Source organism: Phlebotomus papatasi, chromosome 1 (genome assembly GCF_024763615.1).
Source record: "Phlebotomus papatasi isolate M1 chromosome 1, Ppap_2.1, whole genome shotgun sequence".
Lineage (NCBI taxonomy): Eukaryota > Metazoa > Arthropoda > Insecta > Diptera > Psychodidae > Phlebotomus > Phlebotomus papatasi.
The window spans coordinates 99,425,771-99,569,949 of record NC_077222.1 but is presented as its reverse complement, the minus strand read 5'-3'; the positions used below and the strand labels follow the sequence as shown (position 1 = coordinate 99,569,949).

The following is a 144,179-nucleotide window of genomic DNA, read 5'->3' as shown; positions in this document are numbered from 1 at the left end:
ATAAAATTTGAGGAAAAAAAGTAAAATTTTTAACGATCATCTTTATCCTGTAAATTTTTACTAGTTCGAAAAAGAATTATTAAATTCCTATTTAACACGGGCTTCATACCTAATGCTAAGCTATATGGCTTAAGTTCTCTCTCAGACAGTGAAAATTTCTTGGAAAATTGAAAATTATTGAGAATTTAATATTAAGGGTGAATGATGCATTATATTCTTAAAAAACACCAAGGGAATTGCTTAGTATTTAGGATTTTGAAATCTTCGAGAATCAGGCTTAACTTTTAGCCCGAAGATCGCTTAAGGGAAGCTTAACATGTTCTGAAAGCTTTCAAAATTCCGGTCTTTTAACTTTGGTTCTATCCAAAGATTTTAGAAAACTATATCTAATTTAGAAGTAGCGCCCGTATTTGACGATAGAACTTTAGGAACTTTATAACAGAAATGACTTGTATTGCTACATGTCTAATGATGCTATTCCAATGAAATATGACCATGTTTTTTTTAGCACATTGTTATTCTCAAGTGCTTCTACATAATCGACCTTTCTTTGTATTGGTTCCTATCACGACTCTTTGGTAATTTCAGAATACGGCGAAAACTGGGAGGAACCAGTCGCGATAGAAACCAACCCAAAGAAAAGTCGGTAATGCAGAAGCACTTAAGAACAGTAAAGTACTAAAAAACATATGTCCATTTTTCATTTGAACAGCACCATAACTCTCCATTAGCACATATAACACACAATTCGAGATACTTTATCGTATTTCGAACGGAAGTGATTTTTGCTTCAAGTATAGGGGTGGGCTTTCAGGCTTCGCATATACTCTGGCTTCGAACTTTTCATAATTTCCGTATTCCTTTACTGAATCTCCCTAGCTATGGCAATGTATTTAAATAACTGGTCTTAAATGATACACTTCCTAAAAAATAGATTAGATTCATTAAAGGAATATGGGAAAAATATGAAGGGCTTAAACCCAGAGTATGTGCGAAGCCTGAAAGACTTCCCTAACATGGTACAAGTGTCAATTTGGACAACCTTACAATATATCTGAAAATAATCGTTGTAACCTAAGTTGTAGTGACTCTTTCTTCAGTCTAATTTTGTGTAAAGGTCTCTACACATTGGAAGTAATTTTCGTCAAAAATTGCTTTTTTGACAGAAATTTTACGTTTCCACCTACAACACTGCAGGCAATTTCCTTCAAAAAAGCAATTTTTGACGAAAATTGCTCCCAATGTGTAGAGGACATAAGGCCTCGACAGACCTGAGGATTAGCTGAGAGACGGCTAAGCGCAATTATATTCGTTATAATGGTACAGCTAATTTTCCATCAATTTTCCACTCAGCCGTCTCTCAACTTAAGTCGTAAGTCTGCCTAGGGCATAAGTTTGTTCCACTCCTTGTCCGTCAAAATTAGATTAATCTTATTTGGATCTGTTATGTTATGACGTTCAAAAGAAGAAGAAGAACAATATGAAAGAGTAGGATAGATATATGTATAAAGTTTGAGAGGGAAAGGGATGAGAATTTAGATTTCATGAAATTTTTATAATCTAAAACGTTCTACCAGTCAGTGCCATAAAGGCTTTGTGACTTAAAATCCTATCTCTCTCCCTAAATATTTATTTTGCTTTTCCCAATTAAACTGTGTCACTGAGTGAGTGTTATCTTAAATGGTGTCTTGTTAGAGACTACTTTATTGCATTTTTCGCTATTTTACTGAGAACAAAAGGGCCGACCATTTCGCGCGTTTATTCGAGTTTCAACAACTCTACGAAAGAACAAAAGAGATGCATGGAAAAAAATGTCAACCAAGCACAATTTTGCTCTCCCATCGTGTACATAGATAGTGACATTCTATATTTGTCCATTTTCGCAGGTTCTCATTTTTTTTTTGCTAGGTATTTGACTAAACCAATGCGACAGCAAAGCATCTAAAGCCGCAGCAAAGCATTTGAAACACGAACGTAAATGAACTCGCAGCTGTTTGCGCTTTACATTTTACAATTTACTAGTTCGGACAATATTTACTCATTGCTATTTGGGATTGTTTGGAAAATTTCAATTTTTCCTTGCACAATTCATCTACATGACGTCCACATATTGAAATAAACCAGCGTTCGGGCACAATGAAATGTTTATCGACATTACCTATCTCTTCGCGGAAAAAAAATAAATGCTGAAAAATTCTATGCGAGAATATTCACAAAGCTATTGTTTTAACTTGTAGTTAGAAGTTAGTTTGAAATTGAAAAGCGGACTGAAAGTTGGGGAAAATCCATTCGGAAATTGGGTGTTATTTTATTTTACTTTTATTTATTTATTTTTTTTTTAGAAAAGCTTCAAAATGCCACATTATTCCGAATGAAATGGTCATTGGGAAAAAAAAAGTTCTTTCATTCTCAAAAGTATTGACGGGATTGTCCGTTTGTCTGAGTTGTCCGTTAATAAAGTGATTGGGATTTTGAGGTTAGAAAGGTAACGCAATCTTACAATAGAAATTTTATTCCTTTTACCCATGTCATCCTAATAGAATTTTACCACCTTTCACAAACTGATGAATAATTCTCAATTCATGTTGGCATCTAAAACCTGATGCATGCCTCTCTAATTCTAAAAGCTTTTTTGCCATACTCAATCTCACCTCTATTCGCTGTGCAGATAAATTGATGAATTTTTCTAATACATCATCATGATCTCGAGTCACACAAAAAGTCACGGGAGCAGTAGGAATTCCATAGAAATGCAGAATAGGTATATAATATTTTTCGTTGTGGCTCAAAGTTTAAATATCTGATGCCTTCTATTGGCTCAAAGAAATGCAACGAAGAAGATTGCGATGGCATTGCCATGTAACACACATACTCATATGAGGATGGTGATCAAGAGAGTAGATTGAGCCTTTCAGAAGACGAAGAATAATAATCCAAGTTCAAAATGTAATCGGTCACTGACTCAAAATTCCATTAAACTTTTATTATATGCTATAGCATTCATTATAATGAACATAATTTTCGCTACACGAAATACAATTTTGATCTTTTACTTCCTTTTCTTCTCTCTCAATTCACTCCGCGAGAATGATTGATCACTTTAGATAATAAAGCAATTAACGTTGTATTTAAAATGCCAATTGCATACGTCCCTAAAAATTTTCGTATACTCTCCTCTTGGATACATCTAATGCCTTACTGGATGCATTTCACACATCATTCATACAGTGGTACCTAAAGAAATTGGAACAAGTATCATTTGGTGGTACCTAGTATTATTATGACGATTCCAATCACAAAAAAATGATTACGATAATTTTTCTTAGGTTTATGGATATGGGTTTATTTAGACAAAGTATATTTGCTTGAAAATTTGAGCGGAAATTGTTGTCAGCGCCACTTGTGGGAGAAAACAGTGCCCTCTTTCGGAGAAAAGGGTTGTCAGTGTCAGTAAGTAAAAATTAATCCATTGAGGTCTCTCAAAAGAAATCAAACAATTTAGACCCTCTTCGGAGAGATTTAAGCTACATAAAAAACTTATCGATATTGATAAGGGGAAGTACGGCTACTTTGAGTTGTGGGGCTACATTGATATACAACTTTTTCGCATATTTCTAAAGCTGGGCTTTAACATATTTTAATTTAGATAGACCAAATAATTGTGGTTCTCATTTAAATTATGCCAAGGCCCAGCTTCTTTTAGAAATATGTGAAAATGTCGTAGGTTTATCAATGTAGCCTCACAACTCAAAGTAGCCAAAGTATCTTCCCCTATTTGTTTATGACTTTTACAAAAATTTTCACTAATTGACTATGACTTATGTATGTATTATGTATTTTAATGTAAAACTTTTAATATAAATTGAACATGGCGTAGAGGCCATGTTCAATTATCGCACCAGAATCATTCTCAGAAGAGATAATACATCGTAGTAAATAAGTAAGTTTTTTCAGGAGTGTTCTAGGGTAAAGTGATATAATTTGGAATTAGTGTTACAAGTTGGACAATTCGCCGATACAAGTTGGACATGGCTTTTTTCTTGATGAATACAGTACAAAATTTGTTTTTAAGTACAAGGAACCAAATTATAAAACTAAAGCATTAAAAATATACAAATAAAAATGAAGTACTAAATTTATCAAGACAAAAAGTCCTGTCCAAATTGTACCATTTTACCCTAATGATATCTTGAAGCAATTCAGTAAAATTTAAGAAAAAGAACTGCTTGGTCATATCGAATGGTATTGTCTGAGAGACTACTTAACATAATTATAATCAAAATATTATTTAAACTACATTCCCACTAAGCCATTGTTTAGGGTATTACTGAGGATAAATTTATTAACCCTCTTAAAGTCCAATTTTTAAATATGCGAGAAAAGTAGTGAGATCATTTTTTCTAGCCTTATTGTCCAATAAACTAAAAAATTCCATCCATACTTCTTTATCTCTTTTAGTTTAGGGGTTTCAAAACAAATTTGAAACCGTTTTCGCTTTTCAAATTCACATTTTTAGTTTTTTTAAATTAAAATTTACAAAGTAGAACGACATAACTTTGATTAAAAAATAAATCTATTTTACTCAAATTACTATAAATCGGTATTTTTTGGAAATTATAAATGAGATTCTTTTACACAACAATTTTTATCCAACTTTTCTCTGGCCTGTCACATAAAACTGGAAATAGTAATGAAACGAAGAATCAAAATTAGTCCAAACCTTCAGAAGATGTCAATAAAACTATGATCGAGGGCACTAGTATAGCACTTTTATATAAAAAAATCTCTTACGCGGTTTTCAGACAAGAGGTTTATCCCAGTTCCCGAAGGTCTCATAATCCTAAATAGTAATAAATATTATTGGTTTTTGAGGACGTAATTGATCATTTGCCCTTAATAATCCAATCTTAACATAATAACATAACATACTTATCCGGAATATAACTAACATAATATTTAGTTTAGTTTAGTTCATATGATTTTTGAAGATTTGCTTTCTTTGTTTTTCTGACCACAAAGATTTTTTTAAATATCACATCATTTTCAAGTTGAAGTACAACTACTTACCTTTCCAACGGATGTCCATTTATTAAGTTCTGTACATTAGAACCGGAGGAATAATTTATAATATGAGACAAAACAGCAAAAAAATAAATAAAGAAAGTGACGTATAGGAGCAAAACCAAGAACAGATTCTTGATCAGGAGACTCGACTCTACCTAACATACTATGTGAGTTCCGTATGCCAAAAAAAGTTGTCAATTTGTTGAATAGTATTATTCAATCCTAAACAACAATTTCCTAAAAAATCAGGTTTGATGAGGAATTAGAAGAGTTAAGCCAGATAGCTAAACCTTAGGTCTGAAGCTCGTATTAGGTCATAAGCCTGTATTATTGTAGCAGTAAATGTGATTTTTGTGATGGTACCCTGGAGTGACTCTTAAGTGATAGAGAGTTAAAATGACAAAGTAGAACCCTAACAGGGCTTTCATATAGAAATAAAGTTAAATACCAAAAAGTTTAATAATGATGGAATATTATAGAGGAACTGAGCTTTCATGCAATGGAGAGTTCTAAAAAAAGGGTTATTAGTCTTATATTACAAGAATGAGTTGTCAGTCCTACTTTCTGTGAATTTAGGTGTAATGGAGCTTACTGTACGCGATTTGAACACCTTTGACGCCAGAAAGTGTCTGGATTATGAAAAGGATTTGAATCCGGGACCCTTATACGGACTTCATACTTAAGGCTTAGCCATGTGGCTTAACTTCTCTAATTTCTTATCGCAGTCAGGATTTTTCTTCAAAAATTTTGCTTTGAAATTGGAATATTAAGGGTAAATCATTTATTATATTCTTAAAACTCCTCGAGTGGGTCAGTGGATAGAGTAGTAGCTCTATGACTGCGAGGTCTGGGGTTCAAAGCTGAGCAGCAGCAGAAAAAGATTTCTCATGCCATATCGGCTTTGAATTCGTCCAGTGAATGAATGAATAGTAATGTCAATGGTGCATATTGACAAAAAAGTGAACCGCCTAAACAATAGAGGCTGGTACGAGAACGAGTTTCGATGTGAAAGTGGTACTTCAATCGAAACAAATATTCGCTGTCACTGATCCCAAACACACACCGAGAAGGGATGCTGTGATATAGTAACGGCACTGACTGCTCACAGAGCTGTGATATAGAGCGGCTACCCGTATCGGAGGATAAGATAGAATAGGAGTGGGGAAGCATAAGGGGCCCAATTGGTGGCCTGGATGCATCGGAATATCCGAACTGGAGTGCTGACCCCTGGCAAAATCTTATCTTATCTCTTCTTAAAAACAAAAAAATAGGTTGCTTTTAAAATTTTAGGACTTTCGAGAACTAGGCTAAAGCGGTCTTTAGACTAGTGGTTTAGCCCAGTTCTCGAAGGTCTTAAAATCCTGAATAGCGATCATTTTATTGCTTTTTGATAACCTTATAAGTCACTAATCTTTAATAATCCACTCCTAAATTACATTTTTCCGAAAATCGTAATTGACTTCAGACCAAAGACTTAGCCATATAGCTTAACTGCTCTAATTTCTTATTAATCACGATTTTTCGAAAAAAATTAATTTAGGAGTGGATTATTAAAGATTAGTGACCTAAGGTTATCAAAAAGCAATAAAACTGCTCGCTATTTAGGATTTTGAGACCTTTGGGAACTGGGCTAAACCTCTAGTCTAAAGACCGCTTAAGCCTCTAGGCTAAAGACCGCTTTACATCATTAAGCGGACGCTGTATATTACTCTACTCATTGCCAGCTTGAAATTAAAGTTTCTAAAGTAAAAGCTTAATTGTAACCAATATACAACTGTAGGGGAAAGTGCGCTACCTTCGATCGATTTATGCTTCGCAAAAATCAGTTTTTCAATGTGTTATAAATGAATTTGGTCCATTATAATACTATATTTTAATCCATAGGGAACATAGAGAAAAAATTAATTGTCCGAAGATTGAGTTGTCTGAAGGTAGCGTGATTTCCCTTAAAGGAAATTATGCTGTTTTTTTTTGTAGTCAGCGTGACCAACGTAACCCCTTAAGGGGTTAGGTGGGTCTCGAAGAATAAAAAAAAACTCATATTTTCTCTATTTTTTTCAATGTTTTTATTCAATTTTTTTATTATTTAATTTTAAGTAGCTTTCCCCTACTGTGTCTATTCCTTTGTACCCCACTGTATACATATTGGTGCTTCGACAAAATGACTAGAATTTTCTATTGGAAATACTACTCATCTCATTGCGGAAACCGTCCAGTTTTATTTGGACTCATAGATTAAAATGCTCCGCTGGACAGGTTTTTCAGTGCTGACAGAATGTCTTGAATATTATTCAGGATGTAATTTATTTGCTCATGAGTGTCACACATCTCACCGTCAATTATATATAAATTTTTTTTGTAACTTATTAGAGTGTGTAACTTTTTTTTCGTCACACGTACGTGTGAATGAAAGGCAAGACGATGGAGTCTCTTATTAATATTTAAGTGAAAGAAAACATATGTCATGTTAATTACGCAGTGTTTCAGGGAGACAATCTGCACGACAAAGAAATGCATTCGAATTGCAATGAAATTTTTGTTAGGAAAAAAACAACAGTTAAAAACATATCCAAACATTAATTTTCTGAGATCGCACGCTTTCCTACTTTTTTTTCTGGAAAAAAATATACACAAAAAGAGATTTGTAAAGATAACAAAAAAGTGTGTAGATACAGGATATTAAACAAATGGCAATTTGAAAAGAGAAAAAAAAACAACATACTCTTCAAATTGCCATTTCAACCTGTTTCCATTTGTTAAAAAAAAAACGCACGAATAAATTTTTATCGTAATTATAGCTGTGTTCGCAAAAGTTGGTCGAAATGAGTAGATTTCGTGTACAAAACCTATCCCAACAAAGTAAGAATTGAGACAGGTTCAATGACCTAAGCCGAAGTCTTTTTGGTGTATAGTTTTTTCTCTCTGCTGATGTTCGTGCTTCTCTTTCTTCTATATTTTTGTCGTCACTGTATTTGCTTACATGCGTAGAGAAAACTTGTGATTGGGTCGTGCTCGAGGCAAAAATGTAACGTCGAAAATTTTCTTTCTGCGGATGGTACTTTGGGCAAAAATTTTGCAGTCAAACCGTGCCATGGCTTGTCTTGCAAAAATAATGGGTATTGCGTGAAAAAAGGGGGAAAAATCTTCTTTACTCATTGTACAAACTCTCTTGAGAAGATAATATACATACTTTTTGAGCTATGTGTCTTCTTGCACTAAAAAATAACAGTTTTTTTTTGTGCACAGAAACATTTTTTTTTTGAAGGCATTTTTCTTCCACTTTTAGACATGCACTTTAGAGAAATTACATATCTACTGAATATGCTATGAAAAGAGATGAAAATTATTTGAAATTATTTGCAAAATTAATGAAATTTTCAAACGGTCAGTTTAAAGCAAGATATTCGAAAATGCACTGAACAGTAAGGGCCTTGACAGACCTGAGGATTAGCCGAGAGACGGCTTAACATAATTATACTTGAAATAATGATTAAACTTCATTTCTATCACTTTCCGCTAAGTCGTCTCTCGGCGTAAGTCGCAAGTGTGTCCAGGGCATAATATAGAAAATCTTCCTAAGTGATTAGTTCCTGAGATGAAATCACCTTGCGTCACATTATTGCGCCTTGCGTCCCAGTTAAAAAAGGAATAAAGATTTTTGGTCAGTAAATAACGTAATACGGGCTTCAGACCTAAGGCTTAGCTACCTGGCTTAACTCCTCTAATTCCTCATCAAGCATGATTTTTTAGGAAATTCTTGTTTGGGATTGAATATTAAGTGCAAATGATTCATTAGATTTTGAAAAATCAATAAAATTGCTTGTTATTAAGATTTGTGAGACCTTCGGGAACTGGGCTAAAGCTCCAGTCTGAAGCCGGCCTTAGTATTGGATTATTAAGAAAGAATGGCTAACTAGATTCTGAAAAAGCAATAAAACTGGTTGCCATTTAGGATTCTGAGACCTATGGGAACTGGGTTAAACCTCTAGTCTGAAAATCGCTTAACGGTGATCAGTAGAATTCAGCAACACTCTGATAATACCATATGACAAATTTCGTTCAAACCCAGTATGGGAATTCTGTAACAATATGACCAAATCATATAACAAATATTCGAATATTAAAGTCCCATGCGAGTAATGAGCGCCCACTGATAAAAGCTCCGTAAAGCTCTTAACAACTAATATGTATCCGATATTCAATTTCTTCTTCCAAATTTACTACTTAAAATTTTTAAATTACCGACATAATATTGTCCAACTTTTTCAAAAATCCTCTCAGGACAGTTTTTTGAAAATGTGATTCTGTAACAGTGATATTGTCATTTAAGCTCAAGTGTTAATGTCAAAAGTCATACAGTATTTGACATTTTTGGTAATTCAAATAACAATGAAGTTTATGAAAAAAGGGGTATTTAAGCACCCCAGGGGTGACATGATAACTTATTTTCGATACTATCGAAACACATCCAAACTGGGATTGATCAGTGAGATCTTTTTCTTAATCATCTGTTTCTCTATTTTTTTATCTCCTTTTTTCTTTTTGTAAATTTGTCGTGTGTCGTTGTAAATTTACCTGTGGTATCTCTAAAAGATACCCAAAAATGATAAAAATCGCTAGACGCATTTCAAGCATGGTATGTTAATATGGTCCCAGGGGACTTATAGGGGACTTATAGTCCCCGGAAGTTTCCAAGTTGCTATTTCTAACCGTTTGGGACGGACAGACAAACATCGTGACGTCAAAAAATTCGAAATTTCGAATTTCCAAAATTCTCCTAAAATTTGGCTCCTTAAGGGTAATTAGTGGAAATAAGAACTCAAAATTGAAGGATTAAATATACTGCTCTCTCTGTGGAGTTCGAGCAGTAAATACACAAATTTTTTTTTAAGTTCAAAATATTTACAAATTACAGTGCCCGCTCTCTAATCCGGATCGCCGTAATCCGTACGAGTTGTCGACGGTTACATTTAAAATCATATTGAGGTTATGTATGCATGTGTGTTCAGCAATGAGAATGAATTAACCTGTGAAGTTTTTGGTTAATAAATGAAGTATAATAGCATAGATTTCTCTAATTATCTTTTTTGAATCTATTTTAAAACTTTTATACTAATTCTACAAAAAAAACTTGTATTATGTTTCCAATACGTTGAAAAAAATCAGAAAAAATCCATCCGGATTAAGAAGCGGACATCTGTCACATTGTCTCCCAATCATCCGGATTATAAAGCGGACACTGTATTTACAAATTTTGTTTTTCTTAATTATATAAAATATTTTCAAAAAAAAAAACCTTTTTGTTTCTATTGATTCGTGCAGTAAAATTTATAAGATTATTGTAAATAATATATGGTTGACGTTCTCATTATTAAAAAAAGGCCAGTAAGCTTTTATTCCCGTTCTTTTTCATATTGACACTAGTTTACGAATTTTGAATCACAATTTTAAATTAGTTTTATCTTTATCTTTATTTTGTGTAAAGCACACATTTTCGAAAATCGAACTATGCAAAACCGCTTCAATACACTCATATCGATAGATCTATTGCATATTATTCATAGTCGACTTAGAATTATATTGCACCTAGAAGTATGTTGTTCCTGGGGGACTGACGCTCTACAACTCGTGAAAATTTGGTGATTATCTGATGTCCGGATGACACTACAGTAGACTCACGCTAATTCGGCTCTTTTAAGATCGAGCTACATTTTAATTCGGACTGCAATTAAATTCGAAAAAAATTGTTGACATTTTTCAAGTTTAATTATGATTATCAAATGAAGCCAATATGTTCAAATTTGCCATGGTTTGTCTTAGTTTTGATGTAATTTTGCATTATTAATGGGTTTTCATGAAATTTCCAGTATATATGAGCATGTAAACTCAATATATGTATGCAGATCAATAAAATATCGTTGCATTTCAAAAAGTTTGTCGTTCGAATTTCTCATTAATTCGGGTAGAATTTGGTCCCAAATGCTCGAATTTGAGAGAGTCTACTGTATATATATATTTTTTTAAACTTTACTTACACGTGCAGTAATAGTAATCGAGGAAATCGCCAACTTCAGGCCTTCTGAAAAGTTATCATTCTATGTTAGAATAATATGGATATCAAATAGAACCGTCAATATGTACAATGTACATATTAAATTGCAAAGTTCTTTAAGTTTTTTTAATGTTTATTTTATTAAAGCAATCTGCACATGAATACAAAAGGGAGTACAATGAACTTTATGAGGGATAAAACAAAAAAACAGGCGACTTGCTGGTTGATCTCAGGTATCAAATTCATTCCAGAATCTATAAAAGCAAGAATAGGTCTGAAGCTCCTTAAGTGTCCAAATTCCCAAATTTTACCCTATAGAACTTTTCAGAGAAGATTTTATCAATCCAGTACCCAATAGTACTAAAGTATCAAAAATATTTATCAGGGTAAACCTCAGCGGAGCATTTTTATATTGAGATATGGACTTTGAAACAAAATGCTCTATTTTATAAATGACCAAAATAGTTTATTCCTTCATCTTTGTCGTTTACATGGTTTTATAAAAAAAAAAACAAAATTTAAATCTTAATTTTTCTCAATTTCAAGAAGCTTGCATAAAAGCTCTTTTTTGAATTGAATATCTCGTTGATATTATCTTGGTCCCACAATTAAAACCATTGTATACAAAAGATTAAATTTAAAATAAAATTTAATTTTTTTTTAAAAATTTCGAAAATTTCATGAAATTATTAAAGTTCGCAAAGTAAGGAGCACCTTCTCTGCACTATATACTATGTAAAATAAGTGTATGATTCTTTAAAATGTTAAAGAACAAGATGTATGTTGTATGGGTGTGATGATGAATGATGATAATAGCGAATTAATTCTTCCAAGAATTTAGATGGCACTAATCTTATATACCCTACTCACGCCATCTCCACACAATTACTTTAATATGAAATTATTTATTGGGATGTATCACAATTACAGCGTATGAAGTTCAAGTTAAAAAGCTGAGTGATAAAAGTTTTATTGTTTTCTACTGAATACATACGCACATTCTGCGTGGAAATGTACTAAGAAAATAATGTAAGAATGTGATTAGATGAGGCATTGCTGTCTTGTAACTAAGCACATTATGAATTATTAAAAAATGGTAATGTTTTATTAGCTAAAATGTTTCAGCTGGCAAAAAATTGTAATCTGACGGAAATGCAATTAGGGAGAACTTAATTTTACGATTATTCTATATTCTCTCCCTATTTGTCAGAGTGTGTGCAGCTTATGTAATATTAACAATGCATCCACGCATGCATTATGCCACTGTGTGAATATAGATTTTCACAAACATAATGAGGGGTTGGCTTATGCGTGAGGAGAATTATGTGTGGGGTCTCGCTGATAATGAGAGATTAGATGCTTTGGCAGGGAAAGAGGTGGATGTTTGAGAATTGAAATTTTGCACCAAAGAAATGGACAAGGAATCGTGAAAATGCGCACAGTAAGACATCCGCTTAGTAATTTGAGTCTTTTTCCCTTCCTATACCAAACGGTCCCACAGGAAAAATAAAAAGCAAAATGGGAAACGCATTGTAAATTTCCTTTATTGAATTATTGCAAAAAAAAGGCAAGAGAATACGTAAGTGAATGAGATGGTGCAATTTGAAAATTCTATTTTCTCTTCATTCAATTATTCAAAACGATAACCGTTATTTACACTTTTAGAGAAATTATAGGTTGGCTAAATCTACAATGTCAATGACAGTTGACAGCATATATTGTGACCTGTCAGATTCCTAGTTTGACATTTGTCGCCACTCTTCGAAGAATATGTCAATCAGATTTGGGCGCGACTTTCTTCGCGAGACGAATCAAGCATGGTGCTGATGGACACACTACCTCTGCACAGATATCGAAACACACTCAAATCGTTTGCTCAATGATTGACAGACCAAATATTTATTTTGCATAGCAATTAGATAGATTGGATGTCCTCCCACTACTTGACAAGAGCTGCTTAATGCCTGTCCCTGCACTCACCACTGGATCTCCCAATGGAGATGGCACTGAATAAAATAATGTTATGTACAAAAGTCAACCATCAAGCACTTAGCTATACAATTTTTGAGATATTTTTAGATTATTTAGCGATAAAGCGACAAGAAATGAATATTCATTCCATATTGTGACTGAGAAGAGAACAAATAGTAATTGAATTTATCAAATTGATTTTTATTTCTTTCTTTTGTTGCTCGAACTCAAAGAAAGAGCAATATAGGGTTGAAGAAACGCCTATTGGTAGGAGAAAGTACTCTTTGTTCGAACGTTCATGCCTTCGAATAATGTGAATTTTCTTTTATTTTTCGAAAGAAACTTATACACATTTTAATTAAATATTAGTTAGCTTATCAATAATTATTGAAATTTATGTATAAAGTAGTCTTCAGAATAGAGGTTTAGCCCAGTTCCCGACGGTCTCAAAATCCTAAATAGCAACCAATTTTATTGATTTTTTTTTAGAATTTAATTTGTTTAATTATTTGTTTTTAATAATCCAATTCTAAGTCAATTTTTTCCAAAAAAAATTTATTGTTGAAAAATTAAAGCAGTTAAGCCATATGGCTAAGTCTCAGGTCTTAAGCTCGTATAAAGGCGTCTACACATTGGGAGCAATTTTCGTCAAAAATTGCGTTTTTGACAGAAATTTGACGTTTCCACCTACAACACTGCAGGAAATTTCCTTCAAAAAACCAATTTTTGACAAAAATTGCTCCCAATGTGTAGAAGCCATAAGTCTCTTAAGAAAAATAAAAGAAATTGACATTATTCGAAGGCATGAACGCTTGAACAGAGAGTACTTTCCCCTATCTTTTCGGAAATTGCGAGTTAATGAAGAAAAACGTCATTGTCTAAGGGTAAGGGTATCGTTCACTTGTCAAATAGGGCGCTAGTATTAGCCACACTGTCTCCTTCGATAGCGGCTGAGGGCTCGATGTATTCCCCTCTCATAATACTTGCATTTAATTAAATATAAAGGAGGCTTTCAGGCTTCGCATACACTCTGGCTTCGAACATATCATATCTATCTCATGTTTCTTTAATGAATCTGGGTTAATGCTTTTCAGAGGAAATGTGTAACTTTAAACTAACTAATAAAATATATTGCCATTAGGTCAGACTCATTGAAGGAATATGCAAAAAATAAGAAGTGTTCGAAGCCAGAGTATGTGCGAAGTCTGAAAGCAGTGAGAAAAAGTAAATGTTAAATTTTGGAATCAACTTTACCCCTCGATGCTTAATCCGAAAAACGATCTCTGTTATATGTTAAGTCTAAGATCTCCTATGTCCAGATGACAGCTGTCAAACAAATAACTCAAAAATAACTCAAATTTAAGTGTATCAATGTCACTACCTTCACATTTTCAAAATATGTAGTACGTTTAGTTCACCAATTTTTCAAATGGTTTAACATTATTTAGGTGAACCAAGTTTTATAATGACTGAATTTTTCCTATGTTCCTGAATAAAAATATGTCTTCGTAATATATTTAAAAACAGGGCACCATCCTCTAGTTTTTAAAACATGGAAGCGATGAGTCACATTTATTGAGAAACGAAAAATTTAGTCATTCCGAAGCATGGGCACTTTCTTCTATTACCGAATTTATCGAATAAACAGCAGAAATTTCGAATACTTTTTACAGTTTAACATCAAACACTTTATTTGCTCTACAAAACAAGAAATACTTCAAGGAATCTTGTGTTGCTTAATAGAGTACAGAAGATGGATTCGTGCTACAGAGAAATGTGAAAGTTGAGCAGGCAGCTAATCTGAAAGAAGCCTTTTCCCTCACTCGAGCGTAAGTACGTTTCGTTGTGGGTATATGTTGCTCACATGAAGTATAGTGGCAAATGTGAATTTTAGTTAAACACAATACTTAACCCATAAAGTACACCGTGTGGCATCTCCTAACATAAAAGGGGTCCGCACTGGCTTATACGAACAGTGAATCGAGTTTTCTACTATTTCTTTGGAGAGATCGGTTTTGAAGTTGGCGGTAGAGGCATTAAAATAAATTTAATGTTATCATTTTTTAAGTATCAGTACAAACGGGTTGTAGATACCAATCCGGAATAAAAGGATAGCAAAGTTGATATGACTTCGCCGAACTAAACCTACTTTTGAAGATATAGAAGTTTATTCAATAATTCGAGCATCCCGCGAAGTTTAGCTAGCATAACCACCCCTTTTCTCTGTGTCTTCTCACCAGAGAAATTGAATGAAGAAAAAGTCTGGTGGCAAAAAGAGAAAAATATAAATCTTGTGGCGGGTTAAGGCAAAAAAAAAGGAGAGCAAGATGAAAGAAATCTTTTGTGTAAGTCATTTTACTCTTTGGTTATATTGATAAGAAAACAACTTGTACCAATAAAATGTTGGGAGTTGTTAACCACATAAAGAATGAGAAAGAAACTTGCACAAATACATGGGGAATTATAATGGTGGAAATGAACAAAAACTGACCCACGGAATCGATCATGGCCAAGCATCACAAATGCGACAACATTCCGTTTTGTATTGAGGTGCTCAAGAATACTGAAATTACCAAGTACTCTCGCTCAGCAAACTACTGACGATCATTCTGGATGATTCTTCTTGTTTTGTTTGACAATTGCCAAGGAATGGAGGGATAGACATTGTTATATAGACATATGTATAATACTTGGGATATGGCCTGGCGAGATGGTCAAAGTTTAATGCCTCTTGCACCACTATAAGAAGACACATTGAATATCTGAAATGAAATGTGGAAATCATGGCACAAGTGTGTGAATTTACAAATAATTCGATCAACATTAACTCTGTTCGTGGAGTGTCTCACCAAGGGGCTAATAATGCAATTGGCACAGTATCTTGTTTGTCAAGTTGTTGGTCATCTCAGTGCTTTATTATTCTTGAATTCCACCTAAACGCTTCTTAATAGCTATTTTATCGTCGTACTTGAAAATCTGAAACAAGTCTACCAATAAACACTTTTAAGGTGAAATCTACTTCTTTTTTTCACCCTTTAATTTTTATTAAGGTTTTTGAGCGTCAAATTTATTGATCTGCTCCGCGAGCTTTGAATTTAGCCCTACGACGTGTAATAATAACACCTTAATATTATTTCAAATTTGATAACTATTTAAAATGGTACTTAATACCTCAATAAAACTAATCTAATTAAGATACAAATTTATCTGTAAATTCTATTAGAAATACAGGCCGGAAAATTGAAAAATAAGTAAAATAAAAATAAATTTTATCAGTGCTAAGTAAAAGGTTGTTGCCAACAACTAGTGCTTTGAATTACTTCTTCCTTGCTTAGAGGAAAGTGAGGCAACTTTACTGAGAAGCTTCAACTTTAATCTTCTTGTAATTAGGAAAGAATAACCTAAATTTAGTCCAAATGGAAATCTCAGATAATTTCTGAGAAATGGAGTCATTCTGTTTGTTCGTCCGTTCGTGTGTCCGGCTATCGCGTTCTCTATAAACTAAATTCTTAGAGATAGCGACTGGGGATTTTCAGGAGCCCCCGTAAGTCAACACTGGGACCATTAACATATCCCTTGTTTTGCTCCCGTTTAATCACTCCTAATAACGGTTTTTCAAGGTCAAAAGTTAAAAAGGCTCTAGAGAGCGTATTTCTCAACCGAATGGTATCATATTTGGGTTCCACATATTTGGACATATTTGGACTCCAATCAATTCTGAACTGTGAATGAACTGATTGTGATCTGATAACTATTTTTTATCCAACAATCAATTTTGTTACTTCTCACCTTTTGGGCGATCTTTTAAGCGATTTATGAATCGGTTATGAATTGGTTGTTTTATTAGTAGAAACAATATTTAGTAGTACACTTCCTACCAAATAACATGAAAATCAGTTTTTTTTTGGAAAATCAGTTGAAAAGCAATTTAAAAGTTCGAATGTAGCTAATCTATGAATAAATTTAGTAATTGTGCATTGCATATTATTTAAATGCTTTTTTTCGCAAGTTATTATAGCAGAGTCTGAACTCTAACTTGGCTTGTCCGGAATTCCGCGTATATCCAGTAAATTAGAATCGAAATATTTAAAATCGGAAAGATGAAATGAAACATGTTAACTGCCTAAATTTATTTTATGATCTTTGAACTTCACATTTCCTGTGTAATAGCTTTAAAGCTTAATAGTTTTTAAGCTCACGTTTCGGGAGTTTACATTTTAAAAAGTTTTGCATTTAATATTGATCGTTCTATTGATTTTTTGTTCCAGATTCATCTAAAACACTTCTTACGGGAAAGATGAGGACAAGAACTCTATCTGGCAATAGTTACAACCTGAGAAAAAGGTGTAGTACCGGGAAACATAACAGGGCAGCGGTAGCAACGTTCTCAGTAGTGTATTTTGGAATTTTACTTTGACAAATAAAAAAACATGGTAAATTAAAAATATATCTTTTTAGAACTGCTGAAAAGGCGCTTAGTTGAAAGTCCTTAATTAAGTACTTAATGAAAATACTTTTTATGTCCTTAATACAAACTACTTAATTAAGGACTTTAATAAAGACCTTAATTAAGTACTTAAAATTAAGGCTGAGTCATGGCATATTAGTTTCACTACTTACCACAAAGCGCTGACTTTTGTCTCATTTTCATATATTTTTTAAGTTTTTAGATGTTCTACAACTCCTCAAAATTAAATCTTTGAGTTAAGAACTTATTAAATGCTTAATAAGTACTTAATGTGTTAGCCGGGATGTTCAGCATTTGCAATGTAGCCCCACTGCCCCATAGTCCATATATTGACCACGAAAAACTTCTTCATGATCTTTCATGAATCTGTCTCTTCTCATACTTTCAGAACACAAAAAAAAATTTTGGAACCTATTTGGTATACATCCAATGCTAAATACCTTGACCATGAAACCCAATGGAACCACCGCACCGGTAAATTATTTGAATTTGTATTACTCCAACAAATAACTGCAATGGCTCAAAAATTTATGATAAAAAGACATAACAAACACTTTCAATTTAATCCAGTTTTATAAAATTAATTGCACAATTTAAATGAGAAGCTTTGCGGAATTAATAATTTTTGTGAATAATATAAATTAGTCAATGATTTAATAATACGAAAGTTTTGTCCTATCTTTTCAAAGAAATAAAAAAAATATGCACAAATTTATTGAAAGTGCCCCTTCATTAAACTGCCCCACCTTCCTTTATAAAATTTGTTTATGCAAATGAAAAATGCCATGTTAAGGGTTAAGGATTAGACTATTCTACTTTTTGTCCTCTTATAGTAGGAGAAGTGGGTTACTTTTGAATTGGGACACCTTTGAACTTAGACTTAGAGGGAAGTGGGGCAGCTTTGAATTAGGTACATTTAAAATAGGACTTATTCTGTTATTCTTCTATTTTTAAATGGAAAGGGGCCTTATCAGTATACTAATTTAGCTCCACGCACCAATTGTGAAGCTGAATTATATGATGATAAGGCTCAATTTGATTAAAAATGGGAGAAAAACCTCAATTTTAAAGCTGCCCCACTCCCCACCCCCTATTTGTCTTATTTTTAAAAAGAATTTAAGCTTGTTATAATGTAATTTAATTTCAGGCTTGGTTAGTGGAATTAAATTATATGACGGAAAAAAGCCCAATTTTAAAGCTGACTCAATTCAAAGGTGCCTCACTATCTAATAGATAATTTTCCAGCGAATGGTCCTAAGGAAATATTGGACTGTCCGAAAAAGGCCCATATCTCCCCATAAAGGTCTTGAGATAAGTACTTAATTTCCCGAATTCCAAACCTCTGTGATCCGAAATTAGAATAGGTCTCCATTTAATACCATCTTGTCAATGGCCTTTATAATGTCAAACTAAATTAAAGGATCTGAATGTGGTATTAATTATTTGCGAAATGCAATTAATTAAAGATGATGAAGGGGGTGAGAGGTTTGGTGGCTGTGAGCGGCGCGAACTTGTGACCGAGTTGGCGCAATGTTCCAAAATTGGCATGGCCCCCAGTGAATCGGTGCCGAATATCAGTGTCAATGGCCCAGGTCAGTGCCAAAAACTGGGTGGTAGCCGAAACTGAAAGTTGACTGTTGGCGTAGGTCTGGGAGTCGGGTGTGCAAGAAGTGACGAGAGGGAGCGAATTGGCAGCACAAAAGCGAATTTGCGTGGAGAGCGTCCGCTACCAAAAACAATAACCGGCTTTCATGGGAATTCGCGAATCTCATCAGACTTTGACGCGCAAAGAGAAACCATATGGTGGGCACAATGGCATCCCCTTACCAAGTCCCCCCTTGCTCCTCCGTCCACAGCGATTCATCTTTTTCGCCATTCGTCTTGCACACATTGGACTTCCTCCTGCGCCCCCCCCGGTCGGCCGCTGCCGCCGCCAAAAAAAGAAGCGGCCCAACAATGCGTTGCGCGTGTGCAAAAAAGTGTGTGAGTGTTCAAATTCTGCTGGTTGCAAGTCTCTTCTGGGGCGATTGTAGTGGTACCCCAGAATGGGAGTTTTTCGGTATGTTGGTAAATTGGTAAAGTGGCGAGTGACTTTTGCTTTGAGCCGCGCGCCTCATTTCATACACACAAGGAATCACTTTTATTGGCTTGCACAGCGTGTACGAAAAACTTGAAGGCACAACACAGTCGAAGCTTGGGTTGGAAGAAGGTCACTGACCGCCCCATGAGTTCGCCAAATTCTCTGTTCATTTTTGCCAGGCGGCGAGGTCACTTTGCTGCATTTTTGCTGGAGCTAGTTTATCGGTCCGGACTTGGGAGCCGCCAAGAAACATATTGCGCCGGTCAGTGTCAGAGCGCAATGGAAGTGAAATGCGGATAGCGCCAAATTGGAAGATTAGCGCCCGTAGTTCAGTGTGTGAGCGCAATTTGCCGAAAAGGTCAGCATGAAACAATCTCCACGTCTTTCGCGGATACCCCCCGTATCCCTTTGCCAGTTTAATATTGTTTTTCAGCAGTTGCAATTCCTAAATTGAAGACAATCTTCCCGATTCGCTGAACAAGAAATAAAAGAGGTTACACACTAAAAAGAGTGCCAGGGCAGGGAGGGGAAAATGCAATGGGGCACGGATAAAAAAGCAATGCAAGGAGACCGAAGTTGACTGTTGGCAAAAAAGAGTCCAAGAGCATGGTGGCCGGGCCGAGTATAAACATGGTATAAACGAAAAAAAAAATTTATATATGTGAGCGCACAAATATTTTTTGAGAGCGCCCAACCAAACCGACTATCTCAGTTGTTGGGCAGGCTCCATCGCCACCAGCCTGATGAGAATCAGCGAACCAACAACATGCCAAACCGAACCAACCGGCCAAATGGTCGTTGGCCGCACTCAAGGTCGGCCCCGGTGGATGAAATTTTAAAAATAGATTTTCGAGCGCTTAAAATTGCCTTTTTGAAGTTGCACACACAATACCAGAGGAGCCCACGAAATGTTTTTGCTCTCTGGAGACTCTTGCCAATGCTGAAAATGTCTGTTCAACTTCGCGGTTTTTTCATGCCATAACCCCACATCCCGCACTTTTGGGCCCTTCGGCGTCACACTATTCGCGCGCTCTGATGAGAACACAAATACACAAACCGAACCACCAGTCCAAACAGCCACAGCATTGACTTTGAGATGTTTTGGGGGGGGGGGGGCAATGCGGGGGACCCATGGGCAAAAGGTGGGGGAAATCTAAGAATTGATGATGATTTGACAACAATTGATGCAATTGCGAATTTCAAAGAGTTGAATGTTACCAAGAGATCACCAAGGCACGGGCACCAAAGCGAAAACTCGGGGATCTCGTGGTGCTCTTGGCCAAAGCTGTACTTGATTCTTGCACTCTTGCACAGATGAACTTGCAGCGTGATTAGATAATTGGAGGATGGCATGTACGCTTGGGCTGCTTCTTGACTCCCCAAGAAGGACAGAGACATGGAAAATTATCATCAGATAAATAGAGTAAAATATACTTATTTGGGAGATGACCACACCTTTATGGATGACCAACAATTAGCCATCACCATCTTTTTGTGTTGCCTTATGGTTTCTCTGCAATTACACATTACCTATTGGTGTACTTGAGATAAAATCTTTCTTTAAAATGTAACTTAAAGATGTACAATCCAATTTGGTCATTTATTTTTTAGGGTTTTTGAAAATATTGCAAACTTTATTTTACATTTAAAAAACTAAATAAACTAATTATTAAATTATTAAAAAATAGCCTAGTTCAGAAGTGGGATAACTTTGAATTTAGGACAGCTTTGAAATTGAAATTTTTCTCTTATTTTTAAATGGAATTGAGCCATATCTATTTATGAAGGTAAATTATATCATGGTAAGGCTCAATTTTATTTGAAAGTAGGAAAAATCCCAATTTCAAAGCGTCCTTCAATTCAAAGCTGCCCCTCTTCTCTCTACAGTCATTTCAACAAGAACGAAGTATGTACAAAAACGCTGGCAGCTAAAATTCCGAAAGCAAAATTCTTGAATGGTCAAAATCTTGAAAAAGATTTAAAAAAAATTAAAGTTGTGCGATGACTAAGTTCTTTGGTGAAACGGTTTAAAATCAGTCTGAATTTTTATTGCCTTATAAAGTAAAAAAAAAATATATAAATTCAAAACATTCTAAAGAATTAAAGATTCAAAAGTAATGTTAAACATTAGGAATGTCCTTAAAAATCAACTTGCAAGCCTTAAAGATGATCCATGTAATGAAAGTTCAAAAAGCACACCAAAACCAGAATCATTGAAAAAATCCATGTTGTTTCTAAAGTCCCAAGTACGACCACGCTTGATCTGAACAAAATCGCTGCTTGTCTTAATAAATGTCATAATATTTTTGACCATTTGTCAGCAATTTCTTTTAGGTTAAAAGGCTTTTTCTAAACAAGTTATTTCTAGTCATAAACATTAACTATGCTAAAAAAAAACTTTTATTTTATGAAATAGTAGAATGGTTTAATCGGTTTTCTGTAAGTAAAATACCGTCAATTCAATCTAGCAACACCCGATACGCAATTATCGTATCGGATGAACTTTATAATAAACGCATCAGTTATTTAGAAATTCATTGATTTTGACTTAATTATATATCATGGGAACAGATTTCGACTAAATTTCTAAATTGAATAATTCCGAAAAAATGACGTGCGTCCGTTTTCTTCGTTTATCTATAACCGACTTATGGCCTCTACACATTGGGAGCAATTTTTGTCAAAAATTCCTTTTTTGAAGGAAATTCCCTGAAGCGTTGTAGGGGGAAACGTCAAATTTCTGTCAAAAACACAATTTTTGACGAAAATTACTCCCAATGTGTAGACGCCTTTAGACTTCCTAGACGTCAAACAGTAGATGATATCCGCTTCTCGCTTCCGCTACTTTTCAGTAATGGACATTCATTAGAAATGTTTTCCTTTTCGTTTTTCCTCCCACATATTTTTTTAAATTACTTCAAAATTAAGGAAAAGCTTGAGTTATGGGGCTACATTGATATACGATTTTTTTACATGGTTTTAAGGGTTTTAAAGGAAACTAGGCCTTAAAATGTGATGCTATTAGCTGTACAAAACAATTGTGGACCGAAATAAAATAATACTAAGACCCAGCTTCCTTTAGAAATATGCGAAAAATCGTATATCAATGTAGCCCCACAACATAAAGTAGCCCCATCTCCCCCTATGTGTTTTATGGATTATTTTATAAAGTGGACGAAAAGCTCGCGAGAACAATTCAATTATAATTTTTTATAACTGAAATATTCTTTATTTTTTGCGAATAGATTTATGTAAACTGATAATGTAGTTCATTTCAGTTTATTTTCCTAAGGGTTAATTTTAAGGAGGTTATGTTGCTTCCTAACCTCAAAATACCACAGTATATTTTGTGATGCAAAAACATCTAGGTTTACTTGCCTAATGCAATTCATTATTCATTATTTACTAATAATTTGAAACTTAAATATTATAATCAAGCACGTGGCAACTTGACTTTTTTATATGGAGTTATTTGAAGCCAATTTCCTAAATCGATATCGGACTCAGCTCACAGTTCTCCGAGGAAAAAATGTGTTTAAACGAAAATTATCCCTCGACGCGGTAAGGTATCTCATAGTACGACAACACTTCTCAATTTTTAAAATTATAAATTTAAATCGAAGTATGAGAAAGTGGCTTCAAATTTCAAGCAACTTGTCAGGGGCCTTATCTTTTTAGAATCTCTAAGGCATTTTTTATCGGTTGACCTAAATGTTTTATTTGTATTAAAAATGTACAAGGGGTCCTGGAATTACGCACTTCGGGATTATGCCTAGAGCACAATAACTTTTGTTTGCAAATATGTTTTCAAAATTTTTTATGAAAGCGAGCGGGTTGACTAGATCTAGATTTAACTCACTCTCATTGAAATGTCAAAAACATGTTTACAAAACAAAAGTTATTGTGTGTTGGATATTATTCACCTGACGGGATTATCCGCACACAATTATATATATTTGCCTACCTTTGGGAGCTAAAATTTGTAATAATCACTTGAAAATTTCATAAGTTATTTGAATGAAATCTGCTGCGCTTAGGGGAGACGTGGGAAGATTAGCCAACGATAGCTTTAAGCAGTGGGGTATTACATGTTTTCTTAAAATTTATTCAGCATAAGTCCTTCCTTATTCATTGAAATATTTATCAGTCTGAGTGAAACATGTTTTTCACAAAGCCGAAGAATAAAATAATTTACTTGTTAATTCTGCCCCGGTTTTACCTATGCAAATTTTCAAACCGTACCATTCCGCACGGTTTTCTTTTTCCTAAATAAATTTTATATAATCTAGCCACTAAACCTGTTTACTGGAATCACACTGTATACAGTACAATTCTAGTAGTGTCAACCCATAGAAATTTTAAATATCACTGAAAAATGCAAAATTTTAGGTTATGTCTAAATTTTAAAATAATTTTGTTAACTATAAACCTGACACAACTTAGAAAAAATCAGGTATATGACAACCAAACGCATTGATACTATTGGTGTCGTAGTGTATTACAAATAAATTGGTATGTACTATGTACGTGAAAAATTTTCAAAGTATTCAAACTTGTAAATTTCGAGCACTCTGCGAATAATCTCTCACCGTTGTTCTTCAAATGCAATCCTCAAATAAAATCAGGACTTATCTTGCGATGGACATTGTATTCATTGAGAATTTTTTGAAGTTCTCTTAAGTGGAATCAACCTACCTCCATCATACTGGATTTCAGGTATAACAATAGGAAAAATTCCAAAAGCCGGTGCAGGTGATCTTGGACTAGATTTATCCACTTAAAACTATATACAATCTTGGAATCCGGAGACACCATCTCAACTGGATGTTAGATCCCTTCGCCAAGATGCTTCAGAGGTACAATTGGGTATACAATGGAGAGCAATTGGTGGAATTCACATCTTTTTTTTTTCGACCAACAGAGATTAAGTATGAGTGTTAATGCCAATTTTCTCTGCAACACAATTAATCCAGTTGAGGTGTAACGGGACTATTTAGCAAAATGACTCCAATTAGACAGGTAAGTTTTTATTAGCGCGATGCAATGAAAAATGTGCACTCACCTTTACACATAAAAATAATTAACTCGTGTCTATCTTTTGAAGGCATTATATAAGGGAAGGTGAATTGCATCGGGATGTGATGTGTATTTTTATTTAGACAATGTAATAATGCATCTCATGCACCGTGTTTAGATTTGAGACGAATTCCTGAATTTCTGCACCACAAAGAGCAATTGAGGCAAAAAGTGCTCAAGTCACTAACTTTTATGGCCAACATAGCGGCTATTCCATGTTGGATGCTTTTCTTTACCACGGACAACACTATCAATGTTGCTCCCCAGCTGGACGGACGGATGGATGAAGGCACACCAAAATAACACAATAATAAAAAAAAAGAAGATCTCTTAGGAGGGAATTGACTGTTCATTGAACCCAATATGGGAGGTGTGAAATTTTGGCGCTAGGCGGTACCTTTAATGTTTTCAGAAAAGGGGAAAACAACAAATGTTTCGTTGGTTCTTTTGTCCAATGGTATTGACACCGAAAGTTGATTTATGTAGTTGGTCAACTCGTTGACTCTAAACCTATGTGAAAATATTCATTACACATCTATTGAAGCACCTATAACTATGTAGATATTATTTAGCGTCAACCAGTTTAAGTTCATCGTATCCCAAACGATCATTTTCTTCAATTTCTTGAAGCTCTGTCATCTTTTCATGCTGCTGCCTGTGTTCATTTCGCCTCAACTTCTTTTTTATTTCTACCTTATACCATCCACCGTACTTGCTGTTATTTGTGGACAGCGGAGCTGCAATTTTCATGTTTTGTCCGCAATTTTTTTTTGCCCTGCCTCAAGAGCTGCCGTGTTGTTGTAATTTCATATTATTATTTTATCTCATCGTCTTCGTCATATCCGTTTGTGTCCATGCCAGGCCGTGGTAGATTCGTGCTATTTTTGCACACCCAATAGCAAAAGTTGCAAACCAGTTTGATTATGAGAGTCACTTTTTGTTGGTCAGTCCATTGATCTGTACATTGGCTCCAAGTCAACCTATGTGGATGGCTATTTTGCCAATGTTGGAGCCTTTTTGGCCAAAAAACTCCACACCGGAGGAGCAGGCAATCGTTGGCTTGTTGTTGAGGAGATCTTCTAAAAGAAACCAACCAAACTGCATGAGATTGCCTGCGTTGATCCCAAACTTGTTCTTCTCTTCACAATGTCTGGTATTTTGTTTCATCGATGACGATGGTACTAACATAAACTATGTGCATACATATAAGTCCATAGAGATTTTTGCCATTTCGATGACAGAAAGTTCTTTTTACAATTACTCCACACAAGACGCACACACGCGCTTCCAGTGCAACCACGCGGAGATAGAGCAAGGGGTTAGTCACTTAATTAAGCAATGTCTTTTGGTATCTCTACCTTAAGAAATAAGTCTTTACAAAATATAGGGGAAAGGCTCATAATTTTGTCCAGTTTCTTATTTTGGACACTTTGAGGATAAAATTGGACACTAAAAATAAATTGATTAAAATTATGGATTTTTATTCCAATATTTGATGAATAATGAATTCTATCTAAATATTTGTTCTTTTTGGAAGATTTTGACACTAAATACGTTAAATTTTGAATATGATTTGAGTTGAAATTGCATTGTTAAAAATTCAGTGTGAGCAATTGCTTACGAGAAATATGACAGAACTTCGTGTTTACTTATGTCTTATTAGCTGTGGTGAAGTACTAACAATGTTTCCTAGTTTTTTTTTTTTTGAGTGATATTATTAAATATTCATTGAATATTGTGTTGATTCACGTTAGTGGTGATTTGTACATTTGAACTAAAGTGAGATTTGCCTTGTGAATTAGATTTTTCGTGTGAAAAATGGGAAATTTTCTAAGACATTCACCAGTGAGGTGATACTCCTTATTTTGGACAGGTGTTTTTCTCACGAAATTTCGTGAAGTTTTAGCTTTTGTGATGACTAGGTTGGACAAATGCCTGGAGAAACAAAGGAGCATCATCTCTACGAAAGAGATGTAGCGAGAAATGCCTTAAAAGGCTCCCGGAAAGGTCAGGAAATGAGCGAATCCGCACGTACTTGGAGTATCGAAGTCAACTCACTTTAATGAATGATATGGAAAGTTTCCGGGCTTCTGTGACATTCTACGTTTCCCTTACATGAACAGGAAGAGGACTTGGTAAGATTGGTTGATGAAATGAAGAACAATGGGCATCCTATTGAGGCGGATTAGCTGTCCAAATTTACAGCCAAGTTGGCCAAATTAATAAACAAGTTGTTCAAAATAAGAGCCAAAGTCACCTCTACATATCAATTCATTTTTAAACGTATTAAAACTAATTTTAATAAAAATAAGACGATAAATAGCTTGCTAAGTTTCTAAACAACCCTTCTGAAAAGAGAGTAGCAAGAAATGTCAATTAGTATTGAAAATATCGCACTTCAAACTTGGAACTTCGATGCTTATAAGCAGACTGTCCAAAATTATGACCCTTACCCTACTAAAGGAAGATTATTCAAAGGAATGTAAACTTTTAAAATTTTTAAATAAGATTAATTTACAAAATGAAATTTAATTTGATCATTTACAATAACTTTTTATTTATTTTATTTATTTATTTAAATGGAAATCTGCCTTTGAAACTATGTGTTTCTTAGAGGCAACATTACAGGCAGGAAATTATTTGCGTCCACCGCCGTCTTAGCGTTGGTGACCAACCTACTCCAGAGCCAAACGGTGGAAATGCTCCTTCTCAGGTTGTATAAGCCAGGGAAGGGACAGTACAGTTTAACAGAAGTGAAAAGAAGAAAAAACTGAAAAAAAGAAACTTTTAAAAACTGAAAAACTCTTTGAACGATTTAGTAGTTAAAAAGAAACCTTAGTTCTTAAGTTTTGGTCGGACAATTACCATTGTAATTTCTTTGTGCAAATCTATGCACATTTGGCTGTAATAGCTTGGTGAATCTTATTTTTGTTGATAAACCAATCAATCTACCGTAAGAAGCATAAATAAATTATTCTAGCCAGATTAATTTAGAATTGATTTATGCAGGGGCATCACGTTTCCTGTTTTCCATGTTTCTAGCGTGCCGAAAAAACTTTTGAGTTTATTAGCTGTTTTCTGTTATTGTAGAATGAATTAACAAATTAATACAAATTTAAAATAAAAGCCAATTTAATATAGAATAGGCAACCGAAAACCCCAAATTGGCAACTTACGTAGTTTTGGAGATATCTCGTGAAATGTATACGAAAACAGGAAAAAATTTACACTAAAACTGGTCACATTTTTCAGAGCTACTGTCATCCCTCTGAATTTAAGCAATTCACTACTCTGAATCCGTCTTTGGAAACACACTTTCAAATAACATTTTGACGAAGTCGATTTTAAGCAAAATACAGGGAGTATTGTCTTAAGTGACAACGAATTTAAGGAATTTGATATAAATTGCCTACCATTGGGAGCTCACTTATAAAATAATTTTTTAAATGCCCCAAAGTGTATGCAAATGTTTTTCATGCGGTAAATTTGAAATACATTTCTTATCAACCGTTGGCGCTGAAAATAGGCCGAAAAAGTTTTGCATACATCGCGGCGTTTCTGTGACTTATTTCAATGACTTCTTCTGTGGGTATGCAATTTTTCTGTGTCAGTGGAGTCAACTCGCGGGCTTTTTTTCGGTCCCGAGAATTTCATTGAAAGCGGAACTCCCTGTATCATGATTTCAATTTCTTGAGTATCACTGAAACTATATAAGTATCCGTTTGCAGATCTTTGTGCCCTACTTGATGGACAACATATCCCTATGCACTTTAGTGTGGTTCACCGAATCGGCAAAAACTGCAAATAAGTCATAAAATTAAAAAAAAACCTCAGGGAAAACATGGGGTCAAAGTCACGCACATCTACGGTATCTCCTTAATATTCACTTACTTTTGCTTAACATACATCAATATTCTTCCGCGCTTATAACTCTGAAAATAGAAATTTGTAAAATTTTGTAAAATGTTGGTTTGAAAGCGTCTAATTTTATGTAAAGTGAATGATAACAATAATTTGTTTTCGGGAAGTTATTTGTTTTGTGTTGGCCAGTTCATCAAGCTTTTAACAAACTTTTACAATCAATTAAGAAAAAGGTTTGATTATTCTTAATTTTACACCCAGTGTTATTTGATGGAACAAAAGTCATAGATGTTATAAATGGTAACTACGATACACAGAAGAAATATTTTGTAAAGTTGTTCGTAAATATTTGTGAAATCATACTGGAGACTTACGAAATGCTCGTAAATCGTATAATCCACAAAAAAGTTCGTAAATATTTGTATTTCTTTCACAAACCTTGTTCGTAACATCATTATTTGAAGAGCATTTTTTGTTCTCTTACAAACATTTGTTCGTAATTTTTCATAAAAATAAAAAAAAATGTTCGTAAGATTTTGTCATTTGTTCGTAACGTTTTGTCAGGCAAACAAAATTGTACAAACAAATGTTTGTAAAGAACTAAAAACGCTCGTCACCTGCTCATATTACAAACAATATTTGTGAAAATGTACAAACTTTTGCGAACTTTTTTGTAGGTTATAGGATATACGAGAATTTTGTAAGGCCCTAGTAGAACTCCACAAATATTTACGAACAATTTTACAATTTTTAGTATAAATAAATATGTTATTTTGTCTTATCACGCAATGTTTAGTGGAAAAAATAAAATAATTTTGATGGTAAAAGCACTCTGATTATGATTTCATTTCGTTTTTATTAAATTAATCATATTTTGTTCAACATTTTTAAATCTACGGGCGAATTTCTGAAAAGAATTATTAAAAAATCTTGGAAAAAGATTCCAAATAGATAGATAGAGTAGATAAGCCCTAAGCCATAGGGAGAATTAGTAAATTATGTTTATCACGCAACTACTTAAAAATATTTTGATAATTTTTGCACCGATATCATCATTATAACAAATATTTTACTTTAGACTTGACTTGATTGAAAATTCATCCTCGCTTAATTTCCGCTCTTAGCGACACTTAGCGTTCCTCATAACGATCTCTACGACAATCCAACATGAACTAACCAACTCTCAATACTAATCCTCGCTACAATACGCCTCCCGAAGGGATAACTTACAGGTTAACACTAGGAACACTCCTAGGGAAAAACGATGCTGCTCCGAATGATATATGATGTCAATTTAAATATCAACCGGGGGTTTGTTGGGAAAAGCTAGTGCTAACAAGTAGTTTTAAATGTAAACTACATAGAACACTGTTAGAAATTTCATTATTCTCGAAATATTTTATTACCATTTCCTTTTTATATTTTTTAATAATCATTGTTTTTGTATCTTAAGGGGCTACGTGGACCAAAAATACTAAAAAACAAAATAGGTTAGGTCTTGTATTTTATTTTAAAACTCGAACCAGGGGGTGAATAAGTGTAGCTGGCGAGTGAACCTTAAGTGACAGATCGGCAAATAACACCAATATCGCGCTGATCGGCACTCAAAGTGTACCGCGAGTGGCAGACTTGTTTACCACTGATCCGAATGCATATTTATAAACCACAAGAACTTGGGTAAGAAATGTTAGATAGTTCTTAGAACAAGTACAACTACATATACTCTAAATGTACCCATTAACCAAACGTTATTGTTTACTGTTTATTTTACTCAACGATTTTGCTAAATTTAGCCAATGAAAATCCTAATTATATTGTACAACACATTCCTTCCTAATCCGAGACACTTTCTGCTCCTCTAGAATTCGATTATAGAATTTAAAGTTCAAGTAACGGTTTCCTTTAAATGTCTCTAACTCCAGGAAGATATAGTTAATTTTTATTAAAATTTTTGTTCTAAAAAAAACATACAGAGCTTTTCTCATAGGGATAAAACATTTATCCAAATATTTAGACGAGGCACATGCTTGTTTTAACGGTTATGATAAATTTTGCAAACAGCAAATTCGAAAAATTACTTTTGTTCTTTAATTAAAATAATATTTCTTTTAATTTTTTCTGCAATTTCAACAAGATAAAAATAAAAATAAATTGTAACATAAACAATTATGTAATGATTGTGGTACGTGTCTAGGATTAGTGACATTTTAAATTGTACAGTGTTCTTGTGTGCTTAAGGTTTTGTTTCAAAATTTGGGTATGTTGTACACTTATCGTCCTAATTTCAGGTATTATAGGGTTCTAAGGGATATTTAGCGTATTAATGATTATAATTTTTACAGCTCCTATAAACATTAATAGAAAAAATTATATGATCATGATTTCGCATAATGACAAACCCCTTGACAATGGCAGCAAATAAGATGGACCGATTGATGTGTGATGATGGCAGAATGATGAAAATGAGCCAACACAGCATCACCATAAACAAATAACATTTCTTCGATTATGCTCTCCATTCCATCAATATTTTCCAGCGTGTCATAGTCCCCCTATTTGAGGCCCCCCTATTTTTCTCCTCCAGCATTTTCCTTAGCATTTCCCACCATAAAATTATACTGTTACATTTAAATGTATGCATATTTAGAAAAAATATATAAGATTGTTAATTGCAAATGGCATAAATTTGATTTTTCATTCCTATGGTATTTCACAGAGAGTGAGTGAGAGAGAGAAAAAATGCACATATGTGGTCATGTAATTTCAAAAACATTCTTGTACAAAAAAAGGCTGTTATTCTAGCGTAATAGAAGTATACGCATGAAAAGATCAAAAGAAAGTTATTTACTACATCAGCACACAAAATATGTATATCGTAGGATGTATTATATGGATGGTATTATAGTCAGATGATGGAGTTTATTTTTGCACAAAAAAAATGACTTTTTTTTGCAGGATACGGTAGTCCAGTTTATCGTACTCAGTATTAGTGGAAAATATCCTGCGATAGCTTACATTTTCAATTAGTAAAATATGATTAATTTTGTAAAACCTCATCATATGAAAAATTGTAGTTTAAAATTCGTAGAAATACTAACTTTACTTCCATGTAAAACCTGTTAGCCTAATTTATGGAATTTACATGTACTTTCCTAGAAATATAAAAGCATTTATTTTTAACTAGAGAATATTATGTTATTAAATTTTATTGCAGTGAAATTAGCGATACAAAAGAGAATATGCAGAAATATGTTTTTGACATACAAATATCCTCAATTCACTTTACATATTTGTAACTCTTTAGGAACTTTTATATTGGTTTTAAAATATTAATTAGTACAAAGGGTTATAAACCATCAGAGAACCGAAAAATGTCACCCAGATTAAAAGTAATACCATTGAATTTCAAGTAAAAACTCATAATCGTTTCATTATCAGTTTATAACTAATTGTAATCAATTCAGTCTTGTCAAAAAATCTAAAACCTTTCCAACTAACCCAAAATTGCCTAAATCAGTTAAGAAATGTGCACTCTAGAGCCTTGTAATATTTGACCTTGAAAAACGCTTATTAAAAATGATTCAATAGAATGTTAATGTTAATGGCTCTTGAGTTATTAAGCCGGAAGGGTCATTCGAAGAGACGGATCAGAGTTACAAAGGGTAAATTAAGCTAATTCAAAACCTGCTCCAAATGGAAATTTTCCGCTACTCCAAATGGAAACGTCATTGTTTTTACGATAAAAATAGTACTAAATTATTATATATTTATATATTTTCTATACCACAGTTTCTTTATTTAGTTAATTTTGCTCCAAATAAAGCGAAAATCCATTCATATTCACAAATTTTAATTTGTTAATTTCTCAGAAAAATTTCACCATCGAATTTTTCATCGATCGACCATGTTTTCCAATTTTTCATCGATCGGCCATGTTTTCCAATGAAAAACACAATGAGGTGACTGTTGTTTATTCGTTTTGTTTAACATTTATGTCATATTTCTGGCTAATTTTAGTTAAATTAAGTGCCAATCTTTATTGTTAACGGTACGTGAAGTTTTCAGATGAAATAATTACCTATTTCGTGAACAAAAAGGGTTTTCCTGAAGTGTTTTTCAATGTTTCAATAGGAAACTCCGGAAATATGATTTTTTGGAGAGATTTTCTTATTGTTTTAGATGGGAAAGGAGAAAAGACCAGGAATAAGAACAAATCCTGCACTCAAGAGCAACTCAATAAGATTTTAGAAGCCTTTCGTTTTTACTTTGTCTCCAATTAGAAACTTTCCCTTGTCTCCATTTGGATTAATATGTTTCCAATAGAAGAATTTTGCGCTCACGTATTTTTCTTGTATTTAAGAAGTTTTCAAATTATATTTAAAGAATTTTCACTAAACAGTAACATTCTAGAAGAGTCAAGGAGCAAATTTATGTAATTCTCTTCAGAAAAAATATGAACTTAATGTGTTGAATTTTCTGTCAAAGTGGAAACCAGTCTGGAAATGGTTTTGTATTAGGACATTTACCCTATGCAAAAGAATATATCATTATCACAAAAATTATGTTCCAAAAATTACTTCTTTTTCCTTTAATTTTTTTTCGAATTTATTACTGAATTGAAGAATAAACCTATAATTGAAGACTCGTCCAATTTGTCATCTGAATAATTAGCACAAAAGGAAATATAGATAAAAATCTAAACTATTGTGCATCTTTTGCAACTAAATACATAATTTCCACTTCTATTGCACTATCAATTGCAATCGGGTACAGTAAGTATAGAAAAGAAAATTGCCTAGTGGTGCTTTCTGTACATAAACGAAAATAAAGAATCACATTGTATCGGAAGTGGGAGATTGCGTGAACCGGAACTTAAGGGCTTACGACATACATTTTGCAAAATGTAAGGAAAAATGTGTAAATGCTAAATTACAATGAATTTTTTTCAGGGTATTTTTTTATATTGATTTTCCTTTGGGAAATAGTTTCAGTTATTTTTCCACAGATCGGAAAACCTGAAAATATTGTGTTTGCCTTCGGGATATTCAGTGAACTTTGGCCCAAGTGAAATGATATTTTTCTCCCTTCAATTTTAATCATGAAAAAAATAGTTTACCTTATGGTGCTTTTTCAAAACAGATTTCTATCGTATGGCCACATTTTTTGCACTTGCGACAGTTTCATTGTTTATTGTAGAATGATTTAAAATTGTATGACTTATTGAATCTAGGCAATATTCTATATACTTCCATGCTTAGAAAACATGAAACGAGTTTAATAAATCAAGTATCAAGTAGAACCATAGGGTAGTTACGTTAATACCTAATCCGGCATCTTGCGGTGAACGGAAAATTAAAAGTCCGTTATTTTTTTAAAATGGGTATAAACGCCACCTTGTGGCAAATGGAGTTTTTATTTGGTTTGAGTACAGCATATTACAGTTTAAATATTTAGTACAGTAGCACCGTTGACCAACATTATGCTGTTCTTTTACTCGGCGCTTGTTGATATAATTCCTATATTTTTCTTAGCTAACTTCTTCTTTCTGTATAGATAGATACCATATCCAATTATGGCAAGAGCCAGTAGGGCACCAATAACAGACCCAACTATAATAGGGATCCTGTTGCTTGATTCGTTGAGCTCCCAATTCTCATTCTCTTCCCTGAGATAGTCAAGCAGAGGGCTGAAATACTCAATCAGAGCATCTGCCTTCAGTTCTGTCTCTCCGGTCATCTCCCGTAGGGCCTCAGACCAGTGCTTGCTGAGTCCTAGTGAGAGACCAGCCTTGAGTTTTTCACCCGCTTCCAAGGAGTTGTGAATGTCACACTTATGGAGTGGATTCTGTTCAGGATTATTGGGATCGTATTGTCCGGCAGTGATGCACATGGCACGATGAAGCTGAAACTCGAGGATGTGGGCCACAAAGTAGGACATATACTTGCTATCGGCAGGTACATGGAACTTGGCTCCAGCATCAAAGTATTCCTCTCCACGAACCTCTCCATTTGGTGGCTCAACCTTCTGGTACTTCTTCCTCATGTTCCACCATTCGGTATTCCATCTGGACTCTGGAATCTGGTTACTGAAGACATTCCAGCGCCACATATCGATCAGGAGTCCGAAGGGTAGGAAGGCTACTCGTTCGAGAGCCATTTGGAACAGGGCATTAATGTTGTCCTCCCTGGTATCGGCGTAATTCTGCAACAGGCCTATCTTCTGCAAATGCGTAGGAGTAGCCACTGACAGGGCTATCAAGTCACCAACAGCCTCATGGAAACCAGGATTGGCCCCTCCACGGAATACTATTGGTTGATCCTTGTATTGAATGAAGTAGGCAATATGTCCTAGGGGGAAGAATTTCAGTTAGATAAGGGGTTATTGCCTAAGAGTAATGCCCTAGACACACTTACGACTTAAGCCGAGAGACAGTTTAATGTAATTATAATCAAAATGAGGCCATTTACACCGCCGCATTGGATTGAAATTGAATTGTCCCAAAATCGGGTTTTGGAACAATTTAGTCTGAATCTAATGCGACAGTCTAAAAGCCTCAATGAAACCGTATAGATTGCGGCCTTAGATTGAGACTTAACTATCCGAAGTCCGATTTAGGAACGGTTTAATCCCAATCTAATGCGGCGGTGTAAATAGGCTCAACGATTTGACTAAATTCTCGTTAGTTTCCTACTAACTCGAAACAGATCAGTTAGTGGGAAACTGATGGGAATTTAGTCAAATCATTATTTTGATTATAATTACGTTAAGTCGTCTCTCGACTTGTCGTAAGTGTGCCTAGGGCATAAGATCATACCCATTTCGTGATGAACCGTGATAAAGTCATCCATGTTGATGCTAGTGCACATCTTCACGCGGAAATCTTCACCATCCAAGAAGTCCCAAGCTGAAGCATGGCAGGTTATGACCCGATCCGTTGGCTTCTCAATGATCGACTGACCGGTATAGCTCATTTCGTTGGACGGTAAACCCAAAGACATGAAGAATTCATTGGATGCTTCGAACATCTTGAAAGCATCGTATCCACCATCCTGAAAGCAAGATCAAACTTGAACTAGAATCTACATCAAAAATATCAAAGATTTGTAATACTTACCACTAGGCTTTGAGTTACGTCGACCTCACTAGCATCGAAAGGCTTAATTCTGCTGTAGAGATTATTCCAGGACTGTGCCCACATGTTTCCAAGAAGATGAGCTGGGATCAACTCCTCATCTACTTTGACCTTGTCTGATCCGTAGATGTCGATCAACTTGTGGCGAACGTAGGTGTGAAGTGCACTGTATAGCGGTTCAACCTGAGTCCATAGGTTCTCCATATTTGCAGCAAAATTAGGATCTTCATATTCAGTTCTCCACATATGACCGTAATCCTCAAATCCATTAGCTACAGCAGCAGCATTTGAAAAGTCAACGTAGGTACGGAAGTCACTCCTCATGAGCCTACCAGTCTTCTCTCGCCACTCTTTCCACAAATACTCAAGTTCGTCGTAGTCTGTAGAATGAGCCATTCGTTCGGTAATTTCAGGATCAAGCGTTAGGACCTCGTCTGTCTGGAGGTTACAGTTCGTATTACTGTAAGGACATATTACGGCATCGGAATAGAGGCTCTCCATTCTCAACAATGCCTGTGTTCGGATTCTAAGTGGATCTTCTGGTAAGATGCTGATGCCCTGATTGGTCAAGTACAGCAACTGTCGTTGAACACTTTCATCTGTGTAATCATCTGGATTGATACCACGGAAGAGTTCGTCGTATTTGCGCTTGGAAAAGGCAGCATAATCAATTACAGCTTGGTTGTACTGCTCCTGAATAGCTGTATTGCCTACATTAGTTGATACAGCCCAGCTAGAATGAACCATCTTTGCACCCTCAACTTGAGCTTCAACATCATACTCCTGCAACATCTGTTGCATAGCTTCGTTGCGTAGGTTCTCATTTTCAACCTTCAGAAATTCGTAGAGAGGCTGGAAGTATTCTAACAATGCACTGGCATCCATATCTCGGGATCCAGTAATAGCTTCCAAAGCCTCAGACCAGTGCTTACTGGTACCCAAGGAAAGACCAGCTTTGAATACATCTCCAGCCGCAACGGATTGGTAGAAATTGCACTTGTGTAGGGGTTGAGCTTGAGGATTGCTCTCGTCGTATTGTGCAGCAGCTATGCACATAGCCTTGTAGAACTGGAACTGAAGAATTCTCGCCGTGAAGTAAGACATATACTGTGAGTCAGCAGGAATGTGATACTTGGCTCCTGGATCGAAATATTCCTCAGATCGAGGTACTGGTGGAGATATCTTCTGGTACAAACGGCGCAAGTCCCACCAGTGAGTATTCCACTGGGTTTCGGGTATTGCATTACGGAACACATCCCAACGCCACTTATCAATGAGATAGCCGAATGGGAGGAAGGCAACTCTCTCTAGAGCCATGCTGAACAGAGCGTTGATGTTGTCTTCGTAGCTGTCATCATATTGATCCAACAGATTGATCACTTGCAGATGCTGAGGAGTACCAACAGCCAAGGAGATGGCATCACCAACAGCTTCATGGAAGCCAGGATTGGCTCCACCTCTCAGCAACAGAGGCAAATGTCTGTATTGGATGTAGTAGTTTATGTGACCCATTTCATGATGAACCGTGTTGTAGTCTACCATGTTGATTTTCGTGCACATCTTGATGCGGAAGTCCTCTCCATCGCAGAAATCCCATGCAGAAGCATGACAAGCTATGATACGATCCTCCGGTTTTTCAATTATAGACTCGCCTGTGTAGCTCATTCGGTTAGATCCTAACCCCAGGCTCTGGTAGTATTCGTCTGAGTCTTCAAACATCCTCATGATATCATATCCTAATTCCACCATCTTCGATGTGACATCAACAAGAGAAGCGTTCTTGAAAGGCTTTAGGTCCTCGTACAAATTTGACCATGATTGTGCCCACATGTTTCCAAAAACATGGGCAGGGATGGTTCCTTCTCGAGTATCCCATCGACCCTTGTACAACTGTTCCAACTTTAGCTTAACATAGGTGTGCAGTTCGTTGTACAGTGGCTCAACTTGATTCCAAAGATTTTCAGCAATTGCCTCAAAACCATCTACTTCATAACGAGCTCGCCACATTTCTCCAGCATCTGAGTAGCCATTCATCTCGGCCATAAGATTTATCAGTCTTACGTATTCCTTGTAGTCCTCTCGCATCAACTTTCCAGACTTCTCCCTCCACTCGGTCCAGATATATTGCAGTTCATCGTAGTCCCGAGACTCAGCCATCCGCAATTCGATCTCCGGATCAAGGGTCATATAATCAGTGAAAGTTGGGTCGCTCTCACAATCTGGCTGAGTAAATGGGCAGATCTTAGCGGAGTTGTAGATAGAAGTCATGGCGTTCCTCGTAGTAGTGAACTGGAATTGAAACACACAAAACATTGTAATCCATCATCTTGTTGAAGAACGCCAGATAAGGTTTCAGATGACTAACCAGTCCCAAATCTTCATCTGATAGAGCTGACGATCCTAAATTTTTTAGAGAACTTAATTGACGGCGTACGTCCTCACTCGTATAGTCTTCGATAACGGCATCCTTGAAGTAGAGGTCGTAGCGCTCCTTTCGGAAATTGGCATATTCCAAAGATCTCTGAATCTGTAGCCAAGAATTGAAAAAATCAAATATTAATATTTATTGATTACGTTTGAGTAAAAATATAATTAAAATTCAAATTAATTATATAATTTTTTGAATTTTCAAACCGTTTGTTTATTATTCAATCTTAACAATTAACCCATTAGGACTCACTACCACGTTGTGATGTCACAGCTTGGATTAGCAATTGTTGTAAGTTATTTGTCATCTAAATCAGTCATTCTTGCTATAATCAGTCATAACAGTTATAGTGAAGTTACGATAATTGTTGATGAGAGCGACATAAGACGCAAAATTTCAATTTTTAGTTTCTGATAAGTTGGCAACCATGGGTTTTCAGATAGTAATTTTGACCAAGAAATATTTAGGTGAATATCTTTAAACGAGCTGTTATTTTTTTTATAATACCGACTTCAGACCTAAGGTTAGCCGTATGGTATAACTGGTCTAGTTTCTTATCAATAAAGATTTCATGGAATAATTTTGCAAACCAAAAAAAATGTTTTATATTTAGTATATTAAATCCTTCGAGAACTGAGCTAAGCCTCAAGTTTGAAGACCACTTAAGACAAAGTCAAAAATGAGCAGTTACAAATTAAATTCGGTCAGAAAAATGAAATTTGAGGAACTAAAAATAAATATAAATCTTTTTCAAAATGGGTCTATTAAATTAAGCTTAAGGTGAAGTAAAAAGTTCTGAACCCTCTCCGCTACAGAGTCTTTACAGAGTAATACAATACATAAATCGCATCGGGTCATACTAAACGGTGTATTCAATGTACAACACTTTTCAAAAAAATCTTTGACAGTTTTTAATTTTTAAAACCAGTTGTATTTTACAGTTTTCCAAAATGAAGATAATATAAGCAAAAATTCGATATATTGTTTAGTATTACTATTGTAAAGGTGAAGCAGACAATTGACGGAAACACTAGACGTCTTCTGATTTTCCATATTTTATTCCTTATGGCTCCGGCACACCTTTTAAATCAGGAAAATTTCATGAAGTTGAAATTCGGATCCCTTTCTTTTTCGCATGTTTTGCATAATGTCTATCTCATTCTCTTGTACTCTTCTTCTTCTCTAAAACATCACTCCAAATTCAATTTAGCTTAATCGAATTTGGTATGTGAAAGAATGAGATAGTCATATGCAAAATAATGTGAGAAAGAAAGGGTTTCGAATTTCGACTTCATAAAATTTTCCTGATCTAAAAGGTGTGCCCGAGCCATTATGGCTCCAGCACACCTTTTAGATCAGGAAAATTTCATAAAGTCGAAATTCTAATCCCGTTCTTTCTCATACTCTTTGAATATCTCATTCTTTTGCACTCTTCTTCTTCTTTTAAACATTACTTCAAATTCAATTTAGCTCAATCGAATTTCGAGTGCGAAGGAATCAGACAGACATATACAAACTTGTGAGAAAGGAAGGGATATGAATTTTGATTTCATGAAATTTTCCCGATCTAAAAGATGTGCCGGAGCCAATAGGACGTTTCGAGGATGAACGTCCTTTTCATCAGGTATCGATTTTTTTTTGGGAAAATCACGTACAGACGAAAAATGGCTACACTGCACTTGAACTTGGAATATGGCTCGTACTTTGCAGTCCACCAATTGTGGACTCCAAAGTACGAGCTTTGATCCAAGTCCAAGTGAAGTATAACCATTTCCCGATTGTATGTGATTTTCCCAACAAAATTTAATACCTAATGAAGATGACATTCATCCTGGAAACGTAAGGTCGTAAAGAATAAAATTGCGAAAATCAAGAGAGGTCTAGTGTTTCCGATAATTTTCTGGTACACTTCATCGGATCGAAATTCTTCACATAAAAAGGCGAAAAAGGCGGCCAAAAAAATCGTGCTCTTAATAGACTCAACCAGCAAATCAGAAGTGGTTAAAATGATCTCGTTCTGGTAAAATGAACGTTAAAGGTCAGGCATTACTAAAAATGTCGATGAAATCATAAAAATCGTTGAGTTGGTCCAGGACTAGAGCATTTATTCTATTGCCCACGAACGGAAGATTAGCCAGTAGGGGAATTCTGTAACTGTATGACAATATCATATGACAAATTTTCGGGGAACAATTCGAGAGTAGGCCAAATTAAAGCCCAGTGAGTATCGAATGGCATATGGGAGGGAGCTCTATAAAGCTTTTAGTTAGTTATATAAGTCAGATTTATGATTAGTTCTTCCGAATTTACCATGCAAAAAAATAATTTGTCATATGACATTGTCATACTGTTACAGAATTCCTCTACAGGAAACTTCAGAAATATTTGCATAAAGCTGTTCCCATGAGTTGCCGCAAAAGAACCTCTTGGACCGAATATATGCATTGGTAAAAATAAAAGGATCAAATTGATCCAAATTGATTCTTTTGCAAAGGATGGATCAAATTAATATGTTCTATTACAATAAATGTGCATTCACAATTTGAAATGTAATGTAATCCTTCCTTTGCAAAAGGATCAAATTTGTATCAGTTTGATCCTTTTATTTTTACCAGTTTGTCTGCGCAACGATATCGACCCATTTTTGAAACAGATGGAGACTGTTGATGAAAATGAGCCATATAAAAACAATAGTTGGAAAAATTGTGGTTCAAGTGTGATTAGCCAAGTCCAAATTAACGTCTAAAAGCAATCGATCGACCTAAACTACCCAGAATTAACAAATAGGAAAGGTATTGTGTTCTATTAAGACAATATCCGACCGGACACATTTTTAACGACGCTCGAGAAAGTCTGAGAGCTTGGATAAGAGGTCCTATTGCACCCGTCGTATAGGGGAATGTAAGCATGATTCGTATAGAGTGAAAGATAAAGTGAATTTCCTTATTGGTTGCAAAAAGCTAGTTCGCCATTTCTTAGCCATAAGATAGACACAGAGAATCGTCAATCAGAGCAAATGACACTCAAATCATCCAGTCTTCTCCAGAGTGGAAATAGGAAAAATTCCTGCCCCTACGGAGGATCGATCTGCAGGTCTTTCGTTAACTAGATACCGCACTCAAATCTCGCAACTCCGAGAGTGTTCGATTGAAGTGCAAAATGCAATTGGTTAAGGTCGTGTAGCAAGTCAAGCAAAAGTCAAAAGTTCGCAATACATAAGATAGATAATTATTAACCTCATGAGACCAGATGAGAAATAGTAAACTATCTTTGCAAACAAAGAGGAACTCATCATTTGAAGGTTCATTATGTGCGAACCATGCCTACATTCACCTAGTCCACACCAGGCATTGTCTAATTATCAACTTTTCAAGTATTTGCAAAATTTTCTTAAACTTTCTTAACGAAAATTCTATCAAAATTGACAAAAGTTATTGAAAAAAAATACGAATATTTGATTTAATTCAGATAATCCTAACCATCCTGTGTTAATTTCATCTTCAGACTAAAGCTTAAAAGTCCTCAGAAGTTTTTACTTGACCTGAATACGTAACACCAATATGTCTTTGGAAAATGGAACAAAAAGACCTATTCAATTAGTACCACAGTCTTTTTTTATTTTATTTATTTCTCTATCAAATTTATTTCTATTTGTTTTTTTTTTATTTCGCTTCTTCATTAATCTCTCTATCGTTACTAAATAAAATGTTTTCTCTTGGTCTAGAAAAACTGGAATTGTAAAGAATTTCATTTAAAATAAATAAACTAGGGTAAGTGTGCCAAATTTCGGCATAGTTGCATGCAAGCGTCAAAGTCTCAAGTTCGAAATGTCATATTTTTAATACAAATTGATTTTTTTTATTCTTTCTTCTTAAGAAGCGTTGTTGTAGAACCTTCTAGACTGTTTATTGTCTTTATTTACTTTAAAATCATTCTTAATACATTTTAAAATGAATAAAAACGTAAACAAAGCTTTGGTGCCCTGTTTCGGCCACCTTCATTCTCATAGTTCCTTGCTCTTCGGGAATTCTTCCAATGTCTTTTTCACGTCTTCTCGATTGTCAAAGCTACTTTTTTGTTATTCCTTAGCATTGTATAATCTCTAGAGTATGTAAAAACTAAAAATTTATGGAAATGCAAAGGAACAAAAAAGGTGGCCGGAATTGCAAGCTGGACGGAATTTGGCACACTTACCCTATTTGCCTGTAAAAATTTTCCAATAAGAAATTTTCAAAAAACAATTTATTTTTGAAAATTAAAACATTCAAAATTTTTAAAACAATTTAATAAACTATTTAACAATTTAATAAATTAATACAGAAATGTTATTTTTTTCCCAGATTTTGGGAAGATCAGAAATTGTGATTCTGAATAGCTCCGGCAGATATTTTTCTTAAAAATTGGCCTAAAACAAATTGTTAGTGTTAAAGGGTTAACTCACACCGTGATCGTAAATGTATGACTGATTTTGAATAACCCCTGTTTTATTTGTTTCTTTTTAAATACTAAATACATTTTTTCAGTTTTAATATTTTACTGTTTAATCTAGTTTCTTTTATTATTCAAATAAAGAATTTAAACCAGAATATTCATGTCTTTGGTATATAGAGCACGGAACAGCTGTAGCAACTGTTTATAAGAAAACATTTAAATATTTAGAATTTTAGCAAACTTTATGACCGGGATAAATAAAAACGATTTCATTAAATTCATGAAATTTGCAACATTAAAAAAACAGCTGTATAAATAAATGTCTTTGAGATAAAGTATTACGTTCTATTACCAATCATTGAGAGATTTATTGCGATAATACGAAATTCTATCATCATTCTCAACGAGCGCCAAAAACACTTTATCTCTCAATTGTTATTGTTTATCGATGGGTTAATTATAGCGAATATTGCAAAAAAGAATCTCGCCAACCTCTTATCTTTTGTTTCAGTATCTCTTCTAATTCCAATTGGCAATGGAAGAAAAGCTCATTATCGTATTTGATCTCGGAATTTCCGATAAGATATGTTGTCATGTGAACCAGGCACATTGAGCTAGTGCAAATCTCATCTTGTTAATCGGGATATTAGTGGCACTTCGAAATCATAAAAATTCCACTATTTCATTCAGTATTTCACAAAGTGCACGTTTAATAGGTATTGACATTATTTTTCCCAAATACTGTACATATTATTTGAACTTATATTAAGTGTTTTAAATATTTTGTCTCTTAAAAGAAGTAAATGGAGAAACGTTTGTCTGTTGATGGATTATTTGGCGGGTAATTTATGCAGTTTTTGAGATATCTTGAGATGGTTCGTGCTAGAAAAAAAGTCGTCTTACGCAACCAAATTGTTATCTGCTATTTAAAATGGATTAGATACTGAGTATTCACTTTCTGGCTAATAAAAGGTGAGGTGTTACTCGAATTGTTTCTTATTTTTCAAAGTTTTACCAAGTAGTTACTTCTACAACTCAAAATTAACACATTGCATTAAATTAAGTACTTATTAAGGACTTATTAAGGACATAATAAGTACTTAATGTGTTAGCCGGGTTTCTAAGTAGACGCGTTTAAATCACCTGAACTTCCTGGTAACCCGGTTCTCCGACGTGAGTTTGTACATCCCAGTTTGCCAGGGATTGACGCCTACAATACTGAACAGCATCGGTGTTATATGTGTTGAGGATCTCTATCATTTCATCCTCAGGGATTGCATTTTGTGCCTTCTGCTTGGCATTTCCCGCGACGCCCGGATGGGAGTGAAGTGGCTGAAGGGAAGCCAAGAGAGCCACTGCTCCAAGTATTCCTCCCCAAAAAGTTCTCATTGTAATTCACAGAAGAGTCACATTAAATCACATTCAGCACTATTTTTCACCTTCTTTTTGTTCAGCGTTTGGAAGTACACCTGCAGATGAATCAATAAGCACTACACTTGTTCAGAGTACAGAGACTTCTTTTATACCCGGCTCCAACTCTTACAAACTTATCAAATATTATCACTTCAATAACATGCTATAAATTATTTACTATCTCTCACCAATTCCAAGACATATTGATTTGGGATGGTCGGGTAATATTTTGGTGCTCTCTGCAATGAGAGAGAGAACATGATGAATTTATTTCTTTTGCACCTTAAAATTTTGCATCATATCTCTATTTTAATGGCTTATGGACGTGTGTCCGGAAATATAGGTTTCAAATCAAATTTATGTTGTCAATTAACTTTGAAAATTGCCTTTTTATTAAGAGAGATTCTTTCAATACATGCGAACTCTTTTTATTCCCAAAGGGAACCTTTAGAATCGCAGAAAAACGAGAATTTGATACATAAAAAAAAATGAAAAGATATTAAATATCACAGCCTGGATTGCTCCAAATGGTCCACTCGAACAATATCAATGGGTTTCTCTTTCACATATCCCTGATTATCGAATGTGAGGTACTTCTTTTCATTGCCAGTCTCTCCAGCGGAAGTAGGTACATTGTCTGGCTTCTCATTGTCCGTACTCTGAATTTTGTCATTTTTGTGCATTCGGTACATAGAACTGAAATCATTAGGAAACTCATTAGTTTTGGTGCCAGCTATTATATTTAACTTTTATGTATACCAAAAGATTATAACGGCAGGAAATGTTAGAGCTCCACCCAAGAGGAAGAAAGCTCCTGGGAAAGTCTTCATGGTTGCTGCATACACATTAGTGTACATTGGTGCATAAACTGTTAAAAATACAAATTTAGAAAAAATGCTACAGCAATAAATATAAGGAAACATTAACATATTTTAAAGACTCTTTTCGAAACTTAAAAAACAAATAACAAAAATAATAATGATAATGCTGGCACAACATTACACGCCTTGAAGGGAGCTAGGGAGAAGTGGGGCATCTTTGAATTGGGACAGCTTTAAAATTGGGATTTTTTCTCCTTTTTTTAAAAGGAACTGTACCTTACCGTATAGGCGAAGGTGGGGCTACTTTGAAAAAATGATAAGGTTTGTCTAATATTTTTATGTTACATAAGTAGCATTAGGATATTGGCTATGTGAAACAGTTACAGTTCAAAGCTCTAAAATTCCTGCCTTTTTCTAGAGAGAATAATGAAAAAAGTATGACACATTGGCTACACGTGCCCCGGTCTGGGTAGATATAACCACTTTTGGGGTACTAATTGCCACCAGTTTTCCAGACGAAATTTTAAACTGGAGATACCAAATATTGTTTCACATGATACACTGAAGCCCTCTGATGCTAAATATATCACTTAAAACTAAAGAAAGGGGCTTTAGCCGACCTTTTTATGACATTTTTGTAATTGCGGCAAAATTTATGTAAAAAAATTCTGAAAAAATCTATTTCACATATTGCTCATCCGAATGGCAATATTGCTTGGTATATCAATAGGGGAAAGTGACCATGCTTTATACTGTAAAATGATGTCCAAGGTTTGTGATTATTTTCTGATTAACACACAAACCGAAGCGATTCTTGCACTATGACAAAAAAATGTCTGACATATTAGGTTCATAATCCAACCTCAAATAGTTCCTGGAAATCCTTAGATTTTCCTCAAGAAGAAAATGAAAATTCAGTGGCGACTTTTATACAAGTCGGGTCCGGGGCCTTCCTGTATAATAACTGATTCGACAAATCGGAGGCCTATTTTCACTGCAAAAATTTCACCGGATACAAAAAATTGCACATCAATATTTAGACGGAACTCTAATCTATCTGCTCAAATCGTTTGTACGACTGGTTATTTGTTTTAAAATCACTTTTATTTAATTTTTCTAAGCCGTGTTTTTATGACATTAGGGCACTAGCGAAAACCATTTTTCACTTTGAGTCCATGAAAATTGTCACTCAGCAACCTTAAAATTCAGGCAACAGGGTTGAAGGCTATGTCAATTGTCGATAAAATTGGCGGATTACAATAGGTGTAATTATGAAAGAATCACATCTAATGATAGAGTTGCCACAATTAAATTATCATTCATGGATCCTTTTTAAAATATAGGATGGACACAGGTAGAATTTATGAATTTGTCATCACCCACAAAAACAGTGTCCCCAAGTGAAAGTATTTTTACATAAATATTAATACTGATGAACCCTCAATGTGCCTATGATAGTAGTTTTCATGAACAGCGACATTAATTAATAAATACTTATAAAATATCATGTATCAAAATTACAGTTCTGGACCTATTTTTGATTTTTGCATCGTGAAACTAGGAAAAAAGAGCCAGGATCCTAATTTTTTAGGAAATGTGAGGCTTAGCACCAGCTATTGAAATATATTACGATAAGTCATAACTATGGATTAACATAGAAAATAAATAGTTATTATTAAGGTTGGATCGTATCAAGCATGGGCACTTTCCCCTAGTACTTTTTCATCTAACAATTATCCATGCATTAGTAAAAAATCATCAATAGTTTTATCCCGCCACGGAAGAGTAGCTACATCTGCCCCGAGGGCTGTTTCAGTATTTATCATTTTATATAAAAAAAAAGTAGATAATTATTGTCCAAGTGAAAAATATCGCTTAATTAACTTTATTAAACCAGAAGCAAAGTAAAACTATGAGATTTTGACTAAAAATTTAGAAAATCAAATGCTGGGCCAAAAACTGTAGCTTCAAAACTACAATTTTATACCCATTTCACAAAAATGCTTCTAAATTGTAGGATAACGGGATCAGACTTATAAATATTTCTGGGAATATAGGGATGTGTTCCTACTTACATTAAAAAATATTTTGCTCAATGTGTATTTTAAGCGGTATGAGAAAAATCCACTGTCTATTTCTACCCCTGGCTAATTGTACCCCAGTCTCCCCTATTAATGTAGTCCCACCTCCCTCTACAATTCAGCTCCACAAACCAATGTGAAGCTGAATTGTATGATAATCAGGTTCAGTTCTATCTAAAAAATGCCAGAAAAAGCCCTGTTTTAAAGCTGCCCCAGTTCAAAGGTGCCCTACTTTCCCCTACAGGAATAGGGTTATCAGTCCAATGCCGTGTAAAATCAAGTGTAATGAAGATCCCTGGATGCAAATCAAACACCTTAACGCCAGAAAAATTCCTGGAGACCTAAATTTGATTCGAGTGCTCCAATTTAAAAACGGTTTTAGGTTAAATGCAGAATCACATTGACAGTAAAATGTTCACCGTATTTCGTTAATTTACGCATTTTCATTGCAAATTCTTAATTAGTGTATTACCTTCTCTCATACTCGATGGCACTAGGTGAAAATAATATAAGAAAATTGAAGGAATAAAACGAAAATGCAATAAACGGTGAGCAAAAAAAAACTGCACGATTAATTTCTCTTGCAGTTTTTTTTTGCTTATCGTTTATCGCATTTTCGTTTTATTTCTTTAACTTTTTTATATTATTTTCACCTAGTGCCACAGTGTATGAGATAAGGTAATACGGTAATCGAGAATTTGCGTAAGAATTGCAATGAAAATGTGTAAATTAACGAAATGCGGTGAAGCTTTGACGGTGAGCATTTTACTGTCAATGTGATTCTGCCCTAATGATATTGTTAGGGCCCAATTAGATTCAGGCTGATCCTCTAGAATATTTAGCGTACAAAATCTGGCAGAAAAGGATCCGATGAAGGAATTTTATGCAAAGGAGTTCTAATTGATGATTCTAAGCCCACAGTGTCTAAGAGTTTGGGATATATCTTTTCCGCTGAATTTTACAAGCTGAATATTTTCGAGGATCAGCCTGAGTTTATTTTGGCCTTTATGCCTTCAGCACACCTGTCTTTCTCAACAGATTTACATAAGTCTATCCCACTCTCTCAGTCTCAGAATTAAACTGAACTAAATTTAAATAGGTGTGATGTTCAAAAAAAGAATAAGAAGATTGCGGAAGAGTAGGATAGACATATGTAAAACTTTTAAGAAGGAAAGGGATGTGAATTTTGACTTTATGAAATTTTCCTGACCTAAAAGATGTGTCGGTACCATTAAATGATGATTTAAACATAAAGTCAGTCTCTTCGGTTAACAAAAAAATCACATTTTATAACTACTTTAATTTAGAAACACAGAACCTAATAAATTGTCAAAATTAGATAAAAAATTGAAAAAAGTTTTGTTTATAGACCGTTCAAAACTTAGTTATCAATACTAGCCAAAGAGATTTTGACAAATATAGGGTAAATTAAGCTAATTCAAAACCTGCTCCAAATGGAAACTTTTCGCTACTCCAAATGGAAACGTCATTGTTTTCATGATAAATGCAGTACTAAATTATTATATTTATATATTTTCTATACCACAGTTTCATTATTTAATTAATTTTGCTCCAAATAAAGCGAAAATCTATTCATATTCACAAATTGTAATTTGTTAATTTCTCAGAATAATTAAAATTGTACCTTTTCACTATTGAATTTTTAATAGATCGACCATGTTTTCCAATGGAAAACACAATCAGGTGACTTTTGTTTATTCGTTTTGTTTAACATTTATGTCATATTTCTGGCTAGTTTTAGTTAAATTAATTGCTAATCTTTATTGTTAACGGTGCGCGAAGTTTTCAAATGAAATAATTACCTATTTCGTGAACAAAAAGGGTTTTTCTGAAGTGTTCAAATGCTTCAATAGGAAACCCCGGAAATATAATTTTTTTGGATAGATTTTCTTATTGTTTTAGATGGGAAAGGAGAAAAGACCAGGAATAAGAAAAAATCCTACACTCAGGAGCAACTAGAAATTTTTCCTTGTCTCCATTTGGACTAATTTGTTTCCAATAGAAGCATTTTGCACTCGTGTATTCTTCTTGTATTTAAAAAGTTTTCAAATTATATCTAAAGAATTTTCACTAAACAGTAACATTTTAGAAGAGTCAAGGAGCAAATTTATGTAATTCTCTTCAGAAAAAAATATAAACTTAATGTGTTGAATCTTCTGTCAAAGTTAATGGTTTTGAATTAGGACATTTACCCTAAATCCTTTTTTTGTATTAGAAAAAAAGTATTGTCTTACAATTTTTCCTCATCATGCATGGACGAGTTCACTCTTTAAGATTTAACAAAGACAATAATTTTTTCAAATCAACCAATGAGAATATGCAATTTTATGTTTTCTAGTTTCAAAATAAAAAAATAACGTAAACGCACTTTTTCCAATGAAATTTGAAAAAAAAACTTCAAAAATATATATTTGATATTTTGAAAGCTTTGTCTATTGAGTGTTTTCAAGTTGTCAAAAATATCCAAGGGTTTTGTAAAATGAATACAAGCACACAGTAAAAAAAATTTGGCTGCTTTACTATGATTTTCATTGTAAATTTTACATTAAACATGTAATCGTGTGTACTAATACACATTTGTATAATTTGTACACATTTTGTCTGAAAACTGTGAAATTTGTACACTTTTTGTTTGAAAACTGTGTAATTTTACACGAAATATGTAATAAAATATACAAAACTGTGTAATCATTCCCAGTTCATTACACGGTTTACAATTACATGAAATTCAAATTACACATTTTCAGATTACACGTTTTGTTGAAATACATAATTTGTGTAACTTTACAAGAATAATCGTGGTAAAAAAGCAAACCAACGATTATCCTTGTAATTTTTTTTACTGTGCAGTCTTATTTTTAGATCTAGCTTAAAATTCGGTAAATTCTGCCCCAGACACCCCTATGTGCGCTTTAAGGACTCTAGACACCGAGGCCCTCTCTTATGTCTATCCACTACAAATCTTACTCTAAAAATTCACTTTTTCTTTCCAAGAAAATAGCGAATTTTAGGAAAAGTTGCATAGGTCATGTTTTGTCAAGATAAAATTCAAAGATAAGTTTAATTGTCGCATATTTAACACCCGTATTTTCTTAGTCTATCTGGCCAACAAAACACACAAAATAGGACTATGTTTAATATTTGTTTTGTAATTCCTAAAACAATCTTTAAAGATTTTTTTACCTAATGGCATAAGTGCTTCAGCTACTCCAATGAGTGAATTTAGTTTTCCCAGTTGATCACTATTCACGAGCTTCGAAGCAATGGATCTCATGGCAATGAAGCTGGTGCCATTGAGGAACTCAACAATAGGTCCCAGGTACAATTGCCACTCTGTTACGGCAAAGGCGTAGACGAAGGATGAGAGGATCTTTGACATGCAAGAGATCACACCAATTAGGGCATCATCGAGCTTGAGGAGGCGCGAGAAGACTCCCACACTGAACGATGTGCCTATTGGAAGATATTTGGGAGTTATTGCTTTATCAGTAAATTAAATACCATCTCAGTTACCGATAAAGTGTGTTATCATGCCGTAGGTGGAGAAGAAACTGAATTCAACCTCACTCCAATTGAAGCGGTATCTTGTAAATAGATAGAATACTGAGAATTCACCTAAAAAAAACAACAAAAAATAGAAGCACGTGAGAAAAATCATGCAGATTCAATAAAAAAAATTAGGTCAACGAAAAAAATGATCATTAGTGGCTAATTCATTATTGTAAGAACGTTAAGCAAATGACAAAAAAGTTTCATTGCACTTTTGTGTGAAGGTTGCATTATTGCAAAACCATGATCAAAAACCATCATAAAATTTACTGAATTATCAAAAATGATCATCCTTAGCGATTCCATTTAATGATCAATTGTCCAAGATTAGCCACTTCCGTTTTTTGCGCCAAGGGAACAATTACGCATGTTTATCGCATAAGAAAACCATATTGAATGTTGACATTGAACGGCTGTGATATTAATTGTCATTCGCTATGTGACTATGTTGTAAGTAATATGGCTCACCGTGCATTGGCCCAATGACGACCATAACAACTACTATCAGCATAAGAACGCGGACTCTGTTGCGACCGCTGAAAGCTACTGTGAATGTCTCTACGACGTTTTCCTTGTCGAAGAAATCCAGCAGGGCATTCTTCTCAGAGTCCTTCGGCACCTTCACTACGTCCCTCCTGGGCTCTTTCACGCAGAAGAAGCCGTAGAATAGGGCAATTGAGTACATTGTAGCCGATATTGAGAATATTCCGTAAAATCCTATTAACCTAGAAATACACAAAAAGTTGTTATTTTTACAAAAACGGATAACTCGGGTAACTCTTTTGTAAAGGGAAGTGGAGAACTTTTTAATTGGGGTACGTTTAAAATAAAGTTTTTTTTCTCCTACTTTTAAATTCAAGAAAAACTTTATCGTAGGGTGGAATAACCACTTATCGCCACTTTTAGGGAAAAATTAAATTAATTTAATTAGAATTTTTGAACCCTTATTATAAAGTAACTTAAATTTGACACAAAGTTTCTTAGATATGTTGTCTATAGATATATCAGACTAATAGTCCCTCAATTTAACGGTGGATTACTTAAAAATATATATTTTTATTAAAAATTCAAAAATAACCATTTCTCGCCACCTACTTGAAAAGTCCCAAACTAAATTATATTGGACAATAGCATTAAAAAATATATTCAGCGTTGCTTTTTCTTCCTGATATCCTTGTTATTGCTCGTAATTATATGATTTTTCTTCGATTTAACTATAGGTGGCGAGAAGTAGGTCAATGGCGAGAAGTGGTGACACCACCCTATTTTAGTTTAGCTGCACAAATGGTTTGTGGATCTAAATTATATAAGGGTAAGGTTCTGTTCCATTCCAATTCAAAAAACCCTATTTCAAAGGTGTCCCAATTCAAAGGTGCCCCACTTCCCCCTACATTATTTAAAGGAAATATTTAGAACTAATACTTTATATAAATGTAATTAAATAATTTATCTCATAAAATATCATAGTTCAACTACATTATCAGATTTTTAAAAGCTTTTAAGCTCTAGTTCTCGTCGATCAGAAAACATGCAGGGATCATATATTTCGCAAGCCTAAGAAGGAAAACAAAACCTATCTTAAAACTTGATTTTAACTGCTCGACCTCCACGAAGGGCCAGTTTTTACAATCCAATTTTTTCAACTTTTTACTATACTTGTTTCCAAATGGCAAGAGATATTGACATCTAGTTTTCGATGACCCCTCCTAAAATGATATTTTCTCGACAATTATATCTTTCTTTTCTACCCCTCTTAATTATCTGTCAATTTCTTGCAAAAATGGTACAGTAGAGTCTTCTAAATTCGAACGCTCGGGGGGTATTTTTGACATTTCTCATCTCCCAAATTCGAACGATTTTTTCAAAACTAACGAAATTTAAGTGATATTAAATTGTACTTTGAATCAAATTCCCGTACTTTCTGACAAGTCTTAGTGGTAACATACTTTCTTTTCATTTTATATGATCATAATGTATGTAAACATTCAGGAAGAAGCACATAAATATGATTTTTATTCATCCAGAATACGAATTTTTTAACATAACCAAACAAATGGGGTTTGAATCCAAACGTCATTCGAATGTGAGAGATTCAGATTTGGGAGAATCTACTCTACCGATCTGACGATTTCATGCTGATCTATCGATTTATGGCGAAATTGTACCGATCTGTCGATTTCTTAACAAAATAGTGCCGATCTGCCGATTTTAAGCACCAGTAGATGAAGTCAGTAACACTATGACAATATCATATGGCAAATTTAAAAATGTTCATGAGGTAGATTCGGAAAAAATTAATCGAAAATCAAATTCATATCAGTTAAGAGATTTAATGGAGCTGCTATTCATGGTCATTCGATGTTCACTGGCCTTTAATGTTGCCCTGTTCACTAATTTGTCATATGACATTGTCATATCGTTGCAGAATTCACTCTGAAAACCACTTCATTCACCTCTTGTAAAAAACCTCAAAAATTAGGTTTTCCTGATTTTTCTCAAATTTGGCTCTGGCGGTTTTCTTTATTTTTTGGTTAAAATAACACCTTTCACCGGAAAAAACGCCAATCTACAATCATTCAACGTAAAAGTTCAGCCGGTTCAACCACTCTGGAGGATCTATCTTTTAACGGATTTGGTCAAATTTGAAATCATTTGAAAGGTCTTGAAATTCCAAATCCGACGGCATCGGTTACAATCGGTGATGGATCGGTAAAGTAATGCTCAACCCACAATAACTTTTGTTTAGTAAACATGTTTTTGACATTTCAATGAGAGTGAGTGAGATCTAGATCTATAGTCATCTCGCTCATTCTCATTAGAAATTTTGAAAACATGTTTACAAACAAAAATTATTGTGCGCGGCTCATAACGGTAATAGCTATATATTGAAAATAATGTTTTTTGCGTGTTTTTAATCTTCTGACCCATACAAAATTCAAATGGGAAGAAATTAAAAACATGAAAACTTTTACAACTTTTTGAAAGTAAAGGATGACAGCAACCAAAATAATATAATAATGTGGTGTTGTTGCAGAAAAAATCTCATACGATATTTAAACTCATTTTAATATTATTAAAAACCTACCAAGACCGATCAAATCGACCGATTTTAAAACTTTTTTTTTAATTAACACATATTTAAACGGTATACAATGTCGCCATCGAACTTTGAAAATTTCTTGAAAAATGTGTGTAATATGTTTTTTAGTGTTTAAATTTTATTTTTTCCTTTTTTCCTCTTTTTCAAGCAAAACGATCAAAAACGGTCGGTAGGTTTTAGGTAGATAATAAAAACAGCATATTTTCTCAATTTTGTTTTAAATATAATAAAAGAATCATGTAATTAAGTTTAGTTCTTTGACATATCAAAGTACAATATTTAAAGTATATTTTCTGAAATTTTCATTATAGAATTTTTAAAAACTGAGCCGTTGCAATTTTTCGTTTAAAAGATTAGTTTAACTTAACTCATCTACTAATAGAAAATATTTTGTTTTTTTGATTTTAGATGAATCCTACTCTGAGCAATCTTGTCCACCGAAAAGAAGGTTTTTACAAAAAGTCTCAAAAAAATCAGGTCCTATCGGCTAAAATTTGAAAATTGTTAAATGAAAATTTCAGAAGATTAGTTTTAATGTTGTAATTTTATATGCTTAGGAGCTTTAATTAAATATATTTTTTAATGTATTGAAAAAAGTAGTGAAAATATACTATTTTTGTATTCTTCTTGACCCACGCCCTTAAAAGAGCCTTAAAAGAGCCTGGTGAAATAGTTAAAATTAGTCATATCTAATTCTCAGGAGAAATTACTATGTTTTACCCTTCCCCCTTTCTCAAATTTCATTAATTTATTTTCATTCAATATGAAAGCAAAACAATATAAATTCAAACAAATTAAGTATTTTATGAGGAAAATAAAATGGCTATCTCACTTTAATCAAATATAAATATTTATTAAACTTTCATAAAATGAGATTCTTATCTATATCCTCATTAAATGCTATAATTGAACTCAGACTTTGCTGTATTGCTCCTCATATTCTTACTGCCAAAAATCCATTTTGAAACTAACAAACTTTCACAAGATAAACTTTTAACAAACATCATACTAAAACTTTCCTTACAGAATGAGTAAGCTAAATTGATTTTCTCGAAAACTTTGAACTTTGATACCACAAAAACTAAGATAGATCAATTTACAGTTTTCGACTGATGCCGTATATCATGTGAAAATTACAACTTGGTTGGTCTTTACTAATCATTTTGGATTGCTAATCAAATTAATTTTTTGCTCACTAATTGCAAAAATTATCCAACTAATTAGTATATTAACAGTCACTAGTCACTGAACTCATAAAAAATTTAAAGACATAAAATTAAACGCTATAAATTACAGAAGACATATCTCTATGACTTTTTATTACTTTACGAAATCCGTACGAGGTTTTTTATATTAAATTCCCATGCTGTTTTTTTTACTTTACGTATCGCACGTTTTTGATGGAAATGGCAGAAAATGTTAATAATCTCTTTATTTTTGTGCAAATTCTATTGCAAACGTGAGATAATCTACAACTTGAAGGTAATTATTCGTAAAGATTTAATCGCAAATTCGTAATTTAAAGTGACACATGTATTACAAAATTTATCTTTAATTATTATGGCTGTATCATAAAAAAATTCTAATCTTTTACATTTCGAAAGTTCCTTAAATAAAGTTTAATAATTATAAATAATTTTGCGCATAAATAGCGTTATTAGGACCTTATTCAAATAATTCTCTTGACTTATGAAATGAAAATATCTTCATCATTAAACGGCTTATTCCTATTGGGGTCGCAGGCTTAGGATATCTTAGGTTAGCAGCCTACATCTGCTGATCCTCCACCAGTTCAGGAAGGCGTTCACGCGGTCAATCCTAAGGCTCTTTAAGGCAAGATCATGAAAATATCTTGCGAAAGCAATTTGAAATCGAAAGATATGTAAGAATTTATATCTTGTAAAATTCATTAGAGTGAATTCTACAGAATATAAGCCCAAGTTTCAATTTTCAGTTCCGGAAGTTACTTTTAGGGTAAGGGAAACATAAAAATTTATTTACAACAATATCCGGTGTCCGCCAAATAACCACTATAGCCACTGAAGAAGGTACGTAGGGCACCGAGAGCTCTGGGAAGAAAAAAAATATTTTGGGCTGAACTTTCCCATTCGACTATCAGGATTATTGTTGTTTAAATTTTTAGCATTTTAAATCAAAATTACAAGGCATTTATTAAATTCTTAAAGTTACATTTGCGTTGTAAATTTACATGAATGTGTTATTTTTGTCCACCGCTACACATTTCTGAAATGTTTACACATTTTATCTAAAGTTTAAATAATTTTACACAAAATGTGTAATAATTGTGTAAAAATATTCAACTGTGTACTTCCCAATTTTTTCGCATTGTAAAAAGAAATGGGATAAAAGCAAGGAAGTGAGAATTTTAAAGCGGTATGAACGTAAAATATACTTGCGAGGGTTATGCAAGCTTCAGTCAGGCTTAGCCATATAGCTCAACTGCTACAATTTTTTTTCAAAATGAAATATTCTTGAGAAAATTTTTACATTGTATTTTATACTTACAGCAATTGATTTAATATATCTTGAAAAATGATTAAATTTGCTATTTGATTAGAAAATCCAGGTCTTCGTGAAACGGGCTACAATTTTGGTCTAAAGACCGCTTTAGCCAAGGTTCCGACCGGTTTCCAATGATTGCTCCAGTACCCAGAGTTTACAAACGATAATCAATTTTGTAAGGGATTAACGAACTACTAAGGGTTCGTAGTTTTCATAGATTCTTGACATTTTCCTTTTAAGATTTCTCAAATTTCCGTAGACCCCGCAAGCTTCTGAACATTTCTCAAATTCTCGAGTATTCTAGAAAATTCTCAAAAATTTTCCGGATTTATAAGAAATTTTCTGGGATCCTATCCTGAGTGTTATCCGAATTCGCTAAAAGACGTAATCCACTATTCGCAACGCACAGTTGCGTTATTCATTCCTATTTACACATTGCAACATTACACAAAAGTAATATTACACATTTTTAGATTACACATTTTTCAAAAGTACATATTTGATTATTGTAGTACTTTACAACATTAATCATGATAAAAAAGTAAAGTAATTAAAGAATAAAAATATCAGTTACATAAATAAAGATAAGTAGGGCACCCCTGAACATGGGGTACCGCCGAACACTGATTTTTTTTTCTAATCTACTTGGAATATGACGATTATTTTCTCAGTAAACAAACTTCCCTATAGGGGAAAGTACTCTCCCTTCGAACGTTCATGTCTTCGAATAATGTGAATTTCTTTCACTTTTCCTAACAAACTTACACATAATTATCACATAATTATAAATAATTGATAATAATCTAACTAATATTTAATAAAAATATGTGAGACTCTTAGGAAAACTGAAAGAAAACTCACATTATTCGAAGGCATGAACGTTCGAAGGTAGAGTACTTTCCCCTAGTATCTATGAATTCATACAGGTTTCATCCTCTAAAGCCTAATATCTAATCAAAATATCATAGTGTTCAATGATACCTCATGCTCGGTTGTGCTCAGTTTCCCCTACTCTATCAAATGAGTAACAACAATAAAAAAACTCGCTATTTAGATAAATTAAGTGAAGAAAGTCTAATTATCCAATTTAACAATTATGCCCTTGTAATATTATTTAGCTACCAATTTATCAAACAGATAAGGAATCATTCAATAAATAAATCCAGGTAAAGAATGTATGATTTACTTTCAATCGCAGTTTTGTCTGATATTGTTTTACATTCCCTCTTATCGTATCTCAATCAAAATCGTGCGGTGGAAGTACATAAATCATGCGTGGGAAAAATAAAATCCACTTACTTAAGTAAAACTCCACTGAGAGCCATTCCCAGGGGAAATCCAAGACTCACGCAGAGATGTACAATGCCAACCCTAAGTGTCCTGTTTTCCTCATCCGTTATGTCTGCAATGTAGCTGAACACTCCCATCATCTGCGTAAACCAGCCCCCAGTGAGACCAGGAAACAGGGATTCTGTCACAGCACTGGCTTCCATGGGTAGCCACTCGAAGTAGGTACAGAGGATGAGACCCAGGGCAGAGATCAGCTCTCCCACAATTGGGATCATCATGCAGGGTTTCCGGCGACCATGTCGATCACTCCAGGAACCCCAGAAGAGAATCAAGAGACAGGGCAGAGCACTTTGCAGGATCGTCTTCCATCCGGCCATCTTCGCAACGATCTGTTGTACCATTTGTTCCTCCCTGGATCAAGTCCCAGAAGAGAATTGAACTCATGACAACGGTATGGAACTTGTGAACAAAAAGGTTTTATTTACTGAGTAAAATTGGCGGTATCTCTTCGCGACAGTGCATCACAGATCACATCTCCGTAGTCAAGGTTCACCCGGCACGCCTTCTCGAGATTGAGATTCTGCGTTGCCAGACCAGAAAGGACACTAGGCATTATGTAGAGAGCCAGAAGAGGCTCCACAGTCATATTGCTCCAGATGTACTGGATCTTATCCAGAAAGCCCAACTCTCTCCATTCTGGCGTTTTTGCGCGCTTTTCCTGTTCCGCCTCCATTTTTCCGCTAAAATATCTCCGGGTGAGACAACAGGAAAAAAAAAGAAAAACAATTTATCAGTTTATCAATCTCTCATGTTGATTTTTCGTCATTCAGGCAAATTGCTATTCAATTACTGCGAATTAGTGTCCCGCTGGAAAGGCACTTTTCTCACCCACAGTTATCGTACATTATAACGTGACTCTAAAAGCATCATTTCATTGAAAATGTCCACAACACAAAATTTTCATTATTTGCTTTTTGCGTGCTAACTAAATATCCACCAAAGAAAATTTCAGAGGCAAAAAATCACAGTATCTAAACACGATTATTGAAAAGCTTTTTGCAGAGAGACCTTTTTTATGCTTTTTGGGCGGGAAATTTGTGGAAAAAAGCACTGTTTTGTAGATAATTTTATTGAAAGGTATCACAAATAATTCTAAAGAGGTTAACAATCGTAAGTTCTTTTTTCAATGATAACTATATATATTTCAATGGAAATCACAATTTTGATTTTATGAAATTTATATAATGTTTAAATAATAGGAATTTCATAATTTAAAATGGAGAGCAATGAGCATTTAAATTTACTTAGGAGAAGGATTTAAGTTTGAACACGAAGCCTAAAAGCTCTGAAACGCTCAATTAATTTATTCATACACTGAAATAAAGGACGATGGGCAAAAATGTTTGGAAACTGGTCTATGTGGCGTCCCCAGACGGAACTAGGCACATTTGGTAGGTAATGGTGTAGGATGAAAAACTGCAGAGACCCAAGGCGATATTCTTCGGGACACCTTGTAAAATCGCTTTTACTAAAATTTAACATCGAATTACTCAAGATCAGCTGAAAGAATCTTCATGAAATTCGGTATGGGGTCAGTATACAGCTTAAATTGTTAATCCATGCATACTACCCCCTCCCCTGCCCTACTTGCAGTAGTCCCCATACAAAATGAGGACATTTTTCATCATAACTCTCTCTGATGAAAACTAGAAATCAGAAACTTGTCATGAGATCAAGGATTAGCACTTCTTCCACTATCTTTCATACAAAATAAAAACACTGAGAAGAGCTAAAAAACTGAAATTCGGTAGGAATTAAGGTTTATAGAAGGATAAAGGTTTATAGAAGGATATTCAGTCATATAAAACTTAGTTACGATTTCAAAAAAAAAGATAAATAAATCACTATTTATTCTAAAAATAAAATAAAATGTATAAATATCCTACTGCAATAGATGAATACAATGAGGCTATATCTCTCTGTATAATACTTTAAAAATATCCAGAACATGTATATTAACTTTTCCTAGAGATATACAACTATTTTATTCAGCCCAACGAGATCGATCAAAGCACATCTCGTGGTGGTTGTTGAAACTTTTTTATACCAGTACTGCATAGTTCAACTATATACCTTTCATTTAACCCTACATTGATCAAGATTGGTTAAGGAACAATGGAAATACAGAGATTAAAAAAATGTAGCTTATATCAACATCTAATTGGCAAGTCTAACGTTAAAAAATTGTAAGATCTCATAGATCACACAATTTCTGTTGGTATAACCGACGGCGAGACTTGTATTCTGCTATTTCAGGACAAAATTGTCCTTCCGGTGAGCGCTTGAGGTGGATTAATCCATAATTATAACACTCACATTTCCAGAGCTTTCGACACTGTATCGTGTCTTCTTCAGTGGTTCTTGGTTAGTTACTTGAGTGTTTTAATTTTGGATTAAACTACCTCACCGACGCTCACCGGAAGGACAATTTTGTTCTGAAAAAGCAGCATATATCATACAAATATAATTAAAATCGGTTGGATATTTTCGGAACTAAACACTTTTCCTATTATTTGAAACCTTTTATGACCTGGAACGCCCCTTGTGGTCGACTTGTGAAGATGTCTCTCTTGTCGTTTTGCAGAGTTTTTCGAGACCTTTCGATTGAATACTCATTGATTAAATTCGGTTAATAAATCTTTGAGATATAAGTACAGTGCCCGCTCTCTAATCCGGATCGGCGTAATCTGGACGAGTTATCGACAGTTACATTTAAAATAATTTTGAGGTTATGTATGCATGTCTGTTCAGCAATGAAAATGAATTATCCTGTGATGTTTTTGTTTAATAAATGAAGTATAATAGCATAGAATTCTATAAAATTATGTCTTTTTAGCTTCTTTAAAACTTTTATTCTAATTCTACAAAAAAATCTTGTATTATATTTTCGAGACGTTGAACAAATTCAAAAAACCATCCGGATCAATCATCCGGATTACAAAGCGGGCACTGTAGTATTAAAGGTTTATCTTTGAGCTCTCATGTTTCAATGTCCTCCCATTCATGTTATGCATGCATTGTACATACATACGCTTTTACTTCGTTTTGAGCCTATGTAGTCCTTTCATATATTGTTAGTTTGAAAAAAAAGGCGGTATAAATCCCAACATTTCATATATAGGAGATCATTTTCTTCCAGAAAATAGTTTTTATGCTCTAGAACTTTTTCTCAATGATTTTGAACTTTGACCCTGGAACAAAAGTTGTTACCTATAGTAATGCCTATTTAATGATAAAGGTCTCATTGGTGGATGCACCATAGAACACTTTTGCCCATTCTCCTTTATTCATTATTAAAAGGTGAAATTCAAATTTTCAATTTAAGTAAATCAAAATTAAATAAATAATGATATTATATTTCTATAAAATCTCTGCACCTTCAAAATCTTTTTTTTTTTGTAAATACGTTTGCTTAAAATTACCTTACGTATAGGGATCAATTGGATAAATTGGATCAAGGAAATTTGACTTGTTACACTATAAATGATCCTCATAGTCAATGAAATGACTGATCCTCATGCCCAGATCTTTCTGGTAAACCTAGTGAAATTCCCAATCAGATCAAAACGGTGTTCATTAGACACCCGACTTTTTGACTTCAAAGTGGAAATCGATACACTAAATATGCACTAGTAACACAAAAGGATCATTATAAATCATATTTGAGCATTTTCAAAATAATTAATCATATATTTTATACTTTTAAAGGTTTATCAGTTTGAAATTTTGTATTCACATTTATCATTTTTATTTGTTTTTTATGTAGTAGATTACACATCGAAAAATTAATGCTTTCAAAGGATCCTAAATGAGCCTTTTATTTTTTCCAGGGTTTGAGTTTAATATTTCATATTTCTTTATTACAGATTTGAGGTTAGCTCATTACCCTGAGTTCACAATTTTTATAAAAATATTTTAAAATTACCTGTATTTAATCTTTAAGACATTTTAAGGGGATCTGTTCTAATAGCTTTATTGAGCATATCGCAATGATCGATTATATTGATCAACTGCAACCAATGAAACTTTCAAAATTCAGAACTATTTTCATTGCTATTAATGCCAAAGCCCAAAAATAATTCATGTCAACAATTTATGGGGAAAGTGATAAAATTTACAAAATGTGGAGTGGAATATGGAAAATATACCAATGCGCGGTAAATAATAATAATAAGACACCTTTAATTCTCGGATAGCGTATGCTTCATTTTTTTAGTACAATTAAATGTTAATAAATTTATCAATCTTGTCTATATTATCAATATTTAATTTTAAATGTCTTTAAAATGTTTTTAAACCTTGATGGACATTATATGGATCACCTTTCAATGGAGTTCAATTAGAGGTTTAACAAGGTTTCTGTAATTCAGTCCTTGGACTTCTTGCGCTTTAAGAAACATAAACAGATTGTTTATTCAATTTTTTAACAAATGAAATTATTTAGTGCAATTTTAAGTTTTGATAATATAGAAAATATAAATAATTTAGGAATGTCATTAGAATAGTAAAATCTACTTGAACATATCAAGAATCAAATAAAATCTAAATGAAAACGAGAGAATGTACGTTAATACTAAGTAGGGGAGACCGAGGAAGAAATAGCCAGGAAATTCAATTTTTCTTTTCTGATGATTTATGAAAAACTTGATTAAATTAGACTAATCAATATTTTAAAAATATATATATTTGTTTGCTCAATATTCTTTCTATGAAAAACTAACACCTTACCGTCAAATTCTCCTGCTGCCTAATTCTACCCCGGTTTCCTCTACCAATCAAATTACAATCTTCACCGACCAAAAAGATAGCCTTTGTCTTAGTCGTCTTAGTGTATATTCTTCTTTTGATTGCTATTAATTCTTTTACACTTTAATAAACGATCATTTTATTTGTTATGTCCTAAAAGCAATAACATTTTTTTTTAGCCGAATAAATATCAAAAATGTTTAAACATTTCTTAATCGAAAACTATAAAAACAACTTATATTGTTCTTTTTCAGAACAGAAAGACTTTGCTAATAAAAAATTTTATTTGCTATGACAAAAACAGATATTTTGCATAAATAATATCTTTTGAGGTAAACTAATGGGTTCCACGCTCTAAGTGCCCAGGATTATTTTTTGCCACAGACTTTGTTATGCTTTCTTTCAATTATATTATTACTAAAATGCGTGAAACAAATCTTCGTATAAAAAAAAGATTTTCCGCAATATTTTTCACGTGGAATTATTGTCTAAAAGTATTCAATTATTTTTATTGCAGTTTGACAATGAAATTCGAAAGGACCATTAAAATCAAATAAATCATTTTCCATTCGCTTTGTGAAAAGAATATAATCTCTATTCACATCTAAAAATATACAGAAAATAAGGAAGACATTTTTTTAAGCCAATTAATTCTTGAATATTTGAAACACAGATATTCGGCAATTAATTTTATTATTATGCAAAAATGTGTGCTGAAAGATAGGGTGTTTCTTCTGGAGAGCGTATTTTTCAACCGATAATGTTGGGACCCGTTGGAAAGGTCTTGGAATTCCTCACAAGTCTGAACCGGTTTCAATCGGTTATGAACCGGTAATAAATCAATTACGACCCGTTAAGTAATTTTTGCCTTCCTAAGCTCCTAAACTATTTTGGATGATCTTCTGAATGATTTATAAAACGCTTCAAATTTGTTGTAAACCGATAAATGATGCGAAAGTATATTTGAGGTATAGCATCTAGGGGAAACTGGGGCACCACCAAACACGGGGTACCACCAAACACTGCGATTTTATAATCGGATATTCGACTTCAGAGGATAAGACCGATAGGAATTTATAGGCACTATAGGGATGCTTGTCCACTGAAGGAATAATCGAGATAGTCCAAGTAGTTTAGAAATATAAATTACTGTTTGGTGGTACCCCGTGTTTGGTGGTGCCCCAGTTTCCCCTAAGTAATGAGTTCGAGCACTTCGCAAAGCATGAGACACTTTGCCATCATTTTTCCAATATGTGAAACAACTCATCGAATTAGTAAAAAAAAATCCGGAATGTTTTACACGTGAAAAGAATGTCTGTAGTAATAAATTCACTCTTATTGCAGGTTATCAATGAAATTCGTCAAGAGCATTAAAAACACATTATTTTCTGTCTTCTTTTTTTGTTTTTGAAAACATTATAAACTGAAGGGTAAGTGTGCCAAATTCCGGCCAGCTTGCAATTTCGGCCACCTTTTTTGTTCCTCGAATTTCCATGAATTTTTAGTTTTTACATACTCTAGAGATTATACAATGAAAAAGAATAACAAAAAATGTAGCTTCGACAAACGAGATGACGTAAAAAAGATATTGGAAGAATTCCCGAAGGGAAAGGAACTATGAGAATGAAGGTGGCCGAAATAGGGCACCAAAGCTATGTCTATATTTTTATTCATTTTAAAATGTATTAAAAATGATTTTAGAGTAAATAAAGACGGTAAACTCTTTACAAGGTTTCAAGCAACACTCTTTCAGAAGAAAGAATACAAAAATCAATTTGTATTTAAAACATTACATTTCAAACTTGAGACTTTAACGCTTGCATGCAACTATGCTGAAATTTGGCACACTTACCCTAGTTATATTTAATTATAGAAATTAAAGAAAACAGGACTGAAAACTTATGTTAATTAATTTTAGTATGTGTCAAACACCCCTGGTCTGACGTATAATTTTATATTAAAGCTAAAATTCATAAAAATGTGCCATATAAATGTTTTTGAAAAACATTTCAGTGCAGAACTCTTGGCTCTTAATACCTATTTGATAAGAAATATTGTATTCAATGCATTTGATTAAAATATTGCTCTTAGAAATGCTTAAAGATTTTTTTACTGAATGCCACAGAAGCCGAATCGCAATTATACCACTATGTCAAAAAAAATATATTAGGTTCGCAATCCTACCTCACAAAATATTTGAAGAAATTTAAAATTAAGTGGCGATTTTTAGAAAACTGCCCCAGTTTGCGCAGCTACGTACAAAATTTACCCACCTATGTACGACTCATTTTTACCGTAAACACTACAACGGGTATAAAAATTAACATATCAGTGTTTAGACGGAAACCTACTCGCTTTAACCGTTTATATAGGAGGTAACATGCGTTTTAGAATCAATTTTATGCTATTTTTCTAACACATATTTCTGTTACACTTGGAAAACTATTTTTACTGAATTCGTACACCTATTGTGATCCGAGGATTTTTACTAACACCTTCATTCCCTTATAAACCCGCTATAACTTGTAATAGTTATTTTTATTAATAAAAAAAAACACTTGGAATGTAAAAAGTACATAAAATATTTGCACAACAAAATTGCAATTTTAAGCCCATTTTTTATCTGTGCTTTTTGAACCTGGTAAATAAGGCCTAGGCTCCAAAGTTTGTCAGGAAATGTGAGGAGCACGTCTGGCTATTACTATGTGTCTATTGATTAGATTTAATCAGTAACTTAGAAAAAATCATCTTTTACATAGCTGCAACATAACGAAGCTGCAAAACCTTCCCCTAAGCAGTCGGTTGGATCCGCAACTGTGCTAATTGGCAAATGCCGAACTTAGTCGTTCGGCTAAATTATCGGGTTAAAGTCGTGTCGAAGTCAAAATCCGGTATACACAAAATCCTGAACGGGATGAAATTATAGGGAGGAAAATGTTTAGAATGATTTCCCAAGACACAGAAAATTTTCCTTAGCCTCCAGCAAGGTAGGTTGCAATCGTGGGAGTTGCTATGACATTTTTAAGAATTCGGGATTTTGGCTTTTGGGATTTTGACCGGGACCCCGTATGTTCACCTATGGTTATGAGATTTGGGTAAATGATCGAAAGGGTAAGATCGCGAGTACAAGCTGCCGAGATAAAGTACCTCCGGGCGGTTAAGAGAATCATTCTTCGAGATCGAATGAGGATCGTAGCCGTTCGTGAGGAGCTAAGTAAAACTCAAGGAGTTACTCCTTCGAGTCACTCCTTCGATGGTATGGTCATGTTCAACGCATGAATGAAGAAAGATTCCTTAGAAAAGCTATGCAAGCCATTGTAAAACGGTCTTCAGACTAGAGGTTTAGCCCAGTTCCCGTAGATCTTCAAAATCCTAAAATGTCAACCAATTTTATTGCTTTTTTCAAAATCTAATAGATCATTCGTTCTTAATAATCCAGTTCCAAGTTAAATTTTCCTAAATATCTTGTCTATTAAGAAATTATAACAGTTATGCCATATGGCTAAGCCTTAGATCTGAAACCCGTATAAGGAGACCTCGACCTCGAGGCAGACCTAGGACAAGGTGGCTGAATCAAATTCAGAATCTTGCTTTGGAGCGCCTTGGGATCGAACCCGAACATCTTCCTGAAGTGGTGGAGGATCGAAAGGCGAGGGCTGTTAACTTTGATGTCGTGGGCCCGTGACCCCAATGAGGATAAGCGGTTGAAAATGATAATGATGATAAATCTGTTTGTGCAGCTAAATTATATCATGATAAGAATCAATTTTATTTAAGAATAGGTGAAAAATCCCAATTTAAAAGCCATCCCACATTCAAAGGTACCCCACTCCCCTAAATGGACTGTATAGTAAAAGCGCATCATAGTATACATAAGGGAACCTCACTTGAAAAAGTGTACAAAATTTAAGAAAAAAAAGAAAAGAAAAGAAAAGTTTTAGGAAAGAAAAAGAAAAAAAAAGAAGAGCAAAGGAAAAAATGAGAAAATGTTTAAAAATTTGTATTTGAATTTAAAATACAAAAAAAAATCACAAGCCTAATCAATTCTTACTTGGTTAAGTATTTCTTTTATGTTAAAATTTACGGGTATAAGATTTTAAACACTTATCTTCTCAATTCCAAGAAGAAATTTCTGGATGATATTGGTGTCTGAGGACAAAATGTTCACTTTGGTAACATCTTAAACATATCCAAAAATGAAAAGTATCGATACTTTGGTTCTTGAGATATTCCCAAAAGAGTGGTTTCTAGAAGATCCAAGAAATGGAGGAGAGCGCAAGAAAAATCGCAATCAATGACGAAGAGCTAAAATTCCAGTTTTTGGTCCTTATGCACAAAATACGGAAAACTTTCAGATTGGAAAAGGGCACGCTTGTAAACGAAGTACAACTCAAAAGAAATTTTTATAAAATAAATTAAAAAACTAGCTAAAAAATGAAGATTTTTTTTTATAATAAGAAAAAAGAAAAAGAAGAGAAAAAGAAAAGAAAAAAGAAAAAAAGAAAGAAAAAAAATGTGTACAAAGGACAATGGGCAAAAGTGATCTATGGTGCGACCACGAATGAGACCTATATCATTTAATAGGCCATAGTATAGGTAACAACTTTTGTTCCGGGACCAAAGTTCTAAATCATGGAGGAAAAGTTCCAGAGTATAAAAAATATTTTCGTAGAAGCAAAATAATCTCTTATACGAAATGTGTCCATTTATACTGTCTGTTTTATGGAAAAGAATAAATTATAACAATAAAATATATTAAATGACTGCATATTCTCGAAATGGACATAAATGCATATGTCCTTACATTGCAATATGCGTAGGAGATCTTTAAAACATGATGGCTCAAAACCTTATATCTCAGAGATTTATCAACCGAATTTAATCGATGAATACTCAATCGAAAGGACTCGAAAAATCCTACAAAATGATGATACAGATAAGTTCACAAGTCGACCGCAAGGGGCGCTCCAAGTTATCAAATTAATCAATTTACAGGAAATGTGTTAAGTTTCGAAACTAAACCTTGCTCCCATGCTGACTTTAAGCTTTCTACCTTTTCTCAGAGAGGAGTTATAGTGGAAAAAGTCCTCATTCTGTATGGGGACTGCTGGAATGAGTGGCGGGGAAAAACTTATATATACACGGTTAAAAAGCCTTCCAGTGCCATTGATCCTATGCCAAGTTTCTGATTTCTACTTCTTTTCACAGAGGAGTTATAATGGAAAATGTCATTATTTTGTATGGGGGCTACAAGAAGGAGTGGAGGGGGGAGGAGCCTGTATACATGGTTAAGGAATCCTTCGTAAACCTTGATTCCATAACAAATTTCAGCTTTTTACTTCTTCTCAGAAAAAAGTTAAAATGAAAAAAGTCCACATTTTGTATGGGGGCTACTGGAAGGAGGGGACGGGGGAGCGGGTAATATCTATCTAATAGCGGGTAATAAGTCATACATTGACTCCATACCGAACTTCATGAAAATCCCTTTAGCTGATGTTAAGTAATTCGACGTCAAAATAGTATTTTTTTTTCGAAAGGATAAAGGCGTTTTTAGAAGGACTCCCAGCGAATATCGTCCTGGGTCTCGGTAGTTTTTCATCCTACACCATTACCTATGAAATGCGCCTAGTCCCAGCTGTGGTCGCCACATAGACCAATTCCCATACATTTTTGCCCAATGTCCTTTCTTGAAGTGATGTACCCTTGAGTATACTTCATATGAGTCCCTCTAGGCGTTCAATTTTGCAGCTATTTATTACCTAATATAACCCTTCAGAATCTTTTATGTATTTATGGCAAAAAAAAACAACAAAATTAAAAATTTAATAAATGAACTATTACATTTTTCTGCTAATTTTCCGATGAGTGGCATAATGTATAAGTGAACATGAGACGCCTAAAAATTATATTATCAATTAGAGGAGAGCCGGCATGTTTGAGGCACTTTTTAATGTTTTGATTTTACGGCGTTATTCTAAAACTCAGAAAATCATCTTGAAATTTTGTATAGTGGCTTCGCTAGTATAGACTTTATTAAAATAATTCGATTCGTATTTTGGCTTTTTTATTCAAATAATCAAAGAATTATCCAGACTCAAATATTCAGGCTCTCCCCTACTTCTGCGTGTAATGCAAAATTAATCTGAAAACTTAATAAATAAATAAAGTTCTAACTGATTATTTGCTTGAAATCCTGATTAATTTGCAATAAGTCCATATGCATCATATGCTTCATAGCAATATTTTTAATTCAAAAATATTAGTAAGAAAATTGTAAGTATATATTAGCCTAGAGGCCAGAGATTTTCGCAGTATTTTCCATATTCACATTAAAAAATATTTCCTCAATTTTAATAATTCAATTTAACTTCCGTAAAAAAAATTGCAGATTTTGAACTCAGGAAATAGAACATCTGAGAGAAAAATCTTTAGGTACTTTACTCTTGCATTCGTTATTCATTGATCTAATCGAATTAAAATTGCACATTGCTTTAAATGCAATTTGTAAGATGCATTTTCCGATAGTTCTCATCCAACTTTATTGAAGTTTTCCCTAAAGATTCGTGATTTATTATAAGTTCTTTGGGAATATATTTATCTGGCATAGTTTCTGTATGTTTCCTGCTGTTGTAGAACATCAATTGAGATTCTACTCACAAAATTTCAGCTGACTACAATGGGGATTGTTGCCTTTGAGACTTTATTTAAATAATTGAACGAACTGAAAGAGTAACCACATTTATGTCATTGTTGAATTTAGCAAATCACAAATTTAATTTAGAAGTCGATTGTAAGTTGAAATAAAAATTCACGATGAGTTATATAATTCTTTGGTTCATTTTGCAGAATATATTTGGTCTTTTTTTCATGCAAAAATTGAATCGGCATCTTCATTAATTTTGCAAAATGCCACAAATTCAAGGATAACAGCTCTAATCAACCTCTTTAATGTGCGATTTGCAAAATATTTTCAATGAAGAAAAAGTGCTTTTTACTTTTTGGAGGGAGAAGATTTGGTGAAAAATTTCAAATGCTAACGAGGTAAATAGAATTAGAAGAGAGTTATTCAAGGTTGATTTTAATTTGGTGGATTAGATTATCAACATTTAATCATGAAATAACCATATTTTTCTCTATAGTACCCGCTCTTTTGTAATAAGCAAACACGCGAAAGTCATGAAAAAAAAATTGTAAATAATCTCAAAATTCCATCATTTTGAGGCGGAAGTGATATTTTTTTTTTAAAGTTTATTATCTGGGAACAGAGGATATGGGATGTATGCTAAACTTACAATTTCTCACCCTTTTTCACAGAATCATAAATGAAAATATAGATTTATTGAGCACTTTTAATGCACTTTAAACTTGTTTCTTATTGGCGGCAAAATTCACAATATCTAAAATATTAAAAGATGTAAAAGTTGCTAAAGTGTCCAATGAGGAATGCTGATTAAAATTGATCACAGTGAGAATGTTTTAGCACCATTAATTAACACACTCCACGTCGAACTAATGCTCAATTCCTATTTTAATTGCAGAAGCGGTCGCTTGACAAACCCACAAGTTTTTTCTCCACTAAATTCACTTGAGTTTAATTTTCAAAATTACAGCTTTTCATGTGACGATCACCGTTGAGTCCGACGTTGACTGTGGACTGATCATTTGGAGGTATCAGTAGCCAGCTTAGCATATTCCCTCCACAAAACTTATTTTCCAGCCGAACACTGTCGAATGCTTTTTTTTTGCTGAGAGACTTGGCTTTTCGCGAGTTTTCTCAACCAAAAGTTCACAGTGCTTCCCTCCCGAATAGACACTTTTTCCAAGGTTTTCCCACGATCGCTCGATTTTCCATCTATACACCTGTTTTTTTTTTGTTAAGAATTTTTTACATAGTTCGCACTGGAAGTTCTTCCTCTCGTACTAAAATGCTACTTCTCGTGATTTGAGGAATTTTAACATGAGGGGCGATCAATTGATGATAATTAAGGGAAATTGGGTTATTTTTCTTTTTAGAAATTTGTGCTATTATCCGTACTATTTTTCTTATCTAAATACAAGTTAAATTGTTAATAATTAGTCATTTATAATTGCCCTCTGAATAGCTAGAACTTGAGTAGGGGAAGGCTTTCAGGTTTCGTACACACTCTGGCTTAAAACATTCCCTTTAACCTTTTCGTACAGAAGTAGATCTTGAAAAATTCGAAAATCTATTTGAAGATCCAAAAAAGAGACTTTCTTACATCCTAATACCTTCGCAAGGTGGCGGAAGTAAGGGCCTTGACAGACATGAGGATTAGCCAAGAGACGGTTTAGCGTAATTATATTAGACATAATGGTTAAAGTGCATTTCCATCATTTTCCCCTAAGTCGTCTCTCGGCTTAAATCGTAAGTGTGTCATCCTGTTCGAATTTCGAAGTGTTCAAGTGTCAAAATATGACGGTTTTCACATTTTTGTGAGGAAAAAAAAACAGTACAACGACGTTTACTGTTCTTGCCCCAGTAATCACTCCATAATCACTGAGTAACTATTTTGCCAGCTTTTTACTGTGATGTTTCATAAATTTTCCCGACCTTGTTCGAAAATTTAGTATGAAAATTCGAAATTGAATTTGAATTCTTCGAACTTCAACGACTTTATGTGCAAATAGAGTTCCATTTACCTTTTATCCAAGACACTATTGGAGAATCAAAATCTACTTCTGTTTGGGCTTAATGGATCTAACCTATTTTTTAAGGAAATGTCTAACTAGCTAATGCCACGAAGATCATACTCAAGAAATATAGGAAAAATATGAAGTGTTTAAAACCAAAGTGTGTGCGAAGCCTGAAGACCTTTCCCCTAGTTTTTTAATAAATAAGTCAGAGCTTTAAAACTTCATAAATACTTTAGTCAATAAACTTATCCTTCCGGTTAGTAAATAATTTAATATTTGTAGAAAATTGTAAGAAATATTATTTATTTCATTTCATTTTATTTATTTCATTTATTTCAAATACTGCTTCTGAGCTAGAGCTCTTGAAAGCAAATTTTGGACAGAGATATAGGCGTACAAAGACTTCAATGTTTGTGTGATAGCGGCCACTGCCGTCTTAGCGTTGGTCAATAACCTATGCTTAACTAAATTATGCTTAGTTCATTTGTATTCAAATAATTAGGACGATAAAACCTTTTATCCTTTTCGTTTTCTTTTATTGATAAAAACTTGAGAGTATTTAAAGCTTTCATAGTTTTAGTCAATCAGGGACAGCAAAGAGAGCAAAATATTTTATAGAGTTTAATATTTGAATAGGGGAACTGTATCAAATTTCGGCAAGCTTGCAATTTCGGCCACTTCTTTTTTTCCTTAAATGTTTCTCAAAAATGTCGCTTCTACGAACGAGACGATCTGGAAAAGAATTTGTAAGAATTCCAGAAGAGCAAGGAACTATGAGAATCAAGGTGGCCGAAATATTACTCAAAACTATGTCTATATTATTCATTTTAAAATGTATTAAGGATAATAAAAAAAAAAGAAGATAAACTATCTGCAAGGTAATAGGCAACACTCCTTAACTCTTTCGCGACTCACTTTTATTCGACAGATGAATTCATGTAAAATTGAGTTTTTCTTAATGTTTTATGATCAAATATAATAGTTCATAGAGGAAAAAAACTTTCCATTGCGTGAAAATTCGGAAACACCCCGGGTCATATATGACCCTGTTGTCCTCAAGGGAAGTGTACATACCATTTTCAAAATCTATATCACGGGCTTTTTAAAAGTTTTTTTGCTTGAAGTTATTAATTTGGCCAAAACCATGGCAAACTGGATTGTCTTGATGAACACTGTACTCCTGGTGTTCAAGGAATCTTCCTGGTAATCCCTTGAACAGTCTCTGTCACAATATTTTGAGTGGTATTTGACAAAAATAAACTTATCCACATATTTATTCATCTCCACATTTATTTATTCATATCCACATATTTATCACACAATACAATTGCTCAATATGAAACGCTTGCAGAATACTCTAAAATATTGCAAAATATGTTATAATCTATCAGATATAAGATGAAATGTCCAGGAGCAAGATGTCCCACCTGCATTTCACAAAGAAAAACAATGTCCCAACTACATTTCGCTATAGGTTTGGGACGAAAACACTGTTACCCTTGCCGACAATAGGGTCATATGTGACCCGGAAAATTCTACACGCTTTTCTGGAAAATTGAGAGTAGTTTATTATTTCAAAATATGCAATATACAATCTTTGGATATTCTATTTTGTGTTTCTAAAGAATTTTTTGCTGAAAAAAAATTAATATTAAAAATTTTGAAAAAGAAAAGTCATTTCACAAAGTTCGAAATTAGTGATTTTTGATCTCAAATATTTTCTTTTTCTGAATATCTGGAATCTTGAGAAAATTAGCCAAGAATCTTACATCCTTCTATTATGATGTCGTGCACAAACCGATAGATTTCAATTAATGTAAACAGTTCTGTAGTTCGAGCAATAAAAACACTTTAAAATTTTATAGTATATTATCTAACAAAATAAATAAGACTCAGTTAAGGGGGTTCCCCTAATTGGAAAGTCGAAAGAAATCAATATTTTTATTGCTTAAATAGATAAATAAGCTGTCTCAGAATATATCATAAACATAAACATTTCAGAACTCAATTCTTAGTATTTCCGAAGATACAGAGATGAAAGCAAATTCTCCGCGACTTTGTAAAGAACAATTAAAATCCCTACAAGTATTGCTAATTTCGCACAGAGCATATGCTTCAAATTGGTAAGTGACTATTAAAAATTAAACAACGCCAATGAAGTAATTCACAATTCTGCGCTATTATTTCATTCACAGCTATAATTGAAAGGTTAATTCAAGTTCAAAAAATGTTATTTGTTTATACCACCTGCTAGTTTCAGATCCAATCACATACAAACGTCTGTAGAATTTTCTGTATTCTGCGAAATAGTTAGTTTCTGGGGTTTCTGGATTCCAGATTCCAGAATCGTGTAATGATAAGATCTTGATAGCATTCTACTACTGATCAACAGTTGTTACAATCAATGCTGTTAATTGTTATTAGTGTATTTATGTAACTTAGTGAGAGCGTTACGTCCTAGACACACTATCGACTTAAGCCGAGAGATGACTTAGAGGAAAATGATGGAAATGTAGTTTAAGTCTTTCGCGTCATTAGGGTCATATATGACCCGGGGAAAAAACTTTTTTTTTTACTATTTACATTAATTGAAATTTATCGGTTTGTGAACGACATCCTAATAGAAGGATGTAAGATTCTTGGCTAATTTTCTCAAAACTCCAGATATTCAGGAAAAGAAAATATTTGAGATAAAAAATCACTAATTTTGAACTTTGTGAAATGACTTTTCTTTTTCAAAATTTTTTATATTAATTTTTTTTCAGCAAAAAGTTCTTTATAAACAAAAAATAGAATATCCAAAGATTGTATATTGCATATTTTGATATAAAAAACTATTCTCAATTTTCCATAAAGCGTGTAGAATTTTCCGGGTCATATTATGACCCTATTGTCCCCAAGGGTAACAGTGTTTTCGTCCCAAACTTATAGCGAAATGTAGTTGGGACATTGTTTTTCTTTGTGAAATGCAGGTGGGACATCTTGCTCGGACATTTCATCTTATATCTGATATATTATAACATATTTTGCAATATTTTAGAGTATTCTGCAAGCGTCTCATATTGTGCAATTGTGTTGTGTGTGAATAAATATGTAGATAAGTTTTTTTTGCCAAATACCACTCAAAATATTGTGACAGTGACTGTTCAAGGGATTACCAGGAAGATTCCTTGAACACCAGGAGAACAGTGTTCATCAAGACAATCCAGTGTGCCATGGTTTTTTTTCCAAATTAATAACATCAAGCAAAAAAAAACTCTTAAAAAGCCCGTGATATAGATTTTGAAAATGGTATGTACACTTCCCTTGAGGACAACAGGGTCATATATGACCCGGGGTTTTTCCGAGTTTTCATGCAATGGAAAGTTTTTTTCCTCTCTGAACTATTATATTTGATCATAAAGCATTAGGAAAAACTCACTTTTACATGAATTCATCTGCTGAATAAAAGTGTTACGCGAAAGAGTTAACTGACGATATGTTATTATTATTATTAATAGTTTTCTGGGAATTGCAGCAAATTTTTCCAGAACTTCCGCTGTTACCTACTCCCGCTTTTCTTTGAAGAAATTGCTATGAACACTCATCAGTTACAATCCCGACAATCTCTCCTGTCCCATTGTGCTTCGCAGCCAGGTTTTGACCCTTCAAAAGGTACTGAAAGATCTTTCAACAGATGCTGTGGTCGATGGAAAGGCGCATAAAATCAATAAAGCCTGCCTTATTGCAGGATAAAACACTTTGGTCTCCTCCAACAATGAGGCCACTTCAATATCTTTTAACTTATCCTTTGACAATACTTTCTTTTTTCACAGGTTATCCCACAACTCCATTTCTACTGCAATGTCCCCCAGTTCATAAGGCCAGATAAGGCCGATGCGAAATATTTTATTCTATTAATTATATTCAATTACAAGAATATCTTTACACTACACGGACCGGGAAATGCTTATAAGTGGAAGCAGCTACTAAGTGATTGAAGTTGCATCGTTTGAGACTGTCCAGAAAGTAGATTAGGAGTTTTTTTTATGGATTCCTTGTGGTGAAATTGAAAGCCACAAACAGGAGCTCGAAAGCCAAAAAGTTATCGAAGGTGACCACAGTTTTGTCTGCTTCCTTCGAATCTTTTGCTCCTCTTTGTGAACTGTAAAACACCAGAGGCTAACAGGAATTTAATAGTCCTCGTCCAAAATGAAAGTTGTAGTCCCTCAGTATATCACAGTTTTCTTAAAAACTTGTCTCTGGGGTCATCTTTTTTAATTAAAATCACTAAAATCATTGGGAAAACTTTGTTTGCAAATCAAAATAAGCAACTAGTGAGGTTATGTTGCACTGTCCCAAAGTGTCACAATAACGAGTCGACAATGAGGGAAGAGCTGACACTCATTTCATCTCGACATTTGGATTTAACGATACTAGAGATTCGATAGTATCGAGTCGATACTAGCGAGTTAAAGTTATCATTTCACCCTAGGGTGACTTTCGCATAATTGCATGATCCCAGATCGGACCAACGGAGTGGGGGGATCTCATGATCATGGTAAAGAGGGAAAAGTCGCTTCTGGAGGCACTCTTTAATGTAGATCTCCTTGTTTACCCTGCCCATTGAGAAGAATTCAGTGCTGCGACGCCCACAAGAAACTTCATCAGAAATTAGTCGTACTTCTTGTACGACTAACTTCATATCAAGCGATGAAGGATCTTTTCGGACAAACGCCATGATAGAAAGACCTTTTTCTTTTGCTTCTAAACATGCATTTTATTTTTTCTTCTTAGTGGTATATTAACAATATTCAATAAAAATCTAGATTTTATGTAATACATTACTTCAGATGCTGCGTTAGTATTTACCTATCTGTCTATTGAAGTTCTTAAAAGGTACTTTTAAAACATCTTTCATTTAAAACTTTTCCTTTTTTTCTCTTTTAAATCTTAGCCCTAAACTTATACTTGTAGTAATTCCGCTACTTCTAACATTTTCTATTTACACGATATCTCTTCCTCTCTCTAAATAAAGTTAAAGATTTTTTTTTAGATGTTCCTCTTAAATTTCACTGAATCTATTTGCTAGTTTTTTTTGTTTTACTTAAACACTATTTACCATTGATTTAGAAAATGTAGATTTTTTTTTGTACAATGTCTTATCTCAATTTCACGAATATTTATCGCTTTTGTGATTTTCTGTTTTTTCTTTCTTTTTTTTTAATTCATATTAATTCATTAAATTAAAACTCTTGATGTTTAGAATAATTAATTGCTTATTGAATTACACTCAAATGAATTCTAATGAAAATCTATTGAGGAATTTAATGAGAAGAAAGCATAAATTTCGCTTTAGCGATATCGGATCTTTTCTAATTAATTTCCCAAAAGAATCATTTCAATTAAATTCACCAATCAGTGTAATTCGTAAGTTACAGAAAAAAACGTGCTGGATCTTTTGATAAAAAATTAAAATTATTCTCTGAGAAATGATATTCAATTAACCTAAACAAAAAAAAATCTATAAATACGAGTTCAAATTAAATTTAAACACTTCTCTTTTGTATGATGCAAAATTTGGGTCAATAACATTTTATCGAATGTCTTCTTTTTATCAAATAAAATTAATTTTCCACCACATTCATTTTCCCAATTACCTTCTCAATCAATGATGCGTTAAGTAAATAAATAGAAAATAAAAAAAAAGTTGACATTTTCATGCAATTTTAAAAATTTATCCATGCTTTTCGGACAAATAACCGTATAATAAAATGTATTTAAAATAACCATATTTTTTTCTAAATCTGTTATTTTTCCCATCAACCTACTTCAATGTCTCACGTTCAAGGTGGGTAAAATAAAAAAAAGGAGAATTAATTTTACTGTAAAAGTGACAAAAAGAAAATATCCAAAACAAAGTTGTTGATACTCCATTGAACTGAATTAATTGCCATTGACTTTCATAATTGCAATTTGTCTTATAAAATTCTTAGAACAAATTCATGACAATTTTTTTTTGTTGATATTTTCAAGATAAAAAGAATTTAAACAAAAACCAATTTAAATTGAAAATTGAAATTTTCTTCTGACGACAAAAATACAAAGCCAAACACAAAATAAATCTTAAATTCTCAAATACATTGGACTTACTGTTTCACGAGTAGACTCACTACAGTTTGGGATTATCAAACATTACACCTTTAGTCACAGCAATGTCACCAAAAGGTTCACTCTGTGTGATTTCGAGAGCCTGAAACTTCTTCAAAACCAACAGAGAGTAGAACTTCTGAGCAGCCTGAAAAGAAAAAAGTCATCTTTCCTTTAGCAACAAATGTCCTAAAAGCACAAATTCGCCCAGAAAAAAAGAAACAACTTACCTGTTTCTTTGAATTGCGGTAAGTCATTTCGGAGAGTTGTATACTTTCAGATTTCAGGAGTTTTCTCTTTACAGCCACAAACATTTGTGCTGCTCGTTTATTGAGAACTCGCTCCTCAAACTGTTCGTCCGTTTCATTCTCCAATTGTTCTTCGCCCAGCTACACAAAAAAAAGCAATTGAAAGGTCAGTTGGAAATGAAAAATTTAGAACTTGGTCTTTATTTTTCCAAAATATAAGGATTTGCGCATTTGAAGATGTATAATGCTATTCAGGCTGCCTTTTACGAACAAAATGCGATGCAAAAAGCTTTAAAAGAATCCCGGAAAGGCAAAGGAATGTGCGAATCCGCGCATTATTTGGATAAATCTTGGGACATTCTACGGTTTCTGCTCATAAACATAAAGCGGACTTGATAATTTGAGTTTTTGAAATAAACGTCAATGGACGGACATGCTTTTGCGAGGGATTAGCTGTCCAAAATTACAAGGTATCCAAAATTAAAGTCCAATTCAAGTCTACAGCATTCAAGTGTCGAGCGTTCTCCAAAGTGTCCTAACAAAGGACAAAACTACAAATTTCCGAAAACACAGAAAATTTCCCTTTGCCCTAAAGGACGAAAGTAAAACCATTCCCAAAACACAGAAAATTTCCCTTTGCCCCAAAGGATGAAACTAAAAACATTCCCATAACACAGAAAATTTCCTTTTGCCCCGACAGACGATACTGATAACTTTCCAAAACACGGAAAATTTCCCTAAACATATCCAAAGATAAAAGAAAAATTGTTGGAGCCGTTCTCAAGAAAAATAAAAAAAAAACATGGTTTTGGAGCGGATGAAGGGAGGCTTGGTGGAAAATTAAAATCTAATGTCCCTTGGGTCGACCTATAGGGGGACCTCTGAAAATCCGAAGTTCGTATCTTTTACCGTTTCGCCTCTAGGTGGGTAACAAGTTTACGGACAGAACAAAAAGAATATTTAAAAAATAATGGTCGTTGTCATCAACTCTAGAGGCCAAACGGTTAGAGATAGACTTGGAACCTTCGGAGGACCCCCCATAAGTCGCCCCAAGGATCATTAATATGCCCCTCATTTTTCCCCCACCCCTCTCCTTCCCCTTCAAAACCATATTTTTTGTATTGCTCGAAAACGCGTAGTGCGATTTTTTTCATTTTTGGACATGTTTTAGAGATGACCCAGAGACGAACATTTCGTCCTTAGACGAAAATACCGTTGAATCATTCCTAATAACGGTTTTTCAAGTTCAAAAGTTAAAAAGACTCTAGAGAGCACATTTATCAAGCGAATGGGGTCATATTTGGGGTCGTTGGAAAGGGCTTGGAATTTCCTATAAAACTGAACCGGTTCCAATCGGTTTTGAACCGGTAATAAACCGGTTATTTGCCAATAAGTAATTTTTGTTCGAATACAATTTTTATTACTCTTTAAAGTATTTTGTGGAATCTATTGAGTGATTTATGAATCGATTCAAATAGGTTGAGTACCGGTAAACGGTAAAAGACGCGAAAGTACTTTTGAGGTATAGCATCTAAGTCACGAGTTCGAGCATTTCGCAAAGTCTGGGACGCTTTGCAACCCTCTTTTTTTTATAGGTATAATTTTCGTCTATAACATACTAAAATTTAAGCCCGATGCACAATGCAATTGTTATTTAAAGTTATTTAAAATCGAATTCCAAGTATTTCGAGTTGCAGACACTCCAAGGTTGCCTGTAAAGAATTTCAGCTACCATAAGCTTATTTGGGTTTATTTCTGGTCATTTTATAAGGATCCTTCAGCATAAGTAGTTTACAGGGGTCCAGGGATTATGCAGATCGTAATTATGCATATGATGGGATTATGCAAATACACTTAGGCATTTTTGCTTGCATTTTTGTCTGCCATTAGGAGCTAATTTGTGAAATCAATTTTGAAATTCCCCTAAATGTATGCATTTTTTATAGGCGGTAAATTTATAATGCGTTTATCATAAACCATTGGCGCGCAAAATAGCCCAATAAATTCGCGCTAACAATATTTTGCATAATTTCACGGCATTTCTGTAACTCATTCAAAAGAAATCTTCTAAGGGTATGCAAATTTTCTGTATACGTAGAGCAATTTCGCGCGATTTTTCTCTGTCCCGAATATTCGGATAATCCCGGGACCCCTTGTATAACCCTTTAAGGACGATTGGAACACCGGTGTCCCATAAAGAAAATAATGTTTCCTGACTACCTAAAATTATTTTTTCTTTATGTTTGTACGTTTTTGCAAAGTAGAAGGTTGAAGAAATCTGCAAGTCTCCAGTTATTTGCAATATAGTTAATTTTTAAACTCAAAAATTGCGATTTTTTTAATTCTCATAATGAAAATTAATTTTAATTATTTTTTATACTTCCAATTTTTTTTTATGCAAAACCGTTTTGGAAAAAGAAACTACAATACTCAAACATATTATTTCTCATTAGAGTGAAAATTATTATTCATTGGTATTGTCAGAAAAATTACTTAAAATTTTAGGCTATTTTTGTCTCTATCGCTCCTAGGAGAAAAAAATACACCGAATCTCTGTTGGATTTTCTAAGGTTTGATGTAAGACTTTTTACCGATTTTGTTTATCCGTTTCATTTTTATTGCTGATTTTCTGTCCGCGAAAACTGTCTCATCGTTAAAGGGATAAGAGGCAAATTCCCTTTCGAAAATCCCATGCACAATTTTAATTGAGTAAATTTTCCGAAATGTGTCTTTGCTAAATAGCACATTTCACATTGTTCTTGAATTTTTATTATACAATTCAATTTAAAATTTAAAACTTTAAAAATCATGTTGAATAGCACAGTATTATCATACATTTTACAGGAATTTCACAATAAAAAATATCCTGCGCAGCATTTGAATACAGACAATTTCTCGTAAATGTATCCTGGCTGCGATAAATTTCAAGTAATTCTAGAACGCTTTTAATTAGCCATTTTTGTTTTATAAAATTAATGTGAAGCTCATAGTTATAGCACGGTATCGTCTTAATAGGCGACGCTAACTTCACTTCGTAAATTCTCAGTTGTCAAATTTCCATTGTTTACTTTCTCAAATAGACCTATAATTTGATTTCTCAAATAAAAGTAGAGGAAAACGTTTAAAGTGAGTAATAATAAGGTGATCATGAGGAAAAGAAACGCTGAATGTATTCTTTTTATAACATTGCCTAAAATAATCGAGTTTGGACCTTTTCAAGTGGGTGGCGAGAAGTGGTTACAAAACTGGCAAAAAGTGGTGAAAAGTGGCGACGAAGTGGTTATTTTTGCATTGTTAATAAAAATTAGTTTTTTAAGTAGTCCAGCGTTAAATTCTAGGACTATTGTTTTCACGAATCTAGAGTCAATACACCTGAGTAGTTTTATGTCAAATTTAAGTGATCTTGTAATAAGAGTGTAAAAGTTATAATAAAATTAATTCCTCTTTTTCCTAAATATAGCGATAAGTCATTAATCCACCCTAGCCATTTTTGTTTTATAAAATTAATGTGAATGGTGATAGCACGGTATCGTCTTAAAATTCAAAGTTATACTTTTTTTGCAAAAAAAATTTAGAAAAAGTTAATTTGTCTCTTAGTTTTTCTTCTTTTTCTATAATTTTTTTTAAAAGTGTTTTTTAAATATTTTCTCTATGCAATTTTTTCAAGAACACTTTTTTTTTTTTAAAGAAAAGATAAAGAACTGTGATCAGAACAAGTACAAGGTTTCAAGCGTAGACACAAACCTATTTTTCGGACTTGTCTAAAATATTCGTATATAATCGAATTCACTGCAAAAATCTAAAAACCTAGAATAAAAAATAAAAAATGAACTTACTTGGCCAACAGATTGCGGAAAGTCGTAGTCCTCATTCCAGTCATTGGCTATCCTCTCTGACATCCCTGCTCGCGGTGTCGTGTGTCCTTCGTAGCCCATGTTGGTGAATCCCATGTTCTCCATCGCCGTCCCATTGAGGATGGAGGACACCTGGTCAGCTGGCAAATTGGGAATAGACTCCATGTTCTCGATGGCGTGATGTGGTGTAATGCCCCCATGATCCAGTCCCCCCAGATCACCATGCATCCCCGCCGGCGTCATTGAGATTCCGGGTGTCATGAGGAGTCCTCCAGGTGTCATGGGCAGTCCCGGAGTCAGAGGTCCCATGACTCCGCTGTGCGGACTGGAGATATGATGCATACTGGGCGTGGGCGGCGGTGGCATCAGTGATGGATCACACTCACTAGGACGACCAACATTCACCGATCCGACCGACTGCTCGTACGACAGTTGCTCTCTGGCAACTTCCGGCTCTGGGATGCTTGGTGTTTGTGGTGTCTGCGGTGGTTGTATTTGTGGCGGCGGCGGTGGTTGTTCCACTTCCGGCACCTGCTTCCTCTTTCTGCCACGTTTCACCGGCACTTCCGGCTCCTCCGGCCGTTGCTGCTCCAGGGCCAACAATTCAGCTGGACCCAGCATCGAGAAATCCTCCAGATCAATCCCTCGAGACACCAAATTGCGCTGATAATTGCTGAACAAACTCCTCGCAGGGATATCCCTCGACGGCAGAGCAAAGAGCTTCTCCACTCCACCCGTCTCCTTCCAGAACATCAAACGTTTCGTGGGCGGTGCCAGATCCAGCGTCGTGACTATGTCACTCGTATTGGCCAGTTGATTCTTCATTTCCTCCCCCGAGATATTCTTCACCTCGTCCACGATCAGCTTGCGCTTCCGTTTGGCCTTGGTGACGCCTTTGAGGGCCGTGGCATCGATGGGAGCCAGTGCAAAGCTCTCTTCCTCATTCGTCAGGTTACCTCCCTGCTCATCCAGGTGCTCGCTCTCCTGACCAGTGGGCATTCCATCCGGACCCAGGGCCAGCTGGTGTTCACCCTCGAGGTGCCCCAGAGCACTCGGAGACATCGCCTGGAGAACCGATGTGGAGCGATGTGCCGGACTGCTGCCAGCCAACTCGCCTGAGAAAGGCAATACAAAACCTAGTTCAGCCTATGGTAGCTGAGATTCTAAATCTGGGACAATTAGGAACGGTAAAATAAGCCAATCCTAAGTGGCCTAAAAATGTACTTCGCAAGTGCTATTGCGTCCATTCAATTTGAAATTCAGTCCGAAACAGTTCGAAAATCTACCGAAAGCCTAAAGTGTAAGTTCACGTATTCGCCGCTTTAGCGCTGATTGTTTAGTCATTTCGAATTTCGATACAGTAGAGTTCCTCAAATTTGAACTCCTCAAATTTGAACGACAGTTGAGTTCAAAATGTAAAATTTGAGGTTATGTGAAGAAAGTTTTGCGTGAAGTGCCATTTATTTCCTCAATATTATCGTTTTATATTAACTTCCGCAACAAATTCCATTTATTTCACAATAAATAACATTGATATATTCTCTAAAGTTGTTTATCTTAATTTGCGGAAAGTGCATTTCACATGAATTCCGTTACGTTTTTAAAAATATCGTTCAAATTTGAGGAGTGAGAAATGTCATCTATACCCCCCAAATGTTCAAATTTGAGAAACTCTACTGTATTCTCTTGACACTTCAATCGTCAACAATGTCAACAACAGTGTCTTTTTGCTACAAAAAATTATTTTTTGTGGAATTTCAGGATGGCAGAACGTTTGAATTTCACTTGAAACTTTCGAACTTATAACGGATTTTTAGATAAGTTCTCTCTTATATACCTTCGAATCGGTAGAGATCCAAGAAAGAGTCTTTCTTACTTCTTGATAATTCCGCAAGGTGGCTGAGGTACATATTGTTCGAATATCGAAGTGTCAAAATGTGACGGTCTTTGTGAGGAAAAAACAAACAGAACAACGACATCAAATTGTGGCTATATGGACCCGAGTGAGTCCGACAGCCTTACATAAAACAGAAGAAGAAGAAGACATCAAATTGGTGCAAAAATTAGTTTGGTGCCGCAATTTTTTGAATATCTTTTCCAGGTGTAAAAAAGAAATGAAGGCGTAAAAAAGTAATGACCATGTAGAAAAGCGTAGTCTGTTCGCTGTGATTAGGTTCCCAAAAGGCAATAAAATTGCTCGTTATTTAGGATTTTGAGACCTTCGGGAACTGGGCTAAACCTCCGGACTGAAACACATATTACTAAACATTTCATTGAACTCCGTTACACATAGTTAGGAGATGATGTACCTTCAGAATGGTTGATGGAAAGTCCAAAAGATAACTTGAAGACTGTAGCTAGGCTTCTGCCTTGAAACATTCTTTAGGAAGATCAAGGCTTATCGCGGTCAATTGCCCAAGAGCGACCGAGATCTGTACCCCGATTCGAACTCTTCTAGGCCATCTTACTGACTGACTGACAATGTCTCCTGAAAATCTCGACAACAACAGAAATTTCCTAAACTCCTATGGTTCCTTTGCCATGTAGAGTATGCTCCTTTTCTAGCGGAATGCATTGGAGCATCCCCAAAGTCCTTAGAGGAACCAATATGTAAAGGCCGGGGCGAACTTCAGATTTTATCCCTTTAGATAAGCTCAATAAGTCTCAAGGCGATTCGTCTGGACAAATGCTCTCACAGCAGACGGATTCCGTCTGCTGTGAGGATGTGCCAGTTCCGTCAGACTTGAACCGTGGGATCGTACAGACTCTATCCGTAGAAAAACGAGGGATTCAAGTTTTTGGACCCCAGGAGCTTCCCCGAAAATAACGCCTGGGTCGCCTGTGTCATAAAGGGACATTTTGAAGCTCCTCCTGTCTATAACAGAAATCTTGGCTCCTTTGTCATGCTAATGCATACGCGTTTCCCTCCCGAAGTATAGAGCTTAAGCGTAAAAGTCGCATTCAAGCAGATATACTGGAATTTCCGCCCCAAACAGGTATTTGGGGCTATGAAGGATCCAAGGACGCATTTTTGAAAGAGAGAAAAGGATCTGTCTGGAATATTTCTCTACGTCCTAGCCTAGCCACTTAAGAAGCAAATTCGGCACAATATTATCTTATGACCTAGACATACTTACGACTTAGACTTCCTCGACTCGACCGATGGGTCAATTTTTGAATATTTGATGGTCAATTTCGTCAATTTCTATCAATTTGTCACTGGTTCGTATTATTCATAGAATAATTGACCTATTAATGTTAGATCGTACGCAAAATAATATAGCAAATATATATAAATTGAATAAATAAAATAGCGGTCGAGACGAGGAACCGGTCGAGCGAGCGCACTTAACCTTAATCAAAACAATGATCAGATTACATTTCTATCACTTTCTGACTATTACGTCTCTCGGCTTATGCCCGGGAACGGTTTAGTTATTGAGAAACTGATGGGAATTTAGTCAAATCATTATTAATAATAATTACGTTAAGCTGTGTCTCGGCTTAAGTAGTAAGTGTGTCTAGGGGGATATGTTTTGTAAGTTTTGGAACATTGAAACTTGTCAAGGGCGATTTACATGCTAATGACCTTGAAACATTCCTTGATTTCCTTTCAAGGTCGAGGATACTGTCCTTTAAAATCTCTTGTAAAAGGTAGTTACTTTTAAGGTTTATTTATTTATTCGAGCTAAATGAACTAGATTCAGTTTTCACTTAGCTCTGAATCCCAGAGTTCCAAGAAATACTTTCACAAAGTTTTATCCCGATCTAAAGATTTCGCATTTTACGCAATAACAATAAGTGGCACTGAGAAATTTTATCTTCTTAGAATATTACGAACTGGTTAAACTGACGTGAAGATAATATGAAGGCAGGACACGAATGTCCCTTCCGGAAGCGTCAGTGGAAAAATTATTTTCAACTCAGAGAAAAAATCTTTTCTCAGTTTCCCAAGAATGGGACGTCTTAGAATTCATATTAGAATATTACAATTTTGGAAAGGATTGAATCTACTCACCCGGAGCCACTCCTGGCATCACACTTGGGGGCTGGAAGTCCGTCGAACTGGGCGACGGAGCTCCTCCGTCAAAATGGTCCATGTCATCGTCTGAATCCGAATCCGATTGCTGTGCTACTGGCGGTATGCTCGCTGGAGCCATCGGAGCATCCGTGAAGATGTCTCCTTCAAACAGTCCAGCTGCTGGTTGTCCAAATTCCTCTCCAAATCCATCATCCATGGCGCCCTGAGGCATGTCCTGCATCATCGAGCGTGACGTTCCCGGGACGGGTTCCTTGGTATGATCAATACTGCTGGCACCTAGATCCTCCCCAAAGAGATTTTCATCGATATTGGGATCTATGCCATCCCGTGCCAGGTCCGGAGTGTCAGCATCGAAGCCCATGTCTCCAAAGCCGTCATCATGAATGGACATGGGGAGTGTGCCGTAGTCCTCACGCATGGTAATTTCATCCGCCCGGGATTGATTTATCGAAAACTGTGCCTCAATGTCCACATCATTGAGTTCCGGGAGGGCTGTATCGAAGTCATGAAAGACCTCGGGCAGGGTGATTGCATTTACAGCAGCCTCCCGGTGTTCTTCGGGCAAATCCACAATTCCTGGCCGAAAAGCCACTTTGATCTTGGCAAAGGCTTCATTGCAGTCCGCCAGGAGGTACTTGGCCTTGCGCGAATAGATCCGGACAACACCCAGCAGCAGGTGCCCCGATGTCCGGAGAGCCAATTTCACCTTGGGCTGCATTATGCCATCAACTGATTGTTCAATATTCGTCTCAAAGACATGTGCCTTGGTCAGTTTCTTGTCCCAATGGGCAGCCAGCCAGATTCGGGCCAGGGGCCCTTTCTTGGCCAAAACAATGTGAGCATAGAACATGTTGCTGTTGTTTTTCTTTCACTCAGAATCTTCCCGCTTCACGGGATTGTTGCCTCCCCCACCGAAAGGGATCAACATCAATCCACCGTGTTTTTCCCCAATCTCCCACACAGACTTTCACACTCTATCCAATCCCTCTGCCCACTGTCCAATCTGTTCCTTAGGAAATCTTTGCGTTTTCACTAATTGCTGGAGAAAGACGCTGCAAAATTTGCAACATTTGACAACGCTGAATGGCTTCCACTTGGCGCCAAGCCCCTCAAAACATTGACTTTTCCACTAAAATTGTCCACTTTGACGTCACTTTTCACTTCTGCACAACACCCAACTCCACAATAAAGACAATTACATGCAAATTAACTGCATAAAACACGCAATTATTCGGAAAATTAAGTATTTTGGAGGAGGCTTGGGCACAAAAAAATTCTTGTAAATTACACCCAAAACACCAAATATAGTCGTCTCGCTCACTCCTCCACAAATCAACGGTGAAAGTCAAGATGGCGGCTGAAAAGCACCCAAAAGTACCGTTGGAATTTTACTCGTCTTTTTAGGCCTTTTCTAGACGAGTTTGCACCTGTCGTTTTTGAATTTGATTTCAACGGAAAATAGGGGGTACTGAGATTCCATGATTCTTTTAATATTTTCTCAAATTATTTGATTTTACTTATAAATTTAGTTCACTTGCGCAGTTGATTGTTATGCTGAGTGTTTGAGTGATGCGATAATTTCTGAAAAACACAAGAAGTCACTCGATAGCATAGCGTAGCATAAGGAAAATGCTCCGAAAATCACCTAGAAATAGCTTGGACTTGGACGGCTAGGACAGCTTGGATTCTGCTGCTGTGAGCTGTGACCCATTGCATTCGCTATAAATTCGCAATCTTCTGGACAGATCATAAATATCTTTTAATTCAGGTATGTACAAGAATCATAAGTTTGTTACAGTTTTCATTTGAAAGAGGCTTTAAAAAACTAAGGTAGAGTCAGCCCTTTGGCCATGTAAGTACTTTTGGTCACTTAACTCTTTCGCGTCACACTTTTATTCATCAGATGAATTCATGTAAAATTGAGTTTTTCCTAATGCTTTATGATCAAATATAATAGTTCTGAGAGGAAAAAAATTTTCCATTGCGTGAAAACTCGGAAAGCCCCCGGGTCATATATGACCCTGTTGTCCTCAAGGGAAGTGTACATACCATTTTTAAAATCTACATCACGGGCTTTTTAAGAGTTTTTTTGCTTGAAGTTATTAATTTGGCCAAAACCATGCCAAACTGGATTGTTTTTATGAACACTGTACTCCTGGTGTTCAAGGAATCTTCATGGTAATCCCTTGAACAGTCACTGTCACAATATTTTGAGTGCTATTTGGCAAAAATAAACTTATCCACATATTTATTCACACACAATACAATTGCACAATATGAGACGCTTGCAGAATACTCTAAAATATTGCAAAATATGTTATAATTCATCAGATATAAGGTGAAATGTCCAGGAGCAAGATGTCCCACCTGTATTTCACAAAGAAAAACAATGTCCCAACTACATTTCGCTATAGGTTTGAGACGAAAACACTGTTACCCTTGCCGACAATAGGGTCACACGACCCGGAAAATTCTACACGCTTTTCTGGAAAATTGAGAGTAATTTATTATATCAAAATATGCAATATACAATCTTTGGATATTCTATTTTGTGTTTCTAAAGAACTTTTTGCTGAATAAAATAAATTAATATAAAAAAATTTGAAAAAGAAAAGTCATTTCACAAAGTTCGAAATTAGTGATTTTTGATCTCAAATATTTTCTTTTCCTGAATATATAGTCTTGAGAAAATTAGCCAAGAATCTTACATCCTTCTATTATGATGTCGTGCACAAAACGGTAGATTTCAATTAATGTAGTCAAAAAAATTGTTTTTTCCCCGGGTCATATATGACCCTAATGACGCGAAAGAGCTAATCCTAAGCTACTCAGGCCTCTTTGAAAAAATTGGCGAATGGCGGCAGCAGAAGAGCGCCTATCATTCGGTATGCTATTGTAAGCAGTAATGCCCTTAACAAACAGAGTTCATTAATTCATTATAGATATATTAGTTTTTTTTTATTCAAGTATTCGATTGGCGAAATCTCGAAACTTCTGCTTGAGTCCTCCCATCAAAGTCTGTACAAGATCATCGCCGCAGTTCTTGGTTCTTTCATTCCATTTTTTTTCTTGAAGTCTTTGATGTTTTTCACGCGTTTAGCCTTCTTCTTCAGATCGTATTTGATAATAGCCCAATATGTTTCAACTGGACGAAGATTTGGAGTTTTTGGCGGATTCATCTGCTTGGGTACATAACGAACGTCGTTCTCCTTGTACCATTCTTTGGTTGCTTTTGAGTAATGGCACGACGCCAAATCCGGCCAGAACATCGGGAGTATGTCATGGCATCTGTACAGAGGCAACAGGCATTTTTAGAGGCACTCCGTGATGTAAATTGACGAGTTCATTTTGCCCTGAATGAGGAAAGCCTTGCTCTGACGTCCACATGAGCAGATCGCCATCCAAACCATGTATTTTTTGGAATTTTTTCATAATTTTTGTACCTGTACTTTTTCTTACATCCTGAGCGAGACTTTTCGGTGTAATATTGCTGTCCTGGTAATTGTTTGAAGTCTCCTTTTACGTATATGTTTCATCATCCATCAAGATGCACCCGCTAAAGCCAGACATCATCTTATCGTGCAGCCTTCCAGCTCGTGTTTTAGTTGACTGACTTTGTGCATCCGTGCGATGAGGGGCTGCTTGGCCCTTAAAAGTCTTCAGTCCATTCCTGTTTGATTTTGTGCACAAGACTGGGAGAACATTTAAGTTTTTTTAGCCATATCCCTCACAGATGTCGAAGGATTGTTCTTATAGGGCATGATCACCTTTTTCTCCAAATCTCGATCTGCAATACCCCGATTTTTCCACGTCGAGATTTCTGGGCAGTGGTTTTACTGTCGAAGAATCACCTTCCGGACGGTCTGGTGTGAGGTATTTGTGAATTTTCAAAGGTCCGCGTAATTGATTCCAGGATTTTTTTTTAGATACGTGTACACGATCAGTTCCCTTCTCTTTTCCATTATTATTTCGTATATTAGTGAAAAATGAACAGAATTTGATGAGAGTTTCACCAAAAGAAAGGTAAAAACCGTAAAAACTCGTGTTACATTGTTGATGTACAACGAAATTGCGGAGCTAGTGACATCTGTCATAAAAATATTAAATCATTTGGACAATTTTATCGTAGACACGCTTTAGTGAAAGAGACTTAAAACTATTCTAAATATTCTTAGAAATTAAGTTTTTGATTCTATTACATTGTACAGTAGACTCTCTCAAATTCGGGCATATGGGACCGAAATGTCAGCCGAATTAGACAGAAATTCTGGCGACATGTGCATATATAGATATTGAGTTTACACACTGATATTATATCGTAAATTGCATGAAAATCTCTCAATAATGCAAAATCACATCAAAACTAAGACAAACCATGCTTTGAGCATATTTGATTCATTTGATAATCACAATCAAACTTGAAAAATGACAACAAACTTTTTTCAAATGTAACCGCTGCTCGAATTAAAAGTAGCCCGATCTTAAAAGAGCCGAATTTGCGAGAGTCTACTGTATTACTCTTTCTAAATATGCTTGTAAAAAAATTTATTACTGATAGAATAAATCTTAAAAAAAATAATGCAATATTTCATCGATCAAAAGTTTGTTACGGTCTACAATTTTATTTAATACTTCCAACGTTTTTGTGGGATAATTCAGCAATTCGTTCAGGCACAGAAGGAAGAAGCTTTCTACACTTCGACGGTTCCATTCCATACTATTCTATCTCAGAATGACAACTTTTCAGGAGAGCCATTTGAAGTAAGCAATTTCCTATGCTGCCCGTGTAATTTTTTTTTTCGGTCGGATGACCACCAAATTTTCACAAGTTGTAGATCTCGATCTCAGGACCAATATATCTTTTGGACTTTGGAGTAATATAATTCTAAGTCGACTTAGAATAGTATAGAATGAAGCCGTCGACTTGTTTTATTTGAAAAGAGCTCAGTATAGGGAAATTCTATACAATATGACAATGTCATAACAAATTTTCGTGGTAAATTCGGAAGCTGGACAACATTAAAGCCCAGTGAGCATCGAATAGCCATTGCAAGAAGCTTTATGAAGCTTTTAGTAACTGATATGAATCTGTTTTTTTTTTATAAATTTTTACTGCTTGCCTTATAAAAAAATAAATTTGTCATATGACATTGTCATACTGGTACAGAATCTCCCTAAAAGTCTGAACTCAAGGATGTTACTTCCAAATCCTTCGATTTTCGATTTCGATGAGAGAAAGGTGTAAGCTTTGGGGTGGTCAGTTCATAACGTTAATGCCTTTATCCTAACTAAAGGTATTTTGTGATGATTTTTGCCTTATGAATTGGTGCGTTGTCCAATCAGTAAGATTTCCTTCTGGTATTATCATCTCTTGCATGAGTTTAAAATTCGTTGCAGCATTGTCAGTCACCATCCGCTTAAAAATGATTTGATTTCGTTACGTTTTAGCAAAGAATCGCAGACATTAAATCGATGCAAAATCCAGCGAGCACTAAATGCTAACCGATATCAATTTAGCTGAAAACATATGTATTTTCAGCTGCATTCTGCTAACCTTGAACTCACGAGGCAGTGCCATTTCCATATATTTGGTTAGCACTTTTTGTTCGAGAACTGCTAACCGGTCAGCATATTTTTGCTAACCGATTCAGCAAAAATATGCTGAAAACACTGTTTTTTTTTAGCTCACTGTGTTCGCTGAGAAAGTTCTTTTGCAACAATACGTTTGGAGATGATCAGTAATATTTCTTACCTGAATCTGCAGCTATGTTTCTTCTCACTGCCCGTAGACTTCCAGAAGAACATTACACTTAAGAATGGTCTTTTTTCCTTTCAAAATATTTTTATTACTTCTTATAATCGAAAAAAAGGAATTTAAAATGTATAATCAATACAAATTATTAAAAATTATCTCTTGCTAGATATTCCCAACGTTTCTACTTTCTGTTCAATCGAACAGAACAGTGCAATGATATCGATCTCCTTTTTTTTTATTTAATAAATTTGTCAACTGAGGCATTAAAGAAAACATCTTTTCTGTACAAAGTATTTCTGTTTACCATGTGAAATTCATCTCATTACATAAGAAAAAACGATTAGACTTTAAATTCATGTTATCATCTCTCTAAAGCAAATTTACAGTCAGCAATTACACATTTCTTTTTATCATCAAATTTAACTATTTATACTTTGCATGTCAATGGGAGATTTGTTTTATCTGGTGTCCGATAAATTTACAAAAGATCTTTCGCGAAAAAAAATTAACTGATAAATTTGCAAAGTGGAAAATCAAGAAGAAATCATAGTGAAAAAAATCTTGAAAAATTTTAATTTTTTCTACCTACAATTATTACGCCCAAAATCTTTTCATAAATCACTTTAGTCCAGTGTTCTTTTACCCTTTTTGATAATACCCCCCCACAGTTCTCTCCTTTAAATAAACCTTTGAGAATTAACTTTGAAAAGAAAATCCATTTTATCTGTGCTGCTTAAATGTAAAACATTTCGTTGTGGATCAACTGTCGGGTTTTATTTTATTTTTTTCTTAATTTTTCCTCTTCAAAAAATTGCTTTCGACATCAAATCACAAAAATTTGTGAATTGCTTCAATATTGATGGTTTCTTAATTTGTTTTTCATCTGTGGTTGGAAAATGCAGCAAATCCCTTCCCCTCCACAGCAATACAAAAAATATTTACTAAAAAAAAATATGGAAAACAATCAACTTTCCTTTTTTCCACCCACAATTGAGCCAATAGCAAGAAGATTTTCCTAAATAACGATCCTATGATCGCATTTAGAGAAAATTCCCCTGCAAAACCTCGATGAGACACGTCCAAAACCGGAAAAGGAAGCAGAATTTGTTTGATTTTCTTGTTCTCTTTTTTTTATCAAAAAGAAAGGAGTTTTTCAGCGTGCGTGTAAATTATCAGATAAATGTCTTATTTAATAATTAGTCAATATATTTTTTTAGTGATTATTATATATTACTTTAATGCAATTTTAAAGACATTTTTACATGGACATATTTCGTAATCATTCTACGCAAAAATGATTTTCTTTTTTTTATTTTCATTCATCTGTACTGGTATTCTTTTTCCTTTTTTGCTTGCTTGAAATTAAATATGGATCCTTTTCTTTTAATTATTATTCAATAATTAGACAATATTCCTCTGTATGTAGTTTTTTTTCTTCATTAAACTTATGCAAATAATTCTGAAATAGAAGAGAAAATAAACTTTTCTCAGTCAAATAAAAAAAATCTCTTGGGAGATTTTTGTTTATAACACAATATTTTGCAGGAATGTTGCAAAAACACTGTTTTTCTGCAATTTTGAAATGTAGATGGCGTTAGAAGAGACAGAAGAATCAAAAGAAGCACATAAATATTTAGGCCACGCCCCTCGTAACATTTTTCAACAACTTCACATTGATCAAAGTCCCTTAAAAATTGTACTGAAAAAGTTTTGTAAGGTTTCTCAGTCCGAAGAATAACAATAAAAATAATTTAAATCATTATCTTAATGTAAATAAATAATTTAGGCAAATTGTGTTCTCTGATTGGCTCAGAGTTCCAAGCCATTCAAAGCTTTAGCAGTTTAGCCAATCAGATAAAGCGATATGAATAGATATTAACCCTTTAAGGACGAGAGGGTCAAAAATTGAGGTTCAGAAAAAAATCACTTTTTCCGACTCCTTAAAGAAAAACATAACTTTTCAGGGCCGTAGGATTTTTTCTTGGGGAATAACAGTGTACTTATCGTCCTTAAAGGGTTAAGTTATTAATTATAAATATTTGAATAATACTTCAGATGTTATTTTAAGAAAAAAGATGTTATGATACAATTCCAATGAAAAATAGATGAGGGTAAATGTCCGAATTCAAAACCATTTTCAGACGCTTTAACTTTGACAGAAGATTCAACACATTAAGTTCATATTTTTTCTGAAGACAATTACATAAATTTGCTCCTTGACTCTTCTAGAATGTTACTGTTTAGTGAGAATTCTTTAGATATAATTTGAAAACTTCTTAAATACAAGAAAAACACGCGATCGTAAAATGCTTCTATTGGAAACATATTAATCCAAATGGAGACAAGGGAAAGTTTCTAAATGGAGACAAACAGTGTAAGTGAAACCGCGACGAAAGGCTTCCAAAACCTTGTTGAGTTGCTCTTGAGTGCAGGATTTGTTCTTATTCCTGGTCTTTTCTCCTTTCCCATCTAAAACAATAAAAAAATCTCTCCAAAAAAATCATATTTCCGGGGTTTCCTATTGAAGCATTTACAGACACTTTAGAAAAAAACCCTTTTTGTTCACGAAATAGGTAATTATTTCATTTGAAAACCTCACGAACCGTTAACAATAAAAATTAGCACTTAATTTAACTAAAATTAGCCAGAAATGTGACATAAATGTTAAACAAAACGAATAAACAACAGTCACCTCATTGTGTTTTTCATTGGAAAACATGGTCGATCGATGAAAAATTTGATGGTCAACAGGTACACTTTTAATTTTTCTGAGAAATTAACAAATTAAAATTTGTGAATATGAATGGATTTTCGTTTTATTTGGATCAAAATTAACTAAATAATAAAACTGTGGTATAGAAAATATATAAATATAATAATTTAGTACTGTATTTATCATGAAAACAATAACGTGTCCATTTAGAGTAGCGAAAAATTTCCATTTGAAACAGGTTTTGAATTAGCTTAATTTACCCTAAATCTGAAAAGGGGGAAATTATCTGTTCTCATGTGCTTCTATGTAATCGACTTTTCTATGTATTGGTTCCTGTCACGACTATTTAGTAGTTTTAGGGCACGGCAAGGACTGGGAAAACCAATCGAAACAGGAACCAACACAAAGCAAAGTCGATAATGCAGAAGCACTTGAGAACAGTAAAGTGCTAAAAAAAAATGTTCCGGAGAAATATTTCCCCTTATCATTATGCATTGAAATAATACAATTAGAGTAAAGGACTCTCCGTTCGAACGTTTATGCCTTCGAATAATGTGAATTTTCTTTTATTTTTCCTAAGAGTTACACATTTCTATTAAATATTAGTTAGCTTATCATCAATTATTGATAATTATGCATAACAATGGGTAAGTCTCTTAGGAAAAATAAAAGAAAATTCACATTATTCGAAAGCATGAACGTTCGAAAGGAGAGCACTTTCCCCTACTCATTATTCGCAAAAAAATTACACATCCAAAGACTTCAAAATTTAAATACTTTGAATATTAGAGTTTAAGATTAGATCAAAATTTATTGAGATTTATTGTTCAGCAAAAAAAAACTAAAATTAGTCAAGTGTGTTTACTGGAAATGCTAAGAAAGGAGAAAATTTCACGTTCATGTGTTTTTCTAATCAAAGTAGAATATTTTTTACGTCGTGATAAAAAAAATGTCAATAATTTTAAGTAGAAGGAAACTTTTAGAAAAAAGATTGCTCAAAAATATCTTACTCTTTACTGAAAGTACTGAAAGCGTTAATAGTGTCAACAAACCCATCAAACAAAATATAAATTCCTTTATTTATAGAAATCGCATTGTCACTAGTATCAGTAATTGTTCTTTACTGCACTAATGCGCAATGCAATATGCAATTATTCTAATTGACATCGTTTATGAACAGACATTATTTTCAATGGGTAGGGACAGGGAGGGAATACTTGTTGGCACTGTAGTCAAAATATTGAAATTCATTTAATGTATCCAGTAGAATTAAAATAATATGATGTTCTTTCTTTAATCTACTCTAAAAAACAAGTTTTGTTAAACGGACAAACGGATCTTGTTCAAATCTTGTCAAAATGAGGTTGTTTATCAATTTGACAAACTTTCACCAAAATACAATTGGCTGCCATTTTGACAAAATTTTTCCATATTTTGTTAGGAAGTACATTCTTTTGACAAACATTTCTTCTTAATTTGACAAGAAAAAACCTTTTATCAAATTAACAAGAAAAGTTTGTCAAAAGGATGTTCTTCCAAACAAAATATGGAAAAGTTTTGTCAAATCGGCGGCGAACCGGATATTGGTAAAAATTTGCCAAAAGTATGTTTTTCTACGTAATCTGCGAGAAAAAGGTTTGTAAAATGGGTAAACAACATCCTTTTGACAAAAATTGAACAAGATCCATTTGTCCGCTTAATAAAACTTTTTTTTTTCAGAGTACCCTTGCCTATAAAAAGTTATATCTCAAACGATTGAGAAAGAGTGTCAATATGTTTACTTTGGCTCTCTAATTGGCCTAAAACTAAATCATTAAGTTATTAGAAATTAAATTTATTTAAAAGAAAAAATAGGAAATTCAGAGAAAATAGGAAAAATAAAAAGGTCAATTCAATTATTGCCTAAAATTAAATATAGAAAGATACGAGACTAAATTAGAGTGCTAACTGTTTTTGTTGTGTGTAATTCACTTCTTTCAAGTCTAGGTTTTTATAGGGTAGTCGGATAATTTGGTACCATACCATTTTCAATTTGGACTTGAGAATTCTTCACTGTTTTAGATGTGCAAAAGCAAATAAATTCTTTGTCTCCTATTCCTCTTAGCCTATCTGGCTATGAACTAGCTTAGTCGTCTCTGGACTTTAGTCGTAAGTGTGTCTAGGGCAAAAGGCATTAGATGCAATGCCTCAAAAGTGTTCTTGCATCATTTACCGTTTACCAGTTCTTAACCTATTTGAATCGATTCATAAATCACTCGAAAGATCCCACAAAATAATTTTAAAAGTAATAAATAATTGATTTTCGGACTAAAATTACTTATCGGTTCATAACCGGTCCATTACCGGTTCAAAACTGGTTTGAACAGATTTAGAAATCACTCAAAACATTGCCCAAAGTACCTCAAGAGTAATATAATTAAATTTCGTATAAAAGTTAGTTATCGGTTATGAACCGGTTCAATACCGCTTTGAAATTGGCTCTAACTCTCAGGTAATCAAAACTCCTTTCAACGAGCCGAAACATGACCTCAATCGGAAGATAAAGGCGCTCTTTAGACACTCTAGAGACTTTTTAACCGTTGACCTTGAAAAATCGTTATTGGGAATGATTCAACGGAATTTTCGAATAAAGACGAAATGGTTATGATCGCAGGATCGACTTATGGAGAATCTTCTGAAGGTCCCAAGTCGCTTTCTCTAACCGTTTAGTCTCTAGAATTGCCGACTGCCGGACGGATCAGACGGGCAGACGGACAAACTACGTAATGACATTTCTCAGAAATCGTCGGAAAAGCAAAGATTTCTTGACAAGAGTGATCCCCGGGGAGTGGAAACTAGAAATCTTTTAGAGGCTAAAAAAAATCAAGGGATTATACTGCTCTCTCTGTGGAGTTCGAGCAGTAAAAGATAAAGAACTCGGGCAAGAGATAAATGATAAATTTTGCATTGACAAAAAATGCAATTTTGATTTATTTAGTATCAAGTAATATTAAAATATTGAAAATTTATTCATAAATCAACAAAAAAAATTAAATAAACTTTTGTATATTAATTGTGTGAAAGTATTAGAATTGTATTTGTAGAAAATTTATTTAAATTTTAAAAATTTATGTTATATTTTTTTAGGGGCGTGTCCTATTTTTTATATGAGCAAAATCATTATGGAATAGTCTGTTTTTTATTTTTTATGCTTTATTTTACCTTCTTGCATTCTAATTTTACCCAATTTTAAGAAATGTCAATTATTTTATAAGCTTTATTATTTTAATGTGTACAGGGGGCGTGGCTAATTATTCTTTTTGGGTGGGGCTTGATAAAATTCGCAAATGCAACCTTCCTGCAAAATGTATGATTAAAATAATTTATTTTTAAAGCGTACCTGAACTAAGAAAAATGATTGAAGCGCTCATTCCATCACTACTATTAGGCGGTCACTGGCAGCATTGCTTGCGCACAGAATCAGCAGAGACAGTGGGTTTAACATCTATAGACTCCACATTTGTTGGTCGAATAACATCCCCTTCGGGTGGATCTCTTATTTGCTTTTGAGACACAATCCGATAGATCTCTGCAAAACACAGAATCAAAGCCAACGGTGTTACTCTCAAAGCTCTGCAAAGCCACAAAATGCTCAAAAAAAATAATCAAAGATGTAAAAACCTGTGAGTATATTCTGGAATGCTGTTTCTACATTTGTTGAGTCCAACGCTGACGTCTCAATGAAGCTCAATCCATGGCGTTCTGCAAATGTTTTCGCTTCGTCCGTTGGAACAGCCCGCAAGTGTCTCAAGTCACTCTTATTCCCCACCAGCATTATAACTATATTTTGATCAGCATGATCACGCAATTCCCGGAGCCATCTCTCAACATTCTCATACGTCAAATGCTTGGCGATGTCATACACCAAAAGAGCCCCAACAGCACCACGATAGTAAGCCGATGTTATAGCTCTGTATCTCTCCTGACCGGCCGTATCCCAAATTTGAGCTTTTATTGTTTTCCCATCGACCTGCAACCAAAACAACCCCAACCACCATCAGCCACTGATACACTCTCCTTTCTTACTTTTAAACTTGACATAGAAGAGCTCTTGGCTTGCCAACTAGGGCAATAGGTTAACTGCGCCCTTCCCCTCTCTCTCTCTCAATGTTCTCTGGCAAGGAATCCCCTTTTCCGCCAAGGCACGCAATTACATTACTTAATGTTTTATGCAGTCGGGGTCATTTAGAGACATTTTATATTTCTTCCCAACTCATTTTTCATTCTTCTCACGGATAGTTTTTTTTTAATAGTTAACATGGATCAATATTGAAGTTCAAATTCAATTCAACATCTTTCTTTCCCTCTATCAATTTTAATCAGGTGACCCAGGTGACCCTTGCCCTGCCTTCAGAGATTTATCGAAAAGCGATAACATCCAAAGAAATTATCATTTATTCCTCAGTTATTCAAATTAATCACTCCCAAATCCACCTTTTATGTAACATTTTAATCCGCTAGTGGTCTTGAAAAAAAAATAACAACAACAAAACTGAATAGAGTGATAAGGATTGCATTGAAGGCGTTCAAGTACCATGATAAAGCATTGTGTTAAATGTTCACAAAGAACTTGTTCATATTGTATTCAGTGCTGATTCTCACTTATAATTTTAATGACTATTTATTTTGCTGCTTAGAAAGGCAAAAGTTTTCCCTTGATGAAAGTTTTATTAGGCCTCTTGCTTTTTTGGGCAAAAATTCCCAAAGTACCTAAGCAGCTAAAAGGAATTATAAAAGAGCCTTGGGCAAGGTATAAACTTTGAAATTAGATTTAATCAAACATAATGCCTTCTATGTGAAATTGTTCTGCTGCGGAAATCAAGCAAAACGTTGTCAACTTTAAATTATATTATGGTACAGCACATTTGCAATAGAACTCAAATTTTCTGCAATAGAACTGAAATTTAATAAAACAAAGTTTCCATCCCGTTCCCTCCCAAAAGTATTGTATCTACTTTAACACATTCAAATCTAAATTGAATCTATTTTGACACATAAAAGGAAAAGAAGAGTGTGGAAGAGTGGGAAAACAATACACAATACGTCAAAACAAAACAGAGAAGCGAAATTTGGATTTCATGAAATTTTCTTTATACTCCTTTTTGATATTTTTTTAGATCAGGAAAATGTCATAAAGTCAAAATTCACATCTCTTTCTTTCTTAAAAGCTCTGCATATGCCTATCCCACTCTTTCACAGTCTTTTTCTTCTTTTTTTAAACATCACGACTATCACAAAAATTTAATTTAATTTGCATTTAAGTGCTAAAGGGCTGGATAGATATTGTTCAAAACGTTTGAGGAAGCAAGGGATACGAATTTTGATTGTACAGTAGAGTCTCGCTATAGTCCATATTTAGTTCCAGATTTGACACTTGGGTCGCACTATAGTCTATATCATTTTTTAAAATTATCAACGACTTTTAATATTGAAATTGTTTGACGACTTCCACTTTCTTTGCGATTGTGCTACTTGTCTTCACTCTCTTCATTATGGATCACAATTATCACAACTACTCAATTAAGTTTGCTAAAAAATATTAAAATAATTATGACAAAATTTCATGTCGCGTACTAAAAAACATAACCTAACTTAAAATCAGTGTTTTGAAATCAATGGTCGATAAATTGTGGACTGTAGAGCGATGGCCTATAGCGGGACTCTATTGTATGTAAAAGGTGTGACAAATGCATAAAGGGTGTTGAATACATTAAAAACGAGTCGTGATCGGTTACTTTAACCGTGGTGTCACACATAAAATTAATACTAAAAGAGTAAGAAAAGACGGAAAGAGAATTGTATAGTATGCAAAATTTTAAATGGAAAAATACGTGTGTTAGAAAGAGTACACTCTAGTAGAGTAATAAGACGAGTAAAATATTTCTGTTCGTATTAATTATTTTCTGAATCGTATTAACAGATCATTCGAGCAATTTTCCATGTGTGACAACTGTGATTCGGTCAGTTTTCGAGCGATTGTATTGCTGCCAATTTTTTGTACCCAGAGGGGAAATGCGAGAGAGAGAGGTAAAACAATTGCTATCTTTTTTTGCCATTCTCGTAGTTCACAAAGTATTACAGTAGAACCCCGCTATAGGCCATCTCTCTATAGTCCACAATTTATCGACCGTTGATTTCAAAACACTGATTTTAAGTTAGGTTATGTTTTTTAGTACACGACATGCAATGTTGTCATAATTTTTTTAATATTTTTGGGAAACTTTATTGAGTAGTTGTGATAATTGTGATCCATAATGAAGAGAGGGAAGACAAGTACCACATTAGCAAAGAAAGTGGAAACCGTCGAGCAATTTCAATAATAAAAGTCGTTGATAATTTTAAAAAATGAGATGGACTATAGTGCGACCCAAGTGTCAAATCTGGAACCAAATATGGACTATAGCGAGGCTCTACTGTAATCTTAATATTAATCTTACATGTAACATGGTTTAAGTTTCACTATCAATTTTATATTTCTTGATTATATAATTCTTTTTTATTAGTCAAATTTTGATGTCCAAATTTAATTTTCCATTAACAAAAAATACGCAATTAATCAATAATAATAGACTAGATTACTGCAATCTTCGCAGCCGCAGGAGACATCTTGGAAGTTTCCAGTTGATTTATTACATGAAAATTTTAATTTGACTTTTTCCAGTCATTTATAAGAAACTCTGAATCTTATTTAACAGAAATCTGTACTATTGTTAAAGGAAATTCGGAGAAAATGTTTCAATAATTTTTTCAATTATGACTCAATTGATATTTTTAGGCACTTTATATTTGGAGAAAAATTATGATTCCCATTAATTTTTGGGTAATTTGTAATATTTACAGAGCATTTTAATAATAGCAATCGTTAATGATGAATATCATTTTTTATTTCTTGTATTTTTTCTGTTCTAAAATCATCCTGGTTAAACCATTTAGCATAAGAGCTAGAACTGAAATACAGTAGACTCTCGCTCAATCGACCCTTTTTCAATTGGGCGAAAAATTTTGTTGGCAATTTTCACGTTTAATTATGAAGCAAATTTGCTCAAATTCGCTGCAGTTCCTCTTCTTATTTTATCATGATTCTTTAAAATTGAGCGCTTTTTGCGGAATTTACAATGACTTTGACGTCCAAATCTATCGATAATTTGGATGACATTTTGCCCCATATGCCCGATTGAGAGAGAGTCTACTGTATTAACAATTCTACAATTTCAATAAAAACGAGCTTTGAAGAAATACTACGGAAGGGGCAAGTAGAGCATTTCTCAATCAACATCATAAACTTGATTTCAGATTTGTTCTAAACTCAATTTAAAAGTGTAAAGAAAATGTTTTTAGCAGTGTTTTAGGCCAGGAAGAATTTTTTGAACAAAAACTTGCGTGGATAGGGTTCTATGATAAGGCGTTGTACTAGTGAATTCAAAAATGTTTTTATATCATAAGTAAAAAGCGCAAATCTAGAACATCCTACTATTTATTTATTTATTTATAAGTTCATGTCCCTGTACAAATTTTAAGTACTAAATGGGGCTGTACTACTGTGTCTACTACGATGGGGCTGTACTACTGTGTACCTTTTAAATTTCTAAACTTTTAACAAGATTTGAAAATTTTAATTCTGTTTATCTTTGAAAAAATAAAGTGGAGTTCGAAATTCGAAGACAAAAAAAGACATTGTTACATCTTAATAATTTCGCATGGTGGCTGAAGAACTTCCTGTTAGAAATTTGAAGTTCTTAAGTGTCACAATGTGTCGGTTTTCACTTTGTTGGCTAAATAAAAACAAAGCAACTACGCTTAGGGTGGTGTCATTACTTGTGGCCTATCTTTACTTATGGCCTCATCTCAATTTTTTTCAGAAAATGATTCAGAAAATCAATAAAAGTGATATGTTATCTTAAGACATCAAATAATTTTAATTTTGAGGTTTTTTGAAATAATTTTTGTGACATTGTAGTGTTTTTTGAGAGGAGGCCATAAGTCAAGACAAAGTCCATAGGTAATGCCGCCACCCTATATTCCTATCCCATTTTATTAAATCCTTTCATGATCACTGAGTGTGTAACCCTTTCACAAACTTTTTGGTAATTCATGATTTTTGTGAAAATTTAGTGTGCAACTTCGAAAATTTCTTCGAACATCAATGACTTTTTGTGCGAATAGAGTTTCATTTACTTTTTAATGGGAGAACGAAACTCCACTTATGTATGGACCCATTTTTCTCATTCAGTAATAACCTTTAGGATTTGACGATTTTCTGTACGGATTCGAAGGTATATCAGAGAGAACTAACCTAAAAACCCGTTGTAAGTTCGAAAGTTTAAACCGGCGAGTTACACAAAAGTGAGTAAGTTCATGAAAAGGACATTTATTTTAATGAAAGTGCAATTCATACGTTTTGTCATCCTAAAATTTCACAAAACTATACATAAAAATTCACTTTCTGCAGCAAATTTTTACACGGTTTTATTGAAATTTTTGACGATTCAAGTGTGAAGAACACCGAAATTCGAAATAGCAGAACAATCAGTGCTAAAGCGACGAGTAAGTGAACTTCCACTTTAGGATTCCGGTAGATTTTCGAAGAGAGGTTACTAAACGGATCCATTGCGTATAGAATTAGAGTTGCCTTAGTACAGCATTAATGTTATAAAACGTGGGAAATTAAGCTGTACAATTTCAAACTAAATTTTTGCTCAAGATGGAGAAAATTCATGAATCATATTAAAAAGCTGTTGAAAGTATTACGGCGTTATCACACTTGCACATTAAAATTTTAATGTGATTCACATTAATTGTCGCTCGTGAGCGTCCAAATATGTTATTTGTGTCTTTGAGTCACTTAATATTTGGGGTTTTTCTATTTATTGATAACGAAGTGGACTTGGCCTGCAAAAATAAGTTTAAATTTACCTAAAGCATAAATATTTTCCACATTAAAAAATTAAAGAGAAAATCGCATTAATTTTCCGCATTAATGCTATAAATCAATTTATATCAAATTTTGCGGGCCAAGTCTACCTTTTTATCAACAAATAGATCAAATTTTGAATATAAAATGATTCAAATACACAAATTACACATTTGGACTCTCACCAGCGACAATTAATGTGAATCATATTAAAATTTTAATGTGCAAGTGTGATAACACAGTTACACAGTGATTAGTAGGAGAACTGTAATGAAATGAGCCTAGTTGCTTTGATTTTTCCTGCTTCAAAATAAAAACAAGCACTTTTTAACATTCCAAAGATTTCGAAATTAGAATAGAAAGTACTTATGCCACCCTGCGGACAATACGAGAAGTAAGAATTTATTTTTCTTTGCCTTTTAAAACCGATCTTTGATTTTTTAAGCTCCAACTGGAATTAAGTAAACATCTCGAAAACTACGATGGTAGATGAATCAAGCTAATTGGTAAACTACTAAATTTTAACTTGACTTTTACTTCCTATTTGTAATTATTATAAATTAATCATAAAATTATATTGTAGGCCTTAAATACAGAAGTTTTTTGGCTAATAAGCTGTGAAATGAGTTACTTCAAAATTGGAACATGAAACTACATGGTTTCTTGTAGAATAATAGCGGGACTAGCGGTGTCAAATTCTCTTCATTGGCTGTCAAAACCGATCTTCGAATTTTTCAAAATTCGTCTGTGAACACACAGTGAGCCAGGTAGGATAATTTTCATTCTTATACGAAAATAATTTGATATGAAAATTATACATTCAAAAATTTTATTTGAGTGCCAATTCCGTAGTATTCTTCTAAGATTGTAATGTAAACCAAAAACAACGTGTGTGATTTTTGTGTAATGTGCAGCAATACAAGGTTAGTTTACTATTTTGAAGTAATAAGGACGTTTATAGAGTTTACGCTGCAAATGTCTGATGTATGCAAAGTAAGCTCTCTCCAAGGAGATTGAAATCCCAGATTCAGTTCGCGAAGAATTGCAGATTTAATCAACGTGATATTGATTATCTGTCGTGAGATATTCCTCAAAGTAACATTTCATGCACTATCAGTAATTCAAGGTTGAGCATGAATCACGAATTTCGTTCAAAATCACCAAAATGTGAATTATTTTTTTTTCTTGTTACTTTTTTTCTTTTGCTTTTAGCTGCATATCAAACTTCTTAATCATTCCAGTAGTAAGAGAGAGAAACTGATTGACTCTGACTGAGTTGCTGTAGCAATGTCTCTGAGTCACATAACGCATAACTACTTCATCAATTTAATTTACAAGTGATCTAATCAATCTCAAGATTTCTCCGAAGCTCAATTTCAATCAATCTGACCCGTTTTTTTTTTTTGAAGCAATATTATTGATTTGTGGAAATCTCCATTCATCTTTACGCACAAATAGCAATATATAACTCACCTCTATACTCCTTGTAGCAAATTCTACACCTATTGTTGATTTCGATTCCAAATTGAATTCATTTCTAGTGAATCGCGATAATAGATTACTCTTTCCAACTCCAGAGTCTCCAATGAGAACAACTGCAAAGAAAAAGGGAAAATTTTTGTCAATTATAACCATCTAGCATTTAATTATGAACATTTGGCACTGTTCTTTTTTTTAAGGTTAATTTTTGTCAATTCATCATCATAATTCTCAAGTCAAATTCGTGAATTTAGTCACAAGAACGCTGTATATCGATTTTTTTTGGTGTGACTCCATTGAAAATTCGTGGTGCCATGTATTAAAGTTTTAACATCGCATTATCTCCCAGAGCATTCTATTGCTTCTGATTAGATAGTTGCATGCTTTTCATACGCCTCGTGCCGTAGTAAAAAAAGAGATAATCATTTTATTTTAGGGGAGAACTCGAGACTCATCTCAAGGGTTTTTCACAGATAATTTTCCTCCGGCATCTGGCCACATAATTGTGGAAACAAATCAAAAACTTCCAAGAGGCGTTTTCATCTTCACACAGCACTAAAATGCTCTCATTGATCGAATTTACTAGCTAATTGAATGTTGTAGTGGCAATCAATGGGGTCGTTTCATAAATATTTCACTGTAGTTGAAGACTTTCTGGAATGTACTTCCCCCCCCTCCCTCCTCCTCTTCCGTTCTCTGAATTTTCAGTTTTCTTTCCGAGGTGTGTCTTCCTTTCGACACAATCAACCTGTGTGATCAATGATGACAAATTTCCGAACACCTTCCTTCCCAAGAACTATGTTAAGGGGTCATCACTTCACCGGTCAGATTAGATTATGTGACCAATGATGACAATCAAGAGATATTTGCAGTTGCTTCGCACGCACAAAAACTCTCTACTTATGTGGCATTTTATTCGACCAATTCCGACAGAAGCATAAATTTCAGTGGGGCGTATAAATCGCAAAATAAATGTTTTTTTTTTCTTCTTTAAAATTTATAAAATTGCAATCGTTAAATTTGACAAATAAAATTTCCCAAAGTAAGATTGGACATTATTATTTCACTGGAGGCAAATTTAAAATAAAATTAAGAATATTTTATATAACAATACAGTAATATGTCCCACGAAGAAATTACGGGAGACCAGGGATGTTTACGAGACTTTTGGATGTTTTGAGTTTGAGACATAGTATACCTACAGAGGATGCTCTGTAATCAGAAAATAAACAGAGATGATATTGATAATTTCTTTTCGATATAGGGGAGACCGGGGTACTTTTAGCCAGCAAATGAGGCTTGTTTCTTCACGTATGATTTGTGAAAAAATGATAAGGTTTGTCTAATATTTTTATGTTTCATAAGTAGCATTAGGATATTGCCTGTATAAAACCGTGTAGTTCAAAGCTCTAAAATCCTTGACTTTTTCTAGAGAGGGTAATGAAAAAAGTATGACACATTGGCTAAAAGGACATTGGATGTTTATAGTTTTTGAAGGATTTTCAATATAGAACACTGGTCAAAATATGCCTTTAGGTCTAAGATTTTGGTAAGGGGGGAAACAAAAAAGAAACATGAAAACAGTTTTTTTTTTTGTTTTGCCCAGAACTTTCGATCCTGATGGGGATCTTCCCTGAGATTTCCTTTTCGATAGTAACGACTGTCTATTCTGAAGAAATGAAGATAGCTGCACTTTTTCTAGCGCATATTAAATACTTATCAATAGTCACATTATTTTAAGAATGGTACCATAAACGGTCCAATAATGATTAAAAAATGCGTCATTCACTAAATCTAACAGATACAGCATTATCGATTTGATAGTATCGAAAAGTTATTATTCCATTCCAGGTTTTCTTTTAAAAGGAAAATTGTTTTCTCGTTTTGGTTGTTCACATTAATTTATGAAAATCTTTTCCCAAAATACTCCTTAAGTTGATTATAAAGATATATATTTATTCTTTATAGTTACTACTGAATATAAAGAGAAACACTGAATCATCAACAATATTCTATTTTGATCAATTTTAAAGGAATTGTTTATAGAATCTCAACAATAACACTAAGAATATTGATTTTTATAGATTTAAGATATATCTTAATACCGCTTACTGCTTTCCAGTGGTTTAATCCCATTTAATTTGATAAGCAATGAAAATATCGCCTTGTTTTAAATGACCGCTGTCCTATCCCAACATACCCGGTTTCCCCTACGTATTTTTCCAAGACGATTATAATGAATGTAAAATATGATAGGAGCTAAAATATTCACGGACCGTATAACAAACAGATCACAGGAAGAATTAGGTAGGGAAGATTAGTCAACAAATGAAATTTTACATTTCGTATAATTTGTAAGAAAATATTTGTACCAGGCTGATAAGTATTTCAAAAAATGTGAAAATTGTCTAAATCAGATATTCAGATCGTTGCACCGGGCGGGATTTGAACTCACAACTGTGTTGCCTATTGCAACACTGAGATCCCCAATATTCCTGCAAAGAAAACTGTGACATCCCACTACCTGTGACTAATTGTGCCCCGGTCTCTCCTAGTCGTCAGTCTGATAAGAGCTTTGCCGGAAAAAAACTTCTCAGAACTTTTGGTGTTGTGGATAGAAAAGGTAAAACGCGGTAGAGCACAGAAAAAAAAATTAAGAAAAGAATTGAACTCTATGCCGATTTCCTTATTTTATAATTCTTATAATTCTTTTAGTGTAAAACTAAGTATTTTATACCCTTCAGCCTAGGTCCGTTGAATGTAAATATTAAAATTTAGGAGAAATGAGCTACTAGGGTGGGGTAATTTGGAATCATGTCTAATTTGGACCTTTAAAATTTAAATTTTACTGCTCTTAATATTTATTTAACAACTTTATTTTTTGATCTACTAGAAGAAATTAGTTTAATAAATTTTCTGGCTTCTCGCGAAAATATATTTTGGTCGCAAATTTAGGTTTAGGCAGTGACGTTTTTTCATGGCTAATTTTATACTCTCAGGACAAAAGGGACCTATCCTGTGTGCGTTTCTCAAACAGGCTCTGAGCTGAGCAACTTGTTTACCAAAAGTTTATTGACTGGGGTGAAGTCATTTGGCAGAAACCTACATTTATTTCCTAAAACGGATTTCGAAAAATAAAAAAAATGTCACATCATAAACTACTAATTTTAATATATTTTTTTTAAATCTGTTCTAGGTCAATATAGAAGATTACTGATATCTTTATATAAGTTTACACTCAGCTTTTCGTTATCCGGCACTTCGTTATCCGGGTGACAGCTGCCAAACACTGGCGGTTGATGTATTCAAAAATATTTTTACTAAACATGAAGTTTCTGCAGTGTGAATTAAAGTATTATTATCATCGTAACGAAGTTTTTAATACATAATTGTGATAAAAAATGAAACATAAGCATACCATGAAGAAAATTCTCTTGTTTTTTGTCTGACAGAAAATAAATTCACACAGCACAAAATATAAAAACTGTTAATCATTCAAAAAACTTAAATGTCATTTTGTCCCGCAGTCAGCCGGATAACGAAGACCCGTGTGTACTAAGCATGCAGTTTCTCCAGTCTGACTTAAAATTAAAGTATTATTTTTTATTTTTAAATAAAATTGATACGTCATTGTGATATAAAATGAAACAGAAATCCACCACTGTAAGAAAAGTCGCTTCCGCGGCTATTATTTGGATTCCCTTTATTATTATGGTGAGATTTTCTCACTGTTCCAGATGATCAAAAATAGAAAAGGAAAACCACGAAGAACTGTAAGGCCGGCTTCAGACTGGAGGTTTAGCCCAGTTCCCGAAGGTCTCAAAAATCTAAATAATAAGCAATTTTAATGGTTTTTCGAAATCTAATGGATAATTTACCCTTAATATCCAATTCTAAACAACAATTTCTTAAAAAATCGTGTTTGATAAGGAATTAGAGGAGTTAAGCCAGATGGCTAAGCCTTAGGTCTGAAGAGAGTACTTTGAGAGTACTTCGTTATTTTTTCCTTTTGTTATCTAAAATTGTTAGGAAATCTCAAAATTCCGAATTAAAAATCTCACCCTAAATGTCATTTTGTTTCCCAATCTTCCGAATAACAAAGAGCTAAGTGTATAATATAATGTCTATAAGAGATGACTCCACCCTAGGCAAACTAACTAAGTCCAGCTAGTTTTCCTTGGGCAATCGCTATTTCAAAATTTCACATTCCCTCCAAAAATTTTATATTTTCAAAAATCATGGACAACTGAAACTGCCCTACTTTCCCTTACGCATTAAATTTATTAAAAATACAAAATCAATGCAAATGGTTAAAAAAAATATCAAAATTTAAGAAAATAATAAATATTATCAAACATAAATCGACATGACTTCATTTCTTTGTAGACAGTGGCAAAAATATAATTTGTAAAAATGTAGGGGGGAGTAGGGGGAAGTGGGGCTACTTTGAGCTGTGGGGCTAGATTGTTATACGACTTTTTCGCCTATTTCTAAATGAAGCTGGTTCTTACAATTATTTTATTTAGATCCACAATTATTTTGTCTGTTCAAATCGCATAAGGTTTAAGTCCAGTTTCCATTAGAAATATGCGAAAAAATCGTATAACAATGTAGCCCCACAGCTCAAAGTAGCCCCACCTCCCCCTATGGCTAATTTGAATTGGGGCAGCTTGCTTTCTAACCTCAATTAATAATTTTTGAAGCGAAAATACATCTTGATAGGGCTCACTTCCGTTTAAAAATAGGATAAAAGAGCCTATTTTCAGAGCTGCCCCACTTCCCCTATTTTTCAATATTGTTTTCTTTTCAAAACAAATCAAATTAACTCAAAATAAACAAAAACAATTCGAAACAAACAATATTATCGCGAAAAATAAACATTTTTTTCGAAAGCAAATAAAGTGTTTGAAAACAAAGGAACGGGGGTGACTTTAGGGAAGATTTGGGATACTTGAGTTGGGTAGACCTTGAAATTGGGCATGTTCCCTGGTCAGACAAATTGCCCTTTGTGGATGATGAGAAGGAGGATTGGAAGTGTTTGATCAATTTGTTGGAGAAATGGGGGCATCTCAGTGGGAGATAAAAAGCAGCATAATCAAGGGCGACCACGAATTTGTTTTATGTGCTCTGCTGGCGACTGATAAGACGGCAAGTTGGGTGAGTCATCCGACGAGATGGAAGAGAAAACAGCTGATTAATTTTTGCGAGGATGAACCGAGGAAAGTGCGGATCGATTGGGTGAAATGGCAAGAAGACAAGAGCCAGCAATTGTATTCAATGGGAATGCTGATGAGGCACATGATCCACTTCTTTGTGTGGCAAGCGTTTGGCCTGGGAATGTGTGGATGTGATGGGAGGGAACTCGAGTGGTTCCCGTGAAGAAATTTTGTCAGTTTTCGGCTTGAAATCACTGCTGCGGGCTTTTTTTTTGGGAGTGTGTTGCGCAAAAGTAACAGCTAAATGACGTGGAATTCGGGGAAGGTGATTCCCGTAAATTGGGGTGAACAAGAGTGACTTCTGGTGGCAGGAGAAAGGTCACGGACTTTGCCATTTTCTCTCGGACTTGCCACACACAGAGAGAGGCATTTTTGACAAGCCAGCAAGAACACCAAGAAATTAGTCATCGAAAAAAAGGGTGTACATTCCCAATCAATTTTCCAGGGTATTTACCTTTGAACAAATAGTCGTACTCGTCATCGCGAGTTCCCATGTTGTTGACAGAGGTGATTCTTGCAAATTAAGCGGAGAAAATTGTCGCACAAAGGCTGTATTTCCGTGTGAAACTTTTTTTTCTGTGCAACAAAACGCAGAATCAATCTTTTGCCCAAGATCACTTTTGCAGGATATCTAACACTCTAGCACACAATATTATCACCAAAAACTCTTACACACAGCTTCCTGCACACATTACCACCACGTCTATTTCATTTAATTCACCGATGATGCAAAATCTCACAGATTTTTCAATTGTCTCGGAAATTCTCCAACTTTTTCCCAAATAAATATGGCGATACAGAAAAACATCAGCTGTCTCACTCGCACAACTTCACTTTGTCTCTGACTTTTTTGGGTGGAATTGGCGATTCGGAAGCTTTTTCGACCAATTCGAGTTGGCAGTCTTCGAAAAAGCTTTTCCTTATTGGAAATTTTGAATTCAAATTTAAAACCGTTTCCCTCCAATTTGCCAATTATCACAAACACAGTCAAAACACCTGAGAACATCCCTCACACACGATCTTTTGTTGTGAAAACCACAAATTGTCCTCTAACATTGGACAAAAGAATATCTTTTCATTTTTCTCAAAAAAAGACAGGAAGGACTTGAGTAGGACAGTAATAATTTGGGTTATTTTCCAACCTTTCTCTCTACCATCGGACAAGACAATTTCGTCAAAAACTTGAGATTCCAATCTAATAAAAATTATATTGACTGCATAGAAAAGGACACACAATAGAATTATTATAGTGAAAAGAAAAATTCTCAAAATATTTTTGCCATCTTTATGATGATGAATGGCGCATCCCGTGCATCCCATGCATCCAAAGATAGTCATAAGAACGTATCAATTATTTTGTAATAAAAGACACACAAAACAAATCATAGAAAAATAAAAAGATGTAAATTTAGCTAATCGTCGACACACCTCCAATAAATACACACACAGGATGGTTAAAAAGAGAAATAAATTATTAATAAAAATTCATATGGAGAACTCTTTCGGCGAAGGGATCTTCTTTGACCGTAATTTATGGATCGGCTAATTAGAAAGGGGTCGATTTCCAAGAGACTCAACATTTATAAAAATCAACATCTTTATTATTAAATTCCGTGTGCATGAACTCTGCTGACTTGATGATGTCAAATTTGGAGAGATATGCCTTGGTTGAGATCAAAGAACAATTTAAAATAGCGAGGGTGTTTGTGGGTTTCAGGTAGAGATCCTTCCTTGGTCAGAAACAGAAAACATCATATAACTTTATAATGTTTTATATATGGAGCACAGTTTACGTGTTATATTCTGCACTCCAAACTAGGTTCATTATAAAAAAAAATAATATTGCGATGTATTCTTTATTATAAAACTAATGATAAGATTGCTTTATAGTTTATGATAAATTATATTCTTTTATATAATATTGCAATTTGTAAAATTAATAAATCTCCTTTTACTTTGAAAAATTTTTTTTTGAATTTAAATAAAATCTGGCATATCCTGAATATAAATAATAATACTATGGATAAACAGAATTTATGTGAATATTGTATTATTTGTATTGCATAAACATGTGTTGATTTTTATCGATTTTGAGATAGGGAATGTTAGGGCAGTTTCATGCACTTAAACTATTTTCATTGATCCCCTTTATAGGAACTACACATTAGAGATATTTATGTCGATATTTGAGAGTTTTCCCTACACAATCGTAGGCAATTTTCTTCAATATGGACATAAATTTGATATCTAAAACTACAGCACATTTACTTGATAATCATTTATTATCTCAAAAATGTGTATATTTCCGAAAGTTATGCATGCGTGAAACTGCCCCATGCTCCCCTAAATAATAAAAATCCGAATAAAAAATGTATTAAATATTCATCTTAATAATTACATTGTCAATATTTTTCATAAAAAAAAACATTTCTTTCGTGCTTGAAGAGTAAGACCACTGATAAAAATAGAAAGTTAATCGAAGATCCTTTGAAAGTATTCAAATAAAAAAAAACAAAGAAAAGTCATCTTTGAAGTTTTCTCTATGGAATTCACCGATTGGAATCGCTCCAGAGCCTTATCATAAATTCCAAGACCTTTCTAACGAATTCAAACATGATACCATTTGTATGAGAAATACGCTGTCTAGAGCCTTTTCAACCGGCCTTTTCAAAAATCGTCATTAGGAATAATGCAACAGAATTTTTGTATAAAGACGAAATTTCCGCCTGGATCATCTCTAAAACGTATCCAAAAAGGAAAAAATCGCATGATGCGTTTACGAGCAATCCCCCAAAAAACATGGTTTTAGAGGAGACGGGGAGAGGTTTGGGAAAATGAGGGGCATGATAACGATCCTTGGATCGCCTTATGGGCGAGCCCTCCGAGGGTTCCAAGTCGGTGTCTCTTACCATTTGACCTCTGGAGCTGGCGACAGCCAGACGGACAAACGGACAAACAGCGTATGGTGCATTTACACACTGAATAATCAAAATCGGTCAATTAGAATTGGACATATAGCATTTCGTGCTCTTTTAAGTTATCGAGGTGTCCATTATAAATCAGTTGGAATAAAACTAGGGTTGTCTGCATTTGCTTTATATCTGTATTTACTCCAAAGAACGCATCTCTTCTTAGTGTTTGCATGTAGCTATAAAGGAAATCAGATAGATCATTTGCTGATCCAAACGTTGATATATTTAAACCAGTTATTTGTACGTTGATAAATTTAAACCACTTATTTTATCAGTGTTACTTTGAAAATTTTAAATGTTGAGAATATTATAATAGTTATATGCGGTCTTAAAAGGATAAAGTAGCCTAGAGTGGAATGATAAATTCTCGATTATATCGAATTGATTTTTTTTCCACCTTATCTATAAGGTCTTATTGGCTTATAGCCCATTAAAGACCTCAGACTATCTATCGAATTGATAGTATCAATAAATATGTATCTGGTAGATTGAGTGAATAACAGATTTTTAAACACTACTGGACCACTTATTGCCACGGGGATCTCAGTGGCGCAATAAGCAAGACCGTTGACTCTTAAGGCGTCTACACATTTGGAGGAATTTTCGTCAAAAATTGCCTTTTTGACAGAAATTTGACGTTTCCCCCTACAACGCTGCAGGGAATTTCCTTCAAAAAAGCAATTTTTGACAAAAATTGCTCCCAATGTGTAGAGGCCATTAAGGCGTCTACACATTGGGAGCAATTTTCGTCAAAAATTGCGTTTTTGTCAGAAATATGATGTTTCCCCCTACAACGCTGCAGGGAATTTCCTTCAAAAAAGCAATTTTTGACAAAAATTGCTCCCAATGTGTAGAGGCCATTAGGCGGATCGATCCCTGGCTTGACTCACAGAGTTGTTGTGAGTTTAAGTCCCGCCCGACACAAAGATCTGAATGTCCTAGAAAAAGATATTTTCACTGTGATATAACGTAATAAAAATGTATGCCTCTGTCTAAAAAAAAACTCCGGGAACATGGAAGAAGCATCCACACTACGAGGAAGCCGTTCCTGGGCAATCTACGATCAGCAGATTCTTCCAACACGAGCACATTGTAAAGATTATATTGTAATAGAAATAATTTGTCTCGATACCATTAATAATAACTTATTGCCACCATTCTTAAAAGAATTTTCAGAATCGACAGCCGATACTATCGGAACGAAGTTATCATCACCCCTGCTTTTGAATGTTTTGAATGTTTGGATGTTTGATTTAAACATCGCAATTATTCTCTTATTTCTCAAAACAAAAATTCTATGTTAATAAATCGAATTTAATGGATATAATTAATAATACCTATAGTTAATAGAGTTTTTTTTTACTTTGGCAAATAGACAAATTTAAATATTCAAATGGAACTGCCGGCAGAATACTTTCCCTTATTGTTTTAACCCTTTAAGGACGAGGCACTTTTACGGACCGAAAATCAACAATAAAAATGGAACGGATAAACAAATATTGTGAAATGTCTTACATCTAACTTTGGAAAGTCCAACATAGTCCAATTCGGTATATTTTTTTGACTCTATGAACGATAGGGACAAAAAGAGCCCAAAAATTTAAATAATTTTTCTCATAAAAACCAATGAATGATCATTTTCGTTCTAATGAAGTAATATATATATAGTTATTATAGTTCTTAGTCAAGAGGTTTTTGCTTAAAAAAAAATGAAAATGAAAAAAAATAATAGAAATCATTCATAAATGCGGTAAAATTTGTCACTTTTTACTTCAAATGTTTACTTATATAGCAAATAGTTGAAAATTTGCAAAAAATGTCCTAAAAAACATTACTTTTGATAGCCAAGAAAAATTATTTCCTCTATGGGTCACCATCACGAGTGGCCCAATCGTACTTAAAGGGTTAAAATGATATCAAACTCTAAAGCAGTCTTTAAACAGGGTTTTAGTCCAGTTCCCGAAGGGTTCAAAATCCTGAACAACAAGTAAATTTATTAGTTGTTCTGAATCTAATGCATTATTTATTCTTGATAACCAATCCTAACTCAAAATTTTCCAAAAAATCTTGATTGATAAGAATTTGAAGAACTTATTAAGCCATAGTTTTTATTTTTGTCGGTCGAGTTGACTTATAAGATCGATTTTTTAGACAGATTTTTATGATTAGTTTAAAAAATTGCGAAATTATGTTTTCGAGATATTTAATATTTGAAATGTAATATTGCAGGATATTAATTTGCTTTGAGTAATCAAGTTTAGATTTTTTTGTTTTGAAAATTTATTTCATTTGTTTTGAAAGCTGGTGCGTGCAAAAGATGATCATGACCAGTTTTCCTGTTCTGACTTATTATAAGTCATTATAGGATAGGGATTATAGGCCCTCGCCTAGACCCTATAATCCTTATGGAGTGTTGCAAGAAAACTTCAATATATCAATTTTAAAGTTTAGTCTAGGTCTAGTAAATCACAAACTCAATTTTAAACTGATTTTAAAAACTTTGACGTGGATCCTCAGGAAATAAAGATGCGAACTGCAAATTAATTTGTTTAGGCTAGATTTTAAGACGCTTTTAAAAGGAGGAAAGACGGTTCCAGAATATGAATATAACGTCCTATTTGTACGTAATGGTCAAAACGCTGGACAAACTTATTTTGACGTTTATTCGATTTCGAACGCTTCTTGCTCGCCCCTGGTTGTAGTCTTAATAGAAGATTTAGCTTATCCGGTATGGAGGCACCGGGAGATTAATGTCGTCAAGTTAATATGCCACAATAGACTTCTGTACGCTGATTATCTGATTCATAAAGACGAGGAAGACATAGCCTAGGATATCTTTAGGCAAATAGGCTATCCTTAAAAAATACCAGGCCAACTCACCTCCAACGTACCTACCAAGTGAAACGCTAGCTCACAGAACTAGAGGACAATTTTGTGCATAACAGTTGCTAATTTCGCCCCTGCGTTTAGAAAAGAAGAAAGTATCTTAGATAAAGGCAATCAGACTATCACCTAATTGAATAGACATGTAACCGTAATCAGTTTCTGTCTACGCTCGTGAATTTAATCTCTGAATTTAATCACTACGAATGACCTGAGAATTGCGATTTAGAGAGTCTCCAAATATCGAAACCTTTTCCGAAACCCATAAATTTGTATCTCTTACCGATCTCTCTTCAGGATTTTTTTTTGTTCTATAATACTTTTTTCTGGAAGATCTTATTTATACTCTCTCTCTTTCTCTTTACTCCAAATTTTATCCGAAGATTTTCATTCACGTGAATTCGTTTCCTTGGCGCAGATACAGAGAAATACAAGAATCTTTTCAAAAAATAAAAGAAACCAAATTAATGATGCTATTTCAAGCCCAACCAGATCTCGTGCAGAGGTGACAACAATTTGCCAACCTGCCATCAAGAAACCTCACCGCCCATGGCGTTATAATGAGATTAGAGCCCAGGTCTCTGCGCAGAATTACAAGAAGAATCCAGCCAAAGAGTTTTGTAAAAGAGAAAATGATATGAATTTTGTGTGAAATAGCGAAGATATGGATATAATAAGGGTTGCTAATTTTTGCCACCTCTTTTCCCAAGTCTCAATAGAGAGGTCTTTTATCCCTTTTGTTTGGCCATGACTAAACAAAAAAAAAATAATGATCTCAATTATGTGAGAGCTCCTTAAGTTTTAGAGACTCTCTTTCGTGCTTTTTGTTGAGAAATATTTTATTGTTGGGGCTTCCGCAACAAAAACAGCAATTATGTTTCAAGTATCAACCACATCACCGGTATTTCTCTATTGTTGCAACTTGTAGGTAGCGACCTTATGGATTGTTTCTTTTTTTTATTCTCTTACAAAATATATATCCAAACAATTTGCACCCTTTTATACCGTTAATAAAAAAAAGAAAGGTTTCCAGAAAAGAAAGGCTAGAAATAAAATGATAAACGATTTTCTCAGGATTTTTTATTGTTACCTTTTTTGTGAGTAGTTTTCGTGATAGCAAATGACTCGGGATCTTTAGAGGTATCTCCCATATCCCCCATATCCATCGATATTTAATCATCGCGATATTTTCTGTGTTATAAAAATTTGTGATGGAAATTTCATTGAGGAGGTCCGGACGATATGCTCTTCTTCTTCTCCAATTCTTCGGAGCAACACGTGAAAAAAATTATATGAAAGAAATATCACATTGGACCACCAACTAATTTTTCGATAGATGATTACCCGACTCTGACATATTTAGTAAGGGCGTGATATATTAAATGTCTGAATACTTGCTCCCAAAAATCTTCCACCAAAATCGATCCCGTACGCTAATCAGCCGTGTAAGTACACAAAACACGATGTGGTCCCAAACATGAAAGTGGATCAAATTACTGGGATGGGACACAAGAAAATCTCCAATTATGAAATGATGAAAAAATGTGGAACTCCTTGACTTTAAATTGACCACTTTTTATTCCTGGATGGTTCGAAGGGTCAAATGAAAGTAAAAATCTAAAGATTGACCATTTTTCTAGTTACACGGTAAATTGTCGATCTAATATTTTGAACAAATTAACCGTTAGTGCGCCATTTTGATTTAATGTCGAAAAGTATTGTAATTTGCCGGAACATTTAAAAAATGATCGGAAATTAAATGAGATAAATTCAAATTACACCTTTAAGCCCAACATCTTATACGCACGATATTTTTTACATCGACAACAGATGGGAGCTTCTGTTATTTTTATTCAATTATGAAAAAATTATCCTCCAAAGGCATCTCAAGGATTCAACTTAAGAATACATAGTGCCTATTGATTCGACTTTTTTTATCCCTTTTTATAGGCACAAGTAGTTGCGCTCGAGTCCGGAAATGAAAATGATTTTTTAACCGAATGATATTTTTCATTCAGTCGAAAAAGAAGAGAAATCCTAGGCAAAAATATCATCTACCAGGGTATATTTTTATTCAATTTGTTCAACCCTTAAATTGTGATGAGATAATTTAATTATAGCAGAACAATAACCCTTCCATTAGTAATAGTCTCGCGGGTGAAATGACGCATTTTCTTGCCTTGATCTCTTTCTGTGGGCTTCCTTTAGAAATGTATCATCCAGCAGGCCCCAGAAGTCGGACCGTCGTCTTGTGCGATGGGTATAATTTGTTATTGGAATGATTATAATATGCACATAAAAGAGGAAGGCTCCATCTGTTTCGGGTTTTTTGGGGACAAAATATATGGCACCATATGTATGAATAACAAACTAGCAAAGTTATTGCATTGTTCACCTCTTTGATGCAAAATTATTGCAAGGACATTCATCGATTTTAGAGTGACAAGTATATTAATAAAAGAGGATCGGTCTATGTATCATCTCTCTTCTTTTTTATCCATTTTTTCCACAATATTCTCAATTTTTTTGAATAAATTTCTTTTCTCCAGCCTGAAAATTTTAACCAAATGTTACATTGATGCATTGCGACAAAAAGCATTTGGATTTTCTCCTGAGGAACCAGCCATACCTCTCTCTCTCCTGGGCTCTTTGGGCATGAATGAGGGAACACGTGCATAAATGGCGTGTGCCAGATGGTCCCAGAAACGAATTAATGGTTATATATTGGAAGTATAGCTAAAGCTCAATGTATAATAAAAATTTTACACTAGCATCCCTCCAAATATATTTTTTTTAAGTTTTAATCGTTTTTATGAAAAGACCTTATCCTCCTTATTTTGAGTAATTGCGTATCGAAAAAATAAAACATAAATATCAAAAAATATATATTTGGGGAAAGCATTGCAGAAAAATCTATGATATTCACAATTTTTTTTAAAAATTAAAAAAAAATCGCTAAATAGCACTTTAAGGACTTTAAACAATGGCATAAAAAATCGCAGAGTAGAATTTAGAAGAACTTCGCAATTGTTTTTCAAGAACTCTATCATGTTTTTTTTAGCAGTAAGAGTATCGATCCATAACCAAATTCAGCCGGTATTATTAAAAAATATTCACTGATGCATATAAATTCCAACTTGTTGAGCATTTCAAAAAAATTCAATTGATAGGGCTGCAGCATTACTTATAGCCTTGTTGCAATTTCTGTGACAAAATAATTTCAAGGAACCACAAAATTATGATGGACTATCATAACGATCACAAAACATCAAATTTTCTTAATTTTGAAGTTTTTCAAAATCATTTTGTGACAAAAATTGAAAATTTCTGTGAAGGTGTATGGACAGGCCATGTTTAATGCCGCAACCGCCGCAACCTTACCAATAGTTCTACGTTACTAGTAGTTTTTTTTAATAGGTTTTTCAAATGACTTAGCTATTTATTTTCGTATTTATCTAATAATTAATTATTGGATCAATGGACACTTTCAATAACTTATACAAGTTCTAAATATATTTGTTTAAATCATTTTGAAGGGATTTTCCATCATTTTGCTCTGAAGGTTGGTCAATAACACTAAGACGACGATGGTCGGAAGGGTAATGGGAATTGTCTGAATCAAGATGAATAATAAATACAACAATATTTTCATAATTGCTAGATGTGTCCCAGAATGATAAAAAACACGATTTTTTATAAAATCTAAAAAATTGTTTTGGTGTATGAAAATGGTTGCTGCATTACTTGTTAAAATTAAATAAAATAAAACTTAGAATCGTTAGGTAAAACAAACAAAAAAAATCAGAATTGTTTGTAAAAATGATCACGTTTCCCATTTTTGAAAATCCTGTTTTGATGATCATTTTAATTAACTTTAAGTAAACCTATAGGGCTCTCCCCGAAGACCACGAGTCGATCTTTCTAACGTGTCAACGTGTGCTTATAGATCTGGTATCTAGACGAATACCTGTGATTCTGAAATTTCAGAATATTAGTATTTGAATAATGTAACCCCTCAAGGGTATGGAATCAAAATACAATAAAAAAAACACTCAAAATCTAGGGGTTATAAAAATCCGGAACGCTCAATGTTGCGTAATATTTTCTGAAGTCAGTAATGCTTAAATGATGGTTTCACTTCTTTTGGATTTCTATTATTGAATTTAAAAAATACTGAATTATTTGTAAATTTTGAAGAGAGCCAGTAATTAATTTTTTTTTGATCATCTGACTAAGGGGTTATGTGGGTCGCGCAGACCAGAAAAAAACAGAATATTTCCTTGACATCTATTTTCAATATAATAAGAAAATAAATCTAACTCTTAAGCATATTAAACTGTATTTTCCGAAATTTGCATTTTAAAATTTTAAAAATTCAGCCCTTGGGCTGATTTTTGGAAACGGGTTTTGATAAAAAAGAAACTTTGGTGGACAAGGTGTCTCAGAGTACATTCACCTGACGTCAAAAAACTAAATATTTTTTGTTAGCAATTGAGTTAAACTCGTACTTGAACTGTGGATTTTTTTTTACTTTGAGCACAACTTATTTTATAAGACAGAACATAGTGTAAAATATGCCGAAAATTGTACTTTTTTTGTATAAAATTCTACCAAAAATCCAAATTTCATTAAAAAAAAAAACATATCTTTCAAGTAGGAGCTTAACTCATCAGTTTAGAAGGAATATTTAAAATATTTTCAAATTTCATATATTTTCAGGAATTTCAAATTCTTTTAAATGAAAATTTCAGAAAATATGGTTTAAATGTCGAATGCTTAAGAGCCTTAAGAACTTATATTAAAATAAAAATTTATTATGAGGGAAAACTTAGAGAAAATATGGTGTTTTCCAATCTTTTTGACCTACGTAACCCCTTTAAATAAAGATGCGCAGCAGAATAAAGATATTTTAATTTAGATTTTAGATTTTTAATTTTAATCTTTTTCCAGTAAAATATTTTTTTTAGCGGTAGGAAAATTATATTTCGTTTAGAACTTTGAGATTTCATGTGCTATATGCTTCAAATTTTTAATTGGATAAATTTGTGATTGGAAAATTAATATATTAGCGTAAAATGGAGTAATTTGGAATTATGCCGAATTTGGAACTGTGAGATTTCCTAACAGTTTTAGATGGCAAAAGGAAAAAAAAAACTTCGAAGAGGTACTCTTGAATGTAAGGTCTTGTCCTTCTTCGTGGCTTTCTTTTTCTCTTTGACCATCTGAAACAGTGAGAAAATCTCAAAATTCCAATATAGACATAATTTTGAATTACTCCATTTTAATTTATTTCCAATTCCTAATTTTAATTGATTAATAATGTTGTATGTATTTATTTGAACTCTAAATAATTTTTCAATAAATTGTTGCTTTACTGATCAAATCGATCAAACTAACTAAAATAAAATAAACATTGCAAAGCTTGGGAAATCTACATTTATACTTATTTATTTATTTATTTTTGGTCAATCAATTAGCAGATTTTTCCAGTAAATAATTAGAAATGTTTCGTAAAGAATTAATTTTCATATTTAAAAACCTAAAAAGTCATCAAAAATTTCTTTAAAGCATATCGAAAATTCTAAAATAGTTCATAACTTTTTCATTTTCCAAATATTAATATTATGGACATTTAAATAATTTATTATTTTCGTTCCAATTTACATACTGGTCAAATTTTATTTTTACTGCGAGGACTCCAACTATATTTACCTAAATATTGCCCGATCTAATACAGTATTTATTTTTAATAAGAGGCAAAACTTTTAAAGAATTCAAGTTATTAGTAACTCTTTTTATAAACTTTAAATTTAATCATTAAAACTCTTTTTTTTCTAAAGATGATAAAGGTAACAATATTCGCATGCGGATACGAAACACTTAAGAGTTAATAATTTTTATAAAGACTTGGCATAAATAATTTTCCTTCTTAAAATATGAACTTGAGTGTATTAAAGTAGTTCTCGAATTAGATAAATAATATTTGAGTGAATCTGGAAAATTCTAATAAGTGTTTAATATTTTTAAACGAAATAATAAATTTTTTTAATGAATTTTAACTCTCTTTTTACTAAGGGAAGGCTTTCAGGTTTCGCACACACTCTGACTTCGAAAACTTCATATTTTAACCATATTTATTTTAAAAATCTGAAATAGGTTGGATTCATTAACCCTTTAAAGACGATTGGAACACCGGTGTCCCATAAAGAAAATAATTTTTCCTGACTACCCAAAGTTATTTTTTTCTTATGTCTGCACATAATTGTAAAGTAGATGGTTGAATTAATCTACAATATTTTTTGCAAGTCTCTAGCTATTTGCTATGTAGTAAATATTTAAGCTCAAAAAATCTCGAATTTTTAAATTCTCAAATTCATAATTTATTTAATTTATTTTTTATACTTCTAATATTTTTTTAGGCAAAACCCTTTTTGGCAATAGAAACTACAATACTCATACGTAATATTTTTCATTAAAGCGAAAAATATTATTTATTGGTATTGTCAGAAAAATTACTTAAATTTTTGGGCTATTTTTGTTCCTATCGTTCATAGAAGCACAAAATACACCGAATCAGACTCTGTTGGACATTCCAAAGTTAGATATATTATCATTGATTATGTTTCCCAGTTTAATTTTTATTGTTGATTATCAGTCCGTAAAAAGTGTCTCGTCGTTAAAGGGTTAAAGGAATATGGGAAAAAATAGTAGTGTTCCAAATCAGAGTGTGTGCAAAACCCGAAAGTCTACCTCTACAGTTCAAGCAAATTCACTACATTACTTTTTTCTTACTTTTCAGGTCTATTTATGAGGAAAGTAAACCTTTAGGTGATTATATTTTCCCAAATAAAACCAAAAGCACTACCACTGGTTCCTTTCATTCTTTACTCTGTCATTGAAGAGAGAAATTAGTCACTAAAGTCCTTATCATTATCACTTTTCCCGTATATTAATTTGTGCAGTCTTTAAGACAGTTTCTCGATTAGAAGTACTAAGGTGCAGATAAATTTATTAAGAGTTCCACGAAAGATTTCAACAGTAGAGAAGGTGAGAAACCCTCCTGAAATTTTGTCTCAAATTTTGCCTTGAAGTTCGCTGGGGTGGACAGGAGCAGTAGGGGAAGTAATTTGATGCAACGGAAGGTGTTCATGCAAAAAGGAAAATACATCCTATCCATAGGAATTAACTGGTGTATGCATAAAAACGCCGCATATAAGGCATGAGCAGAGGGAGTTATGTATGTTTGAATATATATGGAATGAGCCTCTGAGCGTTGATTGGTTGAGCGGCACGTGTTATTCCCCTCCTCAACGGCCAGGTAACCGGTATAAAAACGTCCCACCGGCTCCGTTTTGCTCAGATGAATATAGTTCTTGGTGAGGAACAGTTGGTGCTTCTTTGGTGGAATTGTTAGTGCTGAAATTTTGAGATCGTTCGAGTTGCTTGTGAAATTGGATCAAAAGTGTTTTGAGAGATGACTTCCGAAGTCTATCGGTATTACTATATCCCGTGCAAGGGTGATCTGCTGGAGATGGATCAGATGAATGAGGCACAGGGATATATTGGACAGCCGTATTTGCAGAATTATCTACCCTTGGTACCACACTACGACAGCTCCTTCTCTGATGGCTGGCACACGCCAAGTCCAGGCAGTATGAGATCGTCCAGTCCTGAGTATATTGATTTAAATCCGCCACCTCAATTTGGAGTCCCATGCAAAACCATACCGCCAATTGATTCTCTCACGAAAGGGAAAAAGCGAAATTATCGAAAGCATCAGTCTGCGATAATTTCAGTCACGAAAGACACCGCTCTCAATTCGCCGGAGGATGGACCGTGCAAAAAGCCACCAAGTGAAAATAATCTCGTCGTCACAGTCTTCAATGAATCATCAATGGCCATTGATCAGGATATTTTGACGGAAGACAGTGCTGATGAAGCCCTCTTCGATGTGACGGACTACCCAAGTAGCACAGAAGGGATCGATGGAGGTGGAAAGAAGAGACGTGGGAAGCAAGTGTCGCCAGTGGTGAAGCGCAAAAGACGTTTGGCGGCAAATGCCCGTGAAAGGAAACGCATGAGGACACTAAATTCTGCCTTTGATAGACTCCGACAGTACTTGCCATCATTGGGCAATGATCGACAGCTTTCCAAGCACGAGACTCTCCAAATGGCACAAACTTACATCACAGCCCTATGGGAATTGCTCCAGTAATCCCTGGAAATTATCCAGGACATCTCATCAGTATTATACTTTACTAAGATATAGTGCTTCTGAGGCTGGCCCAATCAAAAAATCCCTGTTGCCATTCAAATTGTTATTTGTACAATGTTAGTTAACTATTCGCGTCTATTTATTGCCATTTTTTTTTATAAAAAATTATTCGCCATGCCATGTACCAATTCCTAAGATAGTGTAACGATTTTAGGTAGATATCATCCAATTTGTTGTGTACTGAGATGTTAAGAACAAATATTTGAAAAAAGAAAAACAAAAAAATGTTACAATGACGATTTTTTTTCGAGACTGAGAAAACACTTGTAACATAATTGATATTAAAAATTATATTACCTTAGTGAAATTGTATTTTTTCTATCCTTTGTGATTTGCCCTCCACTCCATCCTCCTGGAAACCAAATCCTTTTGTTCTGCTCAACCACATTGCAGGTAAATTCTCAAACAGGTCGATTTTTTTTGTGAATCTTTCGTCGTTATTTTTTTTTGTCCGAACGTCTAGGTTTTGGAGAGATACCTGAATCAATTTTTTTGTTAGACTATATTTTTTATTGCATACTCTATCTTTTCCTTGGAGATGCGACTAATTTTTTCACACAGCCCAGTAGAAGCTCCAATGCAATTCCTCACGGAATTCTCATGAAGTTGATTGTCTTGGAATGATAAAGTTTTACAAAATCTTGCTATCATGTTCGTGATTTTTCGACAATTTAATAAATTTATCTCCACATCTGGGATGGTTACTATCTTAATTTTGGGCAACAAGTGCACGCTACCTCTGAAGAGATTTTTAAAAATTCTTTGGTGAATCGATCAATTTCGAAAACGGTTATTATCGAATTTATCATTTTTGAAGATTATAATTAAAAGCATTAAAAGGTTTTCCAAAATTAAATTGATCATGAGCCGTTTGTGCAGAAGTCTTTTAGTTTTTCTGCTTAAAGAGTCCTCTTGCTAATTCGGTTATTCGGTATTACAGGGGTACACTTCAAATATTTTCTTCACTTTATCGTTTTTTGATTAATTTCATGATAAAAAAAAGGGAGTCACAAAGTTTAAAGATTTATCCCCTTTAGTAAACTTGAGACTGGAGTTGTGCCCCTATCATATTGTATTAACGATTTTACATTTAAGAAAGATTTCAATGTCTAACATCATTTTTTGGATTTTTTTTTAAAAATTCTATTTTAATTTTAAGTTTGGTATCTTCATATATTTCACAAATAGGCTTCAAATTAACAGATTCCCACAAATTCATTATTTTTACTTTTAAATAAACATGGTGCTATTAATATATAATTAGGTTCTTTATCGAGTCATCATCCAAGAAGTTATATAAATATTTGAACAATGTATTGGAATCCTAAAAAGTCGAAAAAAAGACTTATAAGCCAAACGGTTTTTAAGATATTGACTTCCAACCTTTAGTACTCTACCCCTTTTTTGAAAGTGGATCAACAATTCTTTTCAGTTTTAGATACGATTTGAAGGTAATACATTTTGTCTAAATATTTTTCTCCAATTTCTCTTTATAATAGCTGTGTAATGCAGTGTGGATATAATATTTGATAAAACTTGTTATAGGACCGATTAAGGATCTCAAATTTGAAATCCGTTCGCTGCGGTGATATACAGATTTTTTCTATATGAAGTTTAAGTTTTTTTTAATGTTTTCTAATAAATTCAAAGATTTATATATCCATTTCAAATTGTCCAATCCTTACAGGTCATCAAGAACCGACAACCAACTTAAAAATTTACTTCATTGTTTTCTTTAATTTAAAAAAGGGTGATTTTTTTTGAAAATCGTAAAAGAGTGTTCTTTAATTTTAACCTAGGTTTTTGCTATGCTTAAGGGGTTACGTGGGTCAAAAAGACTAAAAAAACTGAATGTTCTTCAACATTGTAAAAAGTCATTTAATTTTCAAGCTCTTCTTAAAAAATATGAAAATGTAACCTTTGAGCTATATTTTCCAAAATTTTTATTAAACAATTTTAAAAATAAAACCAATGAGATATGATTTTCACAGACGTTTTTGAAATAAAAACTTACTTTTCGATGAACAAGAATACCTTAAGTAAATTCATCTGATATCAAAAAAATAAATAAATCATGTTAGGAAGTTAGTTAAATTAGACCTTAAATGAAGGATTTAAAGTTTCCTCAATCACAACTTACTTTACAAGACGAAATACGGTGTAAAATACGTCGAAATGGTTTCTGTTTGTACAAAATTCTCCCAAATCAAGTTTTATTTTTTTTTTTATTTTTTGTTTAAGGACTAGTTTAACTTATCTCCTAATAGGTCTTTTTCTAATTTTTTGCTTTAGGAATGATTTACTCTGAGTGAATAATCTGATCTACTGTAAAGTACAATTTTTCAAAAAAGTCTCTAGAAATCAAGTCACAGTATCTGAATTTTTAAATTTTTAAAATAAGAATTCCAGAAAATATAGTTTAAATAATGTACTTTCATTTTCATATCCTTAAAACTAAACCTACCAACCATTTTTGGTCGTTTTTCCTAGTTCACTCGGTCAAATGACAAGACGCGGTAGGTAGGATACATTAACAAATTTTTCTTGGAATAAAGGAAAAAATTAAAATTTAAACACTGAAAAATAATTTTACATATGTATTTTAACAAATTCATAAAGTTTGATAGCGACATTGTACCGTTTAAATTATGTGTTAATTAAAAAAAAATTAAACCGATTATTTTGACCGGTCTTAGTAGGTTTATTGTTAAGAGCTTAAGTTAAATAATTTTTTTATGTTGAAAAATACTCATTAAAGACTTGTTTTTAGTCCTCTTGATCCATGTACTCCTTAAAAGAGTTATAGAGGATAAAATCGCACACCTCTTAGCTTGAGATAATTGAAGCTGAACTGCGAGATTTATAAAGATATAAATTTTTGGATTTGAGAAAGCTTCTAAATACATTTATATTTACAAAACAATCTAAACTTGATCTCGACGAGCGGATTTTAAATTTGAGATTCATAAAAAGGCCCTTAAAAACCTTTTTCATTCTGAAGGGTTCTTTATATTGGGAGTAATTTTCGGCAAAAATTGCATTTTTGTCGGAATTTTGAAGTTTCCATCGTTTCCACATACAACAGTGTAGACGATTTCCTTCAAAAGAGCAATTTTTGACGAAAATTACTGACACAATTTTGTTACACAATTAAAGGAAAATGCTCACAATGTTAAATAAAGGAAATTGAAAGGAACGAAATCTAAAATTATTGATATATCCCTTTTTAAAATTACAGGGAACTACTTCAGTATTTTGCAATTTTAAGATTTTAATTTACTTTAATAACAATAGCATCCACGGTACAATATTGGGTTATTCTGAACATATTTAAAATTTTGGGGTTTTGAGTATTCTTTACTTCTTTTACATGGCCAGAGAGAAAAGGAAGAACATTTGTTCGTGGTCTTTTTCTTTTATCTCTTGTGCCGATTTGAAACAGAGAAACAATCTTAAAATTCAAAATTTTTTCTTTTCAAAATTACCCCATTTTTCAAAATTTTACTCTTTTTATTTACTGTTTTTATTTTTAAATTTTTATTGTATTTTTCTGTTAAACAGGGGTCAAATCCATAAGGGTCTTGGTCAAACTTCCGAAAGCCAAAATCCCGGTACCCAAAGAACGCCAAAGTTCCGAAAGCCGAAATCCCGAATGGGCCAAAATCCCGAAATCTGAAATCCCGAAAGCCAAAATCCTGAAAGCCAAAATCTTGAAAGCTAAAATTTTGAAAGTCAAAATCCCGAACACCAAAATCCCGGAATCCAAAATCCCCGGTGGCAGCCAAAATCCCGAAAGCCAAAATCCCGAATGTGTAAAATTCTGAAAGGGATGAAATTATATGGGGGAAAATGTTTAGAATAATTTTCCAAGACACAGAAGATTTCCCTTTGCCTCCAAAAAACGCGGATACAATCCTGGGAGTAGCTATGAAACTTTTAAGAACTCGGGATTTTGACATTCGGGATTTTGGCCCATTCGGGATTTTGGCTTTCGGGATTTTGACCGGGACCCCTCCTTAAAAATGTTAATAATGGAGTGATCACCGGTACTGCAGTTACACTAAATCAATTAACTGAATATTCAGTATATAGGGGAAAGCTTTCAGGCTTCGCACATACTTTTGACTTTGAACGCTTTTTATTTTTATTTTTCATATTCCGTTAATGAATCAGACCGGATTTTTTTTAGGAAATCTGTGACTTAAGACTAGCATTTTAAATTGCCGCTAGGTCAGATTTATTAAAGGAATATGGGAAAGATAAGTGTTCGAAGCTAGAGCAAGTGCAAAGCCTGATAATCTTCCCCTACCCCAATATATTTTAAATATTTTATTATACATATAGTCAAGATAAATTAAATTCCCCTTTCAATTCCTTTATTTGTACCTCAAGTGGTTCAATTCTGAAAAGAGGAAATATAAATATTGGGGACTAATGGGACTAAATGTATGCAAATTTTGAATTATTTGAACTTCAAGAATTCTTTTTCGAAGAATCACTTTCGCTAATGAATTTTAACAAGGGTCCATTGTCATTTTAGCATGTGACTCCTTTCAATTTTTGAAAGAGATGAAAAGTAAATTGGGTTCGAAAATGAATTTTTCTTATTCAAGAAGGCATATTCCTTTTGTTTGCTAGCCGCCAAATTGGTCTGCGTAGACAGTCATCAATATTACACGGAATGCTTCCACATAGGGATGATGATTTACAAAAGTGAGACCCCCAGAGAACGATCCATTTGTTTTGGACTTGGGAGTTATTCAGGTTATTGGCTGAAAAATTTATACTTTTTTTTTCTTCCTTGCTCATAAGAAAGCGACACGCAAACACCTGTTTTTGCTGATGGCATCTTTATGCTCTCTTTGGTCAGTTGAATAAGATTTGCCTAATTTCTGCTCCTTGGCACACAACAATTGAGGCATCATGAGAAAGTGAGATTTGAATTTTGATTGAAAAGGATTGTGTGCAGGGGAGACAGAAATGAGAATATGATTCTCTTTTTTCAATTTATTTAAATACGATAGCCATTGGATATTTTAGTGCAGAAAAGAAGTTGAGGAGGAAATGGTACGAAAGATCCTCTTTTCGTTTATTTTTCTGTCTTCCGTCATGATGACCAGGAGGGTCATATATTTAGCATTTTATTGGGTCCTTTTATCGTATCAACTGACAGCGAGCACCCGTCCTCTATTGTTTTGCATACTTTTTCTCCCAAAAAAGACCTCTTCTCATACCTTATTCCATTTGTCAGGGTGTCCAATTTTTTATATACGGCATATGATGGTAATTTTTGCGACAGTTTCATTGCAACTTAGTTCTATGAGAGATATATGAATCCTCTGACACAGAAAGTGCGCCAAAAAGGAATCTTAGGGTGCCCGATACACCTTTGATGATCTATCCGTTTGAAAGATTAAATCTCTTTTTTGTTAAAGCGAGGAGTTTCCTGGACAATGTCCTCTTTTTTCCGTTGGATGGATTTACGAGCATTTCAGTGAGATTTTCATATCACCTCAATATCTCGGCATCGCATTTTGGATTAATGCATAACTGTAAGGGGGATACAGGTGCTTCAAATGCCCTTATAGACTAAAAGTAAAAACATTCACTTGCGCTGGGGTAAAAGTAAACGCTATAAACACACTGATAATTTATACGCACCTTCTTTTTTTTTCTTCCCAGAAGTGTGTACAACAATTACACATATCTCGGTTGATCTTCAGAAGGGGTAAATATTTAGAATACTTTTGGGTGCAACGTTATTGCAGGTCAAGAACTTTTGCCCATCGCGAAAGAGAAGGTGTTTGTCCTTTTGGGCCTATAAGTGATTCAGCTTGCTCTAAAAAATTCATTGTATGTTAAAAGAATGCATAACGAATCACCATGGTAAAAAAAACCACCATAAATTACACCAAAGAGCCTTTAGATATGTAAATTAATTTTAGGAGACGGAAATAGCAAAATTTCCTCCGGAGTTATCTTGGAGGGAGTGTTTATTTCCAATTAGCAATCAATTATTGGCTACAAAGACTCTCTTTCACAAAAGACCAAATTAGCATGTCTTTGTCACATGCCCCTACACCGCTTGTATCCTACACTATCCAATCCTTGCTTGAAAAGAACTTTCCTCGGTGAAAAGTGAATTTTTGGAAAGTGACTCCAAAAAGATGATTAATTGGTTTTGATTTAGTACCCCAAGAATATTTTGTATGAGGGTGAATGAGGCGAAAGAACTTGCATATCAGCTCAATGTTGACCACTGTATTAACGGCCCACCTTGCGCTAAACTCCTGTTTTTGAAGATGACCGGTGTTCGATTGTGTAGATATGCAAAACCGATTTAACAATGCAGACTGAGAAAGGGTCACAAATAAGACCAGAAAAAAGCATTTCACTTACGATAATGATAAAATTCTGTATATACTCTGAAAGAACTCACTTTCCGCTTCCTCATTTTGCCAAAACACTTTTTCAGTTAGCCAATGCTTTTTTTTTCTTTCAATTCGATACCTTTTTATAACAAAGTTTAGTGGGAAATAATGTGTTTAATTAACCAGGCAACTCCCAAAACCCTAAAGCACTGCAAAAAATTTATGCAGACAAGATACAATTATTGCTGCAAAAAAAAAGTCTGATGGTGGATTGAATTACAGTCTGAGGAAACGTTCATAAAAGGTATTGCACTTCATTAACTCGCCAAGTAGCTAAACGAAAAACCAAGACAAACACCTTGCAGAAATGTGATAAATGAGAGGATAAGAAAATATATATTTAACTAAAAAGTCTTCATCTATACAGCTAAATTTCTAATAATTTATAAGGCATTATTAATGGTAAAGCCATAACATTTTCGTATTTAGCATTTCGCAGGGAGTTTTGGACTTCCTGAATAAATTTCACCTAAGGGCAATTTAAGCCACGCCTCTTTTGGAAGTGATGCATATACAATATTCTGTGCATACTTAAATGTTAATGCGATTCTCGCTAATTGTTGAGAATTAAAGCTGGGCTATAAGGCTATAAGATTGGTCCAGATTTTTTTTCAGAAATATGGCCCTACCTTACCTTATTGCGTTAAAGCCTCTACACACTAGGAGCAATTTAAAAAAAATCCTTTTACTGCTCGAACTCCACTTTTCTCAACAAATCTTCGGGTTTCAGACAATTTCTGAGAAATATCGCCACGCTTTTTGGCCGTCTGTACGTCTGTTCGATCGGCTGTCGCCGGCTCTAGAAGCCAAACAGATAAAGATAGCGACTTGGGATCTAAGGGGGACCCCACGTTAGTCAACTCAAGGATCGTTAACATGCCCCTCATCCAAAACTATCTTTTCATGGGATTTTTCAAAAACGCGTCGTGCGATTTTTTTCCGTTTTTGGATATGTTATAGAGATTACCCAGACCCAGGCGGACAATTGACCATGTGTGAAAATACCGGTGAATCATTCCTAATAACGATTTTTCGTTAATAAAAATAATAAAAAAGAGCGTATTTATAAACCGAATGGGATCAGTTTTGGACTCGTTGGAAAGGTCTTAGAATTGCCTACAAAACTGAACCGGTTCCAATCAGATTTGAAACGGTTATCAACCGTTGATTGGTTCATAACCAATAACTAATTTTTAAACGAAGACCAATTATATTAGTCCTAAGTTATTTTGGCCAATATTTGAGTGATTTATAAATCCGTTTAAATCAGTTGTGAACCGGTAATGAACCGGTTATAAAGCGATATATAATTTTTGTCCGAAAATCAATTTTATTACACTTAAAATTGTTTTGTGGGATCTTTCGAGTGATTTACAAATCGATTTAAATCGACTGAGAACCGGTAAACGGTATATTATGAGAAAGTACTTTTGAGGGATAGCACCTAAGTCACGAGTTCGAGCATTTTGCAAAGCTGAGGTGCTTTGCCAACGCTTTTTTAAAGAAAATTTCCCCTATCATTGTAGGCGCAGAAACGTTAATGTTTTTTAGAAAGGCCATTTTTGACGAAAATTGCTTCTAGTGTGTAGACACCGTAGACACCATTATTCAAAAACACAAATCACGGATTAATTGAACAGCGTTAAAATTTTTAAGGGCAAATGTGATACCAGTGTCAAGATTAAGTTTTCAAAATCTGCTGAAAAGGCTTTTCCAATTTAATTTCGGTTTTGTATTACTAAAAAAATATAATAAAGTAAATAAGGAAGTGACACGATATTTTCAATGCAAATAAACATCATAAATTCAATCTAATTCACCTACAACCATATAACACTTATGGAAGGAACAGAAACATTATAAAAATTTTATATTATAGAAATTATACAGATTCTTATACATTATAGAAATTTTACAGATCAGTGTTCAAAAACTAAAATGGGGATAATGTACGCAAGTATTATAAGGGGCGAGGTTTGTTTTTTTTTAATTAAAAGGCTTCAAATAGTTCATGAAATTTTACAACGGATATATTTTAAATATTAACCAAATGAACGTGGCTTCCAAAAGAGGGTGTCAGCCTATTTTCTTAGTTAAAGATCATTTCTTAGTTATGATTAATTTTAAAGTCTTATGTATAAGAGGTTTGGTGTATTTATTAAGAAAAAAGCCTTTTAAGCTCCGCCCAAAATTAATTTATATAGAGAAACTTGAAATGCTATAGTATTTCCATATTTTAAATTCAAAAATTTGAACTACATCTACTTAAAACTCCGTAAGGAGGCGTAACTTAAAATTTCCATTAGTGCTTTTGATGTGATACTATTCCCCTATTCAATTTTATAAATTTAAAAATCTCAACTTAAAAAATATACAATGTCTATAAAAAGGATATTTTTGTGTTCTTATTCGGAAGGTCCAAAATTAAATCCCGGTAAAACACTAAATTCAAAAATAGTTAAAGTTTCCCGTAAAGGTCTCTACACATTTTGAGAAATTTTCGAGAAAATGAACGGAGCATTAATTAAATAGCATCAAAAGATTCTACTTTGACGAAAACTTCTCGCAATGTGTAGAGGTTATAAAAGCGTTTTCGCATGGGGAACAATTTTTATCAAAAATTTCTTTTTTGAAAATAATTGTCTAAGAAAGACTTTCAGGCTTCGTACACACTCTGGCTTCGAACACTTCATATTTTTTTCTCCAATGAATCCTGTAAATCCGACCGATTTTTTCAGGAATTGTGTGACTTAAGACTAGCTATTAAAATATATTACCATTAGGTCAGGTTCAGTAAAGAAATATGCGAAAAATATAAAGTGATCGAAGCCAGAGTGTGTGCAAAGCCTGAGCGCTCCCCCCTATAGGGTAAAATAGCCTAATTGTGAATTAAATCCAATTCTGAAGTTTAAGACGTTCTCACTGTTTCAGATAGACCAATAAAAAAGAAAACTTCGAAGAAATAGGGAGAAGTGGGGCGCCTTTGAAGTAGTTCTTTTTCCTATTTTTTAATGGAAATGTATCATAAAGTAGTTTTGCTTCACAATTCGTTTGCGGAACTAAATTACATCATGATAAGGTTCAGTTCCATTTAAAAGTATGAGATAAAAGTACTATTTCAAAGGTGCTCTAATTCAAAGTTGCTCCATTTCCACTTACAAGACCTACACTCAAGAGTAGGGGGAAGTGGGGCACCTTTAAATTCGACTTATTTTTCCTACTTTTAAAATGAATTAAGATTTTTAGCTTCACAATTGGTTTTTGGAGCTGAATCACATCACATTAATGTTTAATTCCATTTAACTCTTTCCGGACTGCAGCATATGTTGCAAGCCAATTTCATCATTTTTAATCAAAAATATCTAAGCTCATGAATTAATTGAGGTTCTACAAAAAATACCTTACATTTGGACATCCTTATTGTTTGTAATCATCCACAAAAATAGGATTTTTATCAGTTCTGAATACTTAAAAAACATTGTTATTCACAGAACATTCATATACTGCTTTGGGTACTCAGAGTCCCAAAAGAGACGAAAGAGTTAAAAATAGGTCAAAAATGCCCAATTTTAAAGCTGCCCTAATTCAAAGTTGCCTCACTTCCCCGTATTCTTCGTTGTCCTTTTTATTTTGACCATCTAAAATCTCAAAGTTCAGAAATAGGTTCGATTCACAATTAGCGTATTGTTAGCTACTGTTGTAGGGGAGAACGATAAAATTTTGTCAATAAAACAACGTTGATTAAAATTGCTCCCAATGTGTAAAGGCCTTAAGATTCCCTGATTCAGTAACAGGTTTAATCTTGAGTATAATTTAACATTTTATAATAGATCGTTAATCCAGTCGATAAACTGCGCTACATCCGTGAAAACTGCATAGTGATCCGGGTCGCAGAGAAAGTGATTCTGGAGAGCAATACTCACTGATACAATTCCTCTGAGGTACCATTTATTGTTCTCCTTAAAGACCATTCCACCGCCACTATCACCATTGCAGACGGAAGAACCTGGACAAAAAATAAACCCAAAGAACAGTGATTCTTCATTCAAAATTCGCGAGAAATCTTTCACTACCATTCTTAAATCCCGCGCAGTAGGTAACATTGGAGGTGATACGACTGAAGAAGTCTCTGTTGGACCAAATGCACGTCTCATGGGTGACGACAGGCATATTAACATAAGACAATTTGTCATCCACTATTCCATATTCGTTGTAACCAAAGCCCGGCACTCTGCCGATTTTATTGACAATCCCGCGCAATTCTTTGTTAAAGCCCCACAAGCACACCGGCCGGACGTACTCGGAAAACCTGGCCTCTGTCTTGAGTTTCACAATTGCCAGATCAGAGAAGAATTTTTCATTGTCATAATTGGGGTGGATGATGATTTCTGAGACCTTGACATCTTGCTCAGGACCATGCCACTGCAGAAGGCTGTATTTGCCCAAATATATTAGCAATTGAGCAGGTTGCATCGGTCGCGTGGAGTCTTTCAGTGCCACACAATGAGCTGCCGTGAGGATGGTTTTCTGAAAAGAAAAGAGGGGTACAAGAGAAACAGATATGCACATGTTAAAAACCATATATATTTTTGCCATTCCAACATCATTGGGCTATTGTGCGGGGGATATCTGCATATGTTTCTGGTTCAAATTTGTTCATTTAACATTGTGATAGAGAGGGGTTCGTCATTTTGTGGTTGAGTAACCATATTATGTATAAATTTACCTTGTTAATGAGACTCCCACCACAGGTATACTTCAATTGGGGTCCTGATGAAATATAGAGGGCTGCATGCCACGGGAACTGACCGCGGTATGACTCCTCGCCGGATACAATCAATGGATTCTTTTTACGCGCTATTTCTCCGCACGTGTCAAATGATAGGGTAGGGGTGGTGTCCCTTTCACTTGGATTAAACTTGGCTAGATCACCTTGGAAGTAGGGACTTCTGGTTGTTGTTCTTGCATTGGCCGCTCTAAAGCTAGTGTCACGGTTACGGGCAACTCCGTAGGTTTCGGTTGTTGTTCGAACGCCCTGATTGTAGTCATATTGATCATTTGGACTTGAATTGAAGACCGGCCTACGAGTTGTGGTTTCTCCAAAATTATTTGTGTTTCGATTATTTGTTGGCCTTGTTGTACCTGATCGAACGGGTTCATAGTTTACGCTGTCGTATGTACTTGATGGCCTAGTCGTACCCGTCCGACTAGGTTCGTAGTTAACGTTGTCGTGTACGTTTGTTGGCCTATTAGTTCCCGTCCGACTATTTTCGTAGTTAACGTTGTCGTGTACATTTGATTGCCTATTAGTACCCGTCCGACTATTTTCGTAGTTAACGTTGTCGTGCCCGGTATTTGTACTTACGGATCTTGATTGCGAGTCTCGCCTTGTATTTGAATTCCCAGAAGTGCCAGATAGTGATGTGGCTGTATAGTAGGGAGTGCTGCTAGTAGTGTGTGAACTTGTGGATCTCGTAACACTAGGTTGATTGCGATCTCGATTGCTATTTGAAGAATAAATAGCGTCGCTATTGCTAAATTGACTCCTGGTCGTTACGGGCTGATCAACATTGATACCACGATCTTGATTGTTGTGTAAACCTGTGTTTTGATAATTCGGACCAAACACTTCATAGTACAGGGCTTCATCCCTAGCTCGATCTCCAACGGATCTTTGAGTTGTTGTTGCTGATTGCACAGGACATATCTTTTGTCCATTCAGTCTGACCTCCGTAACCCTTGGAAGGGTGTAAGTGTACTTTATGAAGAATCTCACGTCAGTTTGTTCACCAGGACGCAATTTGTAAGTCCGATCATCGAGACGGTATTCCATATTATCCACTGTTGTTATACTAAACCTATAGTTGGCGCCCAAACTTCGCGCCCTCGCATCCAAGATAATATCAATGAAAATTCCATGAAGCATAACATTGCTCCTCAAGTGTAAAACTCCATGCCACTCGTCGTTATTTGATGAAATGCTCTCGTACTCAAAGACATCCGAACATGGTGATGTTAGCACTTGTTGAGCTCGTGCTCGCCACAATAAGAAACTAAACACAAGAATCACCTGTTGAACAATATTAAGAAAAAAGCATTCATGTAAACATTTTGCGACAGTGTTTATGAATAATCTTTCAGATTGATCAATATCTGAGAGAATGCGTAATTTGAGATTTATAAATTCTTAGAAATGGCTTGTGTATATGATTTCCTTACACATGCACTCTCACAGAAATCACAGATTGGCCTTCAAATTAATTCTAGTATTAATAACGCACCTTTGAACTTATAGAATGCATTTTGGATCTTCACTATTAAATTACACTTTCAATCAAAGATGATACATATCACAGAAAAAAATGAGAATAAACTTAAACACTGTTTAATTTTTTTAAACTGTAAGAATTAGGAAAAATCCACAATCCCCACAATGAATATTAATTTTCCGTTTAAAATAAAATGATCACGGATATGATATTGACACAACAAGTGCTATTCACTGACTATTGAACGTACGGCAATAAGTTGTATTGCATGTCGTAAAGTTGCAAGAGATGAAAATCAAGTCAGAGTAGGTGCAATTGATCTGAGACGGGAATTTTGTAAATAATACTAATATTTCCCAGTATACAAAACCAAACCACAAGGTTGTGTAGCACTGAATCGAAGCTTATGATTAAAAATGTAATTGATTAGGGAATTTTTTAGGAAAATTTTCCCATGAACCTCTTGAATCTTCATGCGATTTTCACATGATAACACTCACATATTCAATAGGTCTCGGAAATCACTGTAAATCACTAAGAATGTCACGTTTCTCACAATAAAACACTCATTTCTTTTCTTAGAGATTCTAAAAAATATATTCAAATAAAAAAAAACTTGAACGAAAGTGAAGGTGAAGATGATTTGGGCGCCTCTTCAGAGCAGTTAAATTTACATAAATGATTGCTACTTCCGATGGAAGAAATCTCCTTTCAGTAGTAATTTAAATAAAATCTGAATAATAAATATCTTTCAATAAAAAAATTATGTCCTTATGTCCACTGTCCTTCCCGTAGAAACAAGTAATAATTTCCTTCACAGCAGGTGATTCACCATAAAAGTGGTTAGAAAACAAGGGAATTGATATAAACATGATGATAAGTCCACAAGGACATCTCAAAGGACTCTTTTACTATCTCCCGAATTTACATTTACAAAAAAAAGGTATACCTGGGAGACCTATCATCACCAACTACCCTCTCAGGAGTTGATATATCTTTCATTCAGCGTAGATAACCCTATAAAAGTGACATAGTGTTGATCTTAGTTTTATAAACGATCGTGTCATCGAGCATGATATCACAAAATCTAAAAAATTTGTTTTATTCGAATTTAATGAATATTTTATTTCACATCAAATAAAATATATACCTGAAAAAAATTCTCAAGCCCAGTTTTCCTGACCGTGACAAATTTCACAATCCCTTTCTCTTTGAGAAAAAGGAACATTTTTATTGGTGTTAAAACACAAATATAGACAAAGAATGTTATTTTGAGGATTCTCCCTCTGGAATTTCACACACATTATTATTGATTTACTCTTTTCTTTCATCTCAAATGCATCAGATTCTAAATTATTCTCATGGATAGTGTCTGATTTTTCAAGTGACGCACTACTCATAAATCGAGACGTATAAAATTATTTTTATAGTGACTGAAAACATTTACAATTGCACATGGGGTTATCATTATTGCTTGATGTTACATGGCAGAAGTATTTATTGAAATATTCAAATGTAAAAATATCTTATTAGTAATACCAAACAGTAGCCCAATATTGTGTTAAAATACTTGAAGCCTGTATTTATTTGTAGGGGAAACTGAGGCACCACTAAACACGGGGTACCACCAAACACTAATTTTTATTTCTAAACTACTTGGACTATCTCGACCATTTCTTCTATGGACAAGCATCCCTATACTGCCTATAAATTCATATAGGCCTTGTCCTCAGAAGTCGAATATCTGATTAAAAAAACGCAGTGTTTGGTGGTACCCCGTGTTTGGTGGTACCCCAGTTTCCCCTACATAGGGGGATGTGGGGCACCTTTGAATTGGGGCAGATTTGAAATTGAAATGTTTTTCTATTTTTAAATGAAACTGGCTCTTACTGTGATATAATTTGGCTCTACAAACCAATTGTAAACTTAAAAGACGTTAAGATAATGCTCAATTCAAAGCTGCCCCACTTCCTCTTATTTATTTTTTCATGTCAATAGGGGAGGGCGGGTCATTTGCTTGAAGGAACTTTACAGTTCAAAATTTAAAATCGATATTTTTGTTTGATACCAATCAGGTTTTAACACTTAAATCAGATATAGCTCGAATCAGCTACTTTTTAATTTGATATTATCATAATTTGACAGTAATCCGAACAGGTTCCCAATTTACAGCTTTTATAAGTAACCAACTCAAGTGTTTCTTTTTAAGCGCAAAACTCAGAGTTTGGTTTTTTGGAGAAACACTATTATTTATATGAAAGAAAACTATAATTTAAATCAAATCCAAGTTAGATGAGGTAGATAATTTGGGCTTGAATTGAAGACTGGACTCTTTACCGTTAACTAGGATGATTCAGATTTGGTTTTCGAACTTTTGTTGTAACATTTAAAGCAAAAATGACGCAGAATGATCTGAAATCTAAACGCCCAAAAGATGCCAATATGCTAGCTAATGGCCTATACACACTAGAGAAATTTATGTCCATATTGAAGTAAATTGACTACGCTTGTGTAGGAAAAACTCATCAATATGGACATAAATTTCTCTAATGTGTAGAGACTGTAAGATCACAGAAATGTCAAATGACCATTTGTTTAACATTCTATATAATATTTTGGGTATCAAGAAGCTCTTCGCGCAATGGCTGCCACATTTGCCCACTTTGGAGCAAAACCGAAAAACTGCAATGAAGAAAAAATGCACAAAATTGGATTTAAACTAAAACTTCAGCCGTGATATTTACAAGACCAGTAGGGAAATTCTGTAGTAGTATGACAATGTCATATGACAAATTTAGAATGTTTTATGTGGTAAATTCGGCGAAATTTTTCGAAAATGTGTTTTAATAGTCATTTGATACTCACCGGCCTTTAATGTTGTCCTTCTCCCGATTTTAACCACGAAAATTTGTATATATTGCATTGACATATTGTTACAAAGATCCCCTCAAGACTCCAGGGAGTTGTACTAACTAAGAGATGGCTCACCGGCTAGTGATTTTACTAAATCTTAAATTCTGGTTTATTTTGGAAATATTTTAAAAGTCTTCTTTTAGGACGGAATAAAGAAGTTGGATAATCGTTCAAAGAGTTATATCGACTTTATCGGAGGTGGGGTTGGCACTCCTTATACATCGTCACCAGGGCAGTGTGATCATAATATACAATAGGGCGTTTCAACTAGGAAAAATTTTTTTTGGCACTATTCTCACAGTGCTGTATTTGATGAGACAAGAAAGTTTTTCTTCTACGACCATATGATCAGACGCTGTTTAGAGGTGGCTGAACGACCCTCTCTGTAGTGTAAAATCCGGTAAAATCAGAAATTTGTTCTACAGAGAGGGTCGTTCAGCCACCTCTAAACAGCGTCTGATCATATGGTCGTAGAAGAAAAACTTTCTTGTCTCATCAAATACAGCACCCTGAGAATAGTGCCAAAAATTTTTTTTCCTAGTTGAAACGCCCTAATATACAATGGTAAAAAATTTTAGCTTTGGTTGACGCCAGGTTAGTAACCATATCTGAATGGCTTTGGAGCTCTCCGGGTTGTCCGTTGGCAAGTAAAGTGCTCGCTGTTCCTCACACCACCCTCTGTGACGCCCTAACCACAAATCTTAGAAATCTAAGAAATATAGTATATAGTTCAGATCAAATCATCAAGACAAGGTCCACTATTTCAACCAAGGGGGAAACAACTCGCGAGTCTAGAACATCTACCAACGGGAATATCGCGAATATTGGCATTTTTCATGAATATTGCGAATATCGCCAATAATTCCTGAATATTGCGAATATCGCGAATAATCCCTGAATATTGCGAATATCACGAATAATTCCTGAATATTGCGAATATTTAGGGAAATATTCAAATATTTTCTTTTTCTCATATAAAATTGTGAATATTGATTCTACGACATGAAATTTTGGTCAGTTGTTTGCCCCTTGGGGGAAACAACTCGCGAGTCTAGAACATCTACCAACGGGAATATCGCGAATATTGGCATTTTTCATGAATATTGCGAATATCGCCAATAATTCCTGAATATTGCGAATATCGCGAATAATCCCTGAATATTGCGAATATCACGAATAATTCCTGAATATTGCGAATATTTAGGGAAATATTCAAATATTTTCTTTTTCTCATATAAAATTGTGAATATTTTGTGAATATTGATTCTACGACATGAAATTTTGGTCAGTTGTTTGCCCCTTGATTTCATCAGTCTGTAAACGAAAAATATCGAATGGAGTCCAGAGCTCACCGCGCGGAGATGGTAGCTGGGAATAGGATAGAATTAACTAGTGCTCTTCTAACCTTTGAATACCCTTAGACTTAAGCAATAAAAATAGTCTAAGAACCAAAACATGAAAAAACATAAAATATTTATGTAAGATAACATAAAATATTTTAATTTTTCTGATGTAACGTATTAATTGAAAAAAATCATAAAAACCATCGAAAGTTTACGCTTAATTTCAGACAGGTTATAAGTATCAATTTTCATAATTCCCTGTCTTAGGTTTACTGTTTAGAAGATTAGTTTATTGTATTTGCTTCCTTTAAAATAATTTTACTACCTTTGATATACTTAAAATGAATAGAAACATTGCTCTGTGTGTAATATCGGACACAAATTTTTTCTGTCTCTCACCATTCCGAAACACTTCCAAGATTTTTTATACAATATTGTTTGTGGAAATTGTGCATTTTGTTTATTATGCATTTACAACAACGAAAAAATTAAAAATTTAAGAAAATTTCGAAAAATATAATAAATAATAAATGTATCATATTGCAAGCTGTTCCTAATTTGACTAAGTGCTCCTAATTCGATTTGATCAAATAAGGTTCTCTTGTAGGGGAGGAATACTCAAGAGCGACTAGAGCAACATAGTTAATTTGAATATGGTTTATATTCGTTTAGAAAATGAATTCTGATAAAACTTAAGCTGCGTGAAACTGTCCCACCCTCCTCTAAAATTTTTATAATTTTTATCTGGGCTAGCCAAGTTCTTAAAGTTACTAATAAAAAGTCTCAAAGATTCATTAACATGTATATCACCAAAAATATCTCAGTATACCTACCTATATTTCTAAAATAAAATTTAAATCAATTTAATTCAAGTCAGGGACTTATTTTATTGTCGTTCTATTTAACACCGGAGAAGATAAAATGAGCCAACCTTCCTGTTTATGTTTCGACCCTTAATGATAGGTTTGATCCCTTAAGTATAAATTTGCTTATGATCATGATCATGATCGAATCTAAATCAAATTTGCCCTCGATCTTTGAATTAGCTGATAAATAGACACTTTAATATCGAAAATGATCAAAGGCAGAATAAATTGGCCTCAAGTCTTGCCCTGTCGACCAATAAAGTAAACCAAAAAAATCAATTCAAACGCGAATCAGTGGCCAATTGATGGACGATTAAAATAATAAAGTAACGTCCGCTTCGAGATTGTCCATTGAGAAAAAAAGGGCATTTCGTGCAAGTCGGATGTACACAGTGTTGCGAATTTGTTGCTAATTTGATAGTCGCTTTAAATAATAAAAACTAACCTGACAGCCAAATAAAATGAAATACAAATTAGTCCAGGATTTTTTTTCTCTCTCTCTATTTTATTCTCATCTTTCAATCAGGCGATGCTAAAGGGAATTATCTATTCCTTCTTGGGGATTGTGCAAAAAAATTGCTTCTTACAGAGTTAAGCCACGCGTATAACACTTTCGTGTTAAAACTTGCACTTTTGCAAAAAATATTAGGTAAAGTCAATGATCTAAAAAAGAAAGACACGCGTTTAAAATATTGAAAGATCATAATGCTATACAGAAAAACCATCCAATGCACTTTTGCTGAAAAATCGTCCTTGTAAAGTCAATTTTTTAGTTCGTAGAAGACGTAAATCGTTCTTACTTAACCACAAGTGCTCATTGAGAGGATATTCGCGCCTTTAACGGAACTAATGAGCATTTTCTTCAAATCTATTCTTTTCCTTTCGACACTTATTCCAAATATCAATATATAATTTAGGGGAAAAAAAGACGTGCATGTTCCACTGGAAGAATACATTACCTTGTTTCACAGAAGATCAATCTTTTGTCAGAATCTGTGCAGTCGAAGTTTTGAAAATTGCATAATTTGAGATTATTATGTTTCATTTGAGTGTTGAAAATTGAATAAATTGGATCCATTTAAGTTTTTGCATATCAAATATTTCTGCTAATATGACATGGATTTATATTATATTTAATTAAAATGATCGAAATATTGAAAAAAAAATCTCCATTTAGTATCGAGCATCCTTTTAGATCTACCGACACTGCTTCTAGGCGCAATTCTCTATCATCACTGTTTTGGTAAATCTATAATTATTGCATTTCTTCCCTCTAAATACCTACGGTACGCTCTGTGAAGATAGAGGCAAAAGAACTTCCTAGTTGGTGGCCATATCCTGTTCCAATTTTGCAATCTCAATTAGTTCCACATAGGTTTTTGCAAAAAACCCTTATTAAACAATTTGTAATATAGACATTAAGAAATTCTATTTACTTTAAACTAAAAGCCAGAATTCAGTATCTCATAAGGTATCACTTCAAAGTAAAAATTGATTGCCAATATCAGTTTCATCTAACACGTTCCGACAAAGTGCCGAATCTTCCAAAAGGCTCTCCATATGTGGGAGTTCTTGTTAGAGTTTGCTAATTGACTAAGACAATGGCAACAACAAAAAATCCCGAAGGTACATCCCAGACCATCCAATGTGGAACTGTCGTGGCGCCAAAGTCTTCCTCATTGAGAGTCAGTGGGATTTCCTGAACCAAATTTTGCACATTATCTTCTTAAAGGATATTAGGAGAATGACTTGTCGAAAAATTTAACAAATAAAAACACATGGATGCGTTCAGTTTCCTGTACTCATTCTCATTTTATTTCGCTCTGGTAAGATAGGTATTTTGTTACATTTAAGTTTGGAGTGTATAAGGTAAAGTACCCTGTAGTCGGCCGGTTTCTCAACTCGGCCAGTGCGACTATTTATTCAATTTACTTAGATTTGTTATAATATGGTCTTATCGATTTAACATTTTAAGGTGTAACGTAAATCAGTGAAAATTTCATACAAATTGACTATAAAACGTTAAAAAATTGGTTAAATAATTCAACTGGCTGAGTTGAGGAACCGCCCGACTAGAGGGTACTTTACCTTACGTACGTGTAGAAAATTTATATTAAATCAAAATTTATATTTGAGGATCTAAGGTCATTGATAATAGCTCTTGAGCTGGAAGATACCTGGATGGACTTTCCCGGTGATGAAATCGAGTCCCGTCCGGTGCAAAGGAACCAGACGTCCAGAAGAAGGCGCCTTGTTACGTGTAATAAAATGTATTGAAAGGCAAAAAATAAATGAGTAGTAAAATATTAAAATTGATCAACAAAAAGAAATTAATATGACCAGAAAATAATTCAAAATGATCATAAAAAGTGGCTTGCTACATAAAATTGATAAGAAAGTAATAAAAGGTCGCAGTCTTACTGGTTTAACCTTTTAAGGACGATTGGAACACCGGTGTCCCATAAAGAAAATAATTTTTCCTGACTACCTAAAGTTATTGTTTTCTTAAGTCTGTACATAATTGTAAAGTAGAAGGTTGAAGGAATGTAGAATATTTTTTGCAAGTCTCTAGCTATTTGCTATATAATAAATATTTATGCTCAAAAATGGCGAATTTTTAAATTCTCAAATTCATAATTGATTTTATTTATTTTTTATACTTCCAATTGTTTTAAGCAAAACCCTTTTGGCAATAAAAACTACAATACTCGTACGTAATATTTTTCATTAAAGCGAAAAATATTATTCATTTGTATTGTCAGAAAAATTACTTAAATTTTTGGGCTATTTTTGTCCTTATCGTTCATAGAAACGCAAAATACACCGAATCAGACTCTGTTGGACTTTCCAAAGTTAGATGTAAGACTTATCATTGATTATGTTTCTCAGTTTAATTTTTATTGTTGATTTTCAGTCCGTAAAAAGTGTCACGTCGTTAAAGGGTTAAACCGATAAATATATCAATAAGGCAATCTTTATTCTGGATAAATGGTAGTCTGCTTAACATTCCTTTTAGGGA

The 144,179-nt window shown here is 34.0% G+C and overlaps 6 protein-coding genes across 8 annotated transcripts; 1 reads left to right on the top strand and 5 right to left on the bottom strand.

Moving 5' to 3' along the window:
• Window positions 1–33,939: 33,939 nt before the first annotated feature.
• LOC129810034 (angiotensin-converting enzyme-like) lies at window positions 33,940–69,525 on the bottom strand. Its single transcript, XM_055860264.1, has 7 exons — window positions 69,460–69,525; window positions 44,165–44,215; window positions 43,707–44,032; window positions 38,070–38,231; window positions 35,687–37,993; window positions 35,387–35,621; window positions 33,940–34,919 (listed from the first exon to the last, which is right to left on the bottom strand). The coding sequence occupies exons 3-7, from the start codon at window positions 43,950–43,952 to the stop codon at window positions 34,063–34,065; spliced, it is 3,807 nt and encodes a 1,268-aa protein (XP_055716239.1). The 5' UTR covers window positions 43,953–44,032; window positions 44,165–44,215; window positions 69,460–69,525; the 3' UTR covers window positions 33,940–34,062.
• LOC129810035 (proton-coupled folate transporter) lies at window positions 44,346–69,818 on the bottom strand. Its single transcript, XM_055860265.1, has 8 exons — window positions 69,470–69,818; window positions 57,847–58,101; window positions 57,371–57,772; window positions 50,917–51,173; window positions 50,413–50,514; window positions 50,083–50,352; window positions 44,736–44,844; window positions 44,346–44,672 (listed from the first exon to the last, which is right to left on the bottom strand). Exons 2-8 carry the CDS (start codon window positions 58,092–58,094, stop codon window positions 44,483–44,485), a joined length of 1,578 nt encoding a protein of 525 aa, XP_055716240.1. The 5' UTR covers window positions 58,095–58,101; window positions 69,470–69,818; the 3' UTR covers window positions 44,346–44,482.
• Window positions 69,819–75,554: 5,736 nt separating this feature from the next.
• LOC129810033 (double-strand-break repair protein rad21-like protein 1) lies at window positions 75,555–86,437 on the bottom strand. 2 transcript variants are annotated; one of them, XM_055860262.1, is made up of 4 exons: window positions 85,072–86,437; window positions 81,036–82,168; window positions 77,182–77,340; window positions 75,555–77,099 (listed from the first exon to the last, which is right to left on the bottom strand). In XM_055860262.1, exons 1-4 carry the CDS (start codon window positions 85,943–85,945, stop codon window positions 76,974–76,976), a joined length of 2,292 nt encoding a protein of 763 aa, XP_055716237.1. In that variant the 5' UTR covers window positions 85,946–86,437; the 3' UTR covers window positions 75,555–76,973. The 2 variants fall into 2 exon arrangements, with proteins under 2 accessions (XP_055716237.1, XP_055716236.1); XM_055860261.1 differs by having other exon boundaries at window positions 75,555–77,340; window positions 85,072–86,430.
• A 4,480-nt stretch (window positions 86,438–90,917) lies between these two features.
• Window positions 90,918–110,051, bottom strand: LOC129810032 (ras-related protein Rab-11A). Of its 2 annotated transcripts, XR_008752697.1 has the most exons (5): window positions 109,663–110,051; window positions 103,987–104,108; window positions 97,224–97,572; window positions 96,943–97,131; window positions 90,918–92,309 (listed from the first exon to the last, which is right to left on the bottom strand). XR_008752697.1 is itself a non-coding variant. In XM_055860260.1 (4 exons), the coding sequence occupies exons 1-4, from the start codon at window positions 109,700–109,702 to the stop codon at window positions 96,995–96,997; spliced, it is 648 nt and encodes a 215-aa protein (XP_055716235.1). In that variant the 5' UTR covers window positions 109,703–110,029; the 3' UTR covers window positions 96,738–96,994. The 2 variants fall into 2 exon arrangements, 1 of the variants encoding a protein (XP_055716235.1); XM_055860260.1 differs by lacking the exon at window positions 90,918–92,309 and having other exon boundaries at window positions 96,738–97,131; window positions 109,663–110,029.
• A 12,375-nt stretch (window positions 110,052–122,426) lies between these two features.
• Window positions 122,427–125,055, top strand: LOC129810030 (protein atonal-like). The gene has a single exon (XM_055860259.1). It carries the CDS (start codon window positions 122,538–122,540, stop codon window positions 123,276–123,278), a length of 741 nt encoding a protein of 246 aa, XP_055716234.1. The 5' UTR covers window positions 122,427–122,537; the 3' UTR covers window positions 123,279–125,055.
• Window positions 125,056–130,086: 5,031 nt separating this feature from the next.
• LOC129810029 (serine proteinase stubble-like) lies at window positions 130,087–136,289 on the bottom strand. Its single transcript, XM_055860258.1, has 4 exons — window positions 136,051–136,289; window positions 134,496–135,839; window positions 133,843–134,296; window positions 130,087–133,775 (listed from the first exon to the last, which is right to left on the bottom strand). Exons 1-4 carry the CDS (start codon window positions 136,069–136,071, stop codon window positions 133,591–133,593), a joined length of 2,004 nt encoding a protein of 667 aa, XP_055716233.1. The 5' UTR covers window positions 136,072–136,289; the 3' UTR covers window positions 130,087–133,590.
• Between the last annotated feature and the right edge of the window lie 7,890 nt (window positions 136,290–144,179).

Bases quoted from the DNA above. Each gene is read 5' to 3' on its own strand.
- LOC129810030 (XM_055860259.1), top strand. From the start codon at position 122,538: ATGACTTCCGAAGTCTATCGGTATTACTATATCCCGTGCAAGGGTGAT.
- LOC129810034 (XM_055860264.1), bottom strand. From the start codon at position 43,952: ATGAGAACTTTTTGGGGAGGAATACTTGGAGCAGTGGCTCTCTTGGCT. The intron at 38,232-43,706 runs GTGATTTAAACG...TCTTGGCTACAG, and splicing joins CGGGTTACCAGGAAGTTCAG to ATTCAGAGATCTTTGGAATA. The intron at 34,920-35,386 runs GTATGATCTTAT...TCTTCCCCCTAG, and splicing joins CACGGTTCATCACGAAATGG to GACATATTGCCTACTTCATT.
- LOC129810029 (XM_055860258.1), bottom strand. From the start codon at position 136,071: ATGCATTCTATAAGTTCAAAG. The intron at 135,840-136,050 runs GTGCGTTATTAA...ATTGTTCAACAG, and splicing joins TGCATTCTATAAGTTCAAAG to GTGATTCTTGTGTTTAGTTT. The intron at 133,776-133,842 runs GTAGTGAAAGAT...TTTTTTGTCCAG, and splicing joins CTGCGCGGGATTTAAGAATG to GTTCTTCCGTCTGCAATGGT.
- LOC129810033 (XM_055860261.1), bottom strand. From the start codon at position 85,945: ATGTTCTATGCTCACATTGTTTTGGCCAAGAAAGGGCCCCTGGCCCGA. The intron at 82,169-85,071 runs GTGAGTAGATTC...TGCCTTTCTCAG, and splicing joins GATGCCAGGAGTGGCTCCGG to GCGAGTTGGCTGGCAGCAGT. The intron at 77,341-81,035 runs GTAAGTTCATTT...TTTTTTGTGTAG, and splicing joins TTCCGCAATCTGTTGGCCAA to CTGGGCGAAGAACAATTGGA.
- LOC129810035 (XM_055860265.1), bottom strand. From the start codon at position 58,094: ATGGAGGCGGAACAGGAAAAGCGCGCAAAAACGCCAGAATGGAGAGAG. The intron at 51,174-57,370 runs GTAAGTGGATTT...GTGTATTTCTAG, and splicing joins CTCAGTGGAGTTTTACTTAA to GTTAATAGGATTTTACGGAA. The intron at 50,515-50,916 runs GTGAGCCATATT...TGTTTTTTTTAG, and splicing joins CGTCATTGGGCCAATGCACG to GTGAATTCTCAGTATTCTAT.
- LOC129810032 (XM_055860260.1), bottom strand. From the start codon at position 109,702: ATGGGAACTCGCGATGACGAGTACGACTATTTGTTCAAAG. The intron at 97,573-103,986 runs GTGAGTTATATA...TTTTGGTTGCAG, and splicing joins TTGCTACAAGGAGTATAGAG to GTCGATGGGAAAACAATAAA. The intron at 97,132-97,223 runs GTTTTTACATCT...TGTGTTTTGCAG, and splicing joins ATTCCAGAATATACTCACAG to AGATCTATCGGATTGTGTCT.